This window comes from Lutjanus erythropterus, chromosome 10 (assembly GCF_056507025.1).
Source record: "Lutjanus erythropterus isolate fLutEry1 chromosome 10, fLutEry1.hap2, whole genome shotgun sequence".
Lineage (NCBI taxonomy): Eukaryota > Metazoa > Chordata > Actinopteri > Lutjaniformes > Lutjanidae > Lutjanus > Lutjanus erythropterus.
This window is the reverse complement of record NC_139326.1, coordinates 2,022,062-2,166,240: the sequence shown is the minus strand read 5'-3', so window position 1 is coordinate 2,166,240 and position 144,179 is coordinate 2,022,062. Positions and strand designations below refer to the sequence as shown.

At 39.5% G+C, this 144,179-nt stretch overlaps 1 protein-coding gene and 1 pseudogene across 2 annotated transcripts; one reads left to right on the top strand and one right to left on the bottom strand.

Moving 5' to 3' along the window:
* Positions 1 to 41,526: 41,526 nt before the first annotated feature.
* Positions 41,527 to 124,732, bottom strand: LOC146319789 (leucine-rich repeat transmembrane neuronal protein 4). Of its 2 annotated transcripts, XM_084727837.1 has the most exons (3): positions 124,131 to 124,732; positions 120,299 to 121,888; positions 41,527 to 42,730 (listed from the first exon to the last, which is right to left on the bottom strand). In XM_084727837.1, exons 1-2 carry the CDS (start codon positions 124,180 to 124,182, stop codon positions 120,342 to 120,344), a joined length of 1,599 nt encoding a protein of 532 aa, XP_084583963.1. In that variant the 5' UTR covers positions 124,183 to 124,732; the 3' UTR covers positions 41,527 to 42,730; positions 120,299 to 120,341. The 2 variants fall into 2 exon arrangements, with proteins under 2 accessions (XP_084583963.1, XP_084583962.1); XM_084727836.1 differs by lacking the exon at positions 41,527 to 42,730 and having other exon boundaries at positions 119,664 to 121,888.
* Positions 124,733 to 142,684: 17,952 nt separating this feature from the next.
* Positions 142,685 to 144,179, top strand: part of LOC146319788 (leucine-rich repeat transmembrane neuronal protein 4 pseudogene) — a 2,084-nt pseudogene continuing 589 nt past the window's right edge.

The following is a 144,179-nucleotide window of genomic DNA, read 5'->3' as shown; positions in this document are numbered from 1 at the left end:
TGACACGATAGAGACTACTGTCTCAAACACTTAGGCCCATTTCCAATCCGGCCCCTACACCCTCCTCCTGCCTGTTCTCGCTACGTTTGCACGTTCGCAAGGAGGGTCAGTTGAAACAGTTAGCCTTAAAGGGATAGCTCACCCAAAAATGAGAATTCAGGCATTATCCACTCGATTGAAGGTTGGGTTTAGTTTTTTCTTCCACAAAACACTGCTGGAGTTTCAGTTGTAGATCTCCCAAACAAACATGCAAAAAACAAACAGCAACAACAAAAAAATGAATAAAAAGCCTCCATACTGCCCGTCTGGTGTAATCCAGGTCTCCTAAAGCTCTGACTTGCCAGACACCGTCACACCACACACACCCAGTTCAGACAGTGTGCACACGCCCACTGTAGGATCTACATTGAAGATTTAGACTAAAAACACAGTTTTTTTACATTTGAAAACTGGTCACCACTCACTTAATTTGTTTGGGAGATTCAGCAACTGAAACTCCAGCAGTGTTTTGTGGACTAAAAACTTAAACCTGACCTTCAATCGGCACAAGGGTGAAAAGATAATGACAGAATTTTCATTTTTGGGTTAACTATCCCTTTTTCTGAATTCTGATTGGTCAATTATAGCTTTCTGTTATTTCTTTATAGCTGACTGTTGCTATGGATGCAGTATGGATGGAGGAGCAATAAATAATTTTTAAATTAAATTTTTCATGTGATAGTTGAATAATGTACAGTAAGCAGGTCATTATTACAAAATAAACCCCTTCACATAGATTCAAGACCCCTCTGCTTTGTGTTGGCGTCCTGCATCATCCTGTCCAGGTTTATTTTGCATTAATGACAAACTCACTGTACATTATCCCCCACACAACCGCCAGTGGGTAATATTAACATGCATGCATTGATTTTCAAGATATAAGTGGTCAGTGATTTGTTGATTTTTATCACAGGGATTAACCCAATGGGAGCCTCTCCCTGTTCCCACAGCACAAACATTTTAGTAATAATTTTGATGGTATAAACTGCACCTCACATGACGGAGGTGTAGCAGCTGAGCGCTGCAGCGGTGCTACAGACTCTCCTTTACTCAGGGCACAGAGGAAGTCTAATACTTGATTTGCATTCATAACTCTCTTTCTCTTATCCATATCAAAGGGGAGCCTGTGATTTATGACGCAGCTCTATCACACAGACAGAAAGTGTTGCCAATAGCAACATAAAATGTTAGTCTGAACATGCAAAATTAATGGTGGGAAAATGACTCTGTTCTCTACAGGGCAAAATTTACCCTGCTGACTGTTACAGGTAGAAATGCCCATTTTCTTAAGAATCTGGATTCATCTTGACAGTTTTTAACAATAGGGTGTGCGACATTACACACTTCTAGCAAAAGTCACAGACTATTGGAACGTGTATTTTACTGAAATAAAATTACATACAATCAAACAACCTGTTGGCAGTTTTAATGTCACCTAGGAGTGACATCCTCCAGAGCCTTTCAGAGTCTGCATCGATGCAGGCTTACAGACCAAACTCCTCTAAGGTGCAGCATTTTTGCGTTTCTGGGCCGAAGTAAAAACCATCAGATACCACTACACAAGTTAGTTCTGTGCAGTTATTTCCAAAGGATAAGTGATGAGTTGCCCGACCGTAAACAGACCGTTTGAGATGCCAGTTTGAAAATGTTATTTATTCATTGATATGAAGAAATAAAAAAGAACAGATCTGATTTAACTGTGCCTGTCAGCGTAGAAATAACAGACCCGATCATCATTACTGAGAATGGTAAACGAAAAAAATGTTCTAAAAACAGACAAACAAAATTCTGACCAACACAATTAACAATATTAATCTAGAAATGTTGCTGGTACCAAATGCATTTTTTTCCTTCTCAATCAAAGCTTTATTTCCACAGTAATATGTTGCAGCAGCATCACAGCCTCTGAAACATATAAAGACATAATGTCTGTTATAATGAATCTATACTGTATATTTGAATATCAGATAACATGTAGAGCACGCTCATAAAAATAATCTGTTATATTTCAGATTTTTATATATTATAAATTTGATTTGATCAACCAAATTGTTAATGACAGATTAATCAATCATCAATCAATCGTTATCATCCCGAATACAGACCAATATTGCTATGAGAGGCCAGTATTGTTCCTGTTTCCGTCAGCTGGCCAGCATATTTATACCCTCCCCCTTATTTACAGGGTTTATGCGGGTCTTTAAAAAATCTTAAAGAGTCAAAAATCCAATATTCAGAATTTTTGTAGTTGCAGCTCACAGGAGACCAACGGCTGGTAAGTAATGTTTCTGATTATCCGGTTCATTTGCCGGGCCGACCCGAACCCGGAAACAGGTGTGTGAGTGATGGCATGTGCCCAAACACAAACACAGTTCAGTTCAAGTAAAAGCAATAGTACTGGAGAGGAGCAGGCAGGAGATGCAGCCGCACAGGCGGATGATCTAGAAACAGGTAAGCAAACAGTCAAAGCAAACAAACCAGCAGGAGGATCGAGGTGGAGGATCGAGAAATCAGCAGGTAAGTACTCACAGGATGCACACACAAAGGCACGTGTAGCACGACAGAGAGAGTCTCTGAACCACTGGCAGAAACACTCACACTGTAGCGCCCTCGTTGGACGGAAATGGCAGGTAGCCACAGACGATCAGGAACCAAGGACGGCAAAGCAGATCTCATGGTCAGGGACGGAGGGCTGGTTCGCTTAACTAAAATCAGATGAGACAGGTAGGTCAGAGGCAGGCAGGGTTGGCAACAGGAAATCAGTCCGGAAAAGAGTGCTGAACATTATTTTTATGAGGCTGGATTTAACTTCAGTCTGGCTTTTAAATGTATTCTTTATTTTTTTCTAAATCACCCTATAACAACTACAGAACGAAACCAACACTGAACCAATAAATACTGATGCAAACTGTGCATGTACTTTATGGTCGGTGTGGAAATGAAACTGGTCTTCACTTACATCCGCAACGGGCTTAAACATGTTTTTAAAAGTCTTTAAAAAGACCCTCCACAGAAATGAGTTCACAATCGGTCACAGACTGGGTGTGTTTGGGGCTGGATTGGAACTGGGCCTCCCTGTTTCCCCTCTGGGCGGTTTGAACAGACAACAGAAAGCCCGACAGAAAAATAGACATGTTGGCAACGGCGGCTAAATGAGAAGTGAAACTGGAGCTGCTGCACAAAAACTTCTAATACCCACACAGACAAGAGGAACAGATGTAGATATACTGGTAAATATCAAACACTGACAGCCTTCAGAAGCCATGTGAGACTGCGGGCCCCCAGAGTGTCGACTGCAAGTGGAAGGCACATGCTGCTTGTGCTGTTTTGAGCTCTCGGTGGCTGTTGTTTTTCTGCATTCTTTCATCATATCAGCCCTTTTTAATGTGTGTGGTGAGAGCGGCAGAGATTTTAGTGTGAGAATGTCACAGCTGACCACAGTTGTTTTGCTTTTTTCATCCAGACTGACATGTTTTTGCTGAATGTTGTGGCCAAAACATGGCAACCAACAAGTGTGGTGTCTATGAAACTCAAGCTGGGTAATCCTCAAACTGCTCCAGAGACCAGTCTTCAAGTCTGCCAATCTGAGTCGGATTAGACAGTGCTAACAGGATTGCCTTGGAAACATGATATTAATTTTAGTCCTCAAAATCAGGACAGCTACACTCCATGTTCTGCTGCATCCAGAGATGGGAAGTAATTAAGTACAAATACTTTGATACAGTACTTAAGTACATCTGAAGGTATCTGTGTATATATATAAAATCTTTTGCTGCCAACTTTGTACTTTTACTCACAATAAGATGAACAACAACATAAAAGACATGAGACAAAAGTGATGTAACAACAAAAAAACAACAGTGAGACAGGACAAAACCAAAAATGACGTGACAAGATGAAAGAGAAGAACATGGCATAAACGAACAAAAACACAAACAGACAGAGAAAAAAACTCCACTGCGGAGAAAAGGTAACATTCAGTGAGCTTTTTACTTTTATATTTTGATTACATGTCAGATCCTGTACTTTTTCACTTTTACTGCAGTAAAGAGGTTGAATCGATTCTTCTGTTTTGACCAGAGTCTTAATTTACACAAGTATCTGCACTCCGACGTGAGTAGTGGCTGCTTCAGGACGATGCACCGCAGATGTGGAGCTGACTTCCCTCCACTCTGAAGTGTCGACCAAATAGAGTTCTTCTCAGAAGGAGAATAATTCAATAAAATCAGAGAGACTCTCCTTGAGCATTAGTTCCAGATGTTTGGGCTCAGACGTCCGGATTCACACTGACAGTTTGGGAGTGTGTGAGTGTGTGTACGCGTGCGTCTGCGTGCCAGTCCATGAGATTTATCTGCTGGTGCAGTTGAGCGAAAGCCAACAGCAGGTGTGAGATTATGATTCGCTCTTACTTTGAGGTGAGCAGATGTGGTGCTATTAAAGCCTTACCGGATACAAAAGCTGCTCTTTTGTATCGTTCTGATCATCCATCTGATCAAGTCTACAACTCTGACATAAAATCAGGCAGCTGGGATGACGCCTTTGTTCAGACAGATCTTATAAAGTTAGTACTCATGTGTACGATGGCATTTAGAGGAATTCTAATAAAGCGTATAGAAGGCAGCTCCTGAATATTTTCTTAAAGGGCAACACTCATGATTTTCAATAGTAATTAGTCCTTCATGTTTCTGCAAAAAGCTGCAAACATGCAACAAAGAGGTGGACAGTCCTAAACGTGAAAGATTACTGTGTTACTGGCTAATGTAGTACCTTCAGGTTAAAATATATATATATATTAATATAATATTATATATTATATATATATATATATATATATATATATATATATATATATATATATATATATATATATATATATATATATATATATTATATATAATATAATATATGTGAATATTCACTGTGAGTGTTGTAAAAAGCTAAACGAAACTGGTGACAGTCACTGATGGGTAGTGAGCTTCAGTGGGAGGCTGCAGTCGGTACAGCAGCATCAGAAAACATGACTGTTTCTCCAACTAAATCTCACTAAAGCCCAGATCATACAGTTAGTTAGTAACAGGTTGGTTATTTACAGACAACACTCATCCCAACACTACCTGGTGATTCAGATATGTCTGGATGAGTAACATCTTGCCATTGTGTTATGTCAGTAGATATTTTTACATTGGTCTGATTGAAATCATTCTCATTACAGATTCCAATTTAACTGTTTACACGGACACTAAAAGAAATCTGTTTAAATGTGAGTTTAAAGTATCGATAAGAATCTACCTTTTTTTGACATGTGCAAACTGGTTCTGCCTGCTGTGAAGTGTCTGATCTGCTGGAAATATAACAGAAGAAGAAGAGGTTCTGGTTTGCCAAACAGCTGTGAACAAAGAAAAAAAAGTGCTTCCATCTACTGTTTTTCAAATTGGACGTTTCTATTTAAATGGTGGCTCTATCTGAATAGTGTGTCGCTTAAACAGCAGGAAAATACTGCACCAATGGTGCAAACGCTTTCTGCTGCCTCAAGATAGCAATGGATCTGACCACACCTCATTTTAAGACTAACACACCCACGGGTGCACAGATGGGTGCAAACACATTTGCTCCTTACACAACGTGTGAAAATGAGGACTGATATATTTGGTTCTTTAGTGGTTCTTTACTCCACTATTCACCAGTTACTCTCTAACTGTGTCTCATACTGCTGTGTACAGTTGGTGTTAGTTTTTTTTGCAGCTGCCTGCTGCATCTGGAAACACCACTGATGAAAGGAGCTGTGAGAGTGAACAAAACAGTGAAATTGTGGGCTGTGTAACCAAAACAATAAGCTGAAAGACACTAAAATGTTTCACAGAGGTGAGGAGAACCGCAAATCTGGCTATAATCCTCGTTTCACATTTACACAGCTGATTTTATCCATTGTTAACATAAAAATAATGATTAGAGCTGATTCTTTCTATCAACACTTGATGTCTTGAATATCCTTGAAGCTTTAACTTTCTGCTGTCACTAATTTGTCCATAAATTTCCTGCAGAAGCTGTAGGAAAGGCTGATTGGTGCTTCATCTCAGACAGATTTCCTCTCTGCCACTCAGGCGCTGAGCAGCTCGCGGAGGTCTGGGCTCAATGTTCTGGTCATTAGTTCAAGACCATTGACTTGATAATCTCACCTGGGAAGGACAGGTAATGGTTCCTATCGGCGCAATTATGGCTACTCACACAAACAGCTATCCGTACTTGTCATGTACATACCTGCTCAATTTCTCTGACCTCGGGAGCTAAATGGTGGAGCCGACATCTGCCAGAAACCTGGGGGGGCATGGCTGCAAAACACTGTCCAATTGACAAAAGAAACTAATAAATATGACCAAGAAACTTTCCCACAATTCTTGTTGACATATTTTAGTCTAAGAAAGAATTTTTGATATCTCATTTTATCTCTCCATAAAGCAGAAAATACTGTCAGCATGCATAAAAACTCATTTTTTTGAATAAATTGTTTATAAATCAGGCTGTGAATGATATATGAACAAACGCATGAGTAAAAGCCTTCAGAATATAGATGGGAATAAAAGTGGAGAGTTTGGTGGATGTAAGTGCTACTGAAGTGGAGATTTCCTGCTCAGAGTCTGAGAACTGACTGCAATCATTCTATTTTTCATTTCCAATAAATGTGGTATTTAATGAGACATTGTGTGATATCTTGCCTCTTCTCCTCAGCGTTCATCTTCTCCTATTTCGTGTGCCTGTGACGACCAACAGTGGACATTATCCTGGAAAATGGGAAAAATAATTCTCTTACTTATCTTAAAAAAAAAAAGATGGCAGATTAACATTCACAGGGCTGAACAGCCAGACCATCACTGTTCTCCCAGCACTCAGAGAGAAAAGTCCACAGGCAAATACAAGATAACTTTGACCGTTATGCTTTAAACACAGGATTTCAGCACGCTTATCGACTCAACTACTCCACTGGTTCAGCCTTTACATAAATGATAGATGACATGTAAACGGGATTGATAACTCTAAGATGACAGATGCAGGGTCACTGGATTTTAGTGCAGTATTTGATATCATAAACCGTGATCTTTTACTTGGTGAACTAAAATGCTATGGCTTTAGAAATGCTGCAGACATGTCCGCTCCACTGTCTCAGTGTCAAACACCACTGTGACCTGAAAACAACCTGAAACATGAACGCTCTGTCTAGCAGCTTTACTGGACATGTCCAGACTTATTTGAGCCAGCAGAGCCTTATAAGTCCTGCCATCGGTTCCTTATTTCAAGCAGCATCACAGTATCCACTGTCTGTTTTCAAGGTCCCCAAAAAACAATAACTTTTCCCTAATTTGCAAAAGCAAATTAGCACCTGGGACGCTAATGGTGTGACTGTAAACAAGCTTTTCTTGTGTAGTGATGTAGTCATTCTAACACCTCGACGTGAACACGTTCCAACAAAATAAGTCCCCCCTCAACACCATTTTACACCAGCACTGTCACTGCATCCTGGATTTAACTCCGCCCCACATGTTTTTGATTACACACGGTCGGGTTGCACCATCACTCACGTCCATCCCTCCCAGTGTCTGACTGAAGATTTCGCTCTTGAATACGATCAAGATGAAAAAGACTTAACAGAAGTGCACTTTTCTGTACTTTTACTGCAGTGCCAGTATTTTTTTTACACAGCTATCTGTACTTTTACTTGAATAAAGAATGTGTGGACTCTTGTCACCTCTGCTGGCCAATAGAAAGAATGCAGGTTTAAGGCACTTTGCATTAGCTTCACTTTTCAGACCCACAGACTACATCCACTTCTTTTACACAGTCTGTGGTTTCATCTCACAGTGTTGGTCCCTATTATGGTACACTCATAGATCTATCCATCTATATATTATTCTCAATGTCATCCAGCGATTTATGTCAAACGAACGTGTGAATTCAGTGAAACTGCACCATTTTGTCAAAACCCGAAAGAGAGCTGAAAGTCTTTTGTTGCTGCTGTTTAAAGGTTTACAGTGTCCTTAAAAACAAAGAGGCGTGCAGTAAACTCTGCACACAAAATGTTCTCTTCCAGAGTTACATGAAAGAAACAAAAAATAAAAGTTGCATGATGCCGTCAGGTCTGACTAGAAGAATGTGGTTTTTTGTGAAAGTATGCTGCAAGTCAAGTTTTGCACATGAACACACACACACACACACACACACACACACACACACACACACACACACACACACAAGATGACTGCCTGTCAGCCTGCATGTTGCCACCTCTGAGCTCCACACACTCTTCTCTCTTTTTTCTATTTGTTTTTTGCACCCAAAAATACAATTACAAAGACATCCAGGATGGTATTGTGACATTTCACAGGTAAGTGTTGGTCTTTTTCTCAACCCACCGAAAGGTCACGTCCAGTGATAAAGGAAATCAGCACAGTGTAAGCCATTATTCTTGTCTGAAATACATCAAAACAATGGGAAAAAACAGGAGGGGAAAGAAATATGTCTTGTCAATCGAAGCTGAAATAAAAAGAAAAGGAAACACGCTTCCATTTCCACTTGAGACAGTTTAAGTGCAGGGGATGTTAAATTACACACTCTACACACTGTAATACCTACCCCACCAGTTAAGTAGATCAAGGAAGATTAAAAGAATTATTGTCTTAAAAATGACTTAATTTCATATTTTCTACCGGGAAGTGATGAGAAAACAGATCATTTGGTTGAGTTTTAGGACACAGCTGTGTAACATGATCACATTTTAGGTCATTTAGATTACAAGTAATGGAATTACATGAATCAGATGCAAAAAAGGCAACTGTATTCCATTGCAATTATAGAAAAAAAGACGTAATCTGATCCTAGTTACGTTTAGTAAAAATGAGGATTAGCAGGATTACAGTCAGTTCATTGTCATGAAAAAAAAGCTTTGCACATTAGTTTGTCTTTAAATCAGAGAAGAGGAACAACATCACAGGACAGTGACAGCGGTGAAAACGCTGTCATCATCACATAAGAAGACCCGATAATGTCAGCTATACAGAATATCCACTAATGTTAGTTACATGGACCAACCACTAATGTTAGCCACACAGAAATCCTGTTAGCTAATATGTCCACTAAAAAATGTCTGAGTGTGAACAGCTACTTAACAAAGTAAATATAAATGTTAATAATTAGTGCAATTAATCTAAATGTGCGTAACATAATGAAGGAAGGAACATCTGGACAAACAATTAATAAAACATTATGGCTATACAAATTCCATTACTTTAATATCGTGATACTTGGATTAGGTTACTGATTACATTTTTAACCAGGTAATCAGTAATACCATCACAATACAGTTTTAAAGTGACCCTGTAACTCTGCCTGTGACACGTTAAAACTAACCTTCCTCCCCGCAGAGACTCTACGGTTTGTGCCTTTCCAACATGACTGAACCTTTAGAGCTCCAAAATTGACTCCTGCTCACTTCAGTGCCCTACATTTCTCGCCTTTCAAATGGAATGTTTCGGATTTGATTGATTTCCAACTTGATCTATCTTTGCACCTGTACTCAACCACCTCCATCAACTTGGCAGAAATGCAACTAGAGAGCTATTGATTTTTGTACCCCTGAAATCACTTAGAAGAGGATATACACTTTGCTCTCACTGTACCAAAATAATTTTATCTCTCCAAAATGGTTTCCTATATTCTCAATTTCACAAACCCATTTAATTCAGGGGAACATTACTGTGGGGGGAAATTGAACATGGACTGGCTGCGGCCAAGTCAATGAAACTTTAAGATCTAGAGCCAACATTACAGTGTGTGGAAGTGCTGTGCAGCCCACTGAGATCAGTGACAGCTTTAATGTATAGCTGGTATTATAGTTTTCAATGGACATTTATAAAAGAACCCGAAATAAAGGATGACTTGGTTCACACAGTAAGATTGCTTCTTTAACAGATAGAATTTTAAAAGTGAAAACTCCAGCAGTGTTAATAATGGGAGCCTAAAATGTGTACAATATGATGTACCGGTCATACAGCAGGGCAGGACTTGGCCAAACAGCCTCAGAGCGGGGCAATAATGTTGCTTCTAAAATTAACTACCCACATGGCATGCTCAGTTTTTAAGCGCCCTTAAAACAAAGTTTTGGATTTCCACCATTTAAAAGTAGAATCAGCAGGATTTGTCACTTGCTGTGTAGAGACAACAAAACAGATTGTTTGAATTGTTGAATCTAATTCCCAGGACATTAAATACCACTTCAAGCTGCAAAATAATGACAAAATAAGAAGGTTTTATGATGTTATGTTGTTTTATGAGAAAATCCTGCACAGTTTGCCTTTAGTGTGATTTAGTGGCATCTAGTGGTGAGCATGCAGATTGCAAACATCTAGTTTCACTCATCCCCATCCAAGTGTGCAGGAGAACCTACAACGTCAGCAAAAATCATGCAAAAAGGCCATATCCAGAGCCAGTATTTAGTCTGACCCTTCTGGGCTACTGTAGAAACATTGTGGTGCAACATGGTGGACCAGCACCCTCTGTAGATATAAAGGACTCATTCTGAGGTAACAAAAACACAACGATTCTTATGATTGGTTAATTATACATGAATGAAAACACACTGATCTTGAAGTTAGCATCGCTCTGGTTCCCTCCATAAAAAGTCAAAGGGATTTTTCCATTTGATTTGAAATTCATGCAGAAAATAAACTCTGTGGAGAACAAAAGTTTATGATACTGACACATTTTGTTCAGCATGATAATCTCCACAAACAAATAACACACCATGATCACATGAGGTTTAATGTTCCCAACAACCTCTGTGTTCTCACTTAGCATCTTGTTAATCTGAGTCACCGGACGCACACTGCAGGTCCTGCCATTGGTCGCTTGCTTCAAGCATCATCGCAACATCGGCTATATACATTTTTAAAGTCCTCAGGAAACAAGAACGACCTCCGAGCTGCAACCTTCATGCTGCAAATGGCAAACTGGAGCCTGGGATGCTAACGGTACAAACGTAAACAAGAAAACAGCTGTTAGCTTTTCTTTCGCAGGGTTGATTTAATATCAGAACTCACCTCACATCATGCAAATGCTCCACCAAAACAAGTTCCCTCCTCAACACTACTTTGCAGCAGCACCGTCTTAGCTCTGCCCAAGATGTCTGTGATTGGTTGAAAGAAATGCAAACCAGGCAGGGCATTTTTCCCTTACAGCAGAATGTGTATGCATGGAGTCAGACCTTTCTACAGGGCTGAGCGCGGCAGAGAGAGGTCTGGCTTTGTGAGGCTAGCAACTTGTTAACAAGCGGCTTTTTAAAGACAGATAAAACTGTCAAAATTTGTCAGTAAATACTCCACCCCAGAATATTATGTTGCAAAACAAAACATGAAAATCTCTTAATCTCTTAAAACTTAATCCAAAATATAAAGTTTGTACAGAAATAGAGTTTATATTTGTGGATTATAATGATGCCAAATTGATAAAAAGATTGTCAATATTTGATGCCCTTGTATCTTGTGTTTCTAAAAATATGTGTTTACAGCTTCTGTTTATGTCAAACTGCTTATATGTTTAATTCCACCACTACAGAAGCTGACTGCTAAAGTATGATCAGGTAGTCTGACACCGATGACGGTTAGTTGGTTTACAGTCTAATCATGTGCTATTACTGTTTTGTCTTCATAATTATCACTGCTTGCACCGTTGGTTTTGGCCTTGGTGTCCTACGTTTTGGCCATGGAATCAAAATGATACACGAACAAATATTTTTTATGTTTACATACAGGAACAGTCAGATGACCACGGCTTTGGCAGCTTTTCAGCAGTTGTTCCATTGAAATTGTAAAAAGATATCCCTGCGCCCACATGACAGAGTGTCATCCACAGCTCTACTCTTTGTGTCAAAGTCACCTTTCATGTCACTGCTTCATGGAAAGCTGCCCAATGATGAGCTGCCAGGTATTAAGCATTTTTAATCTCACTTAATCTCCCCCGAGTTTCATCCAACCTTCCACTTTCAAGGAGTTAAAACTTTATGATTTGTGATTCGCGTTTACGATTCTCATCTTTCCTTCCTTCCCTTTCCTTCACTGTCCCTAAGGTGACATCAAGTGCACATTTTTCCTTTATTATATACAGACTTACTACAACATAGAAGTGAATGACCTAAATGGAAACAACCAATTTCTTGATTATTGAATCTTGAGTTGCATTTTATTTTACAGTACACTAATAAGATGTAAAAAGCTACACCTTGTATTAAATTAGACATAAAACAGAAATAATAGATGATTTAATTTACAGTATTTACATCATAATTAGACCATACACCTAATGCTGCAATAATAAGATGTGACAAGCCGTACTTTGTATCAAATTAGACAAATATAAATAATATATGTTCTTTATTAGATGGTGTCAGACCCTTATTAGACTTTCTTAGAGGGTAATTTGGGACACAAATCACATTATCTGACTAGAGTATTAAAAAAAAAGTCTGTGCAGTCGTCCATAGACAAAATATTCCTCCACCTCTGTGATTTACTTCATAGATCAGGTTCACATATTCATTTCAAAAGGGAAAGTAGTTTAGTAGTTTACAGGACAGTTCTCTAGCTATCAGAGGTCACTCTGTTGAATGACAACATATGGTGAAGCACCTACTGCAATGTCAACACAACTGCTACGTGCAACCAGCAGAGATTTACAAAGTTTCCCCAACTTTAACATGACCTCCGCATACGTCGTCCTGAGCTAAAAAAAAATTCAAACAAGCAGTTGTTGATCACTTGGTCCAGAATGTCCTCACCAGAAAAACGTGCACATTGGTTGAAATTACAAGCAGCTTATTATTATTATTATTATTAAAATGTTGAACATGACAAGAAAGGTATAAGACTCCACGCACAGGACTTTAACCCAGAAGATCGGAGGTTCCAGTCCTGTGTGGAACAAAAAGGGTAGTTTTCAGTACTTAAAATTTCATTAGGGTTATAATCACCCCATCACCTCTGTCACATGAGTGACTTCACTTCTGTCATGTGACATATGTAACATACTTATTTTAACCCATCGTGATATCATGTTCCCAGGAATGGGATGACCTGAAAACACGCCAGCATGGAGCCATTAAAAAAAGGCTTTTCAACATTTTTCTAAAATTCTCAATCACTGAGGTCCTCCGGCATACGATCATGAATGTGCACACAAAAAACTAGGCTGATCACTCCTCTAGTATTCGAGATCAGCTGCAGACAAGTTTCAGATCCATTGCAAGCAATCGCATGATCTCTTCCAGACTGAAGTCTAATAAGGATCCAACAGATGGGAAATAATATACTGTAGTTTACAGTACAGTCCTGTTATAATGTGTCCCAGCACGTCGGTGTCTTGCTGAGAAAAAAAATGGATTAGCAGTAAATTAGATGGAGAATAATCCCATTTTTAATAAAAAATAATCCCATTTTTTTTCATTACAGGCTGTTTTGTGTGATGCCCCATGACCGAATGTGTCACCCTGTAAGACTTGCAGACAGAACCGTGGTCACAGTAGCCAAGCTCTGCTCATAAACAGCCCAATCCGAGCTGATTTAATTTTACAGAGCTGCATTTAGTCTACACAAGACTGATCCTGTTATCCCCTGCACTAAACAGCACTGTATATTCAAGGCCATGTACAGCACACATACAGTATATGGATGACACACACATGCACAAACACACACAAAACCTGAGGGGTCCTTAAACAACTGGAGATGGTGGTCTGTGAAGCCTGTAAATCAAATCATTTGTGCGTTTTCATTCCAAATGATATTACTTCAAGGGATATAATTAACTAAATGGATTCTGAAAGAAATGAAATTGTTCGACAAAAACAGACTTGCTGGCTTCAGCGCAGAGAGCGCAGCCTGATTTTCTGCACAGCAATGCTCATTCACCATCTCTTCTCTGTTTTTCTTTATCTGTCTCTCCTTTGTCTCTACCTTTTACCCCGATAACATGCTCCCTGCGAGAGGCGGCAGCGGTGGAGATTTATGCATGCTGCCCACAGGTCAACTCACTCTCCGATGCAATTGAGAAAGTGGATACAACGCTGGCAGGAGAGCACAGCTTGAAGTCGTTCTTTAGATGAGTGAAAAATGTCACATAAAAAGGAGACATATCCCACACAGGTTATGATAGAAACATGCTGGAGACGGGTTTGCATAGGAACTCGATACAGCCTGTAGCAGGTATTCCAAATTTTCTGTGCTGCAGAGTTTTCATGTGACGCTCATCAGGCAGCACAATTAGATTTTTTTTTTAACTTTTCTGAAAAATTAACTGAAGCACTTCCAATGTCTTGCATTATTTACTGTAAAAAAAGAGCGATCAGGGATATTAAGTTGAAATATTTGCTTCACTTGACATGAATGCTACAGCTACAACGCCCCCCTTTTAAATTTCCTTTCCGGACCAGTATAACTGTTTAGTTTGTCCGTTTCACATGAATCAGAGTTCAAATTAATGCTGAATGTTCGCTGAATGAGTAAGTGTCTGTTTATGAGTCATCAGAAGTCTTTAATAATCTTGTAGATGGCAGAGATGTTTATAACTGTTAAATTGAGCAAAATTTTAATGAAGTTTGGCAGAAGTGAGACAGGCAGCCAGCAAACTCGTCGTCCAGAGTGTGTTATTTCAAAGCACAGGACTTGTTTTCAGGATGATGGGCCAATCTTTACATTAACACACAACTGACAGAGTTATAAACAGCTGATCAACCTACAGTGTGGGACTGTCAACATTTTTTGTTGTCACAGAAAATATTGCCGGGTTTTGCAACTGGCAGCACTGTGCACACATCCTGCAGAGCTCCTGCAGAGCTCCTGCAGCGCTCCTGCAGAGCAAAGACAGTCTGCAGGAGTTCTGCAGGAGCTCTGCAGACTGTCTTTGCTACGTCTAGTGAGGAAGAAGCAGGAGGAAACAATTTGTTTCAACCACAGATCATATATTAAACAAGATTACAAGCTATTTAATACAGTTTATGGCTCCAAGTTGCTATTTAGACTGCTTTTTTTAATGACTACATAGTGGTTCTGTAAGAAATGTACAGAAGTATTAGAATTAAAATATACTTAAAGTAACAAAAGTATTCATTAATAAAGTAGCGCTATTCAGAATATTGTGGATTCTAATGATCGATGCATCACTGTGTAAGCATCACTGATATTAAAAGCTTATTTCAACTATGTATATACTGTCAGGTAGTTTAAAGGTGCAGAAAGCAATTCTGGAGAAAGACAGTTAATTGCTGAGTCTCATTCACCAAATACTGAAGTTTTGGGAACAGTGGCAGAGTCAGGCTGTCGGGGCAGGGGCAAAAAAATAAGGGCACCAAAACAAATATCTATAAAAAATAAGGCCGTGATACATTTTATCACGTTTTGTTCATTGACTAGCACTCTAGAAGGTGCTTTATCGTGTTTTGTCCACTGGAAGGACACAGTAGAGGCCGCTTTATCAGATTTTGTCCATTGAAGGACTCTCTAGAGGGTACTTTATTATGCTGTGTCAATTGAAGGGCCCTCAAGAGAGCACTTTATCGTGATTTATCTCCATTAAGGGCACCCAAGGGAGGTTTTTTTTTTTTTCATATATGACAGCCACAATGGGAGCAATCGCCAGCCCTGCCCTCCCTCTGAGTCCACCAGTGTTTTGGGAATCAACCATCTTAGAAACCTGCGACTGGCTAAAGTCTCTCGTCATAAGCAACATTTTCGAAAGCCAGAAAACAGAGCCAAGAGGAGGCTTTAAGTCGTTCTTAAGAGGAGTGAAAACTGTCACAGAAAAGGAGACATATTCCACACAGGTTATGATAGAAACGTGTTTACGCAGGAACTCGATGCAGCCTCCAGCAGGTATTCCAAATCTTCTGTGCTGCAGCGTTTTCATGTGATGCTCATCAGGCAGCAAAATTAGATTTTTTTCACATTTCTGACGAATTAACTGAAGCATTTCCAATGTCATAGTCAGTAAACAAAAATAACCCAAATAGATTTTTTTGTTCCTTGTTTTGTTTGTGCTGTATAATGTGGAGGGAAATTGGTGCAATGTTCCTCTGCTCTGAAGTACGAAGAGCTATTTGAATTCCTGCTGTGCATAATTATGATGGATGTGCACAGGTCTGGGTGGCAGTGGAGGCGGTGAATCTGTATGTGTGTGTTTGTGTGTGTGTGTGAGGTATAGTCGTTGTCCTCAGAGCCTACATGCTGGCTGATGAGCTGTTACTCGGGGCAGGCAGACAGACAAACGCAGAGATTGTGTGGGTGATCTCTGGAGCTAACAGGTGTGAGAGGTTCTCTGCAGCTTGTGTAGGAACATTTTTTTAATAGATACAAGATGTTACAATGCAACAGCACTCAGAAAAGAGACTGACAATTTAGATTTTCCTCCTCTGACAGAGCAGAATGCATTTTTCCTACCAGTGTGGACATGCTCTTAACAGCTGTGAAATGTTTTTTTTTTGTGCTGATGTTCGAACAGGAAATCTCAGTGAACATCTTGTATTATATTCATCCATTTTCACTTAATAGCCTCATGCATAAAGCACTTTGAATAAAATATATGTATTTTTGAAAATGTTTCTGAAGTTTGGTGCAAAAGTTCAATTAAACGGCTTTAACTTTTCAGCTCCACACTGGCAGAGAAAGTGAGCAGTATGAGAGCAGCACATTGTTTTAACAGCCACCTGAGCAAACATCAAAGCTTTTCACAGTTATTGGGTTTGGTATGGACACACAGTGGTAATCCTTGAGCTTTAGCAACATCTTTGATGCTGACTCCTGTGGTGTTTATGCACTGCACATCCTCAGATCTCCTGTCAGGTTTGGGTTTCTGTAGATGGCGCTCTTTAATTCATCTCTTCAGCCGTGGTGACTGCTGCTGCTCATGCTAACTACCCAGGTCCTCAAGTGGGAACAAGTTCACAAACCAGAGTGTTTTACTAATAACCAGATGTTGAAGAAACACTCAGATCTTTTACAACTTTCTTACAAGTAAAACTCTTGCATTTAGGGGCAAGTATGAAACTAGATTCCACTTGTCTTGTGGTGCTCAAACAGACAAAAATACATCTGAAAACAACAAAAGGAGATATAAAAATATGAATAATATAAACAAGAGGAAATATGAAAGATTGGGACACAATATAGACAAGGTGAAATATATAAAACACAATATTCTAATGCAGAAAGAAAGTAGTTCTGGTAGATTCAACCTCATGCAGAAAGTAGTTGCTACACCAAACTGCTCATAACAAAGTCTGTGGATTATCTCCAAAACTCTGCAACTCACACCAAAACCATCTAGATGGATCAATGACACTACAGACCAGAGGAGAAAATATATACTTATTGATTCTGGGGTGAACTGCCCCTTTAATATCCTACCCCTCTGCACAAAAACAAGTTTTCTTTTTGTCCCAGCAGTTGAATGTTTGAGCTTCTCTGTGCAGAGTTTGACACTAGAAGGATGTTTTCACATTGATCTGCTGGAAGTAGAAAGTTTCTCTACGCTCATTAAAACTCTGATTTTAAGGGGCAGGCCTACGAGCATGATGTGTGACATCACAGCCAGTTTGGAAATCAATCCTGGTCCAACTTGCAACTGATGTAGCAGTGTGATGTAGAATCTCAAAAGCCGTCAGTGCACCACCTCTGAGAATGAACTTCACAGTAAAGTAGGAGACATTTTGTGCCCCACAAGAAAAGTAAAGAAAAAACAAAAGAAAAACAAAATTAGCATATTCATCGTGTCTCGAATTTTTATTGAGGTGGGAGTAGATGCCCTTTATAGAATTTTAATGCAGAAATTTTATTTTTTTGCAGAGATAAACAAGACAAACAATATGTAAATGAGGACGGGGAAGGTAAAGCATGTTATTAGTTGATTTATATTTTATAACAATAAGGGGAATGTAAAGCTTGTTACGGGTGTGTTGTTGTCACTGGTTTTCCTCTTCTCTTTCCACATTCTTCATTAGTATTGATCAGGTACGAACAGATCAGACATAGTGGTGTAACTATGGGCTGGTCACCGGGGAGGAGAGTGGATGTATTGTTGATGGACTGGTGTAGAACAGGCGTAGGACTATACCAGCATGTTGCTTCCTCCTCATCCTTTTGTTTATATTTCTCATTGAAAGTCTGTATGTATATTAATGTTAGAAATTAGTCAAAATATTGTTTCAGGCAGATTATTATATGTAGATGGGATGTTTAAGTAAAAGCACAAAAGCATAAAACCATTAGTATGGAAATATAGCCCACTTAAAGTCCCAAAAGTCCCCATTGTACAAATTAGATGTTATATACTGTACTATACTGGATGATGATGATCGCTAATGTTGCAGCTGGTAAAGGATAATTTCAGATATTTATATACTGTAAAGCGGCAGTGAGCGATTGTGGAGAAAAGTGTTTTGCAGGTCATGAAATATGGATGTGTTGGAAAAAGACTCAACAATAAACTACTGTACCGACCTGTGATTGGTCAAAGTCTCTGGTCACAGATTGGATTGCAGTGTCTAAAGCCACCGCTTTAATTACAATGTGTGTGAATTTTTGCCCAGTGGTGTCAAATAAAAAATACTGCAGCTTTAATCCATAATAATGAATCCTAATTTATTAACTGATTAACATTTTATATAAATTTTCTGAATCTGCAAAGTAACTAGTGATTAATGTCATCAAATTTAAAAATAGTGGAGTAAAAAGTACTAAATTAGCTTATAGATTGTAGTGGAGTAAAAGTATACATTAGAATGAAACGGGAATACTCAGGTTAAGTACAAGGACCTCACATTTGTACTTGAGTATGCCTGCAGTACTTGAATAAATGTACTTAGTTACATTCTACTATAGCTAATAACATACATATAAATAATATGACGAGTTACACTGAGCCTTTAATCTTTAACTACATATCAGAATCAGAAATACTTAATAGATCCCCAGGGGAGAATTGATTATAGAATCATATGTAGTAAAACATACATGAAACTTAAAAATCGTGACTGACTTTAATCTTAAAGTAACATGAGAACAAGGGAAGACCAAATCCCAGTTTACAGATTAACGCTTCATCTCACTTAATCCCTCGTTAGTGTTTGTTGGTCCCAGTCACAAAGTTCTGTCCCCAAATCCACATCCCGCCAAATCTTATCAGGTTTTGGGTCTGTAGTGTTTCTACACTGAAAAATGACAACATTTACTTAAACAAACCAGTCAGGATGCAAATTAAAGCAGCTCTGTTCTCCTACAATGTAATGCAGAAAGACAACGGAGGAGCTTCTCACAACTGGACAAAAAATAAAATCAAACTGTGGTTGAACAGAATGTCATGTATATTGCACACAGTTTGTCTGTGTAGTATAGTATATTTATGCTTTTTCCAGATAGCAGCACTGAAACCTCTGAAGGAGAGAAAAACAGATGTTTCATCTCTTTCTTTGTCGCTACAACAGAACAAAACCAACATATGGCTGCAACACGTTTTTTCCTTTTTTCATATGAAGCTCTGTGGGGAAACGGCTGCTTGTTTTTCATTTTGCTTTGTGTTAATTCAGTCAGAAGGACAGCTCAGTTAAACAGAGATGATCGATTCATTTTAATGTTAATTAAATCAATATATCACAATTAAAAAGCCATATGGAAAGATTTGTTTTTGTTTTAAACATTTAATCTATTTTACAGGGGCGGAGGAAGTATTCACATCCTTTATTCATGTCACAGTAGAAAATATATTTTTATATTTATCATACAGTTTGTTTGTTTTATGTTTTTTTTTTCCAGATATTTCTTTCTCAGCTTTGAGAAGATGTCCTCTTGTCTTTCTGCATTGCATTGTGGGAGAATTATGGGAAAAATCAAGTTTTTTTAGTATGCATCATGAGTGAACTTAATTTACTTTTCCAGTGTGAACAGACTACAGACCCAAAACCTGATTAGATTTAGAGTGTGGTTTAGATTTGATTCACTGCACATGGGACTAATATACACTAACGAGGGATTAAGTGAGATTAATCTTGTCCTTGCTTGTTCACATGTTATTGAAAGATTAAAACATAATATTCACTGACAATTTTGTACACTTGATGTACAACCAGGGTTTATGCACAGTCTGGAAAAGTATGGAATTGGATTTTAGTAAATTCCAGGTCTGTATAAGTATAGAAAAAAATAAAAGACACTATTGAAAAATAGTTTCCAGACTATTAAAGGAGAGATGTGAACTCCAAAAGGCTCCCATTTAAGGATTTATTTATTTTATTTGTGTGACGTTTCAAGAGAGAGTCGCCATCTTAAGTACCCATAATTCATCATACATCCACCACATGATGTAGCACTCAAAGAAATATCAACCTTTTCAAAGAAAAAAACAAACAAACAAAAAAACGGAAATCTTTTCAATAAAATAAAATAAAATTGTATAGCTGTATAATGAAGATGATCCTTTGGACTCTTGTTATACATACACCCATGTTCTGACCAAATATAAATCTATATAATAATTTTCTTTGAATATATGAGACAAATATCTAACCAAATTTAAAAAATGTGGATCTATAATCAATACAGTCTCATACAGAATCCATATACCAGTCTTTTATCAGTCCAGGTTTGTTATCCCTGTGATATACGTATAATGTGGTGGATGTGTGATGAATTATGGGTAATTAAGATGGCGACTCTCTGTACATACAAGAAGCTTGGAGCTTGACACTTAAATGTTTAATACTTTACACAGGAGTCATCTCTCCTTCTCCGTTTCCAGACTATTGACGATATCCACATTCTGTTTTTCAAAATCTAAAATTCAGAATTTCTTAAAATAAAGTGACCGTCCAAATGAAGTGTTTTTCATGGTGTTTGGAGCAGCCAGCACAGGCAAAGTTATCAGAGTGTCACATGAGGAAACTGTAGCTCAGCCTCAGCCTCAGAGCTACAGAGCCGTGTTCTCACATTCACACAGAACTATTCTGTTACGAGATGAGAAATATATCGGGTCTGAATACTGTATGTGTTGATCAGCGCCGTGATGAAAGGTTCAGGTGGGCTGCAGAAGGTCTTCAGATTTGAAACTAGAGCTGCACAATTTGATTTAAAAAAAAAGTCATATTACGATTATTTTGAGTGAAATTGTGATTATATACTATAATTAATGATCAATTCTGCATCACAATTTTCACGTTCACTGAAAAAAAGTATTAGTATTGTAATGATGTGATATTTCTCAAGATTTCCATGTTTGTCTCTGCAGCACTACAGTACTTCATTATAATGCTATTTTCTCACACATTTTTCCTTTTTCAAACAAATTGTGATTTGGATATTGCACTTGGCCATATTGTAATTTTATTGCAATTGTTATTAATTGTGCAGACCTGATAAAAACTGGGCCGTGGCATTCATAAGGCTGCTTTATAGTTGAAATTAACCTTTATCAGTAGCAACATTAGTGATGCTGGCATATTAGTGCATCAGTATAGTCCAGTATATAAAATACAGTATATTATTGTAAATTTAGCTATGTTTGTTTAGTTTTGTCATCCTTAGACAAAGCTGATTCAGATTCTGCACTGAAAATGTCACTTATAGATAAAAATGCGGAAGTATTATCAGCAACATGTAGTTTAAAAAAAAGCAAAAGTCCTCATTAATTAGAGAAAATGCCCCCTGTGTCTGCTTTAATATTATATCAGAACTCCTAAAGTCGTGTGTGTGTGTGTGTGTGTGTGTGTGTGTGTGTGTGTGTGTGTGTCTGCTGTGCTCCAGTGTCAGACAGTGTGTATGTGCGGGGATCTCACTCGGCTGCTCTTGATGTAATTTATCATTTTGCGGCACTGATGCACCAGTCAACAGTCTCCAGCTCCCCTGTAATATGGGGGATATTTGTGGCTGCTGTGAGGCAAACAATTTAATAAATCAGTTCATTGCAGTACACACGGTGCCCCTCGGCTTTACACACAAACAACATGCCCAAAGACTCCGTGAGACAGATGAGAAAACATCTATTAAACAGTCTCTTTAAAGGGAGGCTCCTTTCTGCTCCACACTACATCACAACATTTGTATTCCTGAAACACTGCTGAAGAAATATGAACCAATAGCTGTAATGGCTCGACTTAACTGCAATTAAAAACATAATTTCCAGCCGCATTTGCTCATTTACAATCCTTTTTATATCTTTAAATGATTTTAAATTAATTGTGTGACTCTTGTCAACATAATAGGAAAACAGGAAATTAGCTGTAGATTAATTTAGTGAGTAAATGTAAAAAAAACAGGCGGCAAATGAGGGGAAAACAGCCTCATGTACATATATAGATATATACCAGGATTAATAGTACACATACACATTTAATGTTTCATTAGTCGCAGGCTAACAAGACACTTATAAAAGAACAATAGTTGTGTGTAGCAGCTTCAGAATACAGAAGAATACAGCTCTGTAATAAACTGTAATAGTGGGCTAATATTTTAATAATAAAGGGGTGATAATGTAATATCAATATCAGTAACCACATTATTAGGTATATCTGGGTAATACTAGACAGAAATGTGTCTAACGGGGTAATAAGGGTCCAAAATCAGGTCATTAAGGTCAGAAGGACACACATTGAAAGGAGCAATAGGTTGCAATTGCTTGTGCAAAAAATGAGCACAAGAGTCCAAATAATGGCTTGGATCCATAGACTAGTATATTAAATATGTTTAATTCCTATTTAATATATGATATTGTGGTTGAAGCGAGTTGTTTCTTCTCGAGGAAGCTCTGCAGGCTGCAGGAACACTGCAGGAGCGTAGGACGAGAACATCATAAACTGACAATAACAAGTGAGGACGAGTCCTCCACTGTAAGTTGATCAGCTGTTTATAACTCTGTCAGTTGTCTCTTAATGTAAAATTCAGCCTGTACTGAAAGTACACACTCTGGAGTTTGAGTTCAGTGACCGCCTGTCTCACTGCCTGCCAGACTGCAGTAACACTTTGCTCAGTTACAGCTGCAAACATCTGTGCCAGCCCAGAATATAAATTTCAAAGTAGGTCGCTGCAGCTGTAGTGTTTTAGAGAAGTGACTATTTCTATTTAGCATGTTTCCTTAATCTCTGATGACATCGTGGTTGTTAATGTAAATATATAAAATATTTCTCCTTTAATAATAAATAGGTGATAATGTAATACCATATAATTATACTAAATGGTAATATCTTAGTATTAACAGTGGGTATATCAGGGTTATATTAGACTGAAAATTATGTAATAAGGTAATAAGAAGTCACAAAGAAAGGGTAATAATAGGGAAAGATATCAGAACAAGACAAAAGTATTTTAGTAATAGTATCACAGGAGGACTGGCAACAAAAAGCAGCCTGGGAAGTTGTTGTCCAGTGGCTCCACTTTGATACTGCAAATTCAAATGGACACTTAATGGATTTGTAATGATTAAAAAAACATTTTTTTGTGTTTAGCTAATATGTAAAATGATTCAACTACTTTTTAAAGGTTTGCCTCCTCATATTTGTGTGAACAAAAAACAAAAAAATGAAGCTGAATTAATGTAATGATCACCTGACACCTGATTTTATTTAATAGTCTGCTTAATTATCAGAATTTTTATTTTTTGGACCAAGTTTTTATATTTTCCACAAGGTGGGAAATATAAAAACAAAGAGGGAAACAACACACTGGATCCGATCCAGTGTAATTATTAGTTAGTATTAGTATGAAACTATTGAAAGAGTGAAAATTTCAGCAGAAGTCGAACACAGTGAATCACAGAGGTTAACAAACATTTTGTTCTTTTGTTCATTCAGGGAGTTTACAGCACAGAACATGTAAGCATGACAAAGCAGCTGCTCCCTGCTCTCTCCTCTTTGATGTTTCTGCCTCCTCACCGCTGTCCTCACCATCACCTGCAGACTGCACTCATAAATCTGTTGTTTTAGCACACTGTGTGGCCTCAGCCAGCAAAGCCTTTGTCTGTTTTTGGCGCAACTTCCCTGCACTGCTGGCCGCAGGTTTTCTCTCCATGTTTCAGCAATGAGTGCTGATACTTTCAGCTTCAGTTGTGAAAGCAACTTCTCTTACAGATTGCACCAGCCGTGTTGCTAAGGCTGAAATGACCTACTGAATATCTGTATATAGGCTGTATAGTGCTGTGTTTGAGAACAAAAGAGCGATCCTCAGGAGACTGGCCGGGAAAAATCCCAAACTTCTCGGCCAGTCTGCACCTGAATAGTGTAGTAACATTTTGGTATCAAAGTGATTTTAGATAATATTATATCTATCTCAAAGTCTGACTGTCTTTTGTTAATAATTCCAACAAAAATGTGGTCCATGGTCTCTTATCAGCAACTGGTTTGGTGCTTTTATACCAAGCATGGCACATGGGTGTGGAGACCATGGGGGAGTGACACATTCACAATTTCTGCAAGATCAAGATAATCATGAGAAGCAAATGTGTGTTTTTAATTGGTAACATAAAATAACGTGACATAATGCAACATGACATAATGCAGTGCAACACAACATTATCATCATAACCTGCTAACAATAGCAGTGTAATATTACAAGGTACAGTGCAGGGTACTGTAAAGGTGCATGCCTAGCATTGACCACATTACTCTCCAAGGATGGAAAATCCAAGGAAAAACCTACATACACTCACCGACCCCTTCATCAGTTATACCTGTTTAACTGCTTGTTAACGTAAATATCTAATCAGCCAATCACATGGCAATGACTCAATGAATTCAGCCATGTAGACATGTTAAAGACGACCTGCTGAAGTTCAAACTGAGCATCAGAATGATGAAGAAAGGTGACTGAAGAGACTTTGAACGTGACATGATTGTTGGTGTCAGACAAACTGGTCTGAGTATTTCAGAAACTGCTGATTTACTGGGATTTTGACTCATAACCATCTCTAGAGTTTACAGAGAACGGTCTGAAAAAGAAAATACCCAGTGAGCGGCAGTTCAGATGAAAATACCTTGTTGATGCCAGAGGTCAAAGGAGAACGGCCAGACTGGTTTGAGATGATAGAAAGGCAACAGTAACTCAAATAACCACTCGCTACAACCAAAGTATGCAGGATACCATCTCTGAACACACAACACGTCAAACCTTGAAGCAGATGAGCTACAGCAGCAGAAGACCACACCGGGTGCCACTCCCATACACTCCTGTCAGCTAAGAACAGGAAACTGAGGCTACAACTCACACAGGATCAACAAAACTGACAATAGAAGATTGGAAAAACATTGTCTGGTCTGATGAGTGTCTATTTCTGCTGAGTCATTCAGATGGTCCTGTCAGAATTTGGTGTAAACAACATGAAAGCATGGATCCATCCTGCCTCTTATCAACCGTTCAGGCTGCTGCTGGTGGTGGATATTTTCTTGACACACTTTGGGCCTCTTAGTACCAACTGAGCATCAATTTAAACTCCACAGTCTACCTGAGGATTGTTACTGATCATGTCCATGCCTTTATGACCACAGTGTACCATCTTCTAATGGTTACTTCCAGCAGGATAACACACCATGTCACAAAGCTCAGATCATCTCAAACTGGGTTCTTGAACATAACAGTGAGTTCACTGTTCTCCAGTGTTCTCCACAGTCAGTCCAGTCGAGAACCTTTGGGATGTGGAGGAACAGGAGATTCATATCATGGATGTGCAGCTGACAAATCTGCAGTAACTGTGTGATGCTGTCCTGTCAATATCGACCAGAATCTCTGAGGAATGTTTCCAGAACCCTGTTGAATCTATGCCACTAAGAATAAAGTCAGTTCTGAAGGCAAAAGGGGGTCCAACCTGGTACCAGCAAGGTGGACCTAATGAAGTGTACAGTGTAATACAACCCAGCGTAACACAATGCAACGCAATCTGAAGATGTTGGTAGTTTATGTTGCAAAGGACAGAAGCCTTCCCTTTCTTCTCAAAAAGAGTGAATACTTGATGCTGTAACTTGTTTGGAGACACTTGTAGTAGTTTCTGTGTAATAACTCACATAAATCACAGCCGCAAAATACAAAACTACCCGTTACCTAAACTAACCATCAACCATTACCATGTTTTTACTGAGCTGTAATGTAAAATCCCGCCCACGTTTGTACTACAAGAGGATTGAGGTGAATACAGTAGATTTTGGTTGTTGAATTGCTTTATTTCCAAATGCTTTTATTCTGAACTTTGTTATGCAGCCAGTTAGATAACGTTTACACGTGGCAGTAAAATGAATTTGTAAGATTGTTGAGAATCCATTATTCATTTGTGAATGAGTTGTGAAATGTGTCATCGACCTGTTATGAATACACAAAGACCGAACAGACTGGCTCAAAATGAGGCGATCAGAGAGACACGAGCGGCCGGGTCTCTCTAATGGATTTCCCACCAGGTGTTTGTGTGTCACCTGAAATGAAAACTCATGAGTGAAACCCTGACAGTCACAAAGAACCCTGCTGAACATGCTGAAGCTGCTCTGACCCTCATCAATACGAGCTCTGATAGCAACAGATCCTCCTGTTACTCATATTCTAATTCATCTCTGATTAAATACACAAGCTCGCTGATTAAACATGTTTATATGAGAGCCATTCTTGACGTTCTTGATTAGATCTGCCATGATAGATTCTCAGCCGTGTGGAAAAAGAGGGGAAAAATGCTGGATTTCCGCAAGTCGTGAATTGCCTTCTGCCAGGGAGATGTAAATCAGTGTAGCAAGCGAAAATTGATGGAGCATCCTCTGGTTTTATTCCTGGCTCCCGAGCTCACCCCTAATGCCCCAGCCGGTGCATACAGACACTAAAAGATGGATTACAGTGAAAAAAGAGAGGTGTGAAACAAAGAAATTCAACATCAAAGCGATCAATCACGTCGGTCCAATACTGCTTTTTGTGGCTCGTATAGTCGGTTACATAAACTGTAATTATGGACACAGCTGAATGCGAGGCCTGTATCTGTTTTGATCCCCGTTGACAGTGCTTATGTTGAGTTAATTGAGCTCATATCCCTGGATACATGATGAGAGGCTGTAACATTAGCCGTTTCCTGCATGCAGCTCATTGGGATGCAAGGGCAGTGCTGGCAGAGTAAACTGCGCCTTGGCAGAGATGCTGAGCAGCGGTGCTGCTGCTGCAGGGACATGACAGCTACAGTCTTCCCAGCCATAAATCCCCCCCACACTCCGCAGGGCACACAGCCACACCTGTGTATTAAGTTGAGAGACGGTTAAATTCAATCTGCTCTGTCGTGCCGTCGTGTCAGTGGGTGAACTTGGTCGGCTGGAAGACGTTTGTGCTGTTTCATCAACAGCCCGTTATTTATTCTGGGTGATTTTTTTTCAGAGATGGGGGTTGGGAGCAGTGGCGCTCTTAGGCTGTCTGAGGGGCAAACAATAAGGACACCAAAATTATATATATATAAAAAGGAGGGCACACCAAAAGTTGTGAAGCACTTTATCACATTTTGCCCACTGGAAGGGAACCTAAGGGCACTTCATCATGTTTTGTCCAGTGGAAGGGCATCCTTTCCACTGAAGGGATGCCCTAGAGCAGTACTTCCCAATTCTGGTCAATTCAGAGCCCACTGCCCTGCATGTTTTAGATGTTTCCCAGCTCCAACACGCCTCATTCAAATGAACAAGACATTTTCAGACTTCTGCAGATTCTTGTTTACGAGGGAAACATATAAAACATACGGGGCAGTGGGCCCTGAGGACCAGGACTGGGAAACACTTCCCTGGAAGGCACAGAATCATGTTTTGTCCAGTGGAAAGAAAACTCTAAAGGGCATTTTATCATGTTTTATCTACCTTAGGGGCAACCAAAAGAGTACCTTTGCAGTGTTTTTTGTATGTCAGGCTAAGGGAGGGGGCAATTGCCCCCTTGCCCCTCCTCTAAGTCCACCAGTGGTTGGGAGTCATTCAATTATGTACCTCTGTCTCTCGTCCCCCTCAAAATCAAAGCTCAGCCACATCCTAAGCTTTTCCAAATCTGTCAGTCATGGATATTAGCATGCAATAACCTGAATAGATTGTGATGAGTGTGTTTTCCCAAATAAAATAATCAATCACTGACTAATTAGGAGTGCACTTAATTGTTCATGTTGCCTGTTGATATGAGCCACTTGCTGCTGCAGCAGCGTACGTCTGAGGACAGGAGGTAAACAGCTCCATTCAGCAGCCTGCTCCTCTCATTCTGCTCCCCGGCTCAGTGTGATATGACTTTGATTGTCTCCTTGCAATTTACCCAGCAACTGCCAGCTCTCTGTCTTCGCCACATCTCATACAGACCTTTTCTTAGATCTCAATGGATTGCCTAGCAACCTTTTTCCTCTGTACAAATACCAATCTGTGCACTGAGCAGCGCATGGTGACCGACGTAATTATTATGCAAGGGAGACGAAGCAGAAATATAACACCTTAAAAAACAGTAGATGTACAGAAATGCATTAGGACATATACAGGCCTAAACATTTCATAGAAACAATAACAGACTTGTTCATATTTCTAAACCGATCACAATCGTACTGGGCAGCACTCAGCTCAGGATGCTGCAGCAGTGTCCCTGCAAAACAGTGTCAGAGGGGAACTTGTTTTGGTGGAATATTTTCTGGTAGGGATGTGAGCTCTGGCATTATCATGGATATATTCTCACAGAAGAAAAGGTAAAAGCTGCAGGCATGTTTCATACTGTTAGCAACCAGGACAGTGGCAGGGAAGAAGAATCAGATCCAGTCACAATGTTTGTTTACAATAATTTTCCAATTAAAAAAACCTCCGTCATGTACATACAATTCCACAAAGGAATAAAACCAATAAAAACAACCAATAAAAGACCAATAATAAATAAATAAATAAATAAATAAGATCACAGGCATGTAATGTAAGCAAGAATAAAAAAAGAAAAAAACTATGTAAACAGAATAACATAAAATCATTGAATAAACATTTGTATAGAGTTACCAATTCAAATTAAATTATCAATTGCATGTTCTACATATATACTATATACTCAAAAATTTTTTTGATTGATTAAATGATTAGTTGTCGCCTATTACATTAATTGCTGACTACTCTGATTGTGATTGTTAAATTTTGAGGATTGTTTTAAGTATTTTTTTAAGAAAAAAATGTCCAAATTCTCTGGTTTCATCTTCTCAAACGTGAATAATTTTTGATTTCTTTACTCTTCTGCAACGGTAAACTGAGGATCTTTAAAACAAGATGTTTGAGGACGTTACCTTGGACTTCAGGATACACTGACTGACACTTTTCACCATTTTATTGACCCACCTCATCAATTAATGGACGGTCAAGAGAATGAATACTGAAAATAAGTTGCAGCCATAATAACCAGTTCTACCATGCCATGAAAAGAATATCTGACAAAGAGAACCACACAAAACTTAATTTTATTTGCACTGAAAATGTTTTGTGATGTTTTAAAAGAAAAATATTTGTTGAACTCAAATTTTTGCAGCTGTCTATTTTTTTTAGTATAAGATGCAATATATTCAAAGTCTGATCTTGAAGTAATCCATTTTTTTAATATAATCCAGTGGATCAAAAGTCATTATCTTTTGGTCTAGAAAAAAAAAAAATCTGAACTTTGTTTTGTTTGCATTGTTGATTCCTCACTGCTTCGTCATCGGTATCATCAATAAAGTATCTAATATAGGTACAATACATTGACTGTGGATGTTTCTTGTCCATAAATAGTAAAAGGTGAATTATAAGGTGTGGCAGCTTGTGTTCCCACATCATTTTTAATAAAAAAGACCCCTGCAGCATACTGCTAACTCTTGCAGACACAAGGCATCATGCAGCTGGAAATATCATAGACTTCATTCTTATTTTGCCAGTCATTCAACATTTTTAAAAAGCATCTGTGTGCACAGAGGCCACTGGTAAGGACTGTGTTTAGTAGAAAAATTCTTGAAGCCACCTGATCATCTTATCTGCAGCGGTTGTGAATGTGAAACTAGATTAACCACATTTATAGGTGGAGAATTTTCACATTATATTTCACATACTGCAGCTATAATCCTGGAGAGAGCATGTGTCTGGTAAAGTGAGCGGCATTCAGCCTTTAATACAAACCACGCAGCACAATGCCGGCTTAACTAAGGCTCTGTTTACCATAATTGATTTGTATTTTCAACACTGAATGTGGCATTGAGGGAGATGGATTCTGAAACTATTTAAATAGCAGCAATTGACAATGCATTATCCTGCTTTCAGGCTCAGATACGAGAACAGAGACAGTGCAGGCGGAAACAGCTGCAGCTACAGCCCCACATTTTAAACTTAATTTCATTGTTTACAGACATTTTTTTTTAAAGGAAGCTGTGCATTTCCTTTCAGCATTGTGCTTTCACTCGACCATCGTTCTGCATTAACCCTGTTTTTGGTGCCTCAACATGTCTCCTCCCAACTGTTCTGTACAGGAAATCTGAGGAATCAAGGAAAAGCTCCAGTTGCATATTGGATTTAGATATTAAACCTTCATCCAATAATGCTGACATCCCCATGTGAATCACTTATTATTATTTCAAGTGATGAAGATGTATTTTTTATTAGGATTTTGTTTCTGCATTACCAGATGACAATGGGTAAGGGAATGGACAAGAATTATTACGGGGGGAAGAAAAGGGATAGGGTATTGGCATTTTTATTGTGGTTCAAGGTCATTTTTTGGGAGAGCAGGAGGAGTTTTTCAGTTTTTCTCAGTCTGAATGTGTGCTTTTTTCAGCCCGTTTTTACAATATAGTTATATATACCTTCAAAAAGGCAGCTTTCAGGACAACAACTCTGTCTCTTTATCAGGGTTTTAGTACTGTGTACAGTGGTGAAGTTCCATTAAGGTTTACTCATTTAACACTGTTACATTATTATTTCATGCTGTGGGGGGGTGTTTTGTTTTATTTTTTCTAAAAAACAACAAAATTTAACCAAAATTCAGGTTTTTGTGATATTGTCTACATTTACTCTGGTTAGTTCTGGTTTGCATTGAAAATTATGCGAGTTAAAACTGGTCAAATGACATCAACAGTCCGTCATCTCTGATCGTCTAATCAGTGCAACAGACAAACACATCAATAATACATATTTTACAAAAATTAATAGGACATTTTTGATAACCAAAACAGAAATTATAGCTGGCATGACATAGTTGTCGAGAATTTCAAGAATCCATATTTTATTCATATTATTTAGTCCTGTAACAGTTCATTTTCAGGACAAAAAGGACAGGATTCGTCCGACGTCAGCGTGTTGTCAGTTCAGTTCGACTCCTCTCTCTCTCTCATACTCTTGGAAAGTATTTTGAAAAGTGATTTTTTTTCCAACTGATTTGTCAGACCAAATGTCAATTAAACATTTCCTCTTCTCTGTTTTGTTACCTCGTTTTTTCTCTTTCTGGTTCTGATGACAATCCAACACAACTTCCTATAATTGGTCCAAAAAAAAAAAAAGAACAAAAAAACAAACACTAGAAATGAAATGTACCGTAGTAAATGCAGACCTCTTCCAATTAGACCGAGGTTTGGCTGTTTTGTTCGGACTGTGCTCGCAGGTTTCATACCTGTAATTTTGGTTTGGATCAAATTGGAAATTCCAGACCAAACGAGGCCGGTGTGAAAGGGTCAAGAACTGGTTTCAAGGAAAATGTTCGTGGCCCTGTGGAGGCCTTTAAGTGAAAATAAACATTCAGCTGTCCTCACCACACCAAACATTCCTGTTCAGTCCCCAAACAAAGAGACTGCTGAGTAGATTACTGGGTAATACAGGGATATGTGTCCTTTTCCATCACACTGCCAAATAATGGTGATTTAATTAATAAAATGGAGGATTATGTGGTTGAATAGGAATGTGGGAGTCATAGAATTTTCCACTTCAAATGAATCTTGTCACGACTGGTGGCTACAGGGTAACAGGGGCCTCATTACAGAAATGATGATGACAGAAAGGAACAGTAGTTTAATTTTAATGATTAGAAGTTGCCTAACTTTGTTTCTGAAGCTTGTAAAAAGCATCAGGATGGTTTATTTGTTTAACATTAATTCTTATTTACGTTGCTACTCTGGTTTCTGGTCTCTTTTCTATATATTAGTGTAAGCCTCTTTGGGCTGAACACATTGCTTGTGCATGACACGATAATAAAGATTCATTCATTCCTAACAGTTTGTCCTATCTGAAGTTTTAAAGCTGTGTCACATCCTATCTCAGACTTCATATCTTATTTTAAGAAATCCTGTAAACCCAAGTCTTCAATCAGTGCTTCTCCTGTCAGGTCTGTATTGTACTGACACGCCGGATGCACACTGCAGGTCTGAGTCCTGCCATTGGCTGCGGTATTGCAGCGTCTGCTATTTGCGTTTTCAAAGTCCCTGGGAAACTAGAACAACCTCAGAGCTGCAACCGACACGCTGAAAACTGCTTTTCTTTTGCAGGGATGTAGTCATTTTAATACCAGAGCTCGCCTCCTGACGTGCAAATGTTCCACCAAAACAAGTTCCCCCTTGACACTATTTTGCAGCAGCACTGGTCACTGCAGCCTGGTCTTGGCTCCACCCAAGACGTTTGTGATTGGTTTAAAGAAACGCAAACAAGGCAGGGTGTTTTTATTCCCCTATAACAGAATATGTGTGTGTGGAGCCAGACCTTTCTCCAGCACTGAACACTGAAGAGAAAGATCTGATTATGAGACTAGGCTTGTCTTCATTTTTGTGACAATAAAAGTATTCATCAGTCAATCAATCGATATCAAACCATTAATACTCGATGCTGCATATTCAAAGCCTCATCATACAGTTTGAGGAGCCATCCAGTATTAATACTTCTGTGTTCATGTTGCTCCATTGTCATTTCATACAGACCTGACAGCAGTGGTGCTGCCATTTTGGTAGTTATTCTAATTTAGGACAGTCTGTGCCATCACTTTTTAGGGTTCCTAAATTCTTCAGTTAGGATGCCTCTGTAATGGCTAAATTCCTGCCCTAAGATACATTTTTCCCTAAATGCAGTCGGGAAACATCCTTCTGTCAGACCAAAAATTCAAAATGTAACCCTAACCCGAGATACGATTGGATTTCAAACTTCAAACAAAAGACGTTTCTCTAATGAGGCCTGAGGAAAACAGTGGATGAGACCCAAATGCAGACGACAGATGCAGAGCAGATGCAGCTCAATGATTTAATGATCAAAAGCAAGGTTACAAAGACTTACTGAATAGTGAGGCAGGCAAACAAATCCAAGGGGACAGGCAGAAAATCCAAAGTCCAGATTAAAAAGAAAAGGCCAGGTCCAAAAAATGCAGGTAACAGGTCTCCAACACAACACATCCACAGAATACAGATGCAAAAGCTACAGCCACAAGGTGATGTGTACGACCAAAACAGAATGCAATCATTTGCAAACAATCTGTAGATATTATCAACTCATGACAACTTTTTGGAGTCGGAATTGCAGAAATCAAAGATGCAATGAACAGGGTAACATAAGGAACAAAGAAGTATATAACTGGTATGCACAGAAACATCACAGTATGTGGAGACACTGCAGTTACACCCACTGACTGTCAAAAAGAGTGGCAGTGTTAGCTTTCAGCTTGAACACCACAAAAACACAAAACACATCTGAAATAGTGAAGAGCTTTTGTGTGATTGACTGTACGAATAGATTCAACATGAAATTTGAGCTTTTTTTCCCCCCAATCTGTCTCAAGCTAAAGAAAAGCAAAAGGATCGCTGCAATTCACAGAAACAGGTTTGAAATGTGGATTTGTGGCTGCCATTTTGTGTCAGGTGTGTGGGATTTATTTTTTTTTGGGGGGGTGGAATCACACCTAATCAAATATTTTGCATCTTTCATTTATGTGTAAGTGAACCTTATTATTCTAGAGAATATTTTATTGATCCCAGTGTTTTTCTATTGTTATTTCAAAGTCCTTGAAGCCTTTGAGTATTTTTATCTTGTTTATCTTTGCTTGTGATATTTCTAAGTAAGCCTTCGCGATATAAATTAGCTGAAAAACGACAGATAGATAGATAGATGAATCACGATAGTGACATTTCATAGCAATAATCAGTAATTTGTGATCATGTAGGTTGTGTACTCGAAGGGATGGAAGCAGCTAACGTGACAAAATGAGTAAAAAAAAAACAGTCACACTATTTTTGACCAAATACTTTGATATTGCAACAACACTCTGGGGATGACTATTGGTGCTTTCACAAAATATTAATCCAATGAGATTTTTTGAGATTAATTCTGACTAAATTGCTAAAGGCAAGTAATAGAACAGCCAGAAGAGTCTGGTAAGTTCTGAAAATTACATCACTTTACTGTAATGAAGTCTTTAAAAACAGGAAAAGACAACACTCATGCCTTATCACGATATAATGATATCCAAAATCTGTCACGATGTCTAGTCTCGTGTCATGATACCATATATTATAACACTGATATATTGCACAGCTGTCTGTAAGTGTCTCAAGATGGATTCCCTGCCTCTCTTTTACTGCAAATTAAATTTACAAATAAAGTAACCTGACCCTGAACCAGATCACGTTGCATCATATCGTATCGTATTGTGTTGCATAGCTCATACTCACTCTGAATATAACCGCAAATGTCAGCATTACTGCATGCAAACACGTCTCTGCAATAATGTAATAAAATAAAAATGTTGGCACTAACCTGTCCACATACAGCAAGAATATCTTGGTATCCTTGATGTCCTTGTCACTCTTATTTTGACCAGACGTCCAGGCTTTTGCTTCTCTTCTTTGCTTTCTGTCTTTCCCCGGCGTCTACATTAAGTCCATATAAGTGCGAGGAAACCTGGTTTCTGTCCACACGTCAGTGTCCATGAACTGCTTTGTCTTTGGCAAGTTGTAAGAATCACTGTGGAGTCCAACTGCCTTTAATTTAGGCAGATAATCTTTTGTTTTACTCAATTTCCCTACTAAAGGGGGCCATGTTGCAGGATGTTTTGCCACTGTGTCCAACTGTGTGGGCATGTTCCTCTGAGAAAGTTAGTGCAGACCCTTTATATATGAGTGACTAATGATGGAATGAGTTGCAGGTGAGGAGTGGGCGGAGTGGACCAGGTAACTGCAGCACTGATGAGAAGTAGGAGCAGGTGTGTAGATGGGGGAAAGGAGTGTGGTGATCTGGTGGAGAATGGCAGCGGAAAGTACATGGCCCCGGAGAAGAGACATAGATTGTGACAGATCCCTGATTAAAGCAACTTAAAACCAGACAAACAGAGTTATGAGTCAGTGTGAAGCATTAAAAAGTGGCGATATACCTTCAACCCTGAAATGTATCAGGAAAACAGTCGATTACCTCGTGATTCAGGAGACAGTTTAAAAATAAACCAGCAGCACCAGTGTCATAGCCAGCCTGTGAGATGGTAAAGGTAATCTCAAAGTGTGGGCATAGCGGCAGTTTGAGTCTCGGGGGAAATCAACTGCTTTCACAGCTGCCCTGCCCGCCAGCAGCTGCAACACAACTCTAAAATGACAGCAGGGCAACGTGCGAGCCGACGAAGACACACACAAAGTTGAGCTCGACCTTAAAATCGAAATATTTCAAACGCACCATGAACTCGTGGGAGAGACAAAGCCGCATGTTTCCAGGTAAATACATCGCCGCCTAAAGTGCAGCCCAACATGAAAGCGTGCGTATACTTCTCACCCTGCGTTAGTCTGTTAGTTTCAAAAGGCAAATATTCCCACTTGTTTTGTGTCGTGCCAGCCGCTCAGCATCCATGAGAGGAATATAGGTTAGACTGTGCCAAGAGCACAGACATCTGGCCTGATTTTATTGGATTTTGGAAAATTTAAAGGGATAGTAAGGATTGTTTGATAAGGTGTTGTATCAGGTTCTTCTCTATAGTCAGTGTATTATGTACAGTAGATGGTGGTTGACATGACCCAAGTTCATAGAAGCAGGAGGAGTACCGGTGAAGGAAACTGATCAATGTACTGCTGTGGACAGAGTCAGCAGCAAAATATATTTTAAATACTTAAATACTCAACATCAGTTTATACACTATATTTAGAATACTTTCATCACTTTACTTTGCCATCAGACTACCTTTTCCGAGGTGAAACCACCGTTATGCAGCCAAATATCGCTCTCATCACATCCACCAATCCAACCAAACCAACCAAAGCGCTAGTTTGTTTCTGTTGTTGTGTGACTTCAGGATTTAAAAAAGATCGTTCGGATTCATCAAAGTCACACAAAAACACAAACAAACAAACAGATTGAGGCAGTGGTTGATCAGAAACTCCTGTGTTCTGTGAGGTAAAATTACTGATTTTGCCTGTGGAGTTTTGTTGGTTTGGAGAGAAAGATATTTGATTAATACTTATGATTTACACTATATTTAGAATATTTTAATGGCTTTACTTTGACATCAGAGAGCCTTTTTTTGGTGGGAAACTGTTATAAAAGCTCCAAACTCCAAACGTGAAGATAGTTTGGATTCACCAAAGTCACACAATAACACAAACAAACTAACTGATCGATTAACCCAGCAGTAGACTAGCAACTCCTGTGTTCTGCAAGGTAAAATGAATGGAGTTTGGTTATATATATATATATATATATATTTGGAAAAGGCTGCCTGACAGCATGGTGAAGTGGTAAAAATATTCTAAACATAGTGTACACTTAAACTGATATAGATTATTTTTGCTAAGCGTTTGTACAGTTAGTGTATTTGATTCAAATAAATGTTTGAGAAGAAATGCAAAAAGTACACAAAATGAAGAAGCTATCACGACTTTTTACACATCTTATACCTTTTACTTTTTATTATGCTTTTATGAGTCTTGTAAATGTGGAGATGGCTCCCTTGATGACGTCCTGAATCCCTCAGAAATAAGATCACTGGATGAAATCAATGGAACAGAATGAGGGATGAGAGGATTTTAAGCCCACATAATATAAAGTGTTACATTGTCTGGCTTACTTTGACAGCTCCGGAGAGGGAGAAAATAGCTTGTGTCTGCTTTCCAAGAAAGTGCCAACAGATTGTCAGAAAGACCAATATGCTGTCCAAACAGATAAAATGTCAAGTGAATAACAAACCAAAAAACATCTCCTGCCATTACCTTGACACTTTTCATTTCTGAAAATTAAGCCTGCGTATAAATAACAGCCAGTCAGCGTCCATATGGACCAGAGCGCTTGTTGTTCTGTCGCTGTGCAGGCTTGGACATCGTTCTCTTAAAAAATGATTTTCCCTTGTGAACCTCTGACATGCAGAAAATCGTGAGCAGTGATGTTTTTTTGTTTGTTTGTTTCTCATCGGATTCTTTATTATTGGTTGAGTCATTTCAAGGTTTTTCTGAATCCAAAAATCATCCTGTGACCTGTAAAATCGTCGAGCAACCCTCTTGCTTCATTCAAACTCCAGAATGAAAATATCTTGTGCTCCTCTTGTGTTTCTATGAGTCACACAGTTGATTTAAGACGTGCTGTGGGTGATAATTATTTTCCTAGTTTGTGTGGTGCTGTTGTAGAAAAAGAACCTCTCCAGAAGTGGTTATCAATTGAAGCATCATGAGTCATCAGCCTGTTAGTGTAAATGCATGTGAGCACATAAGTCTGGATGCTGTTCTGATGCATCTGCTGCTCCTCCCTGTCCTGATTCTCTCAGCAAACGCTCCTCTGAACGCTTGAAGTGAGTGCAGTGTATGTGCAATCTATCAGTGTCGTTAAACTGTTCGGAGTGAGCATTAAATCCTGCAGCAGCGTGAATCTGTCATGTGTCAGAACGTCTTGTCTTATAGATCTTCAGCACTGAGGAGAGAAACAGCAGGTGGAGCATTTACAAAACGTCTGTTATTGAGGAATCATTAAAGATCTGACAGTTGCACACAATCAATGCATCATTCATTTGTGATTAGATGTCAGATTTTATACAATCAGCTTTAAAATACTCAGATTACAGTTTGCTGGATGACTGCAGATAGACACAGTTTTGATTATAATCTTGAAATATGACAGAATATTGTACATCCCTACTGTATTATGCTCCATTCCCCCTCCAAAACAAGGAAATACACTGAAAATAACATTTCTATAAAAACATATGGAGCAAGTTTATAATAAATAAATCATATTTTCAAGACAAATTCATTTGTTATGTCAGAAAATACATTTTGTTTGATTATCACAGCTCCCCATTCTTGCCATAGGCTGTACATAAGAAGTAGACGTAGACATTTTGGCCGTCGCCATCCTGGTTTTTTGAAACCACAAGTGATCATATTTGGATGAGTGGGAGGAGCTGAGGAGGAGCGAGGGTAACGCTGCATTCCAGACAGAACTCGAAAATGTTCAACCTCCTACGAGAAAAACTACAATGGCCTACAGTAATATGAATTATCATAGTGTGTGTGAGTGTGTGTGAATGGTTAGTGTCTGAGGAGCAGAGGCACCTTGCATGGCAGCCTCTGCCATTAGTGTATAAATGTGTGGATGGGTGGACGTGACGTGTTGTAAAGTGGTTTGAGTGGTCGGACGACTAGAAAAGCGCCACATAAATGCAGTCCATTTACCATAATTACATAGTACCATGGAAACAGATTGCTACGCCTCTATACTGACTGACAGGTCGCTGTGGTAGTGACTTGTTAATCTCAAAGTAGCCAGGTCCTGCTTGATCATCTATTTTTCTCTAAATGGGACAATAATTTACAAAATGACCATCATGCTGTGTTGAAGATGACTGAGACCATAAAGTCATTAGGAAACTGTTCTCTGAGATCATAAATAAAGTGAGAACCAGGCTCATTTCCTCATACTTCTATCACTTCTATACAAATTGACCAACCATAGAGTCGCCCCCTGCAGGACATTAGAACAAAAGCAGCTTTAAAGCACTTTTCAGTGCTGGAAAGTCGGTTCTCACACTCTAAATTTACAGTGACACTGGGACAAATCATCAAATGTCAAATCAGCCTAATGTATCAGCTGTGGCTAGCTAGCTAATTAATTAAACATTTGCTGTACAAATAGGTTGAAAAATCTGATTGCAGCTGACTTTTTGATGTTGCCGGTGGACTTTTTTAAAGATGAGAAAATCTTAAATATTTCTAAATTTGATGAGTATTTGATGACATCATGCACGAAGACTGAGGCTAAAGCTGCATGTCCCAGGCAAAAATTTAGCATTCTCATTGGCTGGTAAACAATGTAAAAGTCATGGACACAGCCTTGTTTTATTACAGTGCAGAGTTACTAAGTTCTGGTATTATTCATCAACTGGCACACACGTGTACTTCACAACACGTCTCTGCCTCTTTTTGGGGGCGTAGAAAACTGAAGATTCTGTAGTTGTCAATGCAGTTTGATGTGTGTTTGGACTACACTTTTGACAAGTTTTAAAACATCCCTTTCGTGTTACAGACAATAGTTATTTTGTGACTGAACCCAAGTGTTTGTGATACCTTAATAAATAAGAGTTTAATCAGACATGCCCCTTGGATCAATGACCCAACACAGCGACCAGACATCGATTATCTAGACATAGATTCATGTATGAATCACCAGATCGCATGAGGTGATGTGTTGTCTGTAAATATCCAGCTGGGCTGAAATTTAGTTGGAGCTGACAGTCATGTTTTTTGATGCTGCTGTACTGACTGTACTCCAGCAGCCTCCCACTCAAGCTAGCTTATCCATCAGTAACTGTCACCAGCTTCATTTAGCTTTTTACAACGCTGACAGTAAATATTCATACATCTTATGTGCCTCAAACCAAACTATGAAAGATTTGGTTATTAGTAGAGCTATGGTTATTCATAGTTTCAAGCACTATTCCTTCCCCCCAAGCTGTGGGCGGCCTTGGCACATGTTAGATTTGTGCTATAAATGTTTTTTTTGGAGCGTGAACGTCCCCAAATCTAGTCCACACTCTGCTGTGCAGAGGGGACATGTGGATGTCTTGGTAAATGTAGTTCACTAATGAAACCCTGGGTTACTATTGTAGGTAGCTAGTCACAATCTGCTTCTTTGCATGTCCAATCCAATTCAGATACCTGAACTTGGTTATCTGCCAGTATGGATACTTTTTGGCTAAAACATGTCCATAATAAGGGCATATTGAGTTAGTCAACTGTTACTTGCTCACTCAGTTGCAGACTGTCTCAAACATAGACAGCAGGAAAAGTGGACGGAGCTTCTGGGTCTGAAAAGTGAAGTCAATGTGGACGTGCCTTAAATCTGCATTCTTTTAAATGGCCATCAGGGGGCAACTCCATTGGTTTCAAAAAGAAGTTTGGTTGTATGTACTCTTATAGGAAAAGGAACCTTCTTCTCATTTGATTTATGAGCTCAGTAAACAGTTTCCTAATCAGTTTATGGTCCCAATCACTATACAGTAGATGTTTATTTTGGAAAGTTAGGAAAGTGCTTTAGGGTGGGGCTACTGTGTGATTGACATGTCATTCTTTGTGTCTGCTGAACAGAAAAACAAATCCGGCCACCATCAAAACTGTACAATTTCATTGGTACTGAACATGCTCTGGCTGCAAAAAACCAAGATGGCGACCCCCATAAAGCTACACTTGAGGCTTTAGAATGTCTGCAAACCAATGGGTGACCTCACGGTGGCTGTGTCCATTCATTCTACTGTCTACGGTCTCATGTTATGTTATGGCGGGTTCATAATCCGGTGCAAGCTCTGCCTGTATGTCTAGCTAACTCATCGAATTCTCGGAGACAGAAAAAATATGGGGACTACCGGATATCTGTATCTGTGTGTATCGCTGATTGATTACTAATTATTTACTTAATTTATGGGGCTTAAAATAGCATTATTACATATTTATAATTCATAAAGATAAACACATACTTTTTCTCTTGTGTTCATGTTTTTGGGAAGTAAAAAGACTGGACCCTTCAGAGTGTTGATCTCACAGCTCCATTCACAACGTTTCAACATGTGGAAAATCCCAAAGCTGACAGGCTCGCTGTGCCTAAATGCAGTTGCTAAAATGTGAGCTTAACTTAACGGTAAATTCCCTGCTGACAAGTATTCCAATTATATCACATTTAGCTTTCAACATGTTCATGGCTCCCTATATTTGTGTATGAAGAACATGGAGCTGCTGTCTATTCATATCCAGGACCTTAATTGGGTCTTGTTTCTTTCCTGGAGGTAAAATAAAAGTCCTGGAGCTGAGTTCAGTGAGTTGAGTATACTGTATTACATTGTGGTAATGGTACCACACAGTCACGGAGCCAAAAAAAAAGCAAGTGAAAGTTACCATCAGGGTCTTGAAGACGGTATTAATCAGCGTTGCCTTCAGCGCTCTTCAGTCCCAACCACCTACGCTGCTGTCTAAATACAGCAGACAGTTGTTTGGGTTGATACCATTGATCTCGATGAATGACACTGTTACTGGTCATTTACCACAGTTTATTTACCATATATTATAATGTAACATCTTGTAAAAAGCACACACATGTAGATATATGAGTGCACAATCAGATAAATTGGCTGAAGAACACATTTAAAAACAAAAACCATTAAAACTACAAGATTTAAATGGATGATGAAAAGTAAATATCTGAACTCCTAGTGCACCGAGATCTGCTGTTTATTTTTCATCTCTCAGCTCGATTAAATTAATTATAATGTGATAAACGCCACAAATCATTCAGGAAATCAAAAGTCACCATGTAAATTATACTTACTGCCGGCGAGATGTGTAGGCTGTACATTTTATGTGACAATTACTGTCCGTTATTTTCTGACTTGTTTCCCTCGTCTGGGGTAATTTCATTTGGGGCGGCTCATTTCTGGAGATGAAAAACGCTACAGGGACTCGAGTTTAGAGCGAGCGAGAGACCTCTGACTGACAGCGTGATCAAAAAAAGCAGCAGAAAACCTTTTAGCTTGGCTGATCTTTCATTTGTTCTGCTACTCAATTGCTTATCATGCTGCTTCCCCGCTCTGTTTACAGCATTTTGCATTTGATTACTTCACCTGACGCAGCAGCAGAGAGGTGCCCAGATGAGGAGAAGTCGAGGAAAATATGTTTAATAAGATTAACAAATCATTAAATTATTATCCTTAATACTCCTCGGGAGGCAGAGCAGAACGTGGAAAGTCATGCTGCTGTTCTAATTGAGGACATTGAGGGTCAGGTAGGTCAGAAGCTCACTAATCAATACTGCTGCACCCCTTTATTTCCACTGAGAAATATTTTCATTTTCATTACCCTGGGTCCACGATGCTCTGCAGCAGATTAATTGTCTCCTTTGCTTCTTTACCAGTCCCACTTTCCTCCCACACAGCCTTCTTTTCCATCCGAGTGGTCCACTGATTGTGCAGCAGACGTACAGTAGAGTAATTTGGACACAGAGCCTCACAGTGTCCCCAGCTCACTGGTAGAGGGAGTGGGTCTGGGGGCAAGGCAGCACAGGCTCGGAGGGGAGGGCAGCCATTGGGCCCGGGTGGTACTTGGCTGGCCTCGGACCTCCCGGCGCCTGAGTCGGGGGCTCCATGCCCATGTCGAGGTGCAGCGACAGGTGGGCATGGCAGTAATCCAGAACCGACTGCTCACACCTGTACAACGTCAGAGCGCTCAGCTGCCGCGGTATCTGGACAGGAAACACACAGCACAAACAGGGAGAGGAGAGAAGAAGAGTAAGCCTCCTAAATCAGCCAAAAAATCCTCCGTTTCAACATTTGATCCGCTCTCAGAATATTTGGAATTGGCTTAATTTACTTCATGCAGTCGTGCCACAGCGCCATCATTAATGCAGCCTTGGCCGCTGATACAGTGCGCGCCCCAAGACCTGAAATCTGTGATGCTCAAACACCCACTTTCAGCTGGAGTGATTTATATGCAAGATGAAAGCCTTAAGCAAGAGTGCACACATATTTTCTGCCCTCTTTTAAATGGAGTCAAGGCTCCATTTAGAAGAGAGTGCTTATTACATTACAAGCACTTTGCTGATTCAAAGACCCCTCTTAGTTTTACGTGCTAGTGCGGTCTGAATTATGTCAATTAAATGGAATAAATCTGCATCCCGGTCTTTGTGATATTGATATTAATGTCCTAATGACTATTAATGCCTTCACACAAAATATGGATGCACTCATGCATCAAATGCACAAAGCAGCATAACACAGTGCACATAAACATTCATACGTGTTACATGCAGCAGCTGAATGCAAATTCATCTCGTCATGGAGAATTACTCTGCATTTTTCCATTACCTTTAAAGGGACAGTTCACCCCCAAATCAAAAAAAATTTTTTTTCCTAATACCTGTAGTTCTGTTGATACGTCTAGATAGTTTTGGTGTGAGCAAGGAGACTAAAAAGATAAAAGACAAAAAATTAAACTAACTAAAAGTTGCAGTAAGTTTGAAATTTTGAATTTTCTCAACTTTCAGCTCAAAGTGCCAAAAAAGACAATTCAACAGAAATATCTTTTTCAAAAAAAATCATGAGCTGGTTACTCCAGATAATCCACACACTTTGCTGTGAGCCGCTTCCTGCTGGAACTAGGGTTGTTCTGGTACTGATACCCAGTGTCGGAAACTGCCTCAGATACAGCCTAAAATCTGGGATCAGGTTTGAGTGAATGTACAAGTCTTTGCACCGATCTGATACCACGTTATTCATCCCAAGACAGGAGCCTGCTATTTCCCACTTATGCCAATTTACAGCGAGTGGAGGAGAGAAATGTCAGCCTTACCTCGGCATCAGAAGGTAAATCCCTGTCCTGTTTAGCTGTTAACTGTTTTAAAGCCCTGAAAGAAGTGTAGCTTAAAACAGTGTCTCCAAGTCACATTGTATTAAGCAAGAGTGAATATAATTGAATGAATAAAATTTGTTTATTCAACTTGAGCGAAGAATGCTTGTGTATCAAGGGACTTCGTGTTGTGTGGGGAGGACCGGGGAGCCAGGTGCCAAGCCGGAGCTTCTGGAGGACTGAATAACCCGAGTCGCTTTGCATTCTGCTCTGATCTGATGTACTTTACTTCACGAAGCATCGACATACAGAGATGAGAGGGGGAAAAAGATAGACTGGAGGGAAATAACAGACAGAACCGGAGTCTCCTGAGTGCAGAGTTCAGTCAGAGGCTGAACTGAACACAAACACACACCCTTACTGCCAGCAGGAGGTGAAAATTCACTTCATTTTCTGTGCGAACACACATGTACACACAAGTACAGAACATTGGGAAATTGTAATACCGAACTGTTTCTGATTTTAAAAAAAGTCTCAAAAACTATCTACATTTTGATATGACATGCAACACCCAGATGTCCAGAGCTTTTGAGTTGTCTTTCATTTGTGACTGTGAACTGGATTGGACTGAACCATCTTGGGATTATGGGGAAAAAAACACAGACTCTTTACCGAGTGGATTGATCTCTGAGTCGGGTCAGTCAGTCGATATGCAAAGTCCAGGTATCAGCATTGCTATTGGTCCTGGAACTACTCTAGTAGGAACTATTTTCATTCTACTGAACTACACGCGCCAACTGTATCACCATGCACAAGGAATTGTGCATCTACTCATGGACAAGAGGCTCGTGCTTGTGACAGTGTGGGATGTCAACATTAATGATGTCCTCCTCGGTTGAGCTGTAACCTTTTGTGAGTGAGTAGATGCACACTTCCTTCTGTGCAGTGAAATGTTTGGCAGGTCTAGTTTGGTAAAAAGAAAAGATTACTGGCAGCTGCTAGTGGATGTGGGCCAATGGCTTACGGTTCCATCAGAGTTAGCCACCACCAACTTGAGACCTGATATGATCCTATGGTCCAACTCATGTACACGTGGTGTACTTTGTGGAGCTCACAGTCCCTTGAGAGGATGCTGTGCAGGAAGCCTTTAAGAGAAAGAAAGTGCAAAGATATGCTGAGCAGCAGGAGGTTGTTGTGGCTTTGTGGCAACATCAGCTGTGAAACTGTTGAGGGACCTAAGGATCAGTGGAAAAGCCCTACACCAGGGACTGAAGGACATGTCAGAGGTCTCCCAAACAGACCAACCAGACAAATGCAGAGAAGGATGACTCTGGGACGCCAGGACACACCGTTAAGCGTACTGGAGACATTGTGTGCTGAAATGTCGATAAAAGTAGAAGCCAACTTGGTAACCCAATGTCGAGTCTGCCAAGACTTTCTGAGCAACAGAATAGCATAAATAAGTGCTTAAACCTTCTATCGGCACAAAGAGTGTGGGAGATTCAGAAGTGGCACTCTCTCTGCATTATTTTGAGTAACCAGGCCAGGCCAATCTGGAAATTATTAAATTATTTCTGTTTTTCAAATTTATTTATTTTTGGTGCTTTGAGCACCACAAGCTGAGTGTCATCTAGTTCCATTATATGGGAGAGAAGGCAGACTTCTCTATGTCTGATATCTCCAAAACTCTGCAACTCCAGTCATTCTCATTCCCAAGTCATCAAATACCAACGTTTTGTCATGCCTGACGAGCATAATGAGTGAGAAGTCCACACATGGTGGACGTAGATGGATGGATGGCTCAAACAAACAGGACTTTCACCCAGGAGACTGGGGTTCATATCCCATGTGACACCAAAATATTACTAAACGTTTTAAGGATGAAACGTCAAGTGAAGTGCGTCATGTCACTTTCATCTTGCAACTTGCTTCGTGTACTTCACGTAATGTGATGCATGTAATGCAATGTACTTATTTTAACCCAAAACATGATCTATTCTAAGTAGCTACTCTTGACTAAACTGCTAGCATTTCACAGCAGTAACCACGTTTTTAAAAGGCTTTCAGACAGTGTCTCAGACAGTGATTGCTGCTGAAGGGTACCTTGTGCAAATGAGCTTCAGTATTTGACGAGCTGGGATGAGAATGTGTTGGATTATCTTGAGTAACTCGGTCATTAGTTTTGAAAAGAGGCATTGCCGTTCATGTATTTTGCCATTTAGTTCCATTATATTGGAGAGAAGGCAGACATCTCTCAGCTATTTTTCATTCTTTAACTCAGAATAATGAATGAACACACTGTTGCAACTAATATTGTTGAACTATTTGTGCCAGTTCTCCTGTGAACGCCACCACAGGCTGCAGTGTTCAAAGTGTCTGCTTGATCACAGATCACCGTGATATGAGTTTGTGTGCAGAACATCTCTTGTAAAATATGTTGTTGTTGTCTCAGATTATTTTATTGGATCACAAAAGGATTTACTTAAAGCTGATTTGATGCAGAAATGTTATTTCTCTGTATCTGGTTAGGTCAGGTTTCAGCACTGTCACCATTCAGACCCTTTAAATTAAAAAATCACAGCTTTCAAAAGGTTATGTTTTCCTATCCGGAAACGATCTGGTTCCGTTTGCTCTCCGCTTTAATAGGAAGATTAGTTGAAAACACTCTATTGTCAGATTCAGCAGCTGAACTTTGCACACTACTTCAGAGGACTTAATAAAAAATTCATGAACAACAATGCTCCGAATGCAAAATGAGCCACATCAGGGGGGTCTGGCTCTGGGAGTTCTCTGTACAAATTGTCAGGGGGAAAGGCTACATGGTGGACTTGTTTTCTCCAATTATTGCAATAGTAAAAAGTCAAACATGTAAGTGGTGGAGTCAATATAGATTTGGTTGGTTGGCTGGTTGAACCAACAGCCCTCTCTCTCTCTCTCTCTCTCTCTCTCTCTCTGTACAGCAGTAGCTGGCAGCGCTTGCAACCTTTGTTTCTTCAGCATCTCCTCTGTTTAACTTCCACACTGCCAGTTTATCCCGGCTACAATCCAAAAGTGCCATAAAATAAACTGATCCACAGTAACTGAGACAATAAAAGGCTTTTTTAACCTCACTGATACACACCTGTAAATACATCAATAAATACATACACCTTTTACAAAGGTATACTTATATTATTACAGTATAAAGGTCTCATCACTATAAACTGTATGAATAGCTCTTCAGTAACACTTTATTTGCAGAGGTGAGCGTACGACTGTCATTACATGGTCATAGCCACGTCATGACACATGTCATAGTCATCTTAATGAATGTTTATGACTGTCATTAAGTGTCATTTAATCAATTATATCATTTTCAATACAAAGTTGACTTTGTTAGTTATATCCTTGTTATGACAACTTGACATCAATCAAGCCAAGACGTTATTGGCTTTATTAATGCCAGCTTGTCATAACAAAGACATTACTGTCTTACTGTCTTACTGTTTGATTAATGTCAAATTGCCATAATAACGACATTGTTTTCTTGGTTAATATCAAGATGTCATAACAAAAACATTATTAACTGGCTTAATGTAAAGTTGTCACAACAAAGACATATCAAAAAATGTCAAATTTTCACTCGAAAAGACATGGTGTTGACTGAATGATACAACAGTCATATACATTCATAAAGACTCATGTCATGACAATGGTTATGACAGTGAAATGACAGTCTTATGCACACCCCTTCAAGTGTTACCAGTTCTTCTTAAGTGCTCTTAAACAGTTATGAGTCACTGTTTTGGACAAAAATACCTTTTTTTGAAGGATTGGTGTCATTCAAAACAGTCAGAGAAGAATGTAAATAGTTGAGAACTTCAGCGTGAAGCTTTGAGAGTGACGGCCTGTTTGTTGTTTCAGGTTATTTCTGCTGTGCTTCAAACATAAAGTATATCCTCCTGCTTACCATCGCCATGCAGACTGATTTAAAGCTTCTCAAAGAACCTGACACAAGCGGCTCCTCATTTTTTATCATTATGTTCAGGCAAAATGCATCAATGTCAAGGATTTTGTCTCTGTGTGCAATTTACTGCTTGAAATTTGAGACTCAAAGAAGTAAAAAGTACTTTATGTACAGTATGTCATACACATTAACCATAACATTTACCAATGATGTGGCAGAGGTTCCAGAGTGTGTCAGTGTCAAACTCATTTCTCTGCTCACCCAGGAGGTACAGAGTGATGCAACGTGTGCAGCAAGGCCTCGGATTGGACTTCGTGCTGTAACGTCGTGACATCTCTCGGCAAGAAATGTAGGCATTTCCAATAATGCATACATTTCATTTCCAAAAAAGCATGTATGCAAATTCTTTCGGTTCAACATAGATTTTTATGCTGCCAATCAAAAAGGACATACATATATTTATAGATGTATACGCATACACTCACACTGTCGCCCCCAGCAAGTGTGGAGAGTTAGTTAAAAACAACCACACTGCATCACAGCCTCTTTCTGGTTTTTATTGCCTCCTCCTCAGACACTTTAGTCCTTTGCTGCCTTTTGCAGCACTTTGCTTGAACTGTCACCTACATAAAGTGCACTCTCAGTCTGCAGTTCACTAAGTTACACTGACATTTTTATTCACATGGAGCCGCTTACCATGAAATAAATTCTAATTTCTGTTTCATGGGGCCTTTAATTTTTAGTAACCCCCCTCTCCTCAGTATTTTTTCATTGACAGCCAACGGTGGAATATCTGCAAGTTTTCTCTCTTAAATGTCGTAAAGTAGAACTGAAACTCACACAGTTTCTTTCACACACTGCAACCAACCTGACCAGATGAGAACGGGTGAACTTAGCCACAGGAGGTCGGAGGTGGGTGTGTCAGAAGAATTGAAATGGAATAATGAGGAGTAACATCATGTGTTACTGAAGATGAGTTACAGATTCTGAAAGCAGGAATTATAGCCTACATAAGTGATTTGATAAAAATGTTTTCACAAATTCATATCATGACATCGCTGGGTTAGCAAGAATTGTCATTTACACAAAGATAGTAACAAAAATGTCTGCGGGAAACTAATTCAGCTAAAAACTTTACAGTAATAAAGTCTAGTTTGTATTATAATATTATTATGTTTTATATCAACACAAAAAAGACCCAGATATCAATACTAAAAATCATCAAGAACTCAAGAACCCAAATATCAACCCCTAAAAATTGTCAAGAACTTTACTGCCCCCTTCCACATTTTGGCAACAAAATGAGCTCAGAAATTCACTAAAATCAAAGAAAACAGTCTTTGAAATGAACGGGAGGATTCCCTGATCCCTGGTGAGGTTTGGTCTCCTCATCTAAGCTATAATGTCTGAACCATGTTGGTTCACTCGCCTGTTAACGCCACGTCATCCGAAGCCAGATGCCCCCGTCTCTTCTGAACTCATGCTGGCACCGCTGGTTGTGTGCTGCGTGTGTGAAAGGCCGGTTCACGTGAGAAAACGGCTTATGACTACTAAAGCCGCACGTCACAGATACAAGTCATGATATGGATTCATCACAGTGGGTGTTCTCCAGACATGAAAGAGTTAAAGACGGAAACTGAACTTGGATGTCTTTAACACTCGTTTATAAAGGGTTTCAGTAGTGGGTTGTGTGAAGTGGTGGAAACTGGGATCACACTTACAGTATGAATCATCCTAATGACATTTATTGATTATCCTCTGGTTTACTGTATATATTGGCTCGCTCTCCTATATATTTTATAAGACTAAGCAGACCAGTGAGACCATGAAAGACGAAATACAAGCCTCAGAGTAATCTACAGGGGAGTGTACAGTATGAATGTGAGCGTTTTGCTGCTGTGCAGGTGAATGACGGTGTGTTTCTTTTGTTAGAGCCGTCTGTGTCGGCACCCTGCTGCTCTGCCATATTGGTTTCAATCAAAGGAATTATATTTTTTCCCACGCAGAGGTTAAGTCAGTCCCTCCAGGTAGCTGCAATGTTGCAATCATAACAGTTCATGCAAATTCAACCAATCCTCGAGAATTCTGCACAACCTGCAATTTTGTCCAATCACCACAACCTGTTCTGCAAATCTGACCAATAATTGTAGCTTCCTAAGTTCCACCAATCATAGCAGTTCCCCAAGGCTGAGTGTAACTTTATATTTTATAATTTTGTGCTGTTTTGCCTCAGTTTGAGCTCCAAAAAGATTTTGCTTCTTTGTGAAACACGCCTCAGGTGCATGAAGTAAAGCATATTTTGTTAGTGTTTGTAATCCTGAGCCTTTCTGTAAGGTTACTTACAACACTCAGAACAAAGTGTTGTTTTATTCTCACCTCAACAAACTGACTTTGATTTTGAATTACTCAAAACAAAACAAAACAACAACAAAAAAACACTGCAACATGCATCACAATTTTTTTTTTAATAAAAGCCATGAAATCAGGCATTTTAGGCCACAACAATCCCCTGAAAAAAAGCCTGTGAAACCCTGGAGGAACTGAAAGTCTGTCATGGCAGTGCGGTGAGTAAACGCTGGCATGCTAACTATTGTGTGTTTTCTTTCAATCTAAACTAACCCTTAAAAACACCAAAGTCACCCAATAATCTGCAACTTCCATGTTCTTTGAGGTAAAATTACTGTTTCTGCCAATAGACTGTACCTGTATCATCTTTTGTTAGATTTTATCCATTTGTACTTGTACAAGTACAAATTGCAACGCTCAAAAGGGTTCGTAAACTCACTTCCTTGACAAAGCAAGTGGAAAAACAAATTAAACTATCAAACTATTGCAATAATTGATTGATTATTAAAGCAAATTTTCCTGCAAAAATGTCAGGAAATGCTGAAATATGGAGATTTTATGCTTTTCTTTGTTAATGATCGTATTCTGAATATCTCCAGGTTTTAGACCGACAAAACAAAACACTTGAAGACATCACCTTGGACTTTGAGAAAGTGATATTGACATTTTTACTATTTTCCTGAAATTTTATAGATGTTGCAGCTCCAAATTAAGCATGATGATTAAGTTTAGTCTTTGTTCTTATTTAATAATTGCTAATTGATAAAACAACTTGGACAGGGGAAAAAAAAAATTGACATTGGGCGAGTAGATTTGCCTGACCGAGCAAATGAGAAAAAACCATTAACGCTGAACCCTGTATTGTGTTATTTTTAATCATCTGGATGCCTACCTACATCAGACGAAGGGACTGCTGATGAAAACCAGCCTTCAGCTAACTCAGGGGTATTTGTTTGAATGTTGATTAATACACACTGCCCCTTTTCAAATCAAAATAAAATTTAATTTAATTAAAAAGTTATTAGAAAACACCTGTCCTGTAACCAAAAGGTCATATTTTTAATTCCTACATCATCATAATGTCTTTCAATTTGCTGATTTTTTTTTTCTGAACAGCTTTTCTAAGCCAGTGTCGGTCTCACTGGATAAGAACATCCACTAATTACTAAAATACAAAATGCAAAATGTCAAAACAAAGTCAATTAACTTAATGTCAGCTCTCCTCATAAGTGTGATGAAGTCTCGATGCAGTTAGGAGTCATTAAATCGGAATAAATGTTTCGTGTTTTGGCAGAACTCCTCGCAGGTCAACAAAACACTGTACTGCATATTAAACATTCACACTGAGCAGCCTTCTCTCCGTCAGAGAGATAAAGTTTAAATATCTGCATCTCTGAAGCAGCAAACAAAGGCAGGATCAGCTTCATGTCTTAGCACAGAAGAAAAGAATAAAAGGCTTTTTGGCCAAGCGAGCGGAGTGAGCATTCAGGTTTAATCAGGAATATTGGGGAAACGCTGGCTGTTATGGTTGGAGCTCTCAGAGAGGTGAGTCATTGGCTAGCACAGCTTGGACCGCTGCCAGCAGAGCTGCTTAGGGCTGAACGCCGCATACATACAGGCGGATTTCGCCTGAGGCACGATCACCATCTTTCCTCAACTTTAATGGCTCAGGAAGTCCTTTCCAATCTGAGTCGTGCTCTCCACAAGCGGATAAATATAAAATGAATTCAAATCTCTTGATTACAATAGCTATCTAAGAATAGCCTTGTTTCCTCTTGACAAGTGTAAGTCGTTATTCAGTGAGTCACTGGCTACCGGCCAAGCTAATAAAGCAGCATCTGGCATCAGCCCCATCTCGTCTTCACTTTATGTTAACTGTTTAAACTGCTGCTCAACAATTTATCCTGAAGTGGATTAAAACAGAGGAGAACACAAACGCTGCACCTGTGGAGACCCTACACCTCAGTCAGGGCTGCAAAGTTTGTGCATTTTCCTTAAAGACGCAACACAGTATGTAGCAGCTGCGTGTACACTAATGAGTAAAGCAATCCAAATAGCAAGTTTGAGCATTAGACTGTACATTAAATAGGCTGACATCCTTTTTAATATACGATCACTGGTTGAAACAGGTTGTTTATTAGTATATCATTATTTGTTAGCAGTGAAATAACTATTAACTAAATTTTTATTAACTATCGATTTACCATTATTTAATGATGCTTATTATAAAGTGTTATTCATCCTTCATTGTTCAATGAATAATAGTCACATTTTTAAATATAAAATATATTACATTCATTCGCACAATGTATAACTCTTAATAAATAAATAAATCCTCCTTCTGCCAGTCAAGTACATGTCACTCGTTAAAAGTAAAAACTGGCTCTCTGTAATCAAATGATACATGAAAGGTTCTCCAGTATATTTTTCATCTTTTACAGGGTTCTTGGCTCAAAAAAAATGGAGAACCTCTGCTGTGCTGTAGGTTTATATTGTGTAACATATTTATACCTGAGGTTAAGACAATCCATTTCAATTTCATGATACAGTTTGTGTTTCTGTTTTGCATCTTCCTCTCAGCTGAGTGACTCATTGTTTATCACTGCAAACCTCCAGAGTTTAAACTGTTAAGAAATTATCTTCTCAGTCGGGCTGGGAATTGTTTTAGGCTTCAAGTGGCAACAGCTATTAGTATAAACAACAAAGATCTCTTTTTTTATTTCTTAAGTATTTCATTTAATCTCAGTTCAGTTGTTTGGGTGTTGATAACACAAAAAAAGTGCTAAAAAATGAAAAAGTGATTGTTAGACACGACAAAATGATAAAATATAAATGACAAAAACGTGGGGGAGTTGGTGTAAAAAATAAATTATAGCAGGGCTGATGCAGAGACAGAAACCGGAGTGTGGTTTTCATACACTGTTGAGTCTCCCCTCAGCAAAACATAAGCGCTGAAATCCTCACCCCAGGCAATATGACAAATTATTCAGTTCTAGTGGCCATTTCTGTCCTGACTGCAGTGTGGGGGACAAAGCTAAAAAATACAGCACATCTGACCACACAGAGACCAGTGCAAAATACATTCAGTGTAATAGTTCACATTTTGGAAAATATGCCCAGGCCTTTTCGCTTTCTTGCTGAGAGTTTGATGAGAAGGTAAAAACCACTCTCTTGTGTGTACAGTAAATGTGGAGCTAAACATGAAGCTATGCTCTCCAGTCGCTGCTGCTGGTGAGCTGGGTGTGCTGCTCGCCAGATTTTGTTGCCTGTGGATCAAACCAAGCAAGGCAGCTGTGAGCTTTAGCCTTGTATGTCAAAGTCAGATATACCTTATTGTTTTGACAGGGGAAAGTGGGTATATTTACTTTGGGTGTAACAATCCAATGATCTGGATCGATGCAAAGTTAAAACACTGATCCATATCACTGTCTTTAATATCCACTTTTATTTTGAAATTCCCGTGGCACGTCTATGGATGGTTTCTGCCCAAGCTTGCACATCCTTCCTGCATGTTTAAACAGTGGTAACATAAGACAGCTAACAAAAAGACAGCAAGGATGTTTACTGCCCTTCTGAGAATAAATCAGCAGTGTGGAGACATTTTGGATTTTAGAGAAAGGATGGATCAACAGTTAAAAAGCACAAACCACATACAGACAATGAACTTTAAAAAATACCAACATATTCTCATGGCAGCCCGTTGACTAGCGACGCTGCTCTGTCCTGCCCCTCTGCATCTCATACTGATGCACAAGCTACCCTTTAGTGGCTGTACGAGGTGAGACATTGTGAAACAAGTGGGCTTTTTCTAGGTTTAGGTGGAACTTTGCAAATCTCAGCTGGTTGCATGTAGCAGTTATGGTGGCATTGCAGTAGGTGCTTCACCAGCTGCTGCCTAACTGGGATCTGCACTCAACCTCTTCTTGCTGAATTTATAATTTTGTTAAATTTTCATGTTGTTGAGGAGTTGTTTAATCTGTATTTGTGGTGTCTAGTTAAAGTAAACTTAACTGGTTCTAATTATTTGCAGTTATTTATGTGCTGTGCAGCGGCTTCTTCACTGTTTGTGTTAAATGGATAAATGATATCTCATATCGAGCAGCAGACCCCTGAACTGAATTGAATCGAAACTCTAACTCTGTGATAAAAAAAATAATCAATCCTCTAACTCAAAAAAACCTCATTTGTATTTTCACAAATATCAGACTGTCCCTTTAAATGAGAAGTCGTTGCATATTAGTCAGAGGTCGATGTCCTAATATATCAGAAACATCCAGTCTTACATAAAAGTAATTCTGTGGCTAATTCAGTGTTTTATAACAAAAGGCAGAGTTGTTGAATGAAGCACTCTGCTGACCCTCTTTAAAACACTTTACTGCACATGTAGAAGAGGACAATGATATAAACTCTAGTGACACAACACACAGCAATTAATTCTAACTCCTGAGCTATTAGCTTTGGATTGCTAATAAAAACATCCACATAGGTGGTCCCCCTTTTGCACCCTCTGAATGTAGGTCAAGCTGCTGCTAAACGATTCCCAATTAGGTGATAGGCAGCTGCACCATGCCAGCATGCCTCAGACTGGCACGGGAGGCCTGAGCTCTCATTGGCATATTAACAACATCCTCCGCCTCCTAAGCTGCGCTGCTGCTCTCTGTCAGCTGGATAATTCACTCAGTGGTCAACGCTGCGGAGAGCGGAGAGCACAGACAAGCCTCTATTATCATCGCTGTCTATTAGGCTACACACTCATGCGGGCTGAATGGCATGCTAATGGCCACAAGAAGCCCATCCCTGATTGTTGCTTATGGTGGATAAATTGAAAAATGACTTCAGGGTGAGTGACACAGACATGAAGCTGCTAACAAGCAGACAGTATTTCAAGTCAATATATCTAAAATGAATTATTTTTGAGTTTTGTCATTTGTATTTTGCTGGACAGGAAAAAAAAAGATTTAGTTTGTAAATACCTCATTTTATTCTCAAATTGGACACATATTTATCCCAAGGTTTAAACTGTAGGAAAAAATGAGCCTAATCACCGTCTTTGGCTGAATGTAAGTGAATCATCAGTGAATGTCCTGTCAGGTTTCATTTGTGTTCGTCGTGACCAGCAGCTTGAGGAAAGAAGCTGCTTTGGTGTTTGGGGAGAATTTCTCCTCAAAAATGTGATCAGATACGGCAGCAACTGCTGACAGGTTGCAGTTTGTCCAGACTCATATAACATGTGAAGTGAACACTTTGAAGGAATTTAATAAAAGGTAATAAGAGTATTTTTAATCATTATATTGACATTTATGATTCCAGTGAATAGTTTCCAGTGAGAAACATGCCATGTCTTTTTACAGGAGGAGTCAGGTTGGGTATCTTTTGGGTTTTTTCTGATATTGGTGCTAAAATGATACTTTAAACATGGTACACTGTTAAGATGTATGCTCAAATTAATTATTAAGTTTGTTAAAGGAATAGTTCACCCAGAAATGAAAATGCAGTCATTATCTCCTCACCCTCATGCTGATTGAGGGTCGGGTTTAGTTTGTTAGTTCAGATACACACTGCTGGAGTTTCACAGGAAAACAGTGTTGTAGAATCTCCCAAACAATGGAACTGCATGGTGACCAGTTCTCAAACATAAAAACAACTGGAAAAAAACATAAAATGCCTCCATACTGCACATCCGGTGTACTTCAATTTTCCTGTAGTAACAACATGCCGTTTGCACACCGTCACACCACACACAGTTCAGACAGTGTGCATGTGAACGTGGCTCCAAGCTAAAGATCTACAGTGAAGATTCAGAATATACTACTACCACTACTACTACTAACTTAAAAATGTTGAGTGTTTTTCTTTTGTGTTTATTAAACTCAGAATTTTCATTAGAGAGAAATAAGGTACCTAAAATATATATATCACTATATTAAAAGTGTGCAGAACATGAAATAATGAGGTTTTATACCTAAAATGTTCTGTTAGGTTATTGCTATGAGAGGATTGAATGAAAATTCTGAGTTGAATTTACTGACAACTTTAAGTTGGCTGAATCAGTTGTTTTGATTCAACTTTAAACTCTGATATCCTCCAAACTCAAGAAAACTGTAGCTTGATTTTGACCTCTAGAGGTCACTGTAAATACGCTGCCTGTACAGTTATATGAGCTAAATGACTGTTTTTCTGGTGAGAACGTCCTGGAAGCACCAAACATGCAGCAGTGAATTCAATGGTCCAGCCTCCTTCAAATGCACGATGCAGAAAATGAGCTCATATTTTCAGTGTATGGGTGTTAATGTCAAACATAGTGAGGCTATCAACAATCTGATCACAGCAGTTTGTACAGAATATACTTACAAATTGCCTGCATTTTATTTAAATACACATTCCACAACATTTCTTTATATTTATTTAATAAAAAAAACAAACATTTGTAATTGAGCGAGTATTTCTAAATTGTAACAAAATATTTTTTTTATATATTTTTACCTGTCTCTGGTTCATTAGAGCTGCAACATCCAATCAATTATCAAATTAATCGTAAGCAGTAAGAAAAAAAAAGTCAAATCATTTTCAGCTTCTTAAATGTAAATATTTTCTGGTTTCTTTCTCTCTGACAGTAAACTGAATATCTTTGAGTTGTGGACACATCAAGACGTTTGAGGACATCATCTTAGGCTTTAGGAAACACTGATCTGTGTTTTTCACTATTTTCTGACATTTTATAGACCAGACAACTAATCAATGAATCAAGACTAATTGATAGATTAACTGACAGTGAAAATACTGGTTATTTGTGGCCCTAATGTGCAGAAAAAGCTCTTGTGCAATAAAACATATTTAATAAATCACACAACAAATATTACAGACATGAGACCATTAGCATCCTCCCTGTCAGGTTTTGAGCGATCAATCTGACCAAAAGTTGTACATTGTAATACTGCATGTGCTGAAATTCCAGAAAGATCATCTTTTGCTGACTTTAATATTCACCATGTAATTACATTTCTATTTGAAAAGCGCTTCGCATTTGTCAAAATAACCATAATCCTTCAGATGTGGGGATTTATCTCCTCCTAATGCTGCTCATCCCATTTTCTGCTCATCAATGTTGGCAACGCACGCTGAGATTTACTGTTATTTACTGGATGGACAATTTATGAGTCACTATGGAGTCTATTTTGATGTATAGAGATATAAGTAACCTGAACATGGATGCCAAGATGTATAGATGCATAGATTTATCTTTACTCAAAAGGACGCGTACAGTAAGATGTGTGCTACAGTGTTTGGTTCATTCTGCCTCACTGCCGACTGTTTTTCTCTCTCTTTACACTCCCACACACATTTCTGAGTACACACACACACACACACAAAAAAGCACGCACACACACACACACACACACACACACACACACATAGAAACACAGTATGTGCTGATGCTGCTTGTCAAAACAGTCTTTAAATGCCTCAATCCGGAAAAAAACGAAAAAATATGTCGCTTCTAAGGTCACCGTTGTTTACTTGGAACTGTGATGGTATCATAGTGTTTTATTCTTTCAGATTTATTTTAAGCTTCAGAGTTAATTTATGTAACAGACACACATAAGGTAGAGCTAAATGCTGCTTTCATTCGCTAACATCCATTGTACTGAAACCTGAATATTGCTGCCGTCCTTGATCCAATTTCAATAAATTCATGACAAGAAAAATAAATCTGCAGCGCTCCGATGGAGACCTAAAAGTAATCCAATTTGAATGCCAGATGCTCCACTGACATGCACATGATGTACAACATGTAACATACAATTTAAACTGCCAAGGATTTCTTTTAAGTGTAATACAACATGCTGGTGTTGTTTCTTTTGGGCTCTGGTTCCATGAATAGACCGACTCTGCTGTTCGGGGAAAAACACAGTATAATGATGTGTTTTTGTGGCCTTGGACTGTCCAAAAGAATATCTTCGACCATTTATCTTCCAAAGTAGTCAGACAGCCTTTTCTGACAGGAACTCAAAGTTATGTGAGCCAAATATTACTCTCTCCAAACCAACCAGACTCCACAGGCCAAATCTGTCATTTTACCTCACAGAACATATAACTTCTGTCTGTTAGTTTGCTTAAGATGAGATATGATACATATCTTCATCATTATTTATCATCATTCATTTATCATTATTGCACCAGATAATGAAGGTAAAGATCGCAAATGATATTGAACGTAATTGTCCATGATAGTAATGAAAAATAATAGTGACATGAAAGTTAATATTGCACAGTTTATTAAAGCATGACATCAAACATAACGGAAGAAATATTGCACATAATAATAATGATCATATAGCCCACGATACTGAAAAGTAATATTGCATGTGGTTTTATTGATGTTATTGTGTGACTTTGGTGAATCTAAACTACCTTTGTACAGTTTTTTTCTCATTCATTTTGGCTCAACTCTCAAATTAAAATTACATTTTTCAAAACAGTAAGTTCAGTTCTCAGAACAGTTTATTCTTCACAACAAAGTGCAATTTATCAATCAAGCAAACTGCACATGTCTTGGCTCAATTTGTACAAAATCCACTTGCACATGGTTCACTAGTCAGAACTAATGAGGTGATTCTCAGTGAAATTGTCAAACTCTTCACACCTTCTAAACATTTGCTCATCATTTGAGAAATCACATGTAAAATGATCCGTTCAGTGATCAAAACCTGTCACTTCAGTTTATCACCTCTTTGAAGTAGGACTGAGAGTTAATCTCACCAATGTCAGATCAACTGTATCAATCAATGTAAGTATCCTTTTTCTGCGTGCTGCTAATTGAAATACAGTGTATCAACAGAAAAAGAAGAAAAAACAGAGATTTGTATTTTTCCAGGGTCGACTGTCATTGTGAAAAAACGTCTAAACGTTCTGACCAGTTCAGCTCAGCGTTTTATCTTGGTGGCCCTCACCAATTTAATGAAACAAGAACTTGGTTTTGAAACATAAACGAAATGTTTTGGGTGACTCACTACCTTTGGCAAACATGCAATAGAGTTTTGATGTCCCAGGAAACTGTTGTGACAGTTCTACTTACAGTTTAGAGACAGACTGTTTCCAAAAATGACTCAGAAAAACTGAAAAACATCAAAGTCATACAATAACACAAACTAACTAACTGACTAACCGACGGTGCACCAGCAAATTTTGTTTTCTGCAAGTTAGAAGGTTTGGAGAGGGCGATACTTGGCTTATAGAACAGCGGTTTCTTGTCAGAAAAGTCTGTCTGACAGCAAAGTAAAGTGGCAGAAATATTCTAAATATAGTGTACACTCAAACTGATATTGATTTATTTTTTTTAAGCTAAAATAATCTAAAATAAGTTTTGCTGCTGACCCTGCAGCAGTACATTACGTGGCCTCTGTGTTGGTGGCTCTCTCTACTTCACTGCATTGTACTGAAGTACAAATAAATACAAGAAAAATAAATCTACATCCTTTCGGACATGATGCCAGAATCTCCACTGATGTGCACAAGGTGTACAACATGTAACATAAAAACTGCTGAGGATTTCTTTTACTACATGCTGGTGTTATTTGATTTGGGCTCTGGATCCATGAATAGACTGACTCTGCTGTTCAGGGAAAAACACAGTGTAATGATGTGTTTTTGTGGCCTTGGACTGTCCAAAAAATATCTTTGACCATTTATCTTCCAAAGAAAAACAGAAAAAATGAAAAAGATTCAGCCATGGACATGACCACAAATTTAAGTGAGGATTTAAAAAAAACCAACTGCAAGATATCAAGATGAATCTCTTCCAGCTGATTACTTATATTAAGACAATTATTTTATGTTTAATTATGCAAACAGTCCATTATGTAATTAAATATGCACTGATTTGCATACAAAACAGACTAGATAAAACCACGCTCCAAATTCTTGTTTGATTTTGGCCATAATTTTCAGAACAAAATGTGATATAAATGATGGGTTGTATGAACAAAAGACTAACAAGATGAATAATAATAATTTGAGAAATCTGCCTTTATAGATATGTAAAAAGCAGTAATCTCATCCTCAGCATCCTGTACCTTCCATCCTATATCTTTTATGTCCACTATAAATACAGAGAATTCTCCAGATGCAAACAGAGTAAAATAGGAGTAAAATAAACCCCTAATTTTGTATTTTGGATGTTTTCTTCCAGTAGTCTGAAAGAAGACATGTTATGGAAGCAAAATAGATCAAAATCTCAAAACTGATCAGTGCATGAAAAAATGTGTTTACATCTGAACGCTCTGAAATGAATCAGCTCAAAAATCTCCTGACTGATCAAACAGACTGCATCCAGTTAGAAAACACTTAAAGCTCATCCAGTCAATATATTTATAATTACAGTGGATCAGATCGAATGTTTTTATGTTGAAGAGGTCTTGTGATGATCACTTCTGTCACCCAGAGGTGGGAAGCAAAGTACAAATACTTTGTTACTGTACTGTAGTGTATTTTTTATGTTCATATTTTTCACTTTCTGGCAACTTTTTACTTTTACTCCTTACATTTGAACACAAATATCTGTACTGTCTACTCTTTTATTTTCAAAACAAGCTCATTACTTTAGTTTTAATGCATTTGGGGGTAATATTGATTTTGCATGATTGTGCACTGCCTTCCCAACATCAAGACAGAATTTATTCTAAATGGATGGAACAATAACACATACGAAATACGATTTGTTGTTGTCATCAGTGCATATCATGCACAACAGATGTAATAAGACTACAAAGACATAACCATACAATTAAACATGTATCCTCGCTTTGACAATACGGTGTATGTCGATCACTTTCATTTTGGGCAGTGCTTCCAATCAGTGAGTGCAGAAAAGATCCATAGCAACCTAATGTTAGCTTGTGGCTAGCTAACGTTGCTAACGGTTATGTACTTGCAGATGAAAATGTACCACAGACGTAAACTGCAGATTTGACACAGGAAGTGACGGTGATCCATGAAGCTCACACACATCACACTACACAGTGCAAAAGGAGAATTACAGGCCTGCAAGAGCCACAGATTTTATTTATTTTATTTTTTGTCAGGGCATTTTCTTTATTGATTGCTGTCAGAATATGAAAAGAATTTCAACAAATATACCAAAAAACTGTTTCTAAAATCCATGCCCTGCCCTGGCTTTAAGGTTTAAAACTTCTTCCAGCGTGCATTTGTGGAGGTTTAAATTTGTTTGGGATCATTTTTGTTGATTGACAGGAGTTCCAACACACTTATTGCCTTTCAGGGCCACAGATGGATGGCGCCTATCCCAGCATGCACTGGAAGGAAAGCAACCTGTCCTAAAGCCATATATAAAGACAATATATCACATGTAAGGCATTTTTTTGGACTTATTTTTGACTTTCTCACCACAACAAAGGTGGTTTGTCAAGAGAGTCAGTCAGTTCCACTGAAAAAAAGTCTTGAAGGAATTCAGAGCGCCTGTTTCGAGCTATTTCATTCTCTAATGGATGTGTGGAGTTTATCAGCCCGTCTGTGTCCAGATGAGATACTGAGCTAATGTTGCAAATCACAGATAATTTAGAGCTGTAGGTTCAAAGAAGATATGAAAGACTAGGCTGACAGACGTGTGTTTAATGGATATGGTAATGATACAATCACCTAGGTTCAGACTGAATGCTCATTGATTGTGCGGATGGCTGCTTCAGAAACGTTTGGCATTATTTTGTTTGATAGGAAGATTTTTGCAGACACAGAGTCTGGAGCTGGAAAAGTCTTGTGTGAATGTGCTGTTTTGCAGGTACTCCCAGGCATCAGAGATATGCTAATGTACCCACGGCTTATTTAAATAGTCCAATTAAGTGACTGTTAGTAACAAGTCTGCAGAGCTCAGTCATAACTAAACATTATGTGAAAAGGATAAGTGAAAGTTTGGGGTTAATTTGGGGATTACAGTTAAATTTAAACACAGGGAGAAGATAGAGGTTGAGGTTTAGGATTAAAAAAATGGAGTTGGGATAAACCTGAACTCAGCTTTGGGGCTTCATAATCCTCCTGCCGGCTTTTTCTTTCTGTTTCTTTCCACTCTTCTCTCCAGTCTGTGTTTGTTATTGTTGGTGAGAAACAACAACATGAAGCAGTCAAGCTAACAAGCTATCTGCTAATTAAGGAAAACTCTCTGACAAATACCTGAACTGTGCATAAGGCAGGTAATTAGTCATGTGCAAACTGTTCCTCACTTACGTTTCCTCTCCAGCACTATATTTAGAAAACGTCTGCATTTGTGTAAATAACTCCAGACATTTTTTTTTACATATGCCAGAAATCAGTCTGTGATTGAAGGATCCTTATCGAGCCTGGTTTGGGTTTATAATTTGTGGGCAACTTTGTCAGTGATGGGTGCCAGAAAAATCCAAATTTGGGTAATTAGGAGCAGCTTTGAGGTGAGAGATGTGGAAGCAGCGGCAGCTGTGGTTGAGTTTGAACGTAGATTTCTGTCAATCAACAAACATAAGTCACCTTCAACCTACACACAGAAGAAATTAAACCTGCATTAAATGTTTTTTTTTCTCAACACGTTCTCGTACCTTAATGACAGAATGACATGACATTAAACATGTGGTTAATGTTGGTTTAGGAAAAGCTTGTGGTTTGGGTTAAAACAAGTCTGATTCTTAGGTCAGGTGATGGAAAATAAAATGGAAATAAAGTTTTGTGACTGTGAAGAGAAGACAGACCATCTAACAGCAAAGTAAAGTAGCAAAAATGTTCTGAATGTAGTGAAAGCTCAGTCTGATAGTGATTTAGGTCAGATGAAATCACTGTTTGTGTTAAAGGAGTGATATAACAGCTTCAGCAGAGACATTTTGTTGCACCCACATAGCAACTGACATGGATTTTTTATGATTGGTTTGTGGACTTAATTGCGTAATAAATCTCTGAGCAGAAACGCCCAATTCAAACCCAAAACAATATTATAACATCTGATATATTAAAATATTTCAACACTGGATTAAATCTGATTTCTAAAACTTTTATATGCTTACTATCATGTACATAAGACCCCAGTATAACAGGATTAGAGGACTGTAGTAGATCTGGGCTTTAAAGAGGCTATTTTGCAGAGATATGAATACAGATGTGACTTGAGATTTTTTTCTTGCCCTTGATGTGCCTTGGGAACAAAAAGTTTGAAACCTCTGGGCTAGACGATGTCATTTAAGCTACTATGACTTCTATCAGCAGCAGCTCCGCTCTTACTTTTTTTTTTTTTTTTTTTTACAAAATACCATCATATAGTGTATACCCTGGTGAAATGTCAGGAAGGTATGAAAAAAGATAGCACCAAAGCCTCGCTGACAGATGTTATAAACCTCTGTGGAACTGAGGGGAACAGTGGAGTCAGGTTCTCTGTGGGTTCATCACTACAAACTACACCTCAAACAGCTATTTCATCCATTGTTAATACAGAAGAAAGGGCAGATCAGACACAAATTATTAATCAAAATGGAAATTTTTTATACTGTGTGTCCTAAAACATGTCTGGAGGATATGTAGTGAAAAAAAACAGATTTTCTGGAGCATGAAAGCATTGAGTTAATCCAGCAATGCAGCCATCTGAGAGCTCCGAATGAAGCAACATGAGAACCAGTTTGGCTACTGATGTATAACTGAACAGTGTTTCTGAAGGATTTCCATTACTGTTATCACTGTCACGTCTGTTTCTGATACCTTACTGACCTCTTCTAATAACTGCATTCATTTATCAGTGCTACAGCGGTCAAGCTAAAGAAAAAAAAATGCAGCAGTGGGAAAAAGAATCTATATGTTGTGTTTGAGAGGAGTTGAAGGATTAAGTTTATTTGCTGTGCTGAAACGTCTCATGTAAATGTCACAGTGTAGGACCCAGGATGCTGCCGTGCCACTGCTCCATCCACCGTAGTGCAGGCTTTTCACTCCTGTCCAGTTTCCATGGTGATAACTCTAAAGAATGGGCTGTATGTCTAACTCTTAATGCTGTGGGAGATTGTGTGTGTGTCTCTGTGTGCCACATTATATTTTATATGCTCTGTCATTATGTGAATACCCACTCTGATATTAAATCTTTAAGGATATTGTGCAGAAAACACAGAAACAGACACACATATTTATCTATCCTGCTCTAGTTTTGATCTCTTCTTGTGATTGGTTGAATGTCTCTACGAGGAAACAATTGATTACACAAACTGTTCAAGACAATAACTGCAGGGTAAACAATCAGATTTGGTTTATCCGTGTTCTGTTTGTCGACTTCCTTCAGACGAGGCCTAGAGGACAGCCATCTGTTTCAGCGCCACAGTCTCAAACCGCCTCTGAACTTCAACAGACTTGTCCAATATTGATGTGGCTGAAAATGTGAGGCGACAAGAGATGAACTGCAGCCAGCTGTTGGCCTCCCGTGATATTTCCACAGAGGAGCGATGTGCACGAGGAGGATTGGGCTGATATTAAGGGCCAGGACCCGGCGAAGATTCATCTGCAGTGATGAGATGTGAATATTGCAGAAGGATAATATACAGCTCAAGTGAAATGGCGTGAGGCCAGAGCTGAGATACAATAGCCGCTGCATGGAACCATACATTATGTTGTCAGTCCTCTTCCTGCCAAACAAAAAGACTGATGTTGACCCACTTTAAGTTGTCTCAAACTGTCATCTGCATGGAACCGATCTGCAAAATTTATGGTTTTTGTTTAATTTGGTGTCACTGGTGCTTTTTTCCCACAGACCTGGAACAGCAGGACACTGTGACCAGGCTGTCCGTGTTTGCGTGCACTCGCAGCCTTTTAGCGGTGGATAACTACTTCGCTATTGTTCTACCAAACTGTCTTCACCTGCTCAGCATCCAAGGTATGCAATGGACTAAAAAGAATTTCATTATAATGAGTTTTGAGTGTCTTTCAGCATCAGTGACACATGCTTTCTGCAGTTTTGTTCAATTCCTGCTTCTGGTCTTGCCGTCTTAAAGCATTCAGCGATGCTGTGATGGTCAAAGCAAAGCAAAACCATGCAACTGCAGGAAGAAAGATCTCTCTATATACATTGTGTTTCAGAGGAGATGGCAGATTAAAAATACTGTAAAGCAACAACAAATGTGTGTTCTGAGGTTGTCACACCACAGAAAGATGTATTTAACCACACAGACAAAACTGAATGATAAAAAAGTCACTAAGAACATCAGATTAGGTGTCAGAGAGTTGCTGAAGGTACACTCATAATGGTGGTGACGGTCGTGGGGCTTGTGCAGCGTTGGAGGACCACGGCTCCGGCACATGACCGTGACATGACGCAGAAATCGTGAACCACAGTTTAGTGGACTACATAGTTCTTAGTGTGTTCACATGTTTTCAGCAAGAAAAACTCCCTTTTCCACTTACATGGACCTTAAGTTTGTAAGTTTACACATTTCACATGTCACAGCATCAAGACCCAGGTCCCATGGGGAGGAAAGTGAGATTTCCATGTATTTTTTTAACTACACAGCAGGTGGTGCTATATAAATACTGTGAAATTATGTTAACGCTCAATCCATGCTAACAAATGAGGACGGCCAATTTCATAATGTGTGCCTTTAAATGAGTCGTCAGGGCTTCTGTAATGTCACAACTATCCATCACCACCCTCAGCCACGGATGAGAGCAGCAAAGGGTCTGTAGAGGAGTCTGTAAAAGCAGGCAGTCAGTCAGTATGTGTGTCTGTGACAAACATCACAGGTTAGTTAATGATGTGACTGAGTAAATGACATGTGAGCAGATTGTGTCTGTAGATCAAAGTGAATCAAAAGAGAGTTTTAATGATGGTGGAGCTTTTTTTCTTCTTTACTGTAAAAATCTGTTCCTACCATTTGAGAATGGAGTTTGGTTTAACAGCACAAAAACAGTAAAATAAAGTGTCTTAACCACATAAAAAAATGACAGATGTCTGAAATACATCACTCACAGATTCTATAAGGTAGTTCTATATGTCAGGTTCATCCACTTTAATGGAGGCAGACAGAAAGGACCCCTATTCTTCACTTTTTTTCCCCATGTAATGATGCAGATCATTGATTGGCAAAGACATGACTTAACTGTGACATGACTGTTCAGAGGATTTGAGCTCCTAGTAGCTGAAGAAATGTATGGTTTTCTTATTTCATGCAAATAAACTGGCAAAGACCTCAGACTTCATATTTATGGCCAGTCACATCTGATTATTTGTTTATACCCCAAAAGGGGTGGGGACATGACGCAGGAGCGAAGTACCCTGCTTTCACCTCTGCCCTCAGCACTGTTTATCCAGACCCACCATTCAACCTTTTCTGTTGTTTTTGTTTTAATTTTATTAACAACACAACACTGAGCGGTTATTCCACTACTGAGCTACCAAGCTACAACACTGCACAATCGTTGGATGTCCACCCATTATCCATTATCATAACCGCTTATCCTGGATGGGTCACAAGGGGCTGGAGATTATCCCAGCTGACATTTGGCGCCAGGCAGAATACACCCTGGATAGGTTGCCAGTTCATCAGAGGGCTGACACATCGAGACAAACAACCACTCACGCTCACATTCACACCTATCTGCAATTTAGAGTCACAGATGAACCTGCGTGTCTGTGGAAGGAAACTGGAGAACACCCATGCACACATGGAGAGAGCATGCAGTCTCCACACAGAAAGGTCCCAGCCTCAGCTACAAGCTCCACAGCTAATAGAGGAAGCCACTATATCAAATGTTCTGCTCTTCTCTCTGATGTCCTCTGGATGCTCTGCCTCAACTCTCAATAATTTAACATTAGAGTTTCTGAAGGACAGATAGCTTTACTTGTTGCTTAAATAGCCACTAAATACTGCTAACTGTACTGCAATTAGCTAGTGGCTTAGCTAGTTAGCTGTGTTAGCTGTGCAGCTACCTATCCTATTAGATGTCTCTGCCCACACTGGGAGCCTGAAGTACCGGCAGTCTAGAGCTGCTGTACTTACTTGTACTTGTACTTGTACTTGTACTTGTACTTAGGACCAATAATCCCCTGGTGCTCCACTGAATCTTTGCTAAACGAAATCAGTTGTTTATGAGCCGTGCCTACCGCAACAAGTGCACATGCAAACACTAGTACACACACACACACAAAGGTACACACATGTACACAGTACTACAGATAACTTGGATTTTATAGGTCAGACTTTTACAATACTATTTCTTATGCAGAAGAACAAAAAAGTCAATAAACTAGACAAGTTTCAGTCAGTGTTGTTCTGATAGCAACAACTGAAATGCCTCTAATACAGCCTAAAATACTGGATCAAGTGCCAGCAAGTATGCAAGTCTTTGCACTGATCTTATATCACATATTTTTTGCGCCAAAATGGAAGACTGCTACTTTCAGACACCAGATTTATCAAATCCGATCCAGACCGTACAACAATGATAGCAATCACATCACATCCATACAGGGTTGGGTGTATTAGGTGTACGAAGTTGTTCAAGAACTAAACTAAATATATATTTTTGAACACACTGTTATCAGATCTGTACTCATATGCAAAGGTCAGGTATCAGAATCTAAAATTCACTATCTTTATATGACTTTACATGTTTGTTTGAGGCTACAGGGATTTAGGGCTATAAAGCTCATAAAAGTTCAGACCAGAGTTTTAAGATGGTAAATAAAATTATAAAGACGATTATTACGCGACATTTATTTGATGCTTGGTCCAGAAACATTGTGAGTCTGTGTAGCAGACACACATAACAATGTTAAAATTGCTGCAATATTATGAACATTATAACCCTCCACAGGGCTGAAGGACCATATTACTGACAAAAGCACTATGACAAAGCTATATTATTATTTCTCCTTACCTTGGACTATCAAAAGTTAGAAAATACGTGCTAGTCAAGCACCAACTAAAGTCATAAAACAAAGAAACTGCAACAAGTAAGCACAGTGGAGAATCTGTAAACACCCCCCACAGACTCATCTGCAGCTGAACTGGCTGCACTGCCTGTATTTCTGTCACCGTACTGTTAATGTGACCTGAACGCTGCTGCTGCTCTCTGTGCCTTATAAGCTCTCCACTTACCACCAGCAGCAATCACCTGAAAGGCTTTTACTGTGAAGGACTCATCACCAAGGTTAACTGCTTCCTCAAGAATTAGTCTTCTTCAGCATTAGAACTGCTCGGTTCTTTTTGTGATATCAACCTTAAATCTCACAGAGGAGGAAGCAGCTGGTTGGAGGAGGAGGTTCAGGCTGCAGTTCACCTTTTTTTCATGCCATCACTCAAAAAAAAAAAAAAAAAAAACACTCATGCAGGTCGACCAACTACACTGACACTCGTCAAAAGTTGTCACTTCTATGGTGGTTATTTGCATATTATCACTTGTCACTCAAACAGTGGCATCTTTTTCCTTGTACTTTCTGTTAAAGGGATAGTTCAGAGATACTTCTCCACAGATGGTGTATTACAGAAAAAGAAAAGAGAAAAAAACAAAGATTTGGGTCCCCTTGACTTTTCCCTTTCTTACTTTAAGTGTATTTTATCCACTGGGTCACCAAAATCTATTTTAAAACTCAATCACTTGAAATGTTCTCATTAATAAGGTGTAACAGACATTTCATACATGTTATCTTAATATCAAGAAACTTAATATCAGAAATGATCTGTAAGTGACACTTAAGCCTCCAGTCCTTATCATTTGGTGCTCCATTAATTGCAAATCATATTTTTCCTCCATCTAGAACATGCCTTCTTGGTTTGGTCAAATCTGGGGATCAAGAACTTTAAAGATCTGTATATTAACAATGTCTTTGAATTAATTCATCAGCTCTGACTTTTTCTCACTTCTTAAACAACAGTGTTTTAGATATTTACAGGTTTGCAGTTTTGTTTGCAGTAGGTTTCCTGGGTTTCCAAACCAACAAAGTATGACACACTTAGACAATTTCTTCAAACCCACTTCATTTTTAAAAGGCGTGATTTCTCTCATACACAATCAAATCCATTCAGTGTGCCCACAGTCACTGAACTCTATTAAAGCTCTCTGGGCCGAGGATCTAAGGAAGGAGATAGTGGATGCACTTTGGACAGAGATATTACAAAGGGTTCATAAGTTCTCAATTAACATGAAACATGGCCTTATTCAACGTAAACTAGTGCACCGCACTGATTATATCAAGGCTCGGTTAGCAAATATTTACAAGAAAGGTTTTCCCAGTTTGTGATGGATGCCAACAGTCCCCAATAATCTTACTCGCTGTTTCTGGCTCTGCCCCTCATCATCTTTGCCACTCTGTCTGAGGTCGTCAGGGAGCAAATTGAACCTAACGCTCTTTGTGCTTTATTCAGTGTTTCCCCCTCGTTACTGTTTCTCCATAAGCCCCAAAAGGATGTTACAGCTTTTACAACTTTATTGGACAGACAACTAATATTGATCACCTGGAAATCAAGCTCACCTCCCTCTCATACTGGATAAGGGACATCCTGTACATTATTAGACTGTTATTGGTTTATCTAATACATTTAATGACACTTGAGGTCCATTTTTTCATTAAGTTAAAAGAACAAAATTCCCCCAAAGTGAGTTATGTGTTTGACACTGTACAGTGCTGCAGGTTTTAATATGCACTTTTTTATTGACTGGTATGTTTAAATTTTTTTGGGAAACTGGACCATCTGCAGAGTATGTGAATGCAGAATATCTCCCAGCTGATAAAAAACATCAGTATAAACAGTCAAAGTCCACGCATCACAGAAAAAACACATGAATTTCACCTGTGCAAAATCACATGTGAAATTCATGTGTTTCACATGTGTTTTTCACATGTTAAACATGTTCTTTGCACACGTGAAACATGGTTTTGGAACATTTTTATGGTGTGTCCATGTGAAACAAACACCACATGTTGTTTTTTCTGTAAGGGACATTGAACACATCAGTTTTGAGGTATATACATCATCAGAGACGTCATACATCAGCAAATGTGTTTTAATTAGTTCAAACTAAACTAACCAATCGATTGACCGATTGACCCTTTCCCTATTGCCAGTAGACCTGTCTGCCTCTCTGCTTTTTTCTGATGTGCAGTGGAAAGCCAAGAGTCAACTTGTGCCTGCAGGAGAGCAGAGAGAAAGAGGTTTTTAAGAGTGTCTGTGTCTTCAGTTCTGAATACTTTTGTAGCTTCTAACTGAATCTCTGTGGTTTGAAGTTTAGTTTCTGTCCTGCATCGCTGTTTGTACTTTCAGGTATGTGATATTTATTGAGAGAATATATAAGAAATATATAGAAAAAAATGTGTTCATCCTCCATTTTATAGCCACTTGAAAAGATGTGAAAATGAGCTCAGATGTCATGTTTCCATCATTGCCACATGGAGCTGGAGCTGATAAATATCCATGATACTGCAGAGTCATTTGACCTGGGAGGGAATGTCGATTGTACCCTTTCCCATCGAAGACAAGCGTTGTTTTTTGTCCAGTATAAAAGGAGCTTAATTATTTCCACCCAATTCTAACAACAAAAGCTGGAAAATTGTCCTCTGTCTCTACTGTGCCTAGAGTTTAGAGACTGTCTTGTGAGTCTAGAGTGTCTGTGGGTGGTTCTATTGTCCTTGTTTGTTCACTGCTTGTTCTAACTACTCAGTATTTATTACAGACAAACTGCTGGCAACATAAAATGCATCATTCCCTGTGTGGCAGAAGATGGGACAGACCTTACAGACAGTGGGTGTTTAAAACAGCCTCCGTGAAGTGACTCCACTTTGAATCACTGTTGTGCTGCAGCGTGTCAGCCAGTGATGAGGAGTAGCAAAACACGTTAATTCATACAAACGAGTGACAGATTTTTACTTAAAAGAATAATTGTGCTGCCAGGCATTTGGGAGTCAAATTAAATATGTGCTTTGCAGCAGTTCTACAAAAATGAGCTTTTCTGCCAGGATGTTGCCAACAGGTAGACAGGTACTGTTCTATTCAGAGGAACAGAACATTGTGTTTACAGCTGAGAAGCCTTTCCCATGGCCCTGTCAGCCTCTGCTCTCCTCTCCTCCTCCTCTCTTGTCTCCTCATTTGTTTCATTTCCTCATGTGTCACCTCTCGCCTCCTTTCTTGTTCTCTTTGCTCATTTGTCTCCTCTCCTCTCCTCTCCTCTCCTCTCCTCTCCTCTCCTCTCCTCTCCTCTCCTCTCCTCTCCTCTCCTCTCCTCCATCTCCCTGCATCTCTCCTTCTGTCTAACTAGCACCTCTGCAGCCACCATTTGATGGTCAGCTTGATGAAGATGAATGAATCTCATCCGCATGACGCCTTCCTTCATTTTACTGCGGAATGTTCCCCGTGTGTGAGTGTGTGCGTGCGGCGGCATTCTTCGGGTGCTCGGCTGTCACCTTGGCTGGCCTGACAGGATCTCCCTGGAGGTCACCTTGGGGATGTAAGTTCACAATCCCAGAGCAAACGTTTTGTTACACTGACAGAAGTGCTGCAGCATGACTCAGTTACACTGTCTGTCTGCTGAACAGGGCGCAGTGTACCCAGCACCATGTACAGTAATAAATCACATAAGAAAAACTAGTGGAGGGAATGAAGGGAGTCGGGGAGTGGAGGTCAGCAACCTCAATGTTTTCTCAACAACATGCATTTAAATTCACTGATATGATGAAGGATCGGGGGGAGTAAAGGATGTCAGTGGGGTCTGTTTGTGTCCTGCAGTGATACAAGACCAGTTTCTGTTTTCTGGGCAAAAGAACAAACCCGCATCTGTTTTGTCAGGCCTGCAGGACAGAAAATGTAATTGATTACAAGAACTAGAGGTTCAGTTTGGTCTCTGTTTGATTATTTAGTGGTGCTCGCAGTGGGGAATGAACAACAAGCAGATTAAGGGATGACTATTAATCTACTTTGCTCAGCAATCACATTAACTCAAACTTCAAACGCTGCTCTGGTTTGAAATCCTCATTTTTAGTTGGTGGTAAGAGCCGGTCCTGACCTCCCTGGGGCCCTATGAGCAAAGTTTTGCTTAGGGGCCGTCCTACCTGAGCCCTGAGTCAAGTAAACCATTCACCAGTCACACCTGACAGCCCAGTGCTCCCACTACAAACCACCCTCCTTTAAACCAGTTTCCTCCATCTGTTGGTCTAAAACAAAGTAGACAGAACAGAACGAGGTATAAACAAACAAAATAATAGTACTTATTTTCAGGTGTAATGTCCCATCATACTATGAAATGTGCAATATGAAAATTTAACTCAGGCAAGTTTTAATTCTAGTGTGCAATAATCAGGTATATTATCATCTTTCTCTGTGCAATACGAATATTTTCTCCATACAATGGTTGAAATTCAACAGCTGAGTCTCCTTATTGTTTGTTTATACTGTTCCTAGTTTTATATTTCCGCCGTTCACAGTGTTCCTATTTTTACTTTTAGATTTACTCTCATTTAAATTATTTATTTTCTTTATATTTCCTCTATTTTTTATATTTTTTTATTGATTCTTTTCATTTTTGTCATCCACTTTGCTGCTGTTACACTAAATTTCCCCACTGTGGGACTAATAAAGAAATATCTTGTCTAATCTTCTGTTATCTAACAATGTCAAATCTTTTTTCTATAGAATTAAGTGAATATTAACATTAGGGCTGCAGGATTATCGTAGAAAAATCACAATCTATGCAACTTTTTTTCTAAACGATGATTCACTCTCTCCTTTTTCCCCATGCATTCACGTCACGCTGCGTTCACAAACATTCCCACATGCTTTATCAATCACACTTGCAGAATGTAAAGCAAAAGAATTTATTAATTAAGCAGGAGGGAGGCAGTCAGAAACAGATTAGACAGTCTATACAGGGGAGTCGGAGCCAGAAAGTTTTCAAGCAAAGGAAAAATAAATGAGCAAATCTGAGGACAATCCTGTTTGTGAGATCGAGAGTGATGTTGTGCTCTGACAGAAAAAAAGGAGCACATTTCAGTGCAGGTGATGATGCACAAGAGGTGATAATTTGCAATCAGTACTTTGGCATCATCGCAGCACTGCAAGGTATCACTGCAAATCTCAGTAAAAACTGTTCTGCAGTGCATCGCTGTATCCTTTTAGCATTTGAGTTCATTTCTTTGAGTAAGTTTTCCACTAAAGTAAAAGAGGGAGGGAGACTGAGGTTTGTGTTTTTTTGGAGAGCAATAAATGTTTTTGTTGTAAAACTAAGAATCATCTGAGAGAATCGTGCTCTAAATTTTTAAGGAGAAAAATCATGATTCACATTTTAGCAAGAATTGTGTAGCCCTACTTAACATTAATGAGAAACTGTAGAAACCAATAAAATATAACTTTGTGTTTTGGCTCTGCTGCCTGGCCAAGTCCTCTCAAAATATTAAATTAAAATCTATGCAGCTAATCTGAGGTGAAGAGACACCGTGCTGCTGCCAGAGGACTGCTGACTGAGATTACAGCAAGCATGGGAATAAAAAGGGAATGAATTACAATTTGATTTGTGTATATTTCTCTCTTTCCCTTTGATGGACTGAATAACTCACTATTTGTAGGTCACACCCATTTGGGGCATTATTAGGGGGAGCACACGTCTATTTTAATTATAATTTTAATGTTTTAATCAAAATTATTGCTAGGGGCAATTCAATAATTCTTGCACATGTTACATGCTACAAATTTTACACCCAATTCTACACCCTTGACCAGTGGGATTTACCTTGCAAGGCAGCATGATTCGTGTGATCACAACAGAGTCCATCTTGCCAGGTTTCAAGTTATCTGTTTATGTCCGTACCAAGAGTGGTGCAGCCAATTAGAATGCTTGGAGGGATTACTGGCAGCTACAGGTGTGATTTTAGATGTCATGACAGCGAGAAGAATCAATAGAAGTGCTGATCTGATTGGATGAAGTTAGCTCGTGTTAGATGTAAAGGTTTTTTTTGAAAGAGCTCACCCTTTTCCAAACACTTTCTAATGACGACTCTCCAGATGGTTCTGTGTAACAAACCATCTGGTGTGTCAGGTTCCAGAGGGATAGTCCTGCTTCATCCTCTCATCAAAGTTACAAACACTGACATGTTCTCTTCATGCATCCATGACTGACTTTCTTGACTTAAGAATAAGTCAGCCAGAAAAAATTCAACTGAAATTCTATCCACTTTTCAACCAATGTGTAGCCACTCTGGCAACATACTAGTGCCGAATTCAACAAGTTAACCTACAGCAGAAACATAAAAACAACACCAAACTAAACTTCCATCTTCCAAGTTTGCAGGCTGGTCACAAACAGGTGGTCTTTATCCATCACTGAGCTTTAAACATTATCAGCAGGCACTAGTTGAGAAGCTAAAATCCACACACGTCATGAAAATTAAACTTTTTATCCTCTCGCTTCTTCTGTCTGGAGGCTGATGTAGTGATTTGTGCTGTTTCAATACGTTTGGAGTCAGGCTGTCACTCAGAAATGAAATACATAAAGTCTGCATATGTGCCGCCTCCTGGCGATGAGTGGATTAAGGATTAAGATGCTTCTCTCCTTATTAAAGAAACAGCAGCGACTGTTCGACTGATGAGAAGCTGGTCGGACAGGAGCACAACAACCAACCAATCAACCAAATGACCACAGGGGCTCAGCCCAACTTGACTTGCAGAATTATCATTTAAACTGACAAACATCATATGTGTAATTCTTGGCACAATTCAAAAGGGATCAAAAAATCATCTGTCTCTCACTGTTTACCACCATACGTATTTTTTCCATAGTAACGTCCCTCAGTAGTCCACTGGAAGAGGAAGGACTTTGCCTGCCTCCACCTGCTGCTTATCTTGACGAACCAGCGCCTAATAATTGCATAATGAAATCCATTTGAATGGAGAGCCTGAGCCAGACAAGCTGCATCTGAGATTTCCTAAGTGGATAAACTCCTTTGTCCACTCGAGGCGCAGATCTGAGAGCAAAAATGTTTCCATTTTTCATCCAGAGGTTTTGTTTTCTGGTGTGTAACGAGCATTAAAGCCTCACAATGTGGCCGTAGACTTTTAGCTTTTTAATGTGATGAAAACTGGCACAACAGAGCACTTTCATTAGCCAGCGTCTACATTCTGTGTGCATACTCTACTAATTACAGGATTACAATGCCTGTTCCAGTCTGTCTTAGCAAAGATCATGGACTGCTGAGAAGAATAAAACACGACACAGGCCGTAATCTAAATGAATACCAAAGAACAATACACACAGCTGTTTATTGCATCTATAAATAACAAGAAGGTGTTCTTTTAAATAGCAATTTAAACATCACTGTATATCTGCAGAGCAACAAAGGAACCAACAGGCCTAATTATTGTGAATCCAGGTCAAGGAAGAAGAAAAGTTGTCTGCTTTTTCTTTGCCAAACTTGGGGCTTTTCTTTTCTTTTTTCTTTTTTTTTTTTTTTGCTGTGTCTCTCTTTACCCGCTGTCAGACACAGCTGACATTAGTATTCTGATACAGCCTCCTTCAAGCAGTGTTCGGTGCCAGCCACTTAATTTGTCATTTATTGCTCCATGACAACTGAAGTAATTGAACCTCTTGCCCATGGACGAGATCTGCCAGCCTTGTGGCCGTTTTCTCTCATTGTGGGAGGGATGCAGCTACAGGACCTTGGTGCAAATAAGGGCACAGATCTCATTTTATGGGGCGATGAGATGGTTTGTATGTACCCAGGCCACAGGGGCCTCTGCGATGTTTACTGCATGCCTCAAAAGCCCAGTAAAAGGGTTAAAAAGAGGATAAAAATGGGAGATTGGAGGGCATAAATAGCAATGAAATGTAGCAGCAATGACTGAAGAGATGAGAACAGATCTTGTGATTCTTTTTCATTGAATAGTTTGTTGAAATACGTGACTTTATGAAAATCTTGTAACAGACAATCAGGAGGAAACTAATTGCATCACTGTGGACTGAAGGATAATTTGTGTGTTTATCTGGAACATCATGCACCTGGAAGTGAAACAAATAAAGGATAAAACAAATTAAACATTCGTCTTTGACCTGCTGATTCACTTTTTTCATTTGTATCTTGGTGCATGTCTTTGTTTTTCTGTGTGTTTGCCAGGGTTTGGTCAGATTCACAGGCACCGACTTGGTTTAAACTTTGAGACGGCTAAAATGTCAGCCTATGTAATGTTAGATGGGTGAGGAGTAGAGATTAATATTTTCACTGAAAATTAGACATTTTCTGTCTTGGAAATAGAATCTCACTATCCTGAAAAATGCACTTATTTTTGAGACATAATTTTGGCTATACTGTCAAAACACATGGGTTATATTTCAGGAAAATATTTAACAAGGAGAATTGTGGGTTCAAAAACGACCCACTTTAGTCTGTTATCTGGTGGTATTAATAATTTTGAGAAAGAAGAACGCCATTTGAACATTGTAATGAAGATAATATAAACTGTGCATGCTTGACCTTCACCACAGCTGTGAGGATGAAATACCAAGTATACTACCTGTGATCTGTCACTGTCTGAATGAACAGCCCCATGGACGTCATATTTTACAATTTTTCAGATTATAAACAAATGAAATTCCTTAAAACAAGTTACTTGGTGTTTTAAAAGTCATGATATTGAGCTGAGACAGATTCCACATTCTGTTTGTGTTCAGAGGCTGCTGCTGAAACTCCAGCAGAAGCATGTCGACGTGTGTGCTGCCATGTCACAAACAGGCAGCCTAATAATTTTTAGATTAAAAAGCAAAACTCTAAAACAACTTTGAATCGCTTGGTATGAAATTTTGAACAGATTCTTCGGGAGCTTTTGTCTGTCCTCTCTGGGGTGCACTTTGCAGCAGCCAATTGTTGGAGGTAAATCCGTCATGTTAAGCCAGTATTTCACCCAGAAGTGTTTTGGATGTGATTAGAGCGTTCTTGAAGCTTTAGGCTTGAATCTGAGAAATGTCGCAGCAAACGCCTTTTATCCTTCGATGGATCGCAGCGCACTCTTTGCATCGCCATGTTTTAATCTTTATTAATTAGTATTTCCACGCAGAGCTGCTGATAGACACCTTATTGTTTTAGTTTAATTTAGATAGTAGAGCCACAGGTTACTGTACTAACTGCATTACTGGTCAAAAGGGTTTGAATTCATGATGCTTTGTCCTCGTTAACTAATGAATAAAAGTGCTCGTCATGCTTGGCTGGTAACACACAAGAAGCACACTACGTCTCATCATGTATATTAAATATGAACAATAATATAGAACTGACTACAATATTTAACACCTAAATACATTTTCAATGCAAGTAAAATGTATTTTGCATATTCAGCATTTACAGCTGGTCAAATCAAATTACCCTCACAAAAATAGCACAGGTGTGGGTGTGTACCTACGACCAGCGTCAGGAGGGTTCAAAAATGTATTCACATACATTTACTAATTACTTGTTAAATGTAGGCATTAACCTAATCCAAGTATCACAATATTAAAGTAATATAACTTGATCAATTTTGGATAACCTCAATATAAAATATGGTTAAATTATTTAACCTAATAAAGTGTTTTTAGGGCTGCAACTAATGAATATTTCCATCATCAATTAATCTGTTGATTATTTTCCTAATTAATCGATTAGTTGTTTGGTCCATGAAATGTCAGAAAATAGTGAAAAATGTTGATCAAAGCTCAAGATGACGTCCTCAAATGTCTCGTTTTGTCCAAAATACAAATATATTCAGTTTACTGTCAGAGAGGAGTAAAGAAACCGGAAAATATTTACATGTAAGAAGCTTTTTTATTATTAAAAATCATTAATTGATTGAATTAATTGATAATCCTGTCACACTCTTGTTTGTCTGTTCTCAAAAAATAAAATGGCTGCATTGACATGTAATGTTATGAATATTCACACAGCAAACAGACAGAAATCTATTGATTTTAATAACCTTCCACCTTTCCTGCAGCGCCTTCACCGAGGCAAACTGCATACTTAATTATTCTGTCATCTTCTCTACATACAGAAGCGTTGACTGTGAAAAGAGCATATTGACTGTACACAACACCATCTACGCAGGTCAATGTTGTCATGCATCCTGAGCAATCAAATTACATCTTTGCACTGCAGAAAGCAGATGTAAAACCATTCAAGACGCATTAAAAAAAGAGTGAAATCCAATTGCCTAAACGACTGTTTACAAGCCTCATTATTAGAAGGTAGGTCAGCTCAATTTGTGTGAATTATTAATGTTAAAATACCCTCTTCTTCCCGGCAGACTTGTGAGTAGACAGACTGATGAACCAAACTCCATTCTTAAAAAACAGTTTTATGGTACATATTATTTCACAGTAAAAACTTTAATCACACCATCACTGAGACTCTTTTCTGATTTGCTTTGACTCACAGACGCACATCGGCACACATGTCATTTACTCAGTAACATCACATACACACACTGACTGGCTGAGTCCCACAATTTACCATTTTCATCCTGTTTGTGGACAGCCTGAAGCCACAGATCTTTTCTTCTACTGTCCCTCCCTCTTTGGGGAAGTAAAGAAAATGGTAAACTGGGTATATTTTATTGTCCTGCATGCAAAGAGTGATGCTGCAGCTTTTAGGCATTTTTTTCAATTTGGTGCTGGCACTTGTACAGCGTTTGTTTGTACCCAAAAGGCGGTGTGGTCGATTTGACGTATGTCTGCTCTGCAACAGTTCAGACCACTGAGCAGGAAATGTTCAAAAGGTGTTGTGTTGTGACTTATTTAAAAAGTGGATCTGTGTCCATGCTCATGATATCCTGACGTAGCATCCAAAACCAGTTAATCATGGGGTATGACACATTATCAATGAGCTTTCATTTAAGATAGTTAAAGATAACTGTTGTGAAGGGAAATGAGGTGAGTGAGTAATTACAGTAAACATTAAAACATGAGGGCTGTGGGCCATAAAATCAAAACAGTGACAGTGGTGAAGGCCTATAAACAGGAAAAGGAAAAGTTCAAAATAAAATCTCAGAGTTCAGTTTAAGACCAACATGAGACTGGTCATTTTCTCATACTTCTTAAATTTGGCTTCTTAGGAAAAGCCTTTGTCTCGTCTCAGCTCGAGACTAATTTGAGCCTGACTGAAGAACTTAAAATATTATTTTTTTTGTCTTACAGCACTGATCTGAAATTTGTCTTTGTCTCAGTGGTCAAATTAAAGTGTTGTTGCTGCATGCAGTCATCCAGGAGGAACCTCTGAGACGCCTGTGAGCTCAGCAAAAGATCTGCTTTTCTTTTGTTTTGCTCCTTTTTTCTCCTAAGGGAGGAACAGATGCAACTTCAGTGAGCTCAAAATAAGAATCTCATCTCAAGGGTTTCAGAAGTGAGCTCTTGGCTGCAAGGTCCTCGCTTCAATCCACCCGGACCAGCAGGATATATCTGGGTGGGCAAAGTGAAAGGCAACAGTTGCCCCTCCCTCACTTCTGCCACTGAGGTGCCCTTTAGCCCCAGCTGCTCCAGTGGAGCTGCTCAGTGGCTGGCAGATCAGACTGTGGTTGTACTGGGCAGCTTCCAGGTGTGAATGTCTTCATTCCACCAGGCACAGCTCTTTGACATGGGTTTGACCCTTCCCACAGTTTCAGAAGCATTTCATCTGTAAATTTTGTTGGTTTGGTCATTTTACCTCAATTTTTGTGTTTATACACAGGCTACGTAGTTAAATGGCTTCTTTTTTGTCTGTTCTTAGGATTGTGAGCCTACTTAGGGTATTTTATTTTGAAAACTGACCAAATTTAAACACCAGCTGCAGCCGACCCTGATGGAGTCAGCCAGGAACTGTGTGAATGTGATCAGGGTTAGGGCTGCACGATATGGTAAAAAAACAAAATTATAATATTGTGATTATTTTGACTGAAATTGTGATATGATTAGTGGGAATGATCATTTTTGCATTACAATGTTTACTTTTACTGGTTAAAAAAACTATTAAAATCATGAGGTATTCTTTCATCTGGAGAACAAGATTTTTTAGTCCAGGCCATCTCTGTACCTCTACAGTAATTTACTCTAATGCAGTTTTCACACACTCTTTCTCCTTTTTCAAAAAAATGTGGTTCTGATCCTGCAGTTTGGATATTGCACTATGATTTGGATAATTTTGTGATTAATTGTGCAGCCCTAATCAGGGTGTTCCTAAAAGAAGAGAGCATTGCTCTCTGTGAGACTCCCCTGAATAAATAACGGTGAAAATAACGACCTGAATGTCACTAAAACCTGCAGAGTCAGGCAATAATTATCAGTGGGTTTCATCACTACAAACAGCACTTTTTACATTACACACACAGTGGTTACTGGATCCAGTGTTGATATTAAATATTAAATAGTGAAGCTTTAAAAATGTTACCATAAAAAAACACAAGAGCAAACATTTGTAGAAGTGGAGCTCCCTCCACTCTTCATCAGAGCAGCAGGGAGAGCAGAGGGGACAAAGCTGAAGGTTGTATTACACTAATGAAGCTATTCACATACAGCAGAGGTGGAAAAAGACTGTAACCCTGTGATGGATCCATTCAGAGCAGAGCAGCAGTTACTAAATATAGCAGTGTAACAATGACAGCTGAAGGAGACACATTTTCTTCCAGAGGATTCCCAACAGTACAATAACAACATACAGTAGTTTGACCTAACGTAACCCTCTCTCACATTATTTAGATCTCAATTAAAATGGCTCTTACTAACTCAAACCAAACGGTCTAACAGGGAAATATGTTAAAGTTTACATCCCAACTCCGTGTCCACTCGGGTCTCCACTGGCTGCTCTGATTTCCTCCAAGCATATTAGGGACATACTCAAGCAATCCATCTGTCTTTTATAGGAACCTTGGGGGGATATGAAGCACCGGAGCTCATCGAGACGTCCACCCACCGAGTCTCGCCCCTCAGGTTCCTAGCCCTGCAGCTCAACGATGAACCAACCCATTCATCCCTCCCCCTCCCTTCCTGTAATAAAATCTCCTCTTGGGGACAAATCATTTATGAACCCCAGAAATCTTCTGATTCTTTTGAGAGATTCTCTAAATTACTACAATGATCCAGATTATTATTCTCACTATGTGCCATTATCATAAACTAAGTCCTGTCTCTCATCAAACATTTCTCTGCCAGAGTATCTGACATCTCTGTACTCCAAAAACAATTCTCTAAACTTCAAGGCTCAATCGGCTCATGATTCATCACAGGAGGCTTTACTCATTTGGCATGTCTCCTTCCTTGATATCAATCACTTCAGAGAGACTAATTAGCCCTGCGGTCCTGGCACTCACCGAGCTACAGTATAATCAGCACAGGTGAAAAGTACAAAAGATGTGAACTGACTCATCTTTGCTCAAGTCACAGTTTATAAGATCAAAGTGTGAGGCTCGCTCAGTTCCACATGAACCGCTCGTTCAGTCGAGTCACAACAGGATTACATCGACGAGCTGTGCACAGACGCTGCTAATTGTATTTGTAGCCACATTTGTCAAACCAAGCTAATTATCTGTTTTTGTGTCGATGATGAAACATTTTGGTGTCAACAGTATATTTTTTCCCCAAAGCAGTGCAGGCAGCAGGACACAAGTTGGAACGTGTTATTGCAGTAACACCACAGTACTGTACATGCTAATTTTTTGATTTTGTTTTTGCCTTGTTACTGCTGTGTGTGGTTCGTTGGTCCACCACTTTAGGTCACACTGTAATAACTCATGGATTGGCATGAAATGTTGTGCAAACATTCATGCTCGCCAGAAGTTGAATCCTACCAATCCCCTCACTTTACCTTCAGCGCCACAACAAGGTTGACATCTTTGATTTTTTTTTTGACTGAAATATCTCAACAACTGCAGGATGAAATACCATCAAATTCTCTGCAGACATTGATGATTCCCTGAGAAGAAAGAGGGACCATGTTTGCACACATCCGTGCACAAACATGCAGGGGCAGGGCACTGTGTTCAGCTCCAGATAAATAGTTTATTCTCTTTTGAGGCAAAATATCTTTCTCGGGCCTGAGAAAGATCTTGTAGAGTGAAATGTTGCCTTAAAAGAAAATCACACCATTTATTTGGAGCCTAACAGTGTGCAGATCACCCAAACCCCAGGACCCGAGACACAACCCACGACCCCTTTGGGAACCTCATGTTATACAGTGAATTTGGTCCAGGTCGGACCCTGTTCCTGGTGCTGTTTAACATTATGTATAATATCTGCGTGAAGATCTGAGAGGATCGTCCACGATCAGGCAACAAAGAACATGTGTGTGTGTTGTATTTTGATGAGAAAATATGGGTTCAGAAATAAGATGAAAAAAATCACAAGAGCCACAACAAGAGCAAGTTTAGGCTCACAGTAAAGATGGATGGATTTTACCAACTTTCTTGGCAGGAGGATGATTATGTTTGTCACGGCAGCGTACAGGGCAGAAGGTTACTGGTTCTGCTTTGACGACTTGTAAATGAATATTAACTCGTTACCGGCAAAAACAACTTTAAAATAAGCACTGTTCACGTCTGTGTCTCCCGGGCAGGTTTGGGTTCGGCATTTCTTGGTTCTCCATGTTTCAAAAAATAGATGGGTCAGATTGATGTGATGGCAGTGGTAGACGAGCAACTCCTGACTTCTGTGAGGTAAAATTACTTATTTTGCCAAAGACGTCTGTGCTTTGCTTTGGACACAGTGATATCTGGCATATCTAACAGCTGTTTGCCATCAGAAAAAGGCTGCCTGAAAGCAAGAGAAAGCCATGAAATATTCTAAATAATTATTTCACGTAATCCATTGGGTTTTTTTTTAGTTGCCTAAAATAAGTTTTCCTGTCCACAGCACCACAGTGTTTAGCTTCCTGCACTGGTACTCCTGCTCTCAACAGGAAGACATAAACATGGAGGTTTCAGTCAGTGTCTTCAGCTCCGCCTGTCTTCTGCACAGGCCAACCAGTAGGGGTCACTACATCGACACAGACGAGTCTCACAACAGGCAAACACTGCCAACAGTGTTCGCCGGCCACCCAGCTAACAAAGACCCACTGTGTTTTACAGTGTTTTTACTTCCTGTTGCATGAGTGTTATTTCACTTTGATGATGGAGCTGTTTGACGACGTGTGTGGACAACAGGAGGTGATGGACACAGTTAGAGAGAGATGCTTTCATCTTAGACTTGTTAGACATTTGGCTTCTATTTCACTGCATGATTCATATTCTAATGATGCTCACAAAAACATTTTTCCACACCAGTTTTTACCTGCAAGGCTGTACTCAGCTGCAGTTTGCCCACACATTTATATTTGTCAAAGGAATTGTCATCAGTAGCCATAAAGACAAATGTTGTTGTTCCCAATTTTCCACTTCTCAACACGCAAAAGCACTTGGCCTGGACAGAAGTACCTGTCCACAGTGACAGCAAACATCTGTTTCCATTGTACTGCAGAGTAAGTCTCATCCATGTCCAATGGCTGGAGCCAATCCCAGTGTGCACTGGGCAGAAGACAGGAAAAACACAGCGGACAGGCCTCCAGTCTACTGCAGACACACACACACAGACAGTCATACTCTCAGTAAACACCTACAGTATGAGCGATTTGGACTCATCGGTGTACCTGGCTTGGTTTCAGTGACTGTGTGGGTGTTTTGTGTATCTCTAAGATTCAAGTATGTTGTGTGTAGCATAGACGCCCGAGCAAACGGAGCAGCTGCACTCACAACTCACACCTCTTCATCATACAACTGTGCTTTTTTAAAAACATTTGAGCCACGCCAAGGCAACATCTTTGCCGCCAAGCAAAGAAAACCACAACAACAACAACAACAACAACAAAAAACAAATAAAAAATCCAAAATCATCTGTAAGGTGGTCATAAAACCCAGCAGCAGCATCAGAGCGATACCATACAATGAATAAAGTATGGAAACTTTATATTAAACAGCCAGTTCATCCCAAAATCTAAAATACATATTTTTCCTCTGGCTTGTAGTGCCATTTATTAATCTAGTTTCTTTTGGTGTGAGTTGCAGAGTTTGTCTGCCTTCTCTGTAATATAATGGGATTGGGAAAAAAAACAAAAGAAAAATTCAATACCTTGTTGTGAGCAGTTTCTTTCTGGCAGATTCTACTGCAGAAAGAAAGCAGTTCCTCAATAAAACTGTTCACAAGGTCTTTGAATTATCTTGAATTTTTTGGTGCTCTGAGCACCACAAGCCGAGCGCCATTTAGTCCAATTCTATTGGAGGACAGACATCTCTACAGCTCTGCAACTCACACCAGACAAAATATAGATGGATAAATAGCACTACAAGCCAGGAGAAAAATATGTAGCTTTGATTTTGTGGTGAGCTGTACTTTTATGTCATTGAAAAGAAATTGTACGTCCATTCTGCCTCTGTCCTCAGGCTGAGACTCCTCAGCTCCTCAGCGTTCCATTTTGAAAAATTGTTTTAGTTTTTTGTGAACGTTTTTTGTTTTTGTTGGTAACAAAAAGCAAACCACAACTAACATCTATTATACAACTCTGAGTTGTAAAATGAGCCATAAAATAAAATAAGTGTAAAAGAAATAAATAAATAAAAGTAGGCTACATACAAAAGGAAACAGTGCATTTAAAAATACTTGTGAAACATTTGGTTCTCAGTAGAACCCCCTGAGTCAACTAGAAATAGCTGCCAACTTACTGCTTAAAAGCGGCTCCAGTAGGTGAACTGGTTAAGCAGAGGAGTGGAGTTTTTAATCCAGTGTGAACTAAAAGTTTCTGACATTTTTAGACATTGTTATCTTATTATTTACAGCTTTTTAAATGATTATTTTCAGTTTCCAGTCACAGTTTGGTTGGGTTTAGGCAACATAACTACTAGGTTTAGGAAAAGATCACGGTTTGTGTCTGCCAGGTATTTGTACTCCATGTGAAAACAGCATCTGCTTTAATAAACTCCAAAACTCAAATACCGTCATGATAGTCAGTGAAGTAACAGTGAACCAAAGGAGGCTGGTAAAGCAGAGGCAACAAAATCAAATTGTAAAGGTTGTACAGAAATGCAGATTAAACTGATGCCACAACATTTCACAGCTTTCAGCTTCTGTTTCTACAGCTGTGTTTGTTATGCTACACATAAGAAATTGTTAATATTTCCTAATTTTTTAAGGGAGTTTGGTGTGATATTTTCTCTGGATAGTGCAGGAAGCTCTAGTTTAATTCAGACTGCTAATATGTATATTTTAAACATTTTGTGACCACCACAGAAACACGAGGTAACTGCTACAGTATAACACGGCTGTCTGACGTCGACTTCTGTTAGTTATTAGTTTGATTGATGGTAAATAAACACGCGAAGCCTCGTGATTACCGACGGTGGCTGATCAGGCTCATCATCAGCTAATGTAGCTTTTTCACACCAGCCATTTTGACATGAAATGAGACATAAACACAGATGTTAGTAATCACAATCATTAAGACTCTGTACCTAAACAGAACAGAACCTTCATTAGTTCATTAGTAACATGTGTTTACCTATTTCATGTCAAAATGGCTGCTGTGAAGAAGCTATACTATGCTGTTAGTTTCTCAGCAGTGTGCAGTAAATGGTTGAACTCTGTGTGCGTTTATCTGTCAGAACTGTATGGAAAACTTATATTTCTACGTATAGTACAGTGCAATATACTGAACTGAACTTTATAATGAAAGAGCAGCTTTTCTGGTTACGATTGGCGGCTCTATGTTGCAGAAAATGACACTTTCAGAGGTTAATTGAATGAAAATTTCCCCATCATACTTATCCTGCACCCCCACTTTTAACTCAGCGCTCACAGAGTGTAGAGCATAATATCACTTGGACATTTACATGTGTGTAAGCACATTTGTTCTGAGAAGTTCATTGTTTTAAACAAGAAGCACTGTTTGTTAATATTCAGCGTGACAGTTATTTACATAATGAGGTAGAGCACTTGTAATTTTACTGTTCTGAGCAGCTGCGTGTTAAAGGTTGGAGAGAAAAGAGGCGGCTGCAGCTCCACTGTTTGCTTCACTGTAATGTTCTTATCTCCACTGATCAGACACTGAGTCAAACACAGGTGGAGGTGCAGTAATACCCACACAGTCCCTGTTCACACAGGCACTATAGAGGGGATGAGCTCCTGATGCCCCCATGTTGTGCTAAAATAATCCCAGCATTTATGTAAACAGCAATCAAATGTTAAACTCTCCATGAAGCTTTTCTCTGTATCTATATTACGTTTGCTATACTCCAAAAATGGAATGAATTTCCCTACTGGTGATCAATAAACACTGATCTTATCTTTTAGCTGTATTTATAATTATAGATTGCATTCGATCGATTTCAACAAGTGGTCAGAAGAATTCCCCTTTGATTCCAGTGCTTCCTTCAAATGCAGTCGTCCATGTGAGCGTCCCCTGTGGACCTGGTTCCCTTCCTTTAACCATGACTACACTTTGAGAAATAAAAGTGCTAACTATAAACCTAAAGGGTTCTTCAGCTTGTCCCCATAAGAGAACCCTTTTTTGTTTCCTGGTAGAACCTTTCAAAAAGGTTCCACTTTGAGCCCTTTCAGTGATTTCTACCTAGAACCCAACATAAAGGGTTATACCTACAATCATCTGTAAAGGTTTCACCCAGAACCCCCTATGAGATGTTCTACAGAGAACCCTTCTATGGTGTAATGGTTCCCCCATAACCTCTTCTGGGGTATCATTCCAGCCAAGGGATTTTTTCTAGAAAGTACCGAGAACCTTTTACATTCCAAGGGATTTATCTAGAAGCCACCTTAGTCTTACAAAGAACCCTTGACGAACCCTCTCTTCAAGAAAGAGTTCTTCAGATGCAATTTAGTTCTGGGTAGAACCTCAGCCATTCAGGAAGAATCCTTTTACAATTTCATTTAGCAGATGCTTTTATCCAAAGTGACGTACATCTGAAAGCTGATACAACACAAGCAAAGTTTGAGTCAGATAGGACATTCATGCAGTGTGTGCATTGAGTGCATAAGATGCACTGGGTTTGGAAGCTCGCTCCAACATCGGGAAGCCACAACCCTTATTCCTCAGAGTATAGAGAACTGACTCAAGAATGACTCTTCTGGTTCTCCGTAGTTAAAAAAATATTAGAGATCCAGGACTAAACTGGCAGAAGGTTGGTACTCAGAGAAAAAGACACAATTACAAATCTGTCTGCTACTTCAGCACCACGGACAGCTACGTAGATTCTAATGTTCCCCGGGGAACCGCTGCATTGTGTTACAGCAGCAGCAGGACCTTGGCGCGTCTCCGCTCTGTTCTGCTTCAAATACGCACTGTGTCTATTTTTGATGGATAAAAGGCCCTGTCTAGATTTGTGACCATAAAAACAGACAAAAAATAAACCATGTAAATACACAGCCTATTTACCCACACACAACAGCACAACAGGTAAAGACAGAGGACCAAAGCAGCAAAATCTGAGCAGGTCAACAACACGTCAGGCAGGTAGAACATCATGCTGCTGCAACACAAAACACACATTCAACCAAACAGCCCCTCTACCCTGCCTCTGCTACAAGTGTATGGAGAGGGGAGATGGCGAGTTAACGAGAAAGATGACATCTCCCCTCAAACTGCCTCAAATAGCTTTGAGTTTATGAGTTGTGACGTGTTTGCTGACATTTTCAGAAATGAGGAGGCAGAGGAGGTTCATTTTCTAGTTGGACAGTAAGTTAATATATTGTATTTTCAGTCTTATAAATTTTTCCTCATAATTATGGCTTTGAATTTTCTGCATCATGTCTGACAGTTTTGGTGTCCATGCTGATATTGTTGTTAAGACTTATCCACTTGAAACCTACATGCATATCAGCATGTACCTTTAATGCAACGACAAGCTCACAGGTTGCATTTGAAGGCAGCATAATGGGATGCTCCTGCACCTGCTTAGATGAGTGAGTAGACAAACATTTGCTAACATACTAGACATAACAACCAGTTAATATCAAGATAATAGCTAATATCAAACCGTAAAACAAGGCTGTGTCCAAAATCTCCTCAATGTAATGAACTAAATTTATTGTCCAGCTTTTTCTTTAAATGTTGTAATTGTGGGTGTGAAATATTTGTAAAAAAAAAAAAAAAAAAAAAGGATTCAAATTTCTTGTTAAGGTGTGTATGTGTGCATGTAATAAAGGTGATTCTGATTCTGATGTACATTAATTTCTGCTAACAATTCCACAGTGCAATGTGTTGCATTTTGTAGATGCAAAATAACAGTTTTGTAACACTACATCTGTCAGTGAGGACATGAAGTGCTGATGATTCATAAGTGTCTGGAATCTCAATTTACTGCTCACTAATAAGCTACTTATGTGTTTATTATAGGGAATAATTAATGAGTGAACAGGCAGAGAAGTGTCTACATCCCCTCCTCTGCTGAGGCCTTCACCAAACAAACACGACAAAGAGCAAAGTTTATATAGACAACAAACTGATCACATCATGCTGACTTCTTTATATGTACATGTCATTACAGAACATGATTCATAAATCAGGATCCCTCAGTAATCACACAAAATATCACTAAAAATATCTCACCAATTTTCAGATTTTTGGTGTACAATAAATGTATTCCAGAGAAAGAGAAGTACAGTTTGAACAAACACAATACAAAACCTTCTGCCTCTGTCTCTGCTCTGTTATATCACAGTCCCTCCTGCCAAATGACACACCAAACATACATCTGCATTTTGCTGAACTTAAAGCACAACTTCAAAAATGTCAATTGTTGTAAGCAACTAGCAACCTGACGTCTGATGTCATCTAGTTATGTCTGACTCAGACCTGAGAAAACACTGCTGAGCCTTGCAAAGAGGACGAGAAGAGTCAAGACATGTAGAGACAACCCTTTTCTATATACACCTAGGAGTGCAACAGATCACAAAATTCACAGCTCAGATCGTATCATGGTTTTGAGTCATGGATCAGATCAGCAAGAAAGAAAAAAGAGGTGGGACTGGTGGGGGGTGATCCGTACGGGACAACTGTGATCTGTTGCACTTCTACTTGACTCCATTTCAACAGGGCTACACACTTGAAGGTGTGTCTTTTAACTTATCTTGAACACTTCATATCCTGTAAATTCTTCACAATGAGAATCCCCTGCTTTTTTGTTATTTAAATGGTTTTATTATAAAGCAGAAAAAATTGAAAATATTGGGTTTTCATGATCAGTAACTTTAGACAACTCAAATCAGCTGAATGTGAGCATGAAACAAAAAGGACAAGCAGTGATGCAGGAGAGAAACTAAACTTCAGACCACAGAGATTCAGTTAGAAGCTACAACAGTACACAGAACTGAACACTGCTCTGTTCTTCTGCATGTCTCAACATACGGTTATTTGAGGGGGAGGAGGGGGTTTGGGCTGTCACGGGTTGGCTGCATGCAAGACGTTTACCACACGATTTAGCCTGGAGATGGTCCATGTTGAGTGCGACTAAAAGTAAAAAGTAGTAATGGAAAGGCAAATCAGTGCAGCGTGGTTAGACTCAGCGCAGCCAAAAGTGCTGATGCAAAAGCCCCACAGATGACACTTTGTTTGTACAGAGTCACTTGACCTGATTGGTTATTTGATTCAGACTGGGCTTTTAAAAATATACTGAATACAAATGGGCGAACGCTCACAGACACATTCTTTTAAAGGAGTCCTTCAATTAAATATTGCTACCGACATGCAATGGTCATAATTAGTTATTTCAATGAAAAATTATAATTAAATAAAATTGCCCCCTGCAGCTTTATTGCAGCATTAAGGACAGTTTCAGTCTATAATCAGAATCTACTTTCTTAAATATGTGAATTCATACAAGGAATTTGACTCCAGTTTTTCTGTTGCTCTCAATGTAATACAGAGTACAGTACAGTACAGTAATACACATACAGAGCTGAACAAATAAAGGTAAAACTTTGACAGGACTATTATGTACACAAGAATATGAAAAATGGATGTATATATAAAAATACAATATACAGTATCAGCAAAACGAAATGTGTTTCCCTTTTTTCTGTCCCACTTGAAAGTTCCTATTTGCTGCTGATCCACTTAAATCTCTATAGATAAACACTGGATCAGAGAGCATCAATAGCAAAAGTGAGTTTGGCTCAAAGATAAAATATCTAGAAACCACAAATAGGTTTTGTATTTTTGTTCCTCTTGTAATAATTGAAGGGCTGTTTCTGAGAAGGGGAAGGTATATAGTTTTGTTAAGCCTTAATGCAGAGCTCCAGATTCAATCTCTGCTCCAGCCCTCAGCTATGAGGCCTGAGACGCCGTCATTACTGACACAAGCAGCCAAATGAGATTCCTTCGCTCAGCGGCTGCTGGGCTCACTTTGCATAACAGGGTGAGAAGTTCAATGGCCTGAGCGGAGCCCGGCGTCGTGTGGCTGCTCCGCCGCCATGTTGAGAGGGTCGGCTGAGGTTTTTCAGCAGCCTGATAACCTGCACCATTGATTCCTGTAAATAGAGCCCATGGTTGTTGGCTTCCACATAAGCAATGATTAATGGAGGTAATTTTCAGATGTCAGGAGTTCAACTTTAGAATTTGCTTTTCTCCAATTTCGCAGTCATAGAGTTTTTTTTTTGGCCTTATAGTTACTCAAAAATTCAGGACGTAATTAAAGGACCAGTGTAAGACCAGTGTGTGTAAGATTTAGGGGGATCTGTTGGCAGAATATGGTGGAAATGGTACAAAACATTCATTAAAAATTAATGTTGTTTTACCTTATCACAGAATCATAAGTGTAGTGCTGCCAGTAGGACTGGGTATCATTCAAAAATGTTGGATACGGGGACCAGTGCTTTGATACCAGTCCCTGAACAATACTTTTTTCGATACCAATTTTATAAAATCCATTTTAACAAAAGAAAACTGACATTACACATTATTATACAATTACTCACCTCAAAGGAAGCTGTTCAAAGACCTGGGAGCAGCTTTTTAACTGTTTTTACTCTGCAGACTTTACTAAACCTGGATAACTGAACTAAAATGAACAAACAGATGGAATGTCTGTACAGTATTGGACTATATGAATAACTCAATCGGAAATCGGTAAGTAATAAAGTAAGTTTGGTACCCAGCAGTAGCTGCTGGAGTGCATTGAAACGACACACAGCCACTTTTTTTCTTCAAGTGAGGAAAAAAAAAATTCACAGTTCACATAATGAGCTTTCTTAACTGTGTACAGATTGAATCATCAGTAAATCGAGTGGCACCGATCAGACAGAGCACATTTCTTGCAGTTTCTTTTCCCAGTTGTCTTCTCTGGGTAGTAAGCGTTCTGCACGCTGCTGATGCACCCTGGGTAACTCGTGGTTTAGACAAGAGACAATAAAAACAAACTGAGTGGTCAAAGTTGTCATACTGACACTTAATTAATGAGTAAAGAGGGAAGCAGACTCCAGAGAAACAGAGTGCTGGTGTGGACTCACTGCCACATAATATTCTAAACATGATGAAACTATTCATAAAGTCAGTCTAACATTTCAGGTACAGTTGATGCATTTAAACCTGCCACCATAGAAACAGCAGTTACATAACCTGAAAAGAGCCACAGTTAATAAAAATATGTGTGCTGTGGTCCTTAAACACCTCTGCATAGGATAAGACCTTTATATATAAAGCCAGTATAATTCCTCTTTCATGGAGGACATCACGTTGCCCCACCATGTTTCTACAGAACAGACCAACCAAACGCTGACTCTATATACAGCGCTACACATTTTTTGCAAGTTTCACGACCAGCATAGGTCCTCCTGCAAGTTCACATTTTATTTCTTATGGTGCATTAAAATTAATTTTAAACCTTCTCCTTCCACAGACTGAAGTATAATGAAGTCATCCTAATATTTTTAGCTTGAATAACCAGGATTACGGCAAACTTGAACACCGAAATACTGTTGAAATTTCTCAGAACTTGGAAACTCAAACTCCCCAGTTGAAAATGAACGCACCATAATACATGAGAAATAGATGAATAAGTAGACGAGATGAGCATATTTAATGCAGATGTGTCTGTTTCTCACTGTAACTCTGATTCCACTGCACACATCACATCCATGACACAGTTTAGATCTGTCCTCTGCTTCATGCCTCATCTGCAGTGTTTCAGACGCTGAGAGTTTTGCCATGGATAAGAGGGCTACATGATTGAACAGTTCATTTTTTGATCTTTCTTTTTTATGATATGATAAGTCTTAACAGGATCTTTTAATTTGAAAACTGCCAGCATCTTCTACGTTGTTCATGTGTCTCATTTCCTGCCAGCTCAATCTGCACTGCACATTGTGACGCAGCATCTGCGCTTCTAGAAGAATCACAAGAACTGTGCGATGCAGCCGTTCCCAGTGGAACCAAGGTATGACAGAGACTCCAGTCTGCAGTGTAACTCATACACTTCAGCCTGCATGATCAAAGGAAGTTTTTATATCACATGGACACTTCTATCCATATTCTCATGCTCTCTCTCTTTCACAGTTTTTCATCAGTTTATGACATGAGCAACTTTAACGTCTTTACAGCAGCTGTACTTCATTTAGAGATTCTGAGTCTTGCTTATTGTTTCTGCAGGATGCACATGGTTCTCTGCAAAAATACACAGTGAAACCGATCTGTTAAGCGTCATATCAGCATCATATCAACAACAAGGTTTGATTGTCTAGACTTTTACAATGCCACAGACAATTTCAGTCAGTGTTTTTCTTTCTCTCTTTTCTCTCCTCCTTTCTCCCTCTCTCTCTTAATGAGGGAAGAAAATACAGGTTCCCTTATAATCTCTTTAAAACTCTTCTACAAACTCGAAAAATGAGCATGTTCATGAACGTGTGCTTTTTTTTAGTGTATTCATTCACAACTGCCGCTAGATGACACTAAATCCTACACACTGCTCCTTTAAATCCTGTAAATTATGCAAAATTAAAATGAATTCCACCATAAAGTGGCCCTTGCTGCTCTTATTGTAATCTTACTGGAGCTGTGATAAGTGACTGGGAGAAGCTGTTCTGTGAGTGTAACCAGTAATAATATAAACACACAGTTAACCAGGAGAGAAATTCATGAGACTGAAAAATCTCCCCATTCAGCATCTTTCAAGTACATTAACAGGAACATGATGGGGTGTCAGGCAGCCATTTTTTTCCGACACACAAGCTTTAGTGGCTGCTTTAGGGCCCTTGTCGTGGGTTTCCAGTATCTGTTGCGGTAATTGTCACTGAATTGGAAAAAGCCACCGCCAGCCGCCTGACTCTCAAACTGCTGACAAACAGAACACCATGATGACGGATTTATTCATAATTTCCACAATGAAAGAAAAAAACTTGCTCTCCCCACTTTGCTGTCGGACGCAACCGCCACACATGTTCGCTTCACACAACTCTGTGGTGATGAATGTCAGAGTCAGTGTGTGTGTGTGTGTGTGTGTGTGTGTGTGTGTGTGTGTGAGTAAGTTGTAGAGAGAAGCCATGCATGACTGTAGCAGTGTGTGTGTGTGTGTGTGTGTGTGTGTGTGTGTGTGTGTGTGTGTGTGTGTGTGTTGTATCTGTGACTTGTGGCTCGAACCAAATGCTGCTACTCATAACGATTCGTATCAGCAGCCTTGTTTTCTGCTCACTCGAGACTTTTCATGGCAACGAAATGTTAAGTCGGAGCAGAAAGAGATATTTCACAAAGTGTTCTGTTGCATCACTGTAACAGACTAAATGTGGTTGGAAAAACATTACCGCTAAAAATGCATTGTGGGCAATAAAATGTTCTGCAGGGGAAAATAGCTTCCATCACAGATTCTGTAATATCTTTAGGAAGACATTAGAGTCTGAATTAAGCTGCTTTAATTCAGAGGACTACATTTGCCTTTAAAAGAGGACATTTCTGTTTGAGTTGCATCGACAGGATACTACAAAATCAGGTTTGTCTCAAAAGAAAACACTAAAGAAAAAAGGCTGAATCTGAAGACGGCGTCTGTGCACCATGGTTAAACTATTACAACAAAAACCCAAAACAGAACAGTTTGACAGGTGGGTTGAAAAAAAGGAGAAGAAAACTATCCCCAGAGCACCAGAAGCACATGACCTCCCTGCTCTGCCACTGCAGCGAGCTTAAACCTCTGTGCTCTATGGAAATGGGGATTGACTGAGATCCAAGAGTCGCCGAAAACATGGAGGTTTCAGTAATGTCAAACATGCATGGGCTGCGAGATCAATACAAAGTCCTGATCTCCAATTGATGAAATGCCTCTCCTTCTGGCTCCCGGGATAATCTCACCCACTGATTTATCTGTGGTAGGAATGCTCTGCAGAACATCCCGTATCCCTGCACACCGCGCTGCTCTGGAGTTTAGAATCTATGCGTTACATCAAATTAAACACAAAAATCATTATACATGTGGAAGACAGTCCAGCCAAGAAACAGTCGTATCAATCACTTGTCAACATGCCTAGAATGAGTCTCTGTTTACTTTCTCAGGACGAGGAACTCGAGTCACACAACACTGTGTGTTTTTAAACTACGTACACAATCATTTTCTAACCTTAACCAATTACTTTAACCATATAACACCCGAGCAAAGAAACAAGTGGACCAAATGTATCCAGATTATTATTAATTAAGGGAAACAAAGTTATGGTTTATTATTATTTACAACTATTATTATTTAAACCTTTAATCTCATGAGTATTTTTTCAGTTAGTTGACTAATCGAATCACTAATTTACTGATTATTCGCAACATGTTTTTATCACAATATTAATATAACAAATATCAGAAACTTGTCTCATTCAGCGATGCTGCCTTGTCCACCAGTAGAGAGACTGACCTCTGGTGGTGTGTCCTGTGCACTACAATACATCGCCTCAATACTGCACCTCCAAAGTTAAATAGAAAGAGGTGCACGTGATTTTATGACGGTATAAAACATAAAGTGGATGTCTTAATACTCTGTTATACAGATGTACATTTATACTGCCAAAGCCTACATTTAACTTTAACAAAATTTTCCTCCAGCAGAGCTCACAGACGCTCCTAGAAGGTCTGAGTTCCACACATCACAGTCTCACAAAATCCTGACAGGATCAAAGAGTCGACTCTTTAAAGTGTAACACGGCTTTTAATATTTCAGTGAGATTTTATGGGATGTAAGTGGAGGATATACACACTGCAGGTAGCTGTTTCTTGACATAATCCAACAGGTTAGGTGATGTGAATGCACAAATTACAAATCTTTCTCAGTTTTTCAAAGTCAAATTTCAATTTTAAAACATAACCGGGCGCCCGTGAAGGTTCCCTAACCTTCACACTGTAGTTATTTTAACCCAAACGGTGACCTTTCTCTGACTGGAGGACATTTTCAAAGCTGGATATGTGCCATGCCTACCAGCAACTGTTACTGGACAGACTCAAAAGAACACGTTACCACAAACACATTCAAAGGTTTGTTCAGGTGTTCAGAGGGGCTTCCAGTGCCTCCATTTTTAGAGAACAATGAGTCGTGACCCCACCAGGGCAGAGAGAGCAGGAAATAAAAACATATTTGAACGCAGTCTATAACGCGGGTTTAGGAGGAATGCATTTCGTTTACACCGTTCACACCTGTTGATTGTCTCATTTGGTCCAGACGCAAAGAAAAACTTTTCATTCTACTTTTGAAACTGAACCAAGAGCTTTAATCATAAAGTTCTACAGACTGACAGATAATTTCTAAGTTTCTAAATGTGTATATTTATGTTCTCTGGTGCCAGAGAGAACTCATAAAAAACTGATTATAGCATTATTAGCATTATTAAACTTCAAATCAGCAGATCATTATGAATAATGATAAGCAGATGGAGACAGAACAGAAATATTACAGGTATTTCTATGTGCTTTCTATGTTGTGCACTTTTTTGTAAGTCTGGTCTAAATTGTTTTCTCTCCTGTCTTTATGACTCAAGAAGGTTTTGCAAGGTGAAAAAATGATTTTTGTTTTCTCACCAAACTCTCAGGGCTTCTCTAAGAAAGTCTCCTTACAAACAGATGTTATTTTGTGTGAAGGGTTTACAAAGAAAAAGTCGTCTTTTTGTAGCCCACATGGAGGCCAGAACGCTGTGATGTACAAGGGTTCAGCCAGACTGGCAATTTAAAGGGCAGAAAGAGAGAGAAATCCCTCTGAGCAACAGGTAAATAAGAATGTGAGAAATCATTGGTAAAAGAATCTGTTAGCTTAGCATCAACATCTGTGCACATTGCAATAGGAATGTCTATTCAGCTGTTTCAAATACAGATTTGGTTTCTGAATTATCCTGTTGTATCTTTGTTAAAACAGACAATATTAAAGGAAAGAAGAAAAACATCAATATAACAGGTGATTCCAACATTTGAACACAAGTATTTTCTTTTGACTACACATAAGTATTTCTGATTATGATGTTAAAGGGAAAGGGGCAAAATCCTCTCTGTCTTTGAGGTCTCAAGGTTGGCAGGTATGCTCTTAGGTCATTTTCACACCTGTTCTTTGTGTTCTGTGGTCCAAATAATCTATGACTCCCCAAGTTTCTTTTTTTTCCCCCACAGACAGAAAAATCCAAGCAAACCAAAATATATTGCGACAAACCACATGAGAACGTTGGTCAGATGTCTGTGGGGCTGAGCAAGTAAATACAGGAGGAAGTTCCTGTGTTCTCCTGTGTTCTCCCATGTTCTCCTGTGTTCGGGACTAGTTTAGATTTCTGTCACAGAAACATTGGTATGGAATTTAATTTGAAGTAGCAATGAAACGATAGCTGGTTTCAAGAAAGTTCCAATGATTAGTATTATTTCAAATTTTAAGTATTGTGAGAACTTTTTGTTGGATTGCTGCACTTTGAAAAACACAGTGTGATGTCCCTGGAATACACCGACTGGACCAGTGATGGCTGTAGGTCCTCCAGGACATCACTCAGTTCAATACGTTCAGATGATCAAAGACCATTCAAGAAAAATACTGGATTGAAAAGGTTCAATGCAAATATAGATTTACTGTGTATCAGATACAAAGCAAACAAGGACTGTTTCACAGAAAAGCAAACTGAATGCAGGTCTATGAAAAGCCTGTTTATCTGCTCTGGAAAGCTCCAACATAGGAGCTTAATTTTTTTATCATTCAAACTAACTTTCAGATTTTCCAGGCACTATTGTTACCTAGCATTTGTTCATTCAGTTGAGCTTTAAATATATCATGTTCCACATGGCTGATCTTTGACACCATTATTTTCTAGGTTCCTTCCAATACTTAACTCTTTCCTTGCCAGCATTTGTTAAAGAAATTTGCCAGCCAGCACCAGCAGTGCAGACTCAAAAATTTGTTTTGTTCGAGTGTCATTGATTCGGAGGCGTGAGCAGACTCGCTGTGTCCCGGCTGCTGTGGAGGTCCAGGGGCTGCAGCGCGAGCAGCCCCGGTCTGTGGCCGGGTCATGATGCTCTCTGACCCGTGGATGTGCAGCTGAGTGCTCATGTTGTCATGCTAGATAAAACCATCTTCTTTTCCTGCTGTTCAATTCCAATGATTCCCTTTTTCTTCGAGTGATGATTTTATGTCAGATGATCCGTCACAGCGTCCCCTATCACCTCGCAGTGAAAACAGCAATTGATGAGATATCTCATTAGTGTTAATGTAACTCTTCACCGTCATGCATTGCAGACAAGTCAAGCCATGAATTTCTTTACATGTTGAAGCGGTGTGCATTAGGCTCTGAGAGCAGCAATACTGTGTTACACGTCTCTTCTCTCTTCCTGGGACGATGGCAGTCCGGCTGGGTGACCGTCTCAAAGTCTGCTGAACTTAATCTGATCTCTGCGCTTCCTTTTCCCACATCAACAAGTGTATTGTGTACATATAGGTTTCATATTTTACCATCCATCCAATGTTTGCTGAGGTGTAAGCTTGCTTCAGCCTCAGTCTTTTAGCATTAACATTAACGTTGTTTAATACACTTTCACAGGGTTCCTGTTTTAAAACGTGTCTGATAGAAACATTGAAAAAATCAGCTGGATATGGACTTAGTCAGCTACACTTATGAAAACTGCCTGGATTTAATAGTCATCACTTTAACCGACAAAATCCACAGCCAGAAATGAGAAGCTGTTTCTGTTTACTTCTCTGTGGAATCGAGGACCTCATGTTTCAACAATTACTGCTAATTTCAATGTTAAATCTGCCACCCTTGTTTAGAGAAAAGAGGGTCACACTCTGGACGAATATCATCCAACAACCCTTTTACATGATCTTGTCTGGTACAAATTCGCACAAAATGTTTTCGGCCCTCATCAGCGTGAACCACCGTTATCACTGTAAACAGCATCTGCACAGTACGAGAGGTCAAAGCTTGACAGGCGTCACACCAGCAACTAAGGAGGGCGGGGCTTAGCAAAGGATCACTTACTGTGTTGACACCTGCCCGAATCAATTGTGCCAAATGTAAGAACAAACCAGAGTGTGATTTAACCAGACTAAAGAGCACAGGTGTGAAAACACCTCACTGAAGAGATCTCCACCTGGTCATATCGTCTACACCTGAGTCTGAGTAACATCCAAACAAACCACACTGACCAGCCAAACACACAAGAGTTTGACTGAACCAAACCAGTTTAGGTGTGAAAGCACCCTAAAGCTACTATGTGGTGGTGTGGAATCAACATTCTAAGATGACTTCAGGAAATGTGAATGTATGCAAGTGATAACATCCAAACTGATATGGGTCTGTGCATTACATCATTTTGATGGGAAGGAGAAAATGAATGACACGTCTAAATGATCATTTCACCTCATAACCAACTTCCCCTAACACTGGCTCTCAATATTCTCAATATAATCAGCCCAATCTAGCAACATTAAAATAGAATTTTTATCTCAATATGTCATTCTGAAGTTAATTTGATTGCAGAGCATAATGGCTGGAGAAAGATGAGCTCATCTGCAAGAAAATTGGCTGATTCTGCTGCTCTCTGTGTCTATTTCATGAGTTCCCTGTTATGATTTCCTGCAGAATGTCCTGCACTTACAGCCCCACAGAGTTCTTCTTCCTGACCGAAATAGCCCAAATGTGCTCGAAAGTGTTCTCAAGAAAAGCATCAAATCTGAAGTTCTGTGGGTAGCAGCGTTCTGTCTGTCTGTTTGTCTACCTGCAGCAAGTTACCTGATGTGTTGGCCTGTTTATTTCTTCACTGACTGAGGAAACACGACAAGAAGAGGATGCTGGTGAAAAAAAAATACGACACTAAAACATGGAGCAGGGTACCTGGGGAATGAAGAATTGAGGAGAGAGAAAGCCTGAAATCAGCTGAGGTCTGTTTAAATTCTGCTCAGTCAGAGCACACATAATCCTAACAGGATGATCTACCCACATACTGTATTGTGCAGATAGTGTTGTTTCTCTTTTTTTTTGTCAATGACCAAATTTACTATCATGAAATTTTAGGTTTTTGTTTGCCTGACATCTACTCACTCAAATCTGGAAAGCATTTTAAATGGAACACCCCCCTGATCAGAGTGCATTACATGCCTCTCAGATAGGCCGAGTAAAAATATTCTGCAGGAACAAAGGGCTGACCCATTTGTTTGATTTGAAAAGGATACATTGGCACCCGGAGGGAAACCGGAGAGATGAATCCCTCCTCTCCCTCCACCTGTGCACAATACATGTCACAACAAATTATACGCCAACAAATATTCAATATTCTACTAAATGGATTGGCTCAAAACGGTGTACAGATATTTAGGATTTCCAGACAATGAATCATGATGACTTTAGTGATCCACTGACTCCTCCTGAGGTTGAGAGTCAATGTATTGCCATGGAATTTGGCACAGACATTCATGCAGTCTCTTTAGTTTCAGCTCTGAAACTGTTAACATGGTATTTACATTATTACTGCTGAACATCAGCATGTTAGCATTGGCGTTATTTAAGAAAATCAGGTGCTGGAAATGTAAATGAATGCATGTTTCCAGCCAATACTATTCATGCAAACATGAGCAGTTTGTGGTGCTAATTTTCCAGTTGGGCGCCGTTAAACCATTTCCGAAGAAGAGAGAAAAAAACTGATGTAAACAATGGAAAACCACGTGGAAAATGTGATGGAAGCTCTCCTTGTCTCTGGACTAGTCTCTGCAATAAACTAATATTCATCACTTTTTATTCATTCATTCATTTATTTTTTGCCTTTCTCCTAAAATACTAAGACTGACGCATCAGATTTTACAAAATGCATGGCCTTTTCCATTAAAACTTCCCTTAAGAAGTTAGGACGTTAATTCAGAAGTCTGGTTTGGTGCAGCTGTATTGTTGTCCGGGTGGAAACAGGAGACTTTTAGAGTTGCGCAGGCCTTAAACACACTCTAATGTGTCAGAAATAGGTTGTGATAATGAAAAGGGGGGAAAAAATGTCGGAAATCAGGAGAAATACAGGAGAATTGTGATCCAGGGAGGAAACAGGAAGAGGGCAATGAAAAACAAGAGTCTCCAGGGAAAATCAGGAGGGCCTGCATCTGCTACAGGCTCCTAAACCCAAACTGCAACCATGACTGTATGTGCCACACAACTACAAGAACAGCGCAGACAGCAGGTAACAGAAATGTGCCAGGTTAAGCTGATTGTGGAGACGCCCCCCCCCCCCCCCCCATCTCCACATGCAGCTGCCTGACAGGCAGAGCAGAAGTTGGCAGAGATGCTGCATCACTCTCAGTTTGTGCTGACTGACTCACCGGCTCACTGTCCCATCAGACACACTGAGACGACGGAGCTGCATGATGAAGGGGGGTTAGTTTCTGGGGAAATCACAACACTACTCCTGAGGTAGACTTCAACAGTACATCAAAATCCTCCCAGCGGAGAAAGATAAAAGACACTGTCCTCCTGTCTTCATTCAGGAGGGAGGAGATACAAATTGTGGTCCACCAGGACATGTGTTAATGTGCCAAGTCAACACTTGATTCTCTTTTAAGTATCACTTTCAAGTTCTGTTGCAGTGAATGAAAGTGACACAGTAGGCAGAACTACAGCATCTCAGTCAAATTAACTTAATAACCCTAATTAAATGAATCATAATAAAATGAAGGGCTAAATAGGCAGTAACTGCTTCAAGCCGAGCTGAAAAATTAACGTGGCTGCTGTGACCATAAAACAGCATAAAATGTTATGTCTAATATTTTCGTGTTATATTATTCATTCTGTCTGCGCTGCCCGACTTTCCATAAAGTGGCAGATAAGCTGTCAAATCCCATTATAGCTCAAGTGTCACTGATCAAGTGAACAGAGGCTTAAACTGAGGGAATCCAGGCCATGTGATTACTGATTGATAGATACGCCGGAATAATAGGACACTCGATATGGGATTCAGATTTCTGGAAAGGTTTTTTAAATTTACAGATTCTTGCAAATTCTTTTTAAAAGGAAACATTCAGAAGTGGCAAAAGAAAAACTCCTTCATCCCAATTGTTTCATCTAGAATCCACCCAAAGAGTGCTGCTGAGAACCCTTCTATATCCCACAGGATGTATTCAGAACCCACCCAGGGCATTCTCCAAAGAACCGTTCTATATCCCACAGGTTTTATCCAGAACCCAACCAGGGCATTCTCCACAGAACCCTTCTATATTCTATGGGTTTAATCTAGAACCCACGCAGGGCATTCTATACAGAAACCTTCTATATTCCAAAGGTTTTATCTGGAATTCATCCAGGGTGTTCTCCTGAGAACCCTTCTACATTCCAAGGGTTTTTTTTCTAGTACCTACTGAAGGGGTTCTACCAAGAACACTTTTATATTCCAGTTGTTTCACCTAGAATCTGCAATGAACCCTCAATGGAAGAGTTCTTCAAGGAACTCAATTCTCTGGGGATCTATTCAGAATATTTTCACCTTCTAAGGGTGCTGACAAGAACCCACCCAGGGGGTTCTACAAAGAACCATTTTATATTCCAAGGGTTTTATCTAGAATCCACCCAGGCCATTCTCCTGAGAACCCTTTTATATTACAAATGGTCTTATCTAGAACACATCCAGGGCATTCTCTTCAGAACCCTTCTATATCCCAAGGGTTTTTTCTAGAACCCTCCCACAGGGTTCTACTGAAACTCTTTTATACTGTGGCACAAAGACCCCTTGAAAAAAACTCTCTTCCAACAAGGGTTCTTTGGATAAACAGGGTTCTTTGTGGAACCCTTAGTCTTAAAAAGAACGATTCTTCAAAAAAGGGTTCTTCAGAAGCAAATGGTTCTGGGTAGAACATCTGCTCTTCAGGTAGAGGCCTTTTGGAACCCTTATTTCTAAGAATATAAAAGTAAAACGTTTTCAGAAAAATAGATATACTGAAGATACCTGAATACTCTGCTGAAGTACAGTGACAAAGTATTTGTACTTAGTTACTTCAGCCTTTTGGAAACATTCATCCAGACTCTGTGAGAACTGAAATGATTCTTTTGTTCCTTGGCTTTAACTCAGACTGAAGACTTAATGGAAAAATCCACCCTTGGATACACTTTAACTGTTACGTATCATCAATCTGTGAGGCTCGCTGCATGCCAGGAGTGATTTAGCACTGAGGTGGCATAAATTATTTTTTTGGGTTCCCACCTTCCCTCAACTCGCCACATCTGCTTCAACCTCGGTTAGAGGTTTCCTGCTTTTCTCTAAATTCTTCTCGACAACTGCCAGCGAGGCTGAGCCTGTTGCATTCCTCTATACACAGTATAGCACACAGTGATGGTATATAGTGAGAGTCAAAAGAGTCACACCCCTCACTCAAACCGCTGTAACATGAGGCTGCATTGCATTGTGGTCTGTTGAGGCTGCTGTCAGTGGAGAAATTGCTTTCCATGCCTCTTCTATAATGCATTTCTCTTTTATGATGGATTGTTGAATGCTGGCGTAAAATTGTGAGCCAATCTTTCAGAGTGTATGACACCAAAACTAGATGTTCACCCCAGGAGTTACAGCCAGCTGGAAATGTTGCAGTGGATGAGACATTACATCTTCAAACAACAACATCAGACCAGAAAAGAAAATTTACTGTACATCCCCCAAGATCGGAACATTAGAATTACTTGATGAAGTAGCTCCTTCAAGGCATTTGTTTTAATTACTCAGATAAGACTGAAAATGGACAATTTAAGACTTCGGACTTGCCGAGAGAAACAACAGCTTTGGTTTTTTCAGTAAAAGTCCTAAAAACTTCATAAACTGAAGTAAAAAAGCCCTGTAACAGCCACAGAAATAATGACTTCTGGGATCACGGGTGAAAATCGTGTTATACTACCACATAGTTAATAAAGAAATTAATATATTCATAATTTCCTTTTGACGGTCCGTGTTTGTGACCGTTCCCTAATCTAGAGCAGGTGGTTATTATTGCAAACATGAATGATAAATGTCCCCAAACTTTCATAAAGTAGTCATTTTAACCCAAATCATATTTCAACCATATATCTATTTACACACCTGCATTGAATCTACAGTGCAGGTAAAGGTACAGCGAGGCCACACAGTCATCGCCGTAGCCTGACATAGACCACTGTGTAACCACTGTGATTGGTCTGCTTGATACCATTGCATTTCCAGTTGCTCCTTTATGAACTGAATGAACACTGACCAAACTGAGAAGAGTTTAACTGAGGAAGTCCGCAAATGACTCTTCTTCACCACATTACAAAGACAGCAATTAGTGGTTACTGTAGTTCCACATTTTTTAGCTCAGACTCTGACATGATGTGCTCAGTTTCATTGGTTGAATACACGAGGAAGCTCAACACTGTGGCATAAAAACCCTTTTGGTGGTGACAGAGAATGATGCAGATGCACCAGCGCACAACCAATGTGCACAATACTTGCAGGTCACTTGCATTCTTATGTTCCTGGGGCCCTATGTTCCCAATTCTTAAGTTCCCAAGGTCCTATGTTCCCAGGGTCGTATCTTCCAAGGATCATAATTTCCAAAGTTCCTATGTTCCCAGGGTCCTATGTTCCCAAAGTCCTGTGTTCTCAAGGTCCTATGTTCCCAAAGTCCTGTGTTCCCAGGGTCCTATGTTCCTGCTCTTATATTCCCAAGGTCCTGAGTTCAAAGTCCCTATGTTCCCAGAGACCAATGTTCCCAGGGTCTTGTGTTCCCAGGGCCCTATGCTCAAAAGGTTGCAAGTTCCCATGGTCTTATGTTCCCAGAGTCCTAACTTCTCTTTGTCCTATCTTCCCAGGGTCCTACGTTCCCAAGTTCTTATGTTCCCAAAGTCCTGTGTACCTAGGGTCCTATGTTCCTGCTCTTATATTCCCAAGGTCCTAAGTTCAAAGTTCATATGTTCTCACAGTCCAATGTTCCCAAGGTTCTTAGTTCCCAGGCTCCTATGTTCCCAGGGTCATAAGCTCCAAACCTCCTGTGTTTCCCTGGTCATATTTTCCAGCTGTCCAGGGTCTATGTTCCCTCAGTGTTATGTTGTATGTGAACCCCTGACCCTCACACATGATGTGCTGAATAGAGCTGGGGAACATAGGACCTTGGGAACATATGAATCACCCTCCTTAACCCGGTCATTTTTGTTTTTTTGGGCACAAACCTAACCACACCTTCATCATAGTTCTGTAAAATCAAAATGGTTTCATCTTAGCCTTACTACAGTAATTTATCATTCATCAGGCTTTTTGTAAAACCATTCATGTGACATGACTCTGTGGATGATGTTGATGGTCTGTTTAATATTTTGGACCAGAAACATCTCAACAGCTTTTGAATGGGCTGCCATGAGATTGTGTAAAGACATGAGTGGTCCCCATTCTACATAATGTTGGTGATCTAACTTTCCTCTGGTGCCACCAGCAGGTCAGGTTGTCCAAATTTTGTCTAAATCATCTGCAGGAATAATTTGCTTTATAACATATTTTTGAGCCATGATAAAGCTTGTTAATTTTCCTTGATAGTTTTATTCATGCAAAAAATTGTTTGGGCCATCACATTACTAAAAAGGTCAAAAGTTCAACATCTAGCCTACCCCTCACTCCACCAGTAAACTCTCAAAATGGCCAGTTGTCAAAAGTCACATTGTCAGAAAAGAGAGAGAAAGGAAAAAGAGAAAATGGTGGCAAGAGAGATAATTTTGTTTTGGGCAGGATCATAACACACAGAGGACCCGAGCTGTTGTAACAGTTATCCTTTCTGTGGGTCGGTCTCAGTCTCAATGAGTCTTTAAACCTTCATACTCATTGTCCATATTTGTCCTGCTGACGAGAATAAAACTATAAACTCTGTGCTCTCTGCATTTCTCCAACCCTCTGTGTTTATGCTGCTGTTCCCACATGAACACAAGTTGTTTCTCTTTGCCTCTCTGTCTACCTCTCTGTCTTTCTTTCTTTGTTTGGCCTGTCCTCTTGCAGGTCTCCACGGTGGAGATGAGATCGAATGGCTCAGGTCCTGTTTGGTGACACCTGAAGTTGATCATTGTCCCCATGGATCCACAATAATCAATACATTTTATAATCTACATGTACGAACCCCAGATCTAAAAAAGTTAGAATGTTGCAAAAAAAACATGAATGAAAACATAATGCATTTGAACTGAATCCAGGACCAAGACAAGATATTTAATGTTCCAACTGATTAACTTTATTGTTTTTTTGTAGATTTAGTTTCATTGTGAATTTGATGCCTGCAAAAGTTGGGACAGGAGCATGTCAGCTTTTCTTTAAACAACATGCTTTGTATATGACTTCGGCTGCTCAACAGTCCGGGGTCTCTGTTGTATTTTGTGCTTCTTAATGCACCACACATTTTCAATGGGAGACAGGATGAATGCTGAAATAAGCAGGGGTTCCCTGAAAAAGACGTCTGGATGGCAGCATATGTTCCTCCTGAATCTATCTATCACAGATGTCACAGTTACCCATGATGCCATCACAGATGCTGGCTTTAAAACCTTTCAAGGATGCTCCTTTCATTCCCTAAACTTGTCGCCAATTAACCTGTTTACCTGTCAAAAGTTCCAAACAGGTGATGTCTGATCATTTCACAAATTTCCCAGTCCTTTGTTGCTCCTGTACCAACTTTTTTGGGATATGTTGCAGGCATCAAATTTAGAATGAGTGTATATTTACAAAAAACAATAAAGTCTGTCAGTTTAAACATTAAATATCTTGTCTTTGTTCTGTATTCAACTGAATACAAGTCAAAGGGGATTTGCAAACCATTGCATTTTGTTTTTATTCATGTTTTACACAATGTCAAAACTCTTTTGGAATTAGGGTTGTATCAGTAGATCATCATAATTTGGATATAATGTGATTTTGTTGTTCTTTTCTACGCATGCAACATCTATTGCATGTCTGTCCACCCTGGGAGAGCCTTCCTCCTCCTCCTGCTGAGGTTTCTTCCATTTTTTTCCTGTTCAAAGGTTTTTTTTTCTTTTGAGGGAGGTTTTCCTGCACAGGTTGTAAATCCCCCAGAGGCAGATTGTGGTTTTAGGCTGTATTTACATAAACATTCAACTTGACTTGATTATTTTCAGTGACGGGAATGTGAGATTTTTGCTATCAGAAAAAGTTTCCATCAAAACATACTTCTAATTAACACTAAATTGGTTTTAGCTGATTCACCATCGCCTGAGCAAAATGGCCTTGAACACAAGAGAAGTTTAATATCACATTAAATATTCATCATGGTTTATGTGTGGCTGCAGGAGGGGAGGACCACTGGAGATTGTGTGATGGGAGAGGATGAATTAGTTTGATTTATCTCTCTGCTCTTTTCATTTGTACCCAAATTAGTTTTGGATAAAAATGGATCTTTAATTCCTTTTCATATTTTCCAAGGCTCTTTGTTGCATGATACTGTACAGTATTGTACCTGATTTGTTTATAATGGACAAGTTAATTTGATCTTGGGCTTAAGTGAAGGACTAGGTTATCGTGCAATATCAAGTGCATATAGGAGTTAATGATGTTGTCAATCAATGCTGCCCTCAATTTAAAATAGAGGTTTGGAGGTCAACAAAGTGATGACTTTCATTTCTTTTTCCTCGGCCGCAGAAGGTTTTCTCAGAGATCTATGACTACCACTCGTCTGCCAGAGTCAGTAATGATCAGTGAGAGACACAAACAGCAGTTCATCAGCAGTATATGTTCTGTAAATAAGTACAACTAACCCAGAGTGAAATTCAATACTGTCTGTGTTGAAGCGTGGAGGAGGAACATCATATTTTCCGCCTGTGCCAGATTAAGCTATTAGCAGGCTGAGACATGTGCCATTAGTACATCATAATGAGAATAATAAAATCATGAAAACATCAATTGGATGAAAGAGGAGATGCTAAGATTAATTAGGATGAAACAACAGGATTGCCACATTCATTTTAACAAGCCATGTTAGATTACAGGCTGTGGTGCTGCCGCTCCCTGCTGCTAAGTTTGTTCAATGTATTCCACCTCCTCACCGGAGCAGACATCACACCTCCGAGAGGAACATCTGTCAAAAGCCAGAATTGCACATATCGCAGAGAATGTATTTATCTGGGGGAGAGTTCACCCCACACACAGAGCAGCCTGAGAGGTGCTTAACACCAAAGATAGGTCTGAGGTCTGATTATGTGCATTTGTGCTAATGAATCCCACCGCAACGTTTTAACTCGGCAGGAAATCACAGCCTGACTGGAATGAAGAGGGGTTTAAGTGCAGCTATGTGTGTTTTTGGACACGTTTTATAATTTAAGTCTGTCTTTAGCATATTTAGAGGCTAGAATAAATAGTTTAGAGTCTCTATAGACTGCTGCAAGAATGAGTCTTCAAACCTGGAAATGATTTAGCACATTAGCACCTCCGGTTCCCTCATCTCAAAGTCAATGGGTTTTTGAATGGGTTTTTAGTTAGATGTCTGTAATAAGCTCTGTGGTTGACATAAGCAAAGAGATTTTCACATTTTGTTCTAGGACATAACGTACGTCAGTTTTACGTGTCTTTAAAAAGGCGGTTGCCCTCAAGTGGCTAAATGAGACTACAGAGATTGGGGAGTGAACAGCTGACCGCTGGAAAAAAAAAATCACTGAGCATCAAGATGGCCCACGACCCCTAAGTGGTCCTCAGAGTTACTGAAGCTAGACTATCAAAATATGAAACCAGACACAAAAGCAAACCATTCACAGATTTTCTTATTCTGTCCTGTTAAAAATAATTTAGCCATTCAGTTATAGCAGCTATTCACAATATTTTAAAGTAAAAATAGCAATTAAACCCATGTATATACCCATGTATATTATTCTAGCAAAATCCCCACCAGAACCATTGCAGGAAAAAGACCAAATACTCTGAACTGCAGCCATAAAGCAAATTATCCTGTAAGTCCATCAGTTAAAAAATGGAAATGAACCATACAGGAAGTTTCAGAAACTGAGAGACAGAGCACAAAAGTTGGTGGTTTAAGGGAATGACTTATGAGGCCATTAATGAATTTAATTATTTTAATTTAGGAAATTAAATACACACAGTATATCAAAATAATCTACAAAGATAGAGGCAGATCTTGGAAAAGTAGACAAACAAACAAAAAACATTGCAACTATATGTAAATACTGGACAGTTTGTGGTTGTCAGAGGGTGAGGCGAGTCATCTGTGACCCACCTGTCAATCAAAGCTGACCCACCCTTATAATTGCAAAACTTTAAGTCTTACTTTAATTTAAAGTGATAGTTTTTGTACCAGTAAACATGTTTTTATTTATATTTCTGCTGTTTAGTCTGACCTGTTTTTGGAGGCAGCCTCAAGTGGCCATCTGAGGAACCGCAGTTGTTGGCACTTTCATGTTGGCTTCATTCTTTAGCCCTGAAGGTTGCTGCATGTTTGAATCTCAGTTTCAGGGAAGTGCACAGACATTTCCTCCTTCAGTGGAGGAATGAGAGGACACTAGGGATGCACCACTCAACCAGGCAGAGACCGGAACCGGCTGGTTTTCAGTGTGCATCACATATCTGATTCTGTGCCTGCAGCAGACACACACAGACCGTAATGTCACAGCCACCACAGCGCCGATCACAGACACACACACAGACACATGCTTGCATGAAGTTGGTGTTTGAGACAGATTCCAAGAACGGGATAAAGAGAAGACGGACGGTCTACAAGGAGCTGCAGCTAGCTAGCAGCAGACTGACAGTTAAAATCTCACCTCCTGTTCTGGCTGAAGAATAAACAACCTGTGCTGAAGCGTTTTATTATCCAGACTCATTTAACTTTTCTTTCTGTTTTTCTGACTGCAAAGTTTTACTGCAGCAAACTGTTACAGCACCTCAGTCTCCGGTTTGTTTACATCTGCTTCCACATGAGATCATGTGAAATCGTGTCTCGCAAAATCCCTCAAAAAATGCGTTCTCTCTAGTACAAAATGTCAACATAATAATATAATAAGGCCTGGCTGTAACCTGGAAGACTCAGTATTTGATGAATATTTAACAGTCAGTGCTTTATTATGAAGATCCAATTGAATTTTACAAGAAAAGTAGGCCAAAATCATAATCAGCATGTTAGACCCTTAAAAAAATAATAAAAAAATCTGAAATCTAGAAAATTGGAAGAGAACGCAACTCCGACCAGAGACGAGTCAGTATAGTAAAGATCAGACATTTTAGAGAACATAAACATGAGAAAAACACATTTTTGAGAAGGGATCTTTGTAATTCTTCAAGCAGCTAAAATATAAATGACATTAAGCATGTTGCTGTTCAGGGTAATTTATTTGACTGAAGTTTGAAACTTCCATTAGAAAAAAAGTAAACTTTCTATAATGATATACATGTTATCCTCCAGCAGGTCCCAAGCCTCTGTGATGTGCTCGATCATACATAAAATCTATCAGTGTTTTTTTAATATCACCACTTACAGAATGATAAGTGATACACGACACTAAAAAATTATGTTGTGTAACAGCCATTACAGCCAATTCATTTAAAAGGCTGCTTCTTCCTGCATTTTGCTGCAGTTGAGTTTGAGTTAACCAGAGCCCATTTTTCACGAAATCATCAAGTACGATAAAAGCTAAGTAGTCAACGTCTGCACCCCCATGGACCACTGCCATCCAGTCTGGCTGTCAAAGTCATTTTTAATCCCACCAAACAAGAAGATGACCGAGCAAAATGAGAATTAATGGCATCACATAAAGCCTTTTCATGGAATTACTAAAAGCACAAATGATGAGTCATTATTCATGCAGCATGTGTGTTAGTTTTCATCTCAGGATGTTGTGTTGAATTGTCATAAATGTGTTGAAAAGCTTCACCAGTGTGTGTGCTGCCCCACAGAATACACACGACAAGCCTTTTTAACATTAAATCAGGAGTGATACTATCAGCTGTAGATCTCAGCAGCTGCTTTTTGACTGGTGAGAATTCTAAGAAAAAATATCTGCAATGTAACTTTGACAAGCAGCCATTCCAGTGAAAAATATCTATAATTAATTTCTCACAAGTCAAAATGTGGATTCTCAATATCAACAATTAATTTCTTACTAGTGGGAATGTTTATTGGTGATATCTGGGGCCATGTTACATAAAACTCCTGTCTTAAGTTAAGATAGGAGATCAAGATCAGATTTTACAGAAGCAAATCCTGACTAACTTGAGGAATTCAGAACAGAAAGCAAGTGGGCTGAGATAGCAGACTCAGGACACATTCCAAGTTTCTTATTTGTCATTTCCTCACTTAAACCGGAAATTCTTCTGGTAATAGCTTCTAATTTGCTGCATATGACAATCAGAACATAACCGCAGTTTCATAGCAGAGTGAAGACAAATAACAGATTAAACTGTTTAAAGTGTTTCACTCCCATGTTTCATATTCTATTCATTTCCTGATTCACCACCCAGTTAACATCTGCGTTACTTGCAGGTCTGTGCTGCTCAGATGTCAGTTATTCTGCAGATCTGGTGGGTCAGATCATAAAAATTAACTTTATTTGAAGTTGTCATTGAGTCACGGGTGGAAGCGCGCAATTCTGCATTTGGCACAGGAGCTGCGGGCGTGACGGTGCAGGGAAACATGGCAGCCTCTCTGATCATTAAAATAAATAATTAATAATAACACCCAGACACCAATAAAACATACAGTAAAGAAATCACATGGAGACTGATCTGAAATCTGAGGAAATAAATAGTACGGGTGGCGGGTGGATGATTTATGCACACGTCAGGATACAGACATCAGAAGTCAGCTGATCTGCTCATCACTGAAAATCACCACAACCTCCTTCATTTAGAAATGATTTTCTTTTTACCACCTGTTCTTTCTATAATTATTATTATCTTTATCATGATTATACTTAAAGTCAGAGTCTGTCAGTCAATGAGAGTCCAATGAGAAGTCCAAAAAACAGCATAATCATACTCTGTGTTATCCAATAATGCATCTATGATCAGAATATCAATTTACAGATGCAAATAATTAATAAATAATATGAAGGCACTCTTCCTCTGATCAGTATACAGTATAAACTCAGACTGCAGGTAATTTTTCATGTGCAGGTGTTTGTTAAACAGGCTGCTGCTCTGACACTTATTAATATTAACAGACATGTGCAGACATGAACTCCATCAGAAGTCCCTACAGCTGCTAAAGCCAACTGACAGCTGATCCAGCTGTGATCAGCTGTCACCATCACCACAACCGGCCATCACTTCATGTGACGCTTCTGAGAAAAGGACATCGCATGTCTCTTGGAACATATTCAGGTTGTCTCTCACCGATTTCTCCGTGGGAGGGACTAAGACGCAACCTGGGACCTGGGATGTTCTCTCAGTCTCTGCTGTGTCCAGCTTTGACTGTGTGAAAGCAATAAAATGGCAGCCATAAGGATAACGCTCACACTACAGTTAGAGCACCAGAGATGATCTGCTGCTGTCGACACACTTTGATTTTGCAGCATCCTCTTCCTCAAAAATGGGAAACTTAAAAAAAAAAAAGGAAATGCATTTTGTGATCTGTGTAATTATTCTTTCTACAGTGAAAAAGGAATTACTGACATCTATAATGAAGCGTGCAGGAGAACCTTCAGTGGCTGTGAAAAACACAGGAGGCCGTAACTAGAGCCAGTGTTTAGTTTGTCTGTTCTGGGCTACAGTAGAAACATTTCAAGGCAACAAAAACACAATAATTCTGATTTTCAGGTGATTATCCACCAATAAAAACATACTTATGAATATTATATTCCATTTCTGACACACTCTGTCAATAAATCCCACTACATTTTACAGACTGGACCTTTAAAGACGTCCACACTTAAGGTTTGACTGATTTCTTCATGTTAAACTATATAAACAACATGTCAAAACTGTTTTACAGATATGTTAAATTCACATTTTGACGTGTCTAAACGTCATTCCCACCAGTGAAAACTGAATCACCACCAGTCAGCTCTACTGATTAAATATTAAACAGGCTTGGAAAAGCACACATACCAACTGATGTGTTTAAAAAAGGACGTCCTTTTTTAGAGGCTACTTTATTCATGCGTCTAACCTTTGTTTGGCAGCTGAACAACAAATATTGAAACCTTTCAAACTTCCTTGGCATGATGGAAGCCTGCCGTCTGTGCATTTACGCAAGCTGCCATATTGGCAAGCCGAGGCAGAGTATTTTGATCGCTCATCATCTTTGTTTCTCATTCCTGACATTTTAAAAGACAGGGCTCATATTCTAGAGTTTGAAAATTAAACAAATGTTTGTTGACTAAAAAGCACCCGCAGCTGCAGGATCTTTCCCAGGCAAACAGTGATTAGATCCATAGGAGGCATTAGTTTTTAATATAACCAGGAGGGGCACGCAGGGTGCCACATTTCTGAGTGCAAAATGCAGGGGAAAATGAAAACAACTTACTGCATGATTAAGGCTTGTGCTGGCCTAAATTGTTCCTCTAAAAACTGGGTTGCTCATCAGAGTGTTAACATTACAATGCTTCTGACCCTGTCAGCTTGAAAAATGAGTTAAGTTGGAATTGTAATTATTTTTAGGCGAGTCTTTCAGACAGCATTTGTATCAGTCAGTGAGATGCAGCAGCAGTGGCACACCTTTCTTTCTCCTCACTTCATCTGCCCTCTTACAGCCTACTTTAATTATCTGTGCGCGGGATCTCCTCACCTTATTAATGCTTGCAAATTCTGCCCAAGTACAAGGATCGCCTTTGGCTTAGACGGTGGGATTTTCACCTTAATATTTTCTGAAGTAACTTTGCAGGGGGATGATCTGTGGGTGGACGGCGAGCTCTGCAGCTGCTCTGTGAACACAGAAGAGGATGGCATACAAGGGGAGAGAGAGGGCTTTTCTTAATAATGTGCCACAGGAAGACCATGGAGGAGCACAGTTCAAAGTGTTCATCAAAATTCACACTCGGCGGGTTGGGCTTGCAGTGTCGGAGCCAACCTGCTGAGCTGTGCTGGAGGAAATCTATAGAAACAAATTTACTCCAAGTCAGTTGGTCTGGGCATGTGCAGAAGATAACGGGCTTCAATTACAAAGCTCTTTCTCCTAATTGAAAATGCAGCTAATAGCTTAAGTGCTTGCTATCTGGGATAGCTAAAATAATGTGCAGGGGGCTCACTGGGTCGGGGCGTTCACAATCTGCTTCTAACTGTGGGTTTGAACCCTGGAGCAACCTTTTTTTTCACGTATATCTCTATTTCTTGACACTCTCTGCTGTGTGCCATTCAGTAAAAGTGAAATGCCTTCTCATATATGAGGAGAGACTGAGCTGCATCGCCTGTATTGTGATGCAAATAGTTTCAGACACTATCTCTGCACAGCATGAGCTTCTCGCACTGCAACCTACTGAACAAGTTACACAATTAAAATGGAATGAAAATTTCATATCATGATTATGGTCACAAAAATTATCACAGTAATATCACAGTTTGGTTAAAATGTGCTGAAAATGTCCTAAAAGTCCTGAAAAATACAGTGAATTCATCAGTGTTGAATTGAAAACCATCATCTTGTCAGTGGTGATATCAGTGCTTTCACTGCTGCTAAAACAATCTCACTGTTGCTCACTCTGTTTGGTGCTGGATGTGTTTACTGAGTGGTTTTTACATGCAGTAGATTTTAAACAGTAATACTAACTGCCAGGCATTTTACTGTGGTTTATTGTGAAACTGGTAAGAATTTCATCCCTAATTAGAGGAAATAATGCAGCCGATACAAACAGTTTGGAAGTGTAAATGCATCACTTGAACTTAAGGGATGGTTCAGATTATTTAAAGTGTGGCTGCATGAGGAACTTTAGCTGCTTTTTTATTAAATTTAACAAACAACAAACAAAGTAAATAATAAATTGTAATTAAAATATTTCATCCAAGAGCTTATTGATATTTCAGCTCTGAGCAGTGAGGAACCAGTACTGGTTTAGTACCAGTTCTCAATACCTGTTTCTAATGTTGTATTTAGAATATTTTCACCACTTTACCTTGCTGTCAGACAGGAAACTGGAGCAGGAGCTGCTGCTCTACTGTTAGTTTGTTAGTGTCATTGTGTGATTTTGGTGAATCCGAACTAATCTTTTAAAACATAGAAATCACACAATAACACAAACAAACTAAGCTCCTGTGTTCTGTGAAGTAAAAATACTGATTTTGCTTTTGTTAAAGGAGTCTGGTTGCTTTGGAGAGAACCATATATCCAGCTAATATAACTAAAATTAAAGTAACTGAGAAACTCAATTGTATGTTCAGAAAAAAAATGCTATGACTATTAAATAACTTTTACATTTTCTCCAAAAGGTTTCCAGGTAACTGACAGTCCTTCTCCTCTTTTTCTCTCCCTCTCTACCTTTTCCTTATTCCGCCCTTTCTTCTCCCCTCTTCTCTCATATTTTCTGACCCTCTCTTCAAGCTGAAAGCCTTTCCATACCGGTTGATCGGTGCATCTTTAGTTTCTTGCCAAAGAAAATATTTGGTTTATGTAATGATGGTTTCCCATCAGAAAGTCTGTCTGTCAGTGAGGTAAAGCGGTGAAAATATTCTAAATACAGCGTACACTTCAACTGATTGATTTTTTTCAGATGGTGACCCTGTCGACAGCTGCTCAGCTTCCAAACTGGCGGTGTGTCGACCTCCGTCCACTGTAGGTAAAACACTGACTATAGATAAGTACCTCACTTCAAAAAACCCAAAGAATCCCTTTAAACATGCATAAAAGTCAGGTAGGGGTTTGAAAAGTCCCCCGCTGTTCAGCATGTCCTTACTTTGCATTCATGTTTGGTACAAAATGGAACACACACACACAAACACACCAACACACACGCACACACACACACACACACACAAAATCCCATCACATTTTAACTACTCAGGCTGCTCCCCTGAGCTGTAGAGGGCAAGGAATAACAAAGCTGAAGGAAGTCTCGGCTCCTTACCTCTGATGGGCTATTAGTTATTCTAGCTAGCAGAAGCCCCATTAGGTCTGCCATTTAATGCTCCCGTGCCACATTCTCACATGAAAGCTACAAGATTGATAAGCCGACCATCTCACCTCAAGCCTCTCTGGCGTGTGAGAAATGTTCTGCCGCAGATAATCTGACAAAGAGCTGATTTAGCTACCTGTGTACCTCGTATACTGAGTGACATTACTGAAACAGTGAAACATATTTGTGCTGTAGCCTCTCCTGTGACTTCAGGAAAGGACAGAACATGGACGTGAGCGCTGCTACAGCACAATCCACTGACTTAAAACATATTATAAAATGATTTATAGGCTCCATGCAGAACATAGGAAATGAGCTGTGTGGCAGTTGGAGATAAAACTTTGTCTCTGAGCCGCGCTGACAGATACAACCGAGGAGAACAATGTCGCCTGTACTCAGCAGCATGTCTGCTCACTACGACACGAGGTGCAGCTCAGATTCCAGTGACACAACATTTTTCCCAACACAACATGTCCTGTTAATCACACTTAACCATACCGCCAAATGAATAAAAAGCTGCTGGACAAAGGAAGACGAATGCATGGCATTAAAGAGTACACAGGCAAAAAAAAAAGTGCCTAATCAAGCACGAGCTAATTGATTGGTCGTTCTGTCGAGGCCTTCTGTCTCAATCCCTGTGTGCTGCACAGAGGTTCAGAGTCAGTGTCTACATTCACACGCACAAAATATATATATAAATTTGTTCTTGAGAAAATGTCTTCAAAAATCCACGTCAGATTGAACTTCAGAATCATTTGGCCCTGTGTTCAATTGTTTTCGTAAGTGGCATTTTTTTTCCAAATTAGCAATCGGTGATTCCCTACCAATCAACCAATAAAGGCGTGATACTACAGGGCCGCGTGCACTCACAGATATCATATAGAAAAGAAAATTGGGATCAAATCCAGTGGAAAATTTTGCTTCATGATCATCTTTTCTATGTGTGCTGAGAAATAAATGAGATTTTTATTTTGAGCTCACTGAAGTCTCACCTGTTTCTCTAAAACCAAACCTTAGGAGAGAAAAAATCAAAAGAAAAGAAAAGCAGAAGATATTTTGCTGAGCTCACAGGTGTCTCAGAGGTTCCTCCATGACAGCCGCATGGAGCAAAAAGACTTTAAATTGACCACTGAGACAAATTTAAGATCTTATTTAAGACCACAGAGTTTTCTTTTAGATCTCACTGTTATCTCAAGAGCAGACTATTAAGACAAATTTAAGATCAGCACCGTGAGACAAAAAAAAGAACATTTCAAGATCTTCAGTTAGGCTCAAATTAGTCTCAGGCTGAGACAAGACAAAGGCTATTTCTCAGGAAAAAATGGTCAAAGACTCATATTGGTCTTAAATTGAGCTCATTTATTTCCAGGAGAGTCAGGCTAGACAAAGAGGGGATCTTATTTTCAACTTCTCCTTTCCTCTGGGTAGGGCTGAACGACTTTGAAATAATATCTGATTGACATTATTTTGACTGATATTGCAATTGCGATATGATTTACAATATTAGAGGTAATCATCATTTTGACATCATTATTCTTACTTTGATTAAAACAACTATGGTGTGATTCTTTTGCAGGAATCTGAACCAAATGAAGATGTGTATTTTTTTCAGTCTGTAGCATCTGATTTGTAGGCCAGGACCACATTTAAACATTTAACAAATATTGAGATTTTGATCAAATTTCAAGATTTTCAGATTTCATTGTGCAGCACTACCTCTGAGAAGTCAAGAATTCTGAAACAAAAGTCCAAAGACAGTGGAGAACAGACTCCAAACTAAGAAAAATGTCCACAAAGTACCACAAAAGAAGATTTGTGGGTTTGACTGCAAATCTGAAACCACAAAAAAGAGAAAAGAAATGAATGCAAATAAAAAAGTAGGTTCTGTTCTTACCTAAGATCCAATCTCAAATAAGAAAACACTGATGAATGTCAGAATCTTTGTCCTCTTAAGAATGATTGGTGAGTGAGGAATAAAATTACTACTCAACTGTTTACATGGCAAATAAAAATGAATGTTACACCAGTTTTCCTGTTTACATGCAGCTTTGCATTATGGAGAGGTGGAATATTATTATTATTGTTATTGTTATTTGCACCAAAATACTACTTTTCAAAGGTTTTCCCCACTGGTGGAGGGATGCACAATGTGGTAATATAAATCACACTGCGATTTGTTACACATTTTTACTTTATCAAAAATACACAATTACACATTCTGCAATTTGGATATTGCACTTGGCCATATTATGATTTCAACAATATTTTGATCAATTGCGCAGCCCTATATTATGTCCAAAAATCTGCTGACATCTTTCATAACATATAAAAGTAGTTGTTTTTCTTTTTCTGAACAGAAGTGTGGCTTTTCTTTTGTACAGCTTTGCAAACTGTTGGCTAGTTGCTTTGTTTACAGCACAGAGCAGACTGTAAACCGGCAGGAGTCCATGTGTCGCAAACTGCAGCAAAAACCCTGATAGGTATATTCCTAATGTGCCTTATAAATGCCCAAAGAACGCTCCTAAAACCTGAATAATGTCCACATTTCTCAGTTTTTCATAATTGTTTACACACTAATATTGGAACTTGAAACTCATGCACTGAATCCTGAACCAAGTCTGCAAAACTGCAAGCACAATTTATGCTTTACACTCAGTTTTCAATCCTAAATCACACTTTCTGCAAAACACTACGCACAGTTCTCTACATGGGGCGCAACATTCAAAATGAGAATCTATTGTGTTGCTTTGGACAGCAACGTCAGTCACAACGCCAAGTTTTATTCCGCAGCCGACAACACCCACTGCTCACAGGGGAACATATACACTACTTGTTTAACTGTCCACTTAGACATCAGAACTGAATGTAAAAATGCCACACAACAGCTCCCCTGTTTTGGAGGAAAATGGAGGTCAATGATGACAAAAGAGCTACAAGTCAAAGAGGAGAAGAGGAGGACGAGATCAGGACTGTCTGACCACGCGCTCAACCACGGATGGAGTATAACAGGTCTAACACTTCACTACTGTACCTCACTGCAGTCCAACACATCAGCAGGACGATGTTTGTTTTCTCTATTTATCAATTAGTTGTTTGACTCAAAATGATTAATCAGGTATGAAAATATTTGCCAGTTAATTTAATAGTCAATTTAATAATTAATGAATCCAGTGGTTCCCAAACTTTTTCCCTCATGCCCCTCTTCAGAAGCTCCCTTTATTATCGGTCATTAATAATAATTGGGAAAGCGACTGATAAGAAAGGATTCAGTTTGACTTTTAGTGAAATAAATGTCAGCATGATAACAGCAGCAAACACTTTATTGTTTCTTTCCCCCACATAAATCATATCATGTGAATCATCATTCATCCACGCCTCCCCTTCAGTGACTCCATGCCCCCCCAGGGGAGCCCGCCCCCCAGTTCATGAAGCACTGGATTCATTAATTAATAAATGCAGTTCTAGTCATTTCATATTAAAGAAAATCAATCATTTTAGCTTACTGTCACCGATCATGTCATATTTTTGGATCTTCTACAGAATTGAGAGACAACTGGTCCACTGTGGAAGACACCAGCTGTTCACACCACAGCTGGACGCTGCTACAGTCAACTTTGTTTATTTTAGATTTGTAGAGTTGTGCATCTTCTCTGTGTTGTTTTAAGTTGATGTGATGCCAATGTTATTATCATCATTAGTAGGTGTTGATTTTGTTGTTAATTAGTTATTGTAGTTTTTTATTTCCTTGTGTCATTGATTTTTAATTATTTTACATTGTGATATAATGTTTACTTGTGTGGACCCTTGGAAGAGTAGTGGCTACCTCGCTAGTGGCTAGTGGGGATCCAATCCAATATGCTGTTTCTATGACTTGCATCAAATCCAAAATATTGTCATATTCAGGTTAATAGCGGAAAATTAGTTTGCATAAATGTTGTCAGTGTTGTGAAGGAGTCCAGCTCTAAGAGGAGAATTTCTCTTGGAACAAAAGCGTCCGTTTGTGTAGCTGGACAGTTTCTTTATATTTCTGAGAAAGTAGCATAATGCAGTTTGTTACTGCAGTCGTGCACAAAAGCCAGACGCCAGAAATCGAGCCCAGATGCATAATTTATCTTTTATTTGGCTGCAGGCCTTTATGGTGTTCTGCAGCCTGCGGTGACTGTTTGAACTTTGTAAATTAAACTAATGAGTAAAAACTTAAGTGCACGATCGCCAGAGGCAGAAATGGAGAATGGGATATGTGATCAGCTGGTATGATTACATAAATATTGACATATTTAATACAGAAACAAACAAATATCAAAACTCACACAACTGGTGTGTTTGCTACTTCAGCTGCTGTAGCAAACACACAGGATAGGAGAGGACCACCTGCACAGTGACTCGATCTCATATCATTTGTGAATAAATAACAGCCTGGATGATAATACAGAGATTCATCAATGAGCTCTTTTATGTCAGGGATGAATGATGAACCTGTGCATCGTAATGTATGTAAGTTATCCGGCGAGAGGAGCTGCCGCTGCAGTTTCAGCTAATGGGAATCATATTTTAGCAATAAAACTGCATGATTCAGAACAACAGCTGGGTAATCATATGGAACTGAACAAACCCAGCAGATTGCAAGAACAAGTCACCATGCACTGACCTTTACTCCCCTATCCCAGAAACAGACACGAGCAGAGGAGAAAAAAAACAGTATTTTTCTCCACAGATTGTTAGAAAATTTACCTCTCATGCCTCGCAGTGGAAATGGATTTTTGGAGGGCAACGGTCATACCTCGCATTCCCTGGAGCCTGAGATGGTGTATGTGTAAGGTCCTGTCCCATTAACCAGCACATCCATAGTCTCTGAGTGTGAAGGCTTGTAGTCCACATAGTACTCTTGCAGCGGTGAGTTAAGGGAGCGCTCCGTCTCCCGTGCCTTTTTCTGGCGCTTTTTAACCGCTGAGCGCTGCTGGAGCTGCTTGATGCTGCTGGGATAGCGCTTCCATGAGACGTAGATAACCAGGAGAATTATAGCCACAGATAAGAGCAGAGCCACGCTACCAGCTATGATCTTGTGGAAGGACACGTACTCTGTGTCGGGCAGGGGGATGGTGGGGGAGGCCTCGGAGGGAGTAGGGGAGGCTGTCCTGTTCCAGATCAGCTTCTTATCCACTGCAGACTGTGTGGGGCGAGGCAGCAGCTCCGGCTGGAACACAGTAGTTTGGGGCGATGTCGTGGAGGACATTGGGGTTGGTGTTGGTCTACAGATGTTATACGTCTCCACCACATCTGTCACCTTCTCCCCTTGTGCCTCCTTGGGGCCAGAACAGATCATCGTTGACTCCTTGTTGCCCTTGAAGGCCTGCAGCCAGGCCACCAGTGGGCAGATGTTGGGGTTGCAGTACCACAAGTTACCCGCCAGACTGATGGTGGTGAGCGAAATCCAGGCCTCCACCGTCTGCTGGGACACGTTGCTCAGTTTGTTGGAGTCCAGGTTGAGAGTCTGCAGATTTGGAAGGCATTGGAACGTGCTTGGATCCAACACTGGCAGCTCATTCCCAGAGAGGTCCAGCTTTTGCAAGGAAGTCCACATCCACGGCAGGCCCTGGGTGAGCAGTCGGATACGGTTCCACTGCAGATAGAGCGCCCTCAGGTTGGTCAGGCGCGGGAAGTGAGCAAAGTTGATCTTTGAGAACTGGTTGTGCTCCAGATGAAGCTCGATGAGCTTGAGGAGTCCCGCGAAGGCATTCCGTGTGAGACTCCGCAGCCGGTTGTAGCCGATATCCAGAAACTCCAGGTTGCGACAGTCGAGGAAAACTCGCATCGGGATGGTTTTTAAGGAGTTTGACCTCAGATGTAAACTGAGCAGCTTCCTTAAACCCACGAACTGATTAGGCTGGAGGACCTGCAGCTTATTGTAGGAAAGGTCGAGATTACGTAGATTGGGAACATCATGAAAAGTGTTGTTCTTCAGCAGCGGGATCTTATTTGAGCTGAGAATGAGTTCTTTAAGCCTCCGTATCCCGTGGAACGCCTGTCCGTCCACAGCGTTGATATAGTTGTGGTCGAGGTAGAGCCACACCAGTTGGCTCAGGCCAGCAAACTGGTGGGCTCTGAGGTTGGCCAGGCTGTTGTAGCGCAGGGAGAGACCCTGCGTGCCCACAGACACGTTGTTCGGCACGTCGCGGAAAGCATTGGACTCACAGTATATTATCTTCCCATCGCATCTACAGCTCAGGGGGCAGGGACGCTCACGGATGGCGCTGGGAGCAGCGAGCAGCCAGGCGGGCACCGCCACGGTGAACACAAGCCATCTGAAGAGCAAGACAAGTCCTGCAGACACACAGAGAAGGGAGGGCCTTAAAACATGGACAGACCAGGAGGGATAAACACAGACTGGAACAGAATACAGTCCGTCCAGGATTTCACAGGCTTTTTGGGGGTTGGTGCAGCCTCAAATGCCTGATTTTACAGCAGCTTTTCTAAAAAAACATGTTGCAATGTGTTTCTGCGTTTTTGCAAAGAAATCTGTGAAAGAGTTGCTTGTTTTGGATAATTATGTAAAAATCAGGAGACAGAGGTGCAAAAGTACTCAAATTCTTTACCAAAATCGTTAGTTAATCTGTTTTTTTTATTTAATCTAGTTTAATACAGTAAGGAAGCATTTGTTCTTAGTTACTTTCCACCACTGCAAAAAGAATGAAAACGCACACTGTTCTGCATGTTCTATGTAACCTCACAAAAAAAGCACAAAATTCATGGAGCAGGGCTGCAAACAATTATTTTCTCGATTAATCGATTAGTTGTTGAGTCCATGTTAGAAAATCGTGAAAAATATTAATCAGTATTTCCCAAAGCCGAAGATGACATCTTCAAATGTCTTTTTTGTCCACGACTCAGATATTTAGTTAACTATCACAGAGGAGTAAACAAACTAGAAAATATTCACATTTAAGAAGCTGAAATCAGAGAATTAGGATATTTTTTTTATTAAAAAATGAATCAAAATGCTTAATTGATTAATTAATACTGTCATAATCTTGTCACTTGAAAAATAGGTCCAGTCCTTCTTGCAACAACTATTTTCATTATCGATTAATCTGTTGATCATTTTCAGGACTAACTGATTAGTTGTTTAGTCCATAAAATGTTAGAAAATGGTGACAAAATATCGATCAGTGTTTTCCAGAGCCCAAGGGGACATCCTGAAATGTCTTGTTTTGTCCTGAAACCAGAGAATTTTTACCTTTTCTTCTTATTTTTTTCTTTTAATTTCAAAATACTTTGCGATAATTTAATGATGATTAATGATCGAGTTATTGATTAATCGTTGTCCTCACGAGGCAGCTGGATTTGCGAGATCATGTCAAAATCCATCTTGTCAGGGTTCAAGTTATTTGTTTGTTGGTGCAGCCAATCAGTGTCCGAGGAGGGACTACTGGCAGTTACGGGCGTGGTTTTAGGTGTGACGACACTGAGAGGCGTTCATGGAAGCAACTCGTCTCGTCTCAGAACTGGAGTGTATTTCTTTATTGAAAGAAGAGCAAAGAACGACACTGAAGGCTTTTCTCCACGAAAAAGAAGTTTTCACTCTTCTCCTGATCGGCTTTGGCAAGAGTTTGATCTGACTGAAGTTAACCTGCCAGACGTGAGACACAGATGATTGATCCAATCACCTGCCAAGGTTTTTCTTTGTTTGTTTTAAAGTGTCTGCCCTTTTCCAAACAGTTTCTGTGGAAGACTTCCCAGATGGTTCTGTATAACACACCATCTGGCATGTCAGGTTGGAATTCACAGCCATTGGTTGAATTTGCATGAATTTTTGAGATAGCAACATCACAACTTCCTAGAGGGACTGAGAATAAAACAGAAGTGAAATAAAATCACGTAACCGAACATTATCTCACATATTAAGTTCTAGGGCTGCAACTAATGATTATTTTTACTGTTAAATAATGTGCAGATCGTTTGCTGGATTAATCAATTACTTTTTTTTTTATCAGGAAATAGTAAAAAAAAATGTTGATCAGTGTTTCCAAAAACCCTGGATGACCTCTTTGTTTCGTCCACAACAACAAAGATATTCAGTTTACTGTCATAAAGGAGCAGAGACACCAGAATATATCCACACATAAAAAACTGGATTTTTTTCTTCTTAAAAATTTGCCCAATCCAATTAATCGATTATCAGAATAGTTGGTGATTAATTTAATAATCGATTAATGATTGCAGCTCTATATGTTGTAATGTATCTGTCAGCGGGGGGGTCATTCTATCCACAGCCCACATCATTTGCATCCCTGTGTTCATGGCACAGCCACACACTGGCAGTCATTATCACAGTCAGAGTCATGTTCTGGAGACATTGGGAAGGTGATTGATCACCACATGCATCAGGCTGAATCTGTCAGATAGTTGTTGAGAGGAAACGCTCCCTCAGACCCCCCAGCCTGCAGTCATCAGTCACAACCCGCACTGGGCAACATGAGCTTTAAGTGAACTGTAATTAGTCAAACCACTGAGGACTTTGCGCAGAAATGCAGACCTTAAGCACCTTGCGGATCAGTGTACGTACCCATGTTTGCGCGGTGTCGGCTTCTCCTCATGTTCACGGCTCTCTGTTGCATGCGTCCCGGGTCCACATGTTAGACGCTCTCGGCGTTTTGTCCACACAGTTGGACACGCACCCAGGACGCCTGTCCACACGGAGAATATACGCACTTTACCGCGCCGCAGCCGGATCCGCTTTGCGCACGGCCGCACACCTGTCGGAGATGAGAGCAGCTCCAGAAGGTGTGCATCCACCTCTGCCTGTAGTTTCCTGCGTTACCGCACAACATGAGCGGGATGGAGCATGTCTCAGTCCTCCACCTCACAGAGCCGCTGGACGGACGCGTTCAGGCTTCATGAGAAAGACTCTGTTCAGGAGGCGATAAAAGACATTTTAACCAGCGACGAGCCGCTGGTGGTTAAATCTGGGTTAAGTGGCAGAAAACACCGAGCAAGTGAAGAAATCTGAGAGGAGGAAAAACTGCCGTCCAAAGCCGACAAGTTGTCCGTCTCTCGGTTCAGATGTGCGGGTGAAGGCGCAGTCTGCTGTGGATTAGAGCCGTTGACCGTGGCATCAAGAATAAATGAGTTGTATAGCAACAGGAATGATGTTGAAGGAGGATTAGACTGAGCAGCTCTCTGCTGCTGCTGCCGCTGCTGGTTTCAGGAGTTGAGATGCCCTCTCCTGGTCACTGAGACTCTCCACATGCAGCCCACACACGCTAAAGTAGACTTCATTGTCCTCCTGAACAGAGCCTGCATATCAATTAAAGCAGAGGAGGAAGTCTGTTTGCTCTGCGCCCACATATCTGTGAGGATTTACTGCCAGTCAGACGCTTCTCAACACCTCATATATGAGCTTCTTCACAATTAAATCCAATGCAACGTGCTTTAATACAAAAGAAACTTGTATTTGACCTGTAACCTGTTTGGTTACAAACAAATAACAAGTAGAAGTAGGGTAGACTAGGAACAGTTGCAACAGGGGACAGATGCAACAGTCTTATTCGTCCGTGAGTACAGACATTTTATGACATGAACTCACAGAAATCACAGTAGAAACTCTTTCAACTATTCTAGACTCATAAATATGTCATTTATACTTTATGAAAAGTGGGGAGAGTATTAAAACATAGGCCTACTGAAGTCAGTGATGCAACAATTTCCTATCATCACCCAAATTGAAACAAAAAACTGATTTATGCAGGGTTCAGCTGACCCGAGTGGGTTTGCCTTCTTGCAATATCTATTTAGCATTTTGTATTCCATCTCCTCCTCAAAAAACTTGGCAAACTTGCCAGTTTGGCAGTTACAAATATCTTGAAAGTAATATAAGAGAGCTATATTAATGCCAACATTTATATGAATTAGTGCCAATTTAATGTTGCCTTATATTCAAGTATGCTAATACAGTGCTGTTGATTTATATTATTATTTTTAAGAAGCAAAAAAGTGGTACCAGTGTTAAGAAACACCTCTGAACCACCACTTGATAACTTTTTATATATCATAGAGGAAACTTTTATGAATAATAAACACTTGTTTGTTTTAATGTTGTAATTTGTGGGAGGTATCTCATAAAACACCTGTACTTAGAACATATTTAGGTGATTTTTGAAACTTTGCTTTCATACAGTTTCTTACGACTTTGTTTTCTTTCATTCAGAACATTTTTTAAAAAAATCAGTTACCTTTTTATTTATTATATTTTTTAATTCATTTGACTGTATGAACTCAAACATTCATGAATTAATGACAGAAACAGGGACGGATGCAACACGTCCTCCAAGCTGAGCATCCGTATCCAGACAGGACACACACACAGGACAGTATTTTTCTGCATACACAAGTCATTGTTGGCTAAATAAAATGATTGTTAACCCAAATACAAATGAACATGTTGAATAAAATTGTGTTGCATTATAAATTGTTCCATTCTTTTTTTCTCACACTGAGTAGAGACTGATTAACATCTGTAACATCTGCACATTGATACTATAACAGTACTGTAAAATAATGCATATTATATTAAGAATAATATGTTTACTGAGTCAAAAGTAAAGTTAATTGGTGTAATATGTTGAAAAATGGTCCCCTGATTGATTTGCAACTGTCCCCAGGGTTGGGGTCAGTTGCAACATCTGACCTCTTAATTTCAAATAGATATTGTGAACGATATGTCACATGCAATCATTTTATATATACATATGCAGCAATGTTCATGGATTACTGTGAGATATTAAATGGACAAAAGGCTTCTGTGGATTAATGTGATCTGTCCATCTCAAGACAAAGGCCACTGACTTTCAGCAGGAGATTAGATATTTCAAATAACATGAAAGGCCGTTTTCAGAATATAAGAACTGACAGTAATCTGCTGTTTGCTCCACAGTGGTGTTAGTTCTGTGACAGGGCTGCACCCTTTGGTCTGACAAACAGGTTTTAGAGAACAGGGCTCAGTGAGTAGAGTGAAAGGTCAGTGAAAGATGACGGAGTGGAGGAATGAATGTATCTGTCCATCTGTCTGTCCATCTGTCTGTACCTCACAGTGATAACAATGACAAGAACCTGCAGATAGAGTTCAGTGTGTCGTGCACATACAGCCTGTACAGCAGAGCCGACCTTAAACAAGTCAATTTAATAAGAATGTGTCATAATTTAGAAGTTTATTGTTTGTTTTGTAAAACTCTTAATCTGGAAGTAACCAGTAACTCTGATAAATGTATGTACATGACTATAAATGACTATTCGCAGGTAATAAAAGGCCTGTGTGTAGGATTTAGTGTCACCCAGCGGACACCTCTAGGAGAATCTACGGTGGCTGCAAAACTCACAGAAGAAGCAACATGGCAGCATCTGTGGAAGAGGAGCCGCTCCCTCTGTAGATATGAAGAGCTCATTCTGAGGTAATGAAAACACAATCATTCTTATTTTCAGGTGATTATACACTAATGAAAACATACTTATGAATATTATGTTGAATTTCTGCCATACTCTGACAAATAAATCCTCCTAAATCTAAATTATGCATATATTTGCTGTTTTGCCTGCCTGTTAATTTGCTTAATTCTGTACTTATTTTCCTGCATTCTGGTGATTTTCTGCACAAATTTGTACCTTTCTGCATCAATTTATAGTGGAAATGTCTTAATGTGGAGTAATGTTCTCAGGCAAGTGCTTTGCCAAAATAAAAGTCCTCTGCTAGTGTCATGTTTGTTGCACGTGACCACTTTTACACCTGTGGTTTAATGCATTAATTGCTGTTTTATGTCATATATGTACCTGACACTGTATGTCTTTATGTGCACAGTTGCAGTGTGTGCAGGAGTTGTTTCCACTGATGCCCCCCGCTGACCTCAAAAGACCCCCTGTGGTTTTATTATGAGTCTTAATTAGAGTTTCATAGGCAGCTATAGGCCTGTAATGAAAAGTTCAGCTTGTTAAGCTGAACTTTGTGTCACCAAGAAAAACAGTAACAGTAAGAAAGCAAAAAAAACAATGTACAGTGTCTTATATATGTGGCTCTATAGGATCAGATGTTATGATAATTTCCAGTAAAACAGTCACACATTTCTACATTTACATACTTTATTGCTTTCATATATTATCTGCCTAACAATAAGCACATTGTTTATTTCAGCATGAATATTAATACTGTGTAGGTTCAGCATACAGACAAAAACAACAGATGGGCTGCAAAACATATATATGTTTTATCTAATTTATTTGTTTAAAATATATTTAAAAATGCTAATTAATACATTTCAAAAATAATAATTTTTAAGTCAAGACAACAGCTGACAGAGCTCAGTGGATATTTTGCACACTGATGCTTCATGTGTAAACAGAAGGTGCTCTGAAGGCCTCATAATGGGACTTTGAGTCGAGGTCGAAGTCATCACTTCTAATGGGTCCCTCTGCCGCTGTATACTTAATGAGTGGTGTAATTAGCAGTGATGGACATTAACGAACATTTGACCTCAAATCGCAGATAGTTTGTGACAAAGAAATCGAAACGAAAATAAAACAGTGAACACATCAGCAGCAGCCGCTGATTTAATTTCCACTGTTAGATCAATCAGCTGACTGCAGTTGAAGGACGGGGCAGGAACCTGCGCACACACACACACACACACACACACACACACACACACACACACACACACACACACACACACACACACACAGTACACTGTGCACAGCTTTCAATCACACTCACATGTGATCTGATGATTTCCAAAGCAGAGGCAGAAGACATGAACTGAGTTTCTCTCATTCCTTAAATCCGTTTTAGACTCCAGTGTGACTGAATATGATCCACAAGATTAAAATAAAAGAGGATGTGGGTTCGACTCCTGCCTATGGCCCTTTGCTGCATGTCAGTTCCCCACTCTCTCTCCCCTTTCCTGTCATATCTTAATCTGTCCTATAAATAAAGGCGTAAAAGCCCCCAGAAATGCACTGCTTGGGACATTTTTCTAAAACATCAGTATTTGACATCCTGGGCATGAGACTCAGTGATCAGTTATCTTTCTTGTGCATATACAAACACCTCAAACAAATCCTACCGATAGTTTTCTCTTTAAGTATGACTCGTAAGGCTTAATTCCTCCTTAGCTGAAAAAAAAAGATTGCTAATTACAAGAAGAAATCCAGCCAAACTGATAAGAATAACTTCGGGTAAACTTACAGCCTTTGAAGTATCCGTTTTGTCAGCCCGTATGAAATCTCTGAACAGAAGTAGTACTAATAACTAAGATGACATCCTCTTCTAATTATTTATATAAGATAATGACTGAATTTTCATTTTGGGGTGAACTATCCCTTTAATGATATAACTTCACCCTCTCATTTAGACTGTAACCTTGTGCTATAAAAGAACAGATTTATTCCACACATTATTCATTTAGAAGTTTTGTTGTGACAAGTGGTTGTGTGTCTTTCACTTTACAGTTTGTCAGGATATTACTGTAACACAACTGTCACAGTTCTGCAGTGATTAAAACTGATAATTCATAATTTATCCCTTATCTAAAGCTGTTCATCCTTTTCCCGGTCATGGAGAAGAGGAGCTGATCCCAGCTGACATTTGACGAGAGTCAGGGTACACCATGAACAGGTCACCAGGTCATAAACACGGAGACAGACAGACACTCGCTCTCACATTCACACCCACGGGTCAATTTCAAGTCACCAATTAGCCTTTTAACCTGCGTGTCTCTGGACCATGGGAGGAAGAACAGGACACCTGGAGAGAACCCACACAGACATGGAGAGAACATACAAACTGCACAGAAAGACCCTGCAGCAGCCACAGACTAGAATAATTGTAGTTAAACAATGTGTCGTGTTTCTACAGCAGCCCAGAATGGACAAACCAAACACTGACTCTAGATACAGACTCTTCACTTTTTCTCACTTGGAAGGGGCAAGTAAGACGAGGTGTTTGCAATCTTCAAGTTCACTGCAAGATGCTACTAAATCCTATCCACTGGAACTTAAAGGCGATGATTTTCAAACTGGGGCCTGGAGACCAACAGGGGTCTGAGAGCTGGTTGTAGGGGGTCCAAAGCAGAAGGAGGAACTGAATGTTTTAACTTTTTAACATTTTTTGGAAGCTGGAACAACATCGGACGAAACAAAGATGGTCGTTTTGATTGATTGTAATTTATAGGGATCCACATTTAGTCATTATCGACCGTGAAGACTTTATATTCTTCGACAGAATCCTGTAAAACTGGGGTTTTTGGTCTAATGTGCATCTATTGTCAGGGTCCTTCACTCAGCAGAAATCATGATCACAGACGAGGTAATAAGTTTATTCAGATATATTTATGCAAGTTATAGTAAATAATGGCTAGGTAGCACTGTTACCTTGAATAAATTACAGATTTCTTTTGTGATGATGTAAGTCAAAACTCAACAAAATATTGAACATGCAGGACCAGTTAAAGTTTGGACACATTTCTCACTCAATCTCTTTTCTTTATTTTTTTTAAAGAAATGGTTCAGGTACCAACAGCGTGCAAAGCTGTTATCAAAGCAAACTGTGGCTACTTTGAAGAATCTAAAATATCAGAGAGCAAAACACTTTTGCACACTTGTGGGTTGTCAGTTGAACAGCAGAAGATCATGGATAGAAAAATAAAAAAGACTCTGGCAATCAAAGTGAGACAGTCTGCAAGAGTCTTCACTTTTCAAGAATCCAAAATATAGAACATATTTTGCTTTCACATTTTTGCTACATAATTCCATATTTCATAGTTTTGATGTCTCCAGTATTAATCTAAAATATGGAAAAATGAGAAAAATGAGAAATGAGAAGATGTGCTCAAATGTTTGACTGAACTGTAAGACTAGTATTTTTTAGACATTTAATGAAGAAATTTTACAAATTATAACTTTAATATATTTAAAATGATTTCCATACAGATTAATCAAATGTCATATAATGTCACAAGGTGTCACCATGCTGCAGATATCAAACTTCGTCAGATATGTTGTGTCATTATACTGTTTGACCAATTAGAATTTGGACTGTTCTGACAAACAGTTACCGTTAACATACGGGCAACGCAACGCAACGCAACGCAACGCAACGCAACGCAACGCAACGCAACGCAACGCAACGCAACAAAAACAAAATTGCTCTATTATCAAAATAGTTGCTGAATTTAAATGATAAAAATTAATTAACTGACTAATTGTTGTACCTACTATTATTCTGAATATGACAATAATCTGAATTTCATATTTATCATGTAAAGAAGACATGTGGGACATGCAGATATATTTGGATTTTAAAAGCATTCTGATGAAATCACAGCACGTCCGTGGCTGTAAATTAAATGCTCTGTGGTCTGTGCATCAATTCTTATTTATGTTGCTGAATGAATCTAAATGACCCACTTTCTCTCTTCATCTGGATTTTTGGGGGTATTTGCAATAACTGGTGATGCGAGAAATGTAGAAATGCATGGATCAATAATTACGTTTATAGCAATACTCTCAAAATTGGAAGGAATATCACAGCTTTAACTTTTGTTTTAACTCAAAGGTTTTCTTGTTTCTTTATCTTACTCAGAGCTGTTTCTTTCTCAATGTGAACTATGTGGTTGCATAGGGCCCCCACAGCCACCAGGGGGGCCCCAAGCAGTGTGAATCAGTCCAGAGATCAATGAGGAAGCTCTGTCACACGGCATGTCACTATGTCATTCAGGTGAGCACATTTTATGAGAATGCTAGCAGCTAATTGCTGCCATTTTTTGTAGTCTGAGTCTCAGTTACCTGAATTAGTTAAGATGGAAAGTTGTGGATGTCTTTGTTTTCAGTCATCCTCAGACAGAAGATGTTCTGTGTGTGTTCCAAGTTTCAACAACAACCAGAGGATTGTGCTCCTCTGAAAACATCAAAGGATGTTTGAATATATTTTTCATAATCGGCTTGATTTGGAAACATTGCTGACTTTTTTGCTTTATGCAATCTGAAAAAAACACGAATAGTGAACAATTCTGTTCCTAACATTTTTTTTTTTTTATGAAAATGCAGCATCTGTCTCATTTATGTACACATGACCCCAGCGTTTCCTGTTTATTAGCAGTAGGTGTGTTTGAGATGAGCCAGGCCTGCAGGGTTGATCACAGGAGATCAACACCACAATGAAGTTAGATTTGTGTCCAACTTGATCCTGACTTACTCTGATAAGTCAGGATCCTGACGTGGACAATGATAACCTAACTATATCAAGGCAGCTACAGTTTTAAATCATTTTAACTGTAATATTTAACACAGGATATATTAGTCTTAAGTGGTGTGATGAAGTTTTGTAGAACATTTACAAAGTGCTTAACAAGGCAGATAAAAGAACAGAGGATCATGTGACAGTAGGGGGATCTCTTCTATTTCAAGTAAACACTTTATTTCTTCAACTGTGAAGGTGGTCTGCAGGTGATCTAACAGGATATTAGTGTCGCTTCCTGTATATTCTCTGAAATCTGCTAGAAACGGTCTGACTTGACTGCAGCCTTTAGTCTCCACCTCCTGCTGCAGCCGCCTGATCTCGCCTACTCTCCAGGTGAGACGCAGTTCATCTTGAACAAGACTGTTTTCTATAGGTTAAATTGCGAGGGGTCAACTTGAAATGTTTGTTTTGAATTCGAGAAAAAAAAAGGTTTTCACAGTTGTCATCTCATATTCTCTTAAAGTGATGCATTTAAATGTTAAATACATGCCCCAGACCACAGGGGGCCCCCAGACAAGATTTTACACAATGGCCCCTCAAAAAGCTTTGCTTAAAAAAGCTTACTTACTCTTGGTTCTTGTCAAAATATTCTTCTTCAAGTGATCTGACTCCTTGATGATCATGTGTGGTTCTTGACAAAGTTCCCTTAGGTGCCACTGAGTCACAATTAATCCAGTGAGAGAGGGTGGTTCTCTCTCTCTCTCTCTCTCTCTCTCTCTCTCTCTGTCTCTCTCTGTTTCAACATGAAAAGCGTGGAGGGCCAGGCCATAAACAAAGGTATAGCAGCACCATATGCACTCACCTCACTTTGCAAATAACTCAGCCACCAAATTGCTTCCTATGAAACTTTAATGACTGTCTGTGACTGACTGAGCCCTGAATAATAGAGCAAGGGAAGGACCTGCTTTTTTGCAGTATAATGAATCCCACTGAAACAGAGTGCAGAAATATGTAAATAGTAAAATAATTAGGACAAAGGAAGACTTAAAACAGTGTCGGAGAAGGTTCTCTTCACTCTGACCCTGACTTCTTCTAAATGTGTAACTTTAATTACCCACAAAATATCCGAGCAGCAGGTAAACATTTCGGAGACAGAGGGCTCGTCCCAAAACATCTGGAACTTTATCCCCTGCTGCCTCCAAGACTCACAAGGCAAAAAAAGGAAAGACAAATACTGCATACTGCTTCTTTATAGACTTCTTTTTGTCTTTTCATATACAAAGAATTGTGTATTGGCTTTGTGATGGTTATACGTATGAAGTGATTTCCTTAAAATTGATCCTCATCTCACCACAATTCATTGATCGTGTTCTTATTCAAAGCTGAGCCTCTGCTGGACGACACTCAGAGAGAACCGAGAGGATTCTGGATGATAGGATGATTGAAAACTGACCTGGATTCATATTCTATTTTATTTTGGCAACTATTTTCTTATATGTGATCTCTTCAGAGCGATGCACGTGCTGAAACAGCAGCAGATTCCATGAAGTCAATGAGTGAAAGGAGGTTAAAAACACCATTAAAACCTCCATGATGATTCCAAACCTTTCTATGGTCGACTCTACCTTTTCAAATATCCCCCTCATGCATAAGGAAACACACTTCTGCAGGGAAGTCTGTGAGGATCAGTCGGTAATGCATTATAGAGATGATGATAATGGGCTTCTGCATTTAAATCCCGCGTCAAACAGTCACAGATGTGTCTAAGAGGCAACAGGATTGAGGCCCACATGCAGACGCAGAGGCAGAACAGGTCGGAGGAAAAAGATTTTACTGAACTAACTTTACAGCACAAAACTGTTCAGCTCTTTCATTTAAATATCACTTATTCTGTACATATTGTTTCTGATTTTTGCTTCCAGATTTGCAGTATTTGCTTTCATCATTGTTTAGATGTTCTAATACTATGTTTACTGTTATTCACCAATATACTGAGGCCGATTCTCTGTATGTGAACCTACTTGGCATCTGATTCTGATTCTAAATCAGTGTTCAAATAAACAGGCTGAGAGACACTGCAAGTTGTAGACCATGTAGAAGCCCTACGACCCTGAAGGTCCACACTGTAAAATCTAATAAGTTAGGTGTACTCAAAAAAATGTAATCCCAGCTAATCTTTCATACAACTACACAACAAACATTTTATTGTTGAATTTACTCTGCAAAGTGAGCGGAGTCACGTGACCTCTTTCTAATGCGAGGTGCCTGTTACTCACCGCGAGGTCCGCCATTTTATGCAGTGACTGTTGGACAATGTCTGTCAAAATGTCTAATAATGCTCAGTCATACTAACTTAGCCTGTAGTGCTAGCAAAGCGGCAAGCTATCATGTGTAACTTCCTAATGGGAAGATAGTCAGCATGACAAAAGAAATCAGGGGTTTTGGTGGTCCGGTAGACTTCCAACATCGGCAAGAAAAAAATATTAACGGCCACCAGGCCACCAACAAGTGGTGCCACTTTTTCCTTAACTTTACACCCAAGTGCAGTGCTTCTGTGATTCTCACAGCAAAATGAAATGACCAAAATTATGTAAATAGTTCTCTACCATGTTTTCTCATGACCAATAAACACCTCACTGAGCGCTTTCTAATGGTCTAATGGTGAGCAAAATGATATTGACTGTCTGTGCTAGATTTTTAGTTTTTGGTATTTCCATTATGGCCGCATGTGGCCCCCAGTCTGCTTTTTGACCAAGTCTGCCCTAAAGTTGTTGAGTGCTGATACCCTGTCCTGAACACAACACAGGCCTGTTTCTTTTCCCTACTGACAGACTGCTGATTTCATGAGCAAAAATAAATTTTAGTGTTGAGTTTTGACTTTTACTGTTTGTTGACACAATCCCTGCATTACTTTTTCTTTTCACTTTTGTATATGAACTGCAGCTGCCCTTACAAAGTACATACTGTTACATGCAGTATGCATACAGTTGAGATTGATGCTGCGTTCCAGACAACATCGGAAAGTACAACGGAACGCCACTCAAAGTCGGAGCTCCAACTTGTGAACTCAAATCAAATCCATGTACCCTGAGGAAGCAGTTGTCTGATGTCACACAACAATGGCGGAGCCCCTGGAATCCTAAAATAATACATACTATCATATAACTGTTCAGCATGTAAACTGATGTCAAAATATGTCACCAATGTTGTTAAATGCTGTAAAATAAAATATAGAGTGGCATCTGTTACCTCGTGTGTCATTTTTCCTCCTTTGTGTTGTTTATGCAAAGATGCTGCACTGCTGAGGCTTCACTTGCCTGAGAAAGTCAGCAGTTTGTCACAATCAGTCATGTTTTTTGTTTGCTTTTGGCGTCTTTGAGGTCAAAAGTTGAACATTTCTTTTTTATTCTGACCTCCGACACCATCACAAGCTGAAACATACTGGTCTAACAGTAAAGTTGTCCTATATCACATGTGTTGCTGGAGTTTTGACTTCTTCAGACTTCTTTGTTTTTTTGCCCTTTCTCCCTGCACCTTGGAAGCAGGTGAAATTGTGTCACAGAAGTTTCTACAGGTGTGAAGAGGTTCTCAGAAATGAACAGACCTGCAGGAGGTGAGAAGTGGCTTGAGGCAGCAAGAGAGTCAGACTGAGCAAAATAAAAGCAACTGAGGCAGCCGTCCTGACACAAGCAACCATAATACTTGATAGCTTCTGGAAAAATGAGCAGTTTCCTGCATTACAAAAAAAAACCTTTTTTCTGTGACTGATTATTGTGTTTTTTGTTTGTCTGTTTCCTTTAACATAATTCATAGTGACAGCCATACACAGGAGCACACAGTACAAACAACGGGTAACAATTTTACATGAACAATAAAGTAGAACCGATTAAATAATCTGCATTGTGTGTGTGTTTAAAAACAATATGTGAAAACCCAAAACCTGCCAACAAGGAAGTCCTGTCAATCATGAGGAGGAGAGGCCTGGAGTTCAGTTTTGACTCCTTCAGTGCTTTTTCATACACTGCAGGGCATTTAGTTTCTGTGTGTATATGAACACAGGGTGACCACATGTCCCACCCTTGTCCCACGTCTCACATACTGAGACAATATCACACATTTTCATTGGCTTTAGTTTTCACAAGTCAAACCACTGCAGGGCAGACGCTTTTCCAAACTCTGGCTTTTTATCCAACATGTCAAGTGCAGGTTAACCTGTCAGCGTCTCTGCTGCCTACGCTACGCCGAACAGGAAAAACTGCAAGTGACTGCAAAGTCACAATATACTGATTTTTATGTAGAATATGATGGAAACCACCACAAAGAACACGAAATATAGCAACAAAACTGAGAAAGTATTTATAACTCGGTGAAGCCAGTGGAAGGTGATTCTCAAGGAATGTTTTGCTAAATCTGTCTGTTACTGTCACACCATTATCATTATGAGTAAATATAATTCATTAAAACTTCACCTCTTTAATTTGGGATTTTGTGAGGTGCATTATTTCCCTAAAACGTTACCACATAGAAACCACAACACATCTTTCCTACCTAGCCTACAGTGATATATATTCCAAATAAGAGTTTGTTTTTCTGCATTTTCAGCATCCTAAAGGTTTATTTTTCTGTTTTATTTCTGTTATCAGAACATTGTGTGTTGGTCCTACCTTGTTTGTATTTTATTTGCACATAAAATTAATGAGCTGAAAATTTAATGAAGCACCTGAGTTTGAGTGAAATGAGTGATGGGATATTCTGAAACTCTTCCATCATTTGATGAGTCCTTAGGCACTCAATTCAATTCACTGTGTTGAACCAGTAAAATATGTAAAAAATATATAAACATTTAAAAGATCAGAAAAAGCCATCACACACGAAAAAAAATTTCAAATATGAGCGAAACATGATAGAAATAAGTTTCTGTCAGTCCAGCAACAGAAGTTTGATCTCTTTCTGCATTAATTTCAAAGTCACATCTGTTTCCCTGCTTGTGTTTAACAGGGACAACATTATTCATTAAATACCATGAAATATTAAATAGATAGTGCCCTTCTAGTGGACAAAACACGATAATGACTAAACAAGACTGGTGTGAACACAACCTAAGGGTCTTGAGCTGCTTTTTAAAGATGTCCTCAATGTCCTCACATCTTAAGTTCAATGGGAGAAAAAGTAGGTTCCAAAGTTTTGGAGCTACAGCCTCAAAAGCTCAGTCTCCTTTTGTCTTCAGCCTGGAGCGAGGAACATCCAACAGACTCTGAGCAGAGGTCCTCAGATACCTGCTGGTATTAGCAGGCTGCAGTGGCTCTGTAGGCAGGTGTGTCTGCCCATGCAAGGCTCTGAACATGTATTAAAAGTGGGAAAAAAACCAAGAATCCTAGTTGGAAACTTGGCAGCAGCATTTTAGACCATTTGTAAGTGGGTTTGGGATGTCTTGCTAAGACAGGTGGAGGGTGAAAAGGGAACTGCAGCAAGTGGGATGGTAGGAAATAAATGCATGTATAATCATCTCCATCTCAGCTCTGTGGGCACAATGGGCCTGAGATTAGAAAAGTTTCTCAGCTGGTAGGAAAAGGAGCGAACCAAACAATTAACATGCTGGTCAAGACACAAAGCCTGGCCCAGGGAGACGCTGAGATTACTCAGAGTAGGTTTAACAGGAGAGGATAAAGAGCCAAGACTTTCCATCACCTGTGGGACAACACTAGAGGAGTAAAAGGTCAGTGAAAGATGATGGAGTGGAGGAACAAATTTATATATCCATCTGTCAGTCCATCTGTCTGTATATTACATCTACAACAATGACAGGAATCTGCAGATACAGCAGGCCTTAAACAGGTCAGTTTACATACATTCACTACAAGCTGTTGTGACTTTACAGAGGTCTGCATTCACATCATTTCACATTTTAATCTCGTTAATGTTGGTGTAATACTCATTTCAACCACAAGAGACATGGCAGTGTAGGCTAACGTTGCATAACTCACCCAGCATGTGCCTTGTGTTTAGGGCACATGCAGAAAATAAAACTCACCTGGAAGAAAAGATGAATGCTCTTTAGTTCTGTTTAGAATATTAGGTAGCGGTGCACTTAAGCCTCTTGTGGCCAAAACAGGAAGGAAAGAGACGGGCCTAAAGTATTTTTCATATTTCCCTGTTTGCACTCAGATGCATTCATCTAGACCAGCTTTTCCTCAAACTTTTTACATCCAATCCCACCTCAGAAAATATTAGGTTCTCCAACTAACATCATTATGACTGACATTAAAGTGCAGTGAGCCTCCCCATCCAGCAGTGGGCCGTTCACACAGGAGGAAGGATTTTGATGATATATTTTGAAATTAATTATATTTTTTTAATTTAGGAGATTCCTTAGTGCATCACTAGAGGGAACTTGAGTACCACCAGTGGTATCAGTGCCATATTTCGAGAATCAAGAAGAGTCATATTTCATGGTGACCAACGTACACATGTCCTCTACTCATACCGACTGTTTCTTTTTATTTAATTTTGACTTTTTGATAAATGAGTCTAAATGAGTTTGATAAACAGTTGGATAAAATGATCACAAAATAAGTAAGAACTTAATATTTCTGGAATATGATGCTCATTAATGCTTTAGTTAGTCCTCCAGACAGACCAGGTTGTTTGAACTTGGTCCAATGCAACAAATCCCCCTCTTGCGGATAAAACAGCCTGACACACTCTGGACTGGTGAGACCTCTGTCTTCCTCATCCTGACCCCGGGAATTCTGCTGCAAATATAATGAGCAAATACATCTTTAATAATAGCAGCACAGAAGTAAGACTGTGTTACTTTCGTCCCTCCCCTGTCTCACCCTGGCTCGCACCAATAATAGGCCAACATGATAAAATAAACTTTCCCAGATAAAACGCACAAACATTTGTTTTTACTGTAACTGCAAAACCGATCAGATCAGGCTGATTTTCAGTGATGAGGTAGACTTCATGTTCCTCACATCCGTCCTGGAGAAAAAGTCTGTGTTGCAGCTGCTTTCATTCGTGTTCTCCACTATTCCAACAACAAGCTGACTCCTGACATAAAAAAAAAAAGAAATTTATTTTCAAAACTTTTTTGTGTTGCAGAAACTGGCAAAGCCTTTTTGTTCCAGCAGTTCTTAGGTCAGAGAGAAAACTATTTAGATCAGACAGAAAATTGATCAGCAGAACTTTTCCCCTCACTTGCCTCTCAGGGCTTCTGTAGAATGTAATTGGCATTCAGTAGATAGTAGTTGTCGCCTAGCTGAGGATGATTACATTGTCAAATTCCTGCATCTGTCTTGCGTGCACACAGAGTGACACCTTCTCTGTATTTTCATATACAAGATAAGATCCTGTTCATAAACTGATGGTGCTGCTGACAGTCAGTACGGCACATCCTCCCTCAGGTTTCACCGTGTTCTTCTGCCTAAATGTTTCACCGCAGTCTCACTCACAGCTTCATTGTGGAGCTGCACGTTTTCCCACACTTTAGGTGCACATTTTTCGAATGACATGTGATCTCCGGGGACACGTGTGAGGCAGCGAGCTCTTTGAAGAGCAGCTTTTTGTTTGACATTCAGTGGTGAAATGTGCCACTATGGGTCTGTCAGGTATTATCTTAACAGAGTGGCTCATTTTCAGGCCTCTCAGATTCATCCCTGCTGTGGAGCAGATTTCATCACTACGTTTGTGCTTAATACGATCCACAGGCAGCAGAGGAAAACCTGTTTGACCAAGAATATTACCAATCTCCGGACTAACATTGATATGAATTCATTCAGCTCATTTCTTTTGACCACAACTGATCTGGGTGCTGATTTCTCTCTTATCTTTGCTGAATTTGTGTATTTGTGAATCAGTGGCTCTTAAAACAGGACATTTCTGTTTGTGTGCACAAGGGGTTGCTGTTACCACACATTACAGCTCCGACTCTCTGAGGCTGTGCAGTCAAAAACGGTGTTTTCCACTCTGTTGAGCTGAATGTGATGGATGTCTATTCAAAGCAGATGGAGCAAACTGTGAAAAACGAGCATGAAATGACCGCAGAATGACAGGTTTCCTTATCTCCTCCTGCTCTAAGCATGCTTTTACTCCTCCTCTGCTGTCTGCTGACTGCCCACTTCATCAGGGCCATTAATTTGAACAGCAATAATCCGACTGTTGCCACCTCTTCAGCAGCATCTCTAGACACCAGGAGGTGTTAACTGTTTATCTACATAAACTCCCCCCGGTGCCTCAGAGTGTGGATAAATGCTGCAAGTCCACATCACACTTTAGCTGTTACCATAATTATCATTTTAATTAGCTAAAACTCCTCATTACCCAACTTGTTGTTATTTATATTATTTATTTATTTATTTATTTATTTATTTATTACTTCTATTTATTTTGTTTTTAGCACATTCATTTACAGGCACCATATTTTATTCTTTATGTACACTGTCATAATATATTGCAGTACATGTTTCTTATTTTCAGTTGTTTCTGTATTTTTGCATACTTCTTATTTATATGTTCTCTCTATGCTCCATGCTTATATAATGTATACATGTATATTTCTATTCCTGAATGGCAGCAATCGTGACAAACCCCATTTTCCCCCCAAGGATTAATAAAGTGTTTTTGATTCTTGTCATGTTGGATAAATGATTGACATTATTAATGAATGAATTGTGCATTTGGATCTTGTCACCTCCTTATTTTGAAGGAAGGAAATGTTTCATTTCATGTTTCACTGCCCTCTACGGTGCAGTTGCAGTGGACAAAACATGGAACGATGTCGTCTTGGGTGCTCCAGTGGAGAAAACGGGGTGAAGTGCCCTCTAGGGTGCACTTCCTGTGGAGGACACATGTTGCAGCGCCCTTTAAAGTGCACATCCAGGGGCAAAAACATCATTAAAGCGCCCCCCTAGGGTGCACTTCCTGTGAACAAAACATGGAAAAGTGGCGTCTTGGCTGCACTTCCAGTGGTGACAACGTGGTGAAGTGCTGTCTGAGGTGAGCTTTCATGTTGTTTCAGACCAGTGACATATATAAAGATGGACGACATGAAGCCAAAATATATGGATGCCCCCTGGTGGTGGGCTGCAGCTCATAAACCTGATCACCACTGCACAGACGCAGTAGTGATCAGCTCCACATAACATCACCAAAGCAAGATGGCAGCGCTCATATCAACAATATTTTGACTTTATTTTTGTACAGTCAGAGGAACAGGAGTGAAGCACCCATCTTTATTTTTGTCGATGTTTCAAACTGACCAATCTTTTGTGTCCTTTTCTTTTATTTATTTAATTATTTTCTTTTAGTTTTATTAATACGGTCACCTTGCTGTTGTTCTGATTTATTGTGTTTTTCTTTTTTTTATTGTTTATCTGGGTTTTTTTGTGTGTTTTGGGGAAGGTACGTACCATGGAGAGGATGGGTGGGTGAGGTTCTCTCTTCTGCTGTTTATTAACCTCGCTATATTGTCATCTTATAAAGAGAAAACAAAATTTGATTAAAAAAAAAAAACATATTTCATTTAATTAAATGATAAAATAACAGCTGGATACACATCATTGATATACATATGTGATTTATTCTGGTCGTTTGGGGGGAGGTATGTACCATGGGGAGGGCTGATGAGGTTCTGTTTACTGTTGTTTATTGAGTGAATGCACCTGCTTTATTGTCATCTTGCAGAGAAAATCAATAAACAAAGCTTAAAAAAATAAAACTATATATTAACAATCTATATCTAAGGGCTACTGTGAATGTATGCAGAAAATTTCATACCAAATTCTGATGACATTTATTTTTATACTTCATGGAGCCCCCTGCTGAGCAAGATAATTTTTACAGCTTTCATTTTATAGATATTTATTTAACCCAGAGCGCGACATAAAACATACAATTAATGAAGAAAGTGTTAAATTCAATTACATGATGAAGTAACAGCTGGAAATGCATGGTTGGTTTAAATAGCAGCCTATATTAGGAGCTTATGTATGCGCTTAAAGACGCCCACGCCTCACACACACACACACACACACACACACACACACACACACACACACACACACACACACACACACAGAGGGAGGCTGCTGGATGGAGAGAGTGGTGGAGGAGAGGAAGAGGAGGAGAGGAGGACTGTGCATCAGTCTGTTGGCGCTCAGACGGTTATTGCGCACACAGCAGCTGAACTACAGCCGCGACTCCAACTACGACCAGAGTGTGAAGGAAGGAAGGAAGGAAGAAAAGAAAGAAGGCATCTTTTTCTCCATCAGGGAGGTTCGGAGCGCTGCGGAAAAACTTGCGTTTATTTGCTTTTCTGCTCTAATTAAGGACAGAAGTGATGCTGAGGATGCGGATCGACTGTGAAGCTGCGTGAACTGCGATGATTCTCATGTGAGAGCAGTTTAATGTGCGCTTTATCCGGTTATTTCAGAGGATTACTCCTGCCCTCAGTAACGATGGGTAAGTCATCATAATCTTCACTATTTACTGACACACTTTCTCCCTCTGTGGCTCCTGTAGCCAAGACGACAGAAATCATCAGTGTTCACTGTCAGATTTATTAGTTCTTAAACTGAATTTCTTGAATTTAAAAGGATAAATGGGTACACTGTGAATTTAGGCATGAATTTAAAGCTTTTCACCTTTTTATCCAGATGTTATTTGTGTCTGGATTTTTCATTTACCTTAAAAGTAGCAGCCGTCAGACTCTGTTATCAATTCTTGATGAGGCAGGTCTGCTGTCTCAGACATCAGACCTCCAGCTGCTCCTCACTGCACGCTCTCCTGTTTGAATTTCTCACCTTTACACAGTTGAGGGTGTCTGAGCAGACATACATGTTCCAAAGCCAAGCCACTCTTTTAATTACCTGCTCCCCTCTCTACCCCCAACAGGTTCTGTGATGCTGGACTGGAGGTTATCATGTCTTCTTCTGCAGGCAGCTGTTCTGCTGCTGCTCAGCGAGGGGGAAAGGATGTGCCCTGCGAGTTGCCGCTGCGAAGGAAAGATTGTTTACTGTGAGTCAGGCATCTTCCAAGGCATCCCGGAAAACATCACCACGGGGTGCCAGGGTCTGTCTCTGCGCTACAACAACCTGCTGGTTCTGCTGCCCTACCAATTTGCTCACCTCAACCAGCTCATCTGGCTCTACCTGGACCACAACTCCATCACTGCTGTGGACGCTTTAGCCTTCCACGGCGTGCGCAGGCTGAAGGAGCTCATCCTCAGCTCAAATAAGATCAGCCATCTACACAATAACACCTTCAGCGCCATCCCTAACCTGCGAAATCTGGACTTATCCTACAATCAGCTGCAGTCTCTGCAGCCGGGGCATTTTTATGGTCTGCGAAAGCTACAAAACCTCCACCTGCGATCTAACGGACTGAAGCAGATCTTTCTTCGCACATTTCTGGAGTGTCGCAGCCTGGAGTTTCTGGACTTGGGTTATAACCGCTTGCGGAGTCTCACCCGCACAACCTTCTTAGGGCTGTTCAAGTTGAAAGAACTTCATTTAGAGCACAATCAGTTCTCCAGGATTAATTTCTACATTTTTCCGCGCCTTACCAACCTGCAGGTGCTTTATTTGCAGTGGAACCGGATTCGATCCATCAATCAAGGCGTGCCCTGGACCTGGCAAAAGCTACAGAAGCTGGACCTTTCAGGGAACGAGATCCAGATCTTGGACCCGTTGGTTTTCCAGTGCATGCCGAACTTACAGATACTCAACCTGGAGTCGAACAAGCTCAGCAGCGTGCCTGAGGAGGCTGTGGCGGCGTGGACGTCGCTGACCACCGTCAGCCTGGCGGGGAACGCCTGGGACTGCAGCCCCAGCATCTGTCCTCTAATGGGATTCCTCAGAAACTTCAAGGACGCCAAAGACATCAGTATGATCTGCAGCAGCCCAAAATCTGTGCAGGGCGAGAGGGTGGTGGACGTGGTGAGGAATCACTCGACTTGTTTGGACGTGTCAAACACGTTCTCGACCACGGCCTTCATCATTCTGACTTCAACAGAAGTTGTGAACATCACAACTCACCTCACTCCCTCTGGTGTGGCTCGCACTGAGTCACCTGTGCAGAGATTAACCCCTTCACCTGTCCGTCCCAGCGAGGCAGACAGGAAGACAACAACTGTGAGCTCCACGTCTCCCATCTCCCCTGAAGCCCCAACATCATTTACCCCTGAGCTCCAGTTTGAACATATGGCTTTCCATAAAATCATTGCAGGCAGCGTAGCCCTGTTCCTGTCAGTGTCATTGATCCTCCTGGTTATTTATGTGTCGTGGAGGCGCTACCCTAACACCATGAGGCAGCTGCAGCAGCACTCCGTCAACCACAAGCGCAGGAAAAAGGCCCGCAAGCAGGAGCAGGACCTTAACTCTCAGCTGCAAGAGT

What these genes read in the sequence shown, in the direction of transcription:
- LOC146319789 (XM_084727837.1), bottom strand. Translation starts at nt 124,182, where the DNA reads ATGCAACAGAGAGCCGTGAACATGAGGAGAAGCCGACACCGCGCAAAC. An exon ending in CCGACACCGCGCAAACATGG is followed by an intron (nt 121,889 to 124,130) that starts GTACGTACACTG and finishes GTGTGTCTGCAG; the next exon opens with GACTTGTCTTGCTCTTCAGA.